The sequence below is a fragment of the Bos mutus genome, chromosome 15, assembly GCF_027580195.1.
Source record: "Bos mutus isolate GX-2022 chromosome 15, NWIPB_WYAK_1.1, whole genome shotgun sequence".
Lineage (NCBI taxonomy): Eukaryota > Metazoa > Chordata > Mammalia > Artiodactyla > Bovidae > Bos > Bos mutus.
The window spans coordinates 26300086-26406996 of NC_091631.1; the positions used below are offsets into that span (position 1 = coordinate 26300086).

Consider the following 106911-nt stretch of genomic DNA (forward strand, 5'->3'; position numbering starts at 1 on the left):
TAAATGAGTTTGAAACAGTTTGATCTTCTTGGGGGTATTTCTTTTAAGATGCGTTAGGCAGGACAAAAACGGCAATTCATCCAGGACTTATGATTCCCCATGACTGAGGCAGAACTCTCTACCTGCAGAGCACTCTACCTGCAGCCTTGTGAAATAAGTAGCTTTCCAGTCTGGCTGGTGGGAACCAACTCTATTCCTGGCCCTGTGTGAGTGACAGCTACTACTTCCTCTAATCCTTCCAGGTGGATCTTTCCCCTGTCTTTGATAGTGTCGTCACACACATGCACCAATCAGCATTCAATAAAAGAAGCAGGAGGATATCATCCAGATCCCTGGGAGATGGTGTGACCTTTCTAAGGAACTGGAATGCTCTCTCCATTATGACTAGAGAGAAGGCAGGCACGTGGGCCCAGACGTAAGTAGGTCATTAGAAATAGTGGTTGGGAGAAGTATCTTAATTTGGGTTCCCCCAGCAGAGCACAAGACAAGGAGTCATCACGTGTAAGTCATTCATTCAGGAGGGGGCCCCGGGAAACATTATTACAGGAGTTGGGGAGTGAGGCAGGGAGGGGAAGGCAGCAAATAAAGGCAATATTACCAAGCCAGTTACCACTGTGGGTAACTGGGGCTTAACGTGTGGAAGATGCTCTTAAGTTATCCCAAATTAAGAGGTGAGAGAGCTGGGTTATTTGTTTATATCCACTCCCATCAGTCCCTGGCTAACTGGAGGGCCGTAAATTTCCCAGCATTTCGGCACCTGCATGGGGCAGAGGCAGGTCCCTGTGCCAGAGAAAGCCCTTAGGTGAGCGGAGAGGCTGATGTCGGCAGAAGGAGTCTGGCCAGCTGGCCCTGAAATGGAAAGGCTTTAAAGGAGCGATGTGTGGGGTGCCAACAGCATCTCAGTATACACTGCAGAGGGTCACTGCCACTTCTGAGTTCAGCGTTTAGTCTATACAATACAAGGTGAGGTCATCATCTGAGGAGGAGATTTGAGAGCAGAGAAAATGTCTCTCTCAGTCAGGGTGTCCTGAGTGAGACTGAATGGGCCTGTGCGCTCCAGCTGTTGATAAGCCTTTGATTTTAATACAGGCACACACGTGCGTGCACACACAACCATCTTCCCCAGTGCATCCCCACTGTGCCGAGTCCACAGGGCTGTGGAAGGCACACAGTGCAGATGTGGTGTGGGCAGCAAGAAACCACAAGAAGAGCAAGAAATGTGGAGATGTCAGGAACTGGTTTCCCAGTTGGGAAAATGGTGCTAACTTACCTCCCAGGACTATTGTGAGAATGAAGGGAAACAGGGCATGTGAGAGCACTCTGCAAACTTAGAGCACTATGTGCACACTGCCAGAGGCCATCAGGTACTTGTGCCAGAGGCCATCAGGTACTTGTAAGACGCCCGGAGAAAGACTCACTGAAGATAAGCTTCCCAAGAAAACCCACACACGGTTATAAGCAAACCTCCAGTAGGTCAACAAAAGTCTTGATATTGACAGAGTGGCCTGTGGTCCAGCAGCCCTGGCATCACCCGAGAGCTTGTTTCAAATGCAGAACTCAGATGCCGGCCCAGAGCTGAGTCCAAATCTACTGACTCAGAAACTGCATTTTAACAAATCCTCACAGAGTTCAAATCCACGAAGAAGCAGTTGAGTCACTGGTCCTGTGCTCAGGTCAGAGCCTGCCTCTGCCCTCCCCGCCACCTACCCCTCTGACTCCTGGGGCAGTTCGGTTGCCTCCAGGTTAGATTTGGGGTTCTAGTCTGGATCTGCTCCAGGGAGAGACTGAGCCTGACTTATGCCTCCTCTCACTCCTTTAGCAAGGCTGTGTACTCTGATCGCTGAGCTGGAAAATCATTATAACTCTGTTCATAATGAAGATTGTGAAGAAACAAGAGATGGTAGGATCATATTCAGGATGGTATGGTAATATATTTCTGAAATTTACCTTCTAAAGAGGTTAAAATTAACAACAATAACTACAACAACAACAATGTCCTGTTGCTTAATTTATTTGAACTGTGGCAATCCGGAAAAGTCGTCAGTATGAAATGACTCATTCCCTGAGGGTTCTGAATACGATTCTAAAATCACCACCCATGGTTTTCCTGCACTTTGAAGTGACAGCAGAGGAGGGCACTGCGCTCGGAGTCCAGAGAGGCCGATACGCAAATATCTCACAACAATAACATCCTCATCCAAAAACAGCCTGCAATAAGGATGTTATTGCTGGGATGTGCTTGTGCATTTTAATGTTAATAAGCATTTGTGCACCTGTGAGCAAACCCCAGGACCAGAATGGTCTGATTTTTTTTTTACACAATCAACAAATTTGTTGATACCTCATCCATGCCAGATCCTATTCTAGGGACATGAAGAGGAATTCAATTCTTGGAGCAAAACTTTCACGGAGCAAAAATTGGAAGCCATAATGAAAATTCAGAGGAGCTATAAAGGAGACAGATTCAACAGTAATGGGGGAAGAATTTGGGAAAAGTGTATCTGAAAGTGACCTTCGGGATGGAGGGTGAGAAGGCGTTTTGGTCAATAATCAGGGATAAGTACAGTGTAGTAGGAAGGAATACAAGGCCCAGGAGGCAAAAGCGCTTGTCAGGTTTTTCCAGCTGGCTAACAATCTAATGCTACAGAGAAAAACTGAAGATAATACATTTGAATCAGTTCTAATGAGGTGGATGAAACTGGAGCCTATTATACAGAGTGAAGTAAGCCAGAAGGAAAAACACCAATACAGTATACTAACGCATATATATGGAATTTAGAAAGATGGTAACAATAACCTGGTGTACGAGACAGCAAAAGAGACACTGATGTATAGAACAGTCTTATGGACTTTGTGGGAGAGGGAGAGGGTGGAAAGATTTGGGAGAATGGCATTGAAACACGTAAAATATCATGTAAGAAACGAGTTGCCAATCCAGGTTCGATGCACGATACTGGATGCTTGGGGCTAGTGCACTGGGACGACCCAGAGGGATGGTATGGGGAGGGAGGAGGGAGGAGGGTTCAGGATGGGGAACACATGTATACCTGTGGCAGATTCATTTTGATATTTGGCAAAACTAATACAATTATGTAAAGTTTAAAAAAAAAAATTAAAAAAAAAAAAAACATGGATAACTCCATGAGACCCTGACAGATTGCATTGTTGACCTCTGGGTGTGTAATAGCTTCCAGGGGCCTGTTCTGAGCTCACTGCTCCCTAGTCACCCCACATCCCAATTTTCCACCATCTTTGAGTTATCTGCCTATCCCATTCTCCTACTTTCTTGCCTATGGAAGATGTCTACCCTCCTTCCAGCACCAGCTCTGAGGTTGCTAATGAATGAAACCATAAATTAGAAGAAAAGGAATTAATCTATTCCGGTTTGGGACAGCCTAAGGCTGAAGTACTTCTAGGAAATCCAGTTGGGGATGCGTCAAGGCAGTGGGTTTTGGCTCTGGGAAGAGATAATATTATAGATATGGATTTGAGACTCAGCAGAAAACTGACGCAAATGTTATCTCCCCACCTACCCTCCTGTTCCTGAATTTACTTCTCTTATGTTGTAATGGATGAACCCAACACCTCCACAAATCCCTTCTCTTCCCATTAGTCAAGAACAGTACATGAGCAATTCTCCTATCCTGCATTATAAACTTTCTTCTGTCCATTGGATCAATCCCATCAGGAATCCTATTTTCTTAAGTTACAAAACAAAAATCAACAAACCTCTTGACCTCACTTGCCTTTCTAGCAATTGCTCCTCTTTATAGCAACTCATTATCTTTGCAACTCATTATCTGTATTTTCAGTTTCCTCCTCACATTCTTCTCTAGCTTTTGTCCCTAACTCCACCACAATTGCTCGTCCCAAAGTCACCGATGACTTCACATGACTAGCTCTGTGAGTTCTCATTTTGACTTAACAGCTTTCTTTAGCTGTTTCCCAGATACTACTACCTCAGTCTCCAGCTTCACCTCCCATCCTTCTGGTCATTTCTACTGTCTCCTTTTCTGATTCTGCCTCATCTTCCTGACCCCTATGTGCTGGGCTGCCCAGGGATCAGCCTTTGTACCTCTTTTTTTTCCCCCTACCTATTTACAGGTATCTTGAATTTAATTTATGCTAAACTGAACCCTTGATACCCTCTTTCAAAATTTGATCTTCCCTAAGTCTCTCCTACTTCAGTTAACGGCTGTTCTACTCTTCCTAACTGCTCAGGACAAAATCTTGATGGTGACGGCAGATAAACGATAGTCAACTCCAAGCTCCCATGATCCCACAGAAACACTGAAAAATAAGCAGAAACTGTCAGAACTAATTTGTCAGACTCTGGAATATAGTCAAAGGTTTACAGCAATAACCAAATGATGAATCAAGCAAATGGCAACTTGAAAAGTATAGGATGGTTAGTAAGGGGCTGGGCATGGGGCACAGAAATAGGACTTACTACATAATGGGTAACGAATTTCAGTTGGGGATGAGGAAAGTTCTGGAGACAGTGGTAGTGGTTGTCCAATAATCTGAATGTACATAATGCCAATGAATTGTGTACTTAAAATGGTAAATTTTATTCTGTATATTTTACCAGAATTTTAAAAAATGAGACTGGAAAAAAAAAAAACAACAACCAGGAAAGCTTTATGGCATTTTACTAGTCTTCATCCCACTCTCTCCCTGACTTGGCTTAAAGATGTCAAGTTACCAGTGTAGGGGCCTGGTCCCTGGTTCTGGGAGGAGGACAGCAAACCTCCTTTGCAAATTATTGTGTACATCTGTTCTAAGATGCCTCAGGGTTATTTGAAGGACCAAAGCAAGGCACTCATTGCTATCTCACTTAAATAAACACTCACTCAGGCTGAAAAGGCCGCAGACATTGCTTGAAAACATGGTGTGGCTGAAAGACAACCTACACACACCTGAAGAACAAGATCTGGTTGAGACATCAACCACTGATAAACCACCTAAGGACTGGGGAGAAAGACAAGGGAGTCATCTGTTTTTGTTTTTTTGAAATTAGGGCATTCAAAAGCCCCCGTATATTAGGAGACATTTAGAAAGCCATGCACATACTTAGGAAAAGGACTGAGACCTCAAGCTTCACATTAGCATGGTCTCTAAGTTCAGTGAAGTCTGGTTAAGTGTTGAAGGGCCACAGCACAAAGTCAGCCTACAAACATAAGGAGGTATGTATGTGTGTGTATATTTGCTTAGCTCCTAGGGTTCAAGGAAATTTCTGTCAAAACACTAGTTGAATACATGCTGAGGAATAGAGACTTCAGTGACCACACATGAAAAAGAAAACAGTTTCTTGGGTGGGGAAAAGAAGTTAGGAGAAGTCATGAGACAAGTGACCCACTATAGCCTTTAACGATCAAAGTAAAAAACAAAAAAATGCCAAACCAACCAACCAAAAATCCGTCAAATCCCGGGGCAAAGTGAAAATCTGATGTCTACAGAGTTGCCATATCTTAATATTCAGATGTTCACTTTTCAACAAAAAAAAATCAAAGTATATAAATAAAGAGTAAAGTACAATCCATTCAGCAGTACAAAATCAATTAACTGAAAGTCACCCAGAAAACTCAGACATTGGACTTACTGCACAAAGCCTTTAAAATAAGTGTCTTAAATATGCTCAAAGAGCTAAAGAATAACATGGACAAAGAAATAAAGGAAAGTGATGTCTAAACAAAGGAGAATATCAATAAATTATAAAAAGGAACCAAACAAAAATTCTGGAGATGAAATATATAATTATTAAAATGAAAACATCATGGAAAAGGTATAAAGCTTCCTAAAAAATTAAAAACAAAACTATCATATGGTGCAGCAATTCCATTACTGGGTATATATCCAAAGGAAATAAAGAGTATCTCTAAAAGATATTTGTACTCCATGTTCACTGCAGCACTATTCTCAAGTCAAGACATCTGTTCATCAACAAATGAATGGATAAAGAAAGTGTGTGTGTGTTGTATACATATACAGTCCAGTTCAGTTCAGTTGCTTAGTCATATCTGACTCTTTGCAACCCCATGAATCACAGCACACCAGGCCTCCCTGTCCATCACCAACTTCCGGAGTCTACCCAAACTCATGTCCATTGAGTCGGTGATGCTATCCAGCGATCTCATCCTCTGTCGTCCCCTTCTCCTCCTGACCTCAATCTTTCCCAGCATCAGGGTCTTTTCAAATGAGGCAGCTCTTTGCATCAGGTGGCCAAAGTACTGGAGTTTCAGCTTCAACATCAGTGAACACCCAGGACTTCCAATGAACACCCAGGACTGATCTCCTTTAGGATGGACTAATTGGATCTCTTTGCAGTCCAAGGGACTCTCAAGAGTCTTCTCCAACACCACAGTTCAAAACCATCAATTCTTCGGTGCTCTTTATAGTCCAACTCTCACATCCATACATGACCACTGGAAAAACCATAGCCTTGACTAGATGGACCTTTGCTGACAAAGAAATGTCTCTGCTTTTTAATATGCTATCTAGGTTGGTCATAACTTTCCTTCCAAGGAGTAAGCGTCTTTTAATTTCATGGCTGCAGTCACCATCTGCAGTGATTTTGGAGCCCCCAAAAATAAAGCCAGCCACTGTTCCCACTGTCTCCCCATCTATTTGCCATGAAGTGATGGGACCGGATACCATGATCTTAGTTTCCTGAATGTTGAGCTTTAAGCCAACTTTTTCACTCTCCTCTTTCATCAAGAGGCTCTTTAGTTCTTCTTCACTTTCTGCCATAAGGGTGGTATCATCTGCATATCTGAGGTTATTGATATTTCTCCCGGCAATCTTGATTCCAGCTTGTGCTTCCTCCGGCCCAGTGTTTCTCATGATGTACTCTGCATATAAGTTAAATAAGCAGGGTGACAATATACAGCCTTGACGTACTCATTTCCCTATTTGGAACCAGTCTGTTGTTCCATGTCCAGTTTTAACTGTTGTTTCCTGACCTGCATACATGTTTCTCAAGAGGCAGGTCAGGTGGTCTGGTATTCTCATCTCTTTCAGAATTTTTCACAGTTTCTTGCGATCCACACAGTCAAAGGCTTTGGCATAATCAATAAAGCAGAAATAGATGTTTTTCTGGAACTCTCTTGTATACATATACAATGGAATATTATTCAGCTTTTAAAAAGTAAAACTCATTTTCAACAACATGTATGAATCTGGAAGATGTTAAATGAAATAAGCAAGGCACAGAAAGACAACTATTGCATGACCTCACATATATGTAGAATCTAAAAAAGTAGAACTCATAAAAGCAGAGAGTAGAATGGTGGTTGCCAGGGGCTGGGAAAATGGGGGATATGTTGGTAAATTCGTTAAAAATTTCACTGGAAGGGTTCAAGAGCAAATTTGAAAATGCAGAAGATGGAATCAGTGAATTTGAAGATAAAACAACTGATATTATCCAGTCTGAGGAGCAGAAAGAGAAAAGAATGAAGAAAAATGAATAGAGTCTAAAAGACGTATGGAACACCAGCAAACAGATCAATATATGTGTTATGGAAGTCCCGGAAGAAGAAAGAGAGGAAAGGGTAGAACAAATATTTGAATAGAAAATAACTGAAAATTTCCCAAGTTTGATGATGAAGACATGAATCTACATACAAAGTTCAGGGAACTTCAAGTAGAATAAACTTACAGATCAGATCTGTCGCTCAGTCGTGTCCGACTCTTTGCAACCCCATGAATCGCAGCACGCCAGGCCTCCCTGTCCACCACCAACTCCCAGAGTTCACCCAGACTCACGTGCATCGAGTCAGTGATGCCATCCAGCCATCTCATCCTCTGTCGTCCCCTTCTCCTCCTGCCCCCAATCCCTCCCAGCATCAGAGTCTTTTCCAATGAGTCAACTCTTCGCATGAGGTGGCCAAAGTACTGGAGTTTCAGCTTCAGCATCATTCCTTCCAAAGAAATCCCAGGGCCGATCTTCAGAATGGACTGGTTGGATCTCCTTGCAGTCCAAGGGACTCTCAAGAGTTTTCTCCAACACCACACTTCAAAAGCATCAATTATTCAGAGCTCAGCCTTCTTCACAGTCCAACTCTCACATTCATACATGACCACAGGAAAAACCATAGCCTTGACTAGACGAACCTTTGTTGGCAAAGTATAATGTCTCTGCTTTTCAATATGCTATCTAGGTTGGTTATAACTTTCCTTCCAAGGAGTAAGCGTCTTTTAATTTCATGGCTGCAGTCACCATCTGTAGTGATTTTGGAGCCCAGAAAAATAAAGTCTGACACTGTTTCCCCATCTATTTCCCATGAAGTGATGGGACCAGATGCCATGATCTTCGTTTTCTGAATGTTAAGCTTTAAGCCAACTTTTTCACTCTCCACTTTCGCTTTCATCAAGAGGCTTTTGAGTTCCTCTTCACCTTCTGCCATAAGGGTGGTGTCATCTGCATATCTGAGGTTATTGATATTTTTCCCGGCAATCTTGATTCCAGTTTGTGTTTCTTCCAGTCCAGCGTTTCTCATGATGTACTCTGCATATAAGTTAAATAAACAGGGTGACAATATACAGCCTTGACGAACTCCTTTTCCTATTTGGAACCAGTCTGTTGTTCCATGTCCAGTTCTAACTGTTGCTTCTTGACCTTCATATAGGTTTCTCAAGAGGCAGGTCAGGTGATCTGGTATTCCCATCTCTTTCAGAATTTTCCACAGTTTCTTGTGATCCACATAGTCAAAGGCTTTGGCATAGTCAATAAAGCAGAAATAGATGTTTTTCTGGAACTCTCTTGCTTTTTCCGTGATCCAGCGGATGTTGGCAATTTGATCTCTGGTTCCTCTGCCTTTTCTAAAACCAGCTTGAACATCAGGAAGTTCACAATTCACATATTGCTGAAGCCTGGCTTGGAGAATTTTGAGCATTACTTTACTAGCGTGTGAGATGAATGCAATTGTGTGGCTGTCTGAGCATTCTTTGGCATTGCCTTTCTTTGGGATTGGAATGAAAACTGACCTTTTCCAGTCCTGTGGCCACTGCTGAGTTTTCCAAATTTGCTGGCATATTGAGTGCAGCACTTTCACAGCATCATCTTTCAGGATTTGGAATAGCTCACAGACCCACATTAAGACACATCATAATCAAACTCTCAAAAGACAAAGAAAAAATTCTAGAAAGAAGCAAGAGGGCAGCAACTTAGCATGTACAAGGGCTCTACAATAAGATCAACAGCCAATCTTTCACCAGAAGCCATGGAGTCTAGAAGGAAGTGGGATGACATATTTAAAAGTGCTAAAAGAAAAAAAAATCAAGAATTCAATATCTGGCAAAACTTTCAAAAATAAGGGAGAAATTAAGACATTTCCAAATGAGGGACTTAATTACCAATAGATCTTCCCTAAAAGAAATGCTAAAATCCTTCAGGTTGAAACAAAAGGCCACTGGATAGTAACTTGAAGACATGAAGAAATAAAGATACCCAATAACTACATAGGCAAATGAATATAAGGGCAGAGTTTTGTATGCTATCAAAATTATCAATTCAGATTAGACTACTGTAATTTTAAGATATTCCATGTAATTCCCATGGTAACCACAAGGGAAATATCTAAGTATCTAAAAAATATACACAAAAGAATTGGGAAAGGAGTCAAAACATTTCACTACAAATAATCAACTGAACACAAATGAAGACTGTAATGGAGGAAATGGAGGATAAAAGGGTATAAGACATTTGGAAAACAAATAGCAAATGGCAGAAGTAAATCCTTCCTTCTTAATAATTACATGAATGTAAATGGATTTAACTCTCCCTTCAAGAAGACTGGCAGACTACATTTTAAAATATCCAATCTGCTATTCACAAGAGACTCACTTTAGATCTAAAGGTAACATAGAATATAAGTGAAAGGATAGAAATATATATTCCATGGAAATGGTAGCCAAGAGAGAGCTAAGGTGACTATACTACTATCAGAAAAAATAGATTTTAAGTAAAAACTGTTAGAGAGACAAAGTGGCACAATATGCAATGATAAAGGGGTTGATTCATCAAGCTGCTGCTGCTGCTAAGTCGCATCAGTCGTGTCCGACTCTGTGCGACCCCATAAATGGCAGCCCACCAGGCTCTTCCGTCCCTGGGATTCTCCAGGCAAGAACACTGGAGTGGGTTGCCATGTCCTTCTCTAATGCGTGAAAGTGAAAAGTGAAAGTGAAGTCGCTCAGTCGTGTCCGACTCTTCGTGACCCCATGGACTGTAGCCTATCAGGCACCTCCATCCATGCAAAACAATTGTTAAGGATATATGCACCAAACAGAGCTCCAGAATATATGAGGCAAATATTAATAAAAACCGAAGGAAGAAATTGTTCCACAATAATAGAGACTTGTGGAGATGTCAGTTCACCACTTTCATCAATCATGGATAGATTATCTATGGTAGAATGAAGAAAAAAAATAAAAGAAGTAAAACTGGGACTTCCCTGGTGGTCTAGTGGTTAAGAATTTGTCTGCCAATACAGGGGACATGGGTTTGATCCCTTGTCTGGGAAGATTACACATGTCATGGGCAACTAAGCCCGTGTACCACAACTACGGAGCCTGTGCTATACAGCCGAATAGTCACAACTACTGAGCCTGTGTGCCCTGGAGCCTGTGCTCCACAAGAGAAGCCACCACAGTGAGAAAGTCACATATCACTACTAGAGTAGCCCCCACTCCTTGCATCTAGAGAAAGTCTGTGCGAAGCAACAAAGATCCAGTGCAGCCAAAAGTAAATAACTTTAAAAATAAGTAAAACTGAAAATTCACAAATATGTGGAAACTAAACCACATTTTAAAATAACCAATGGTTGAAGAAATCACAAGAGAAACTAGAAAATGCCTGAGATGAACGGAAAAAAAAAAAAATCCCAACATACTAAAATGCATGGAATATAGCAAAAGTAATGCATCTGGTAAATTTATAGCTGTAAATGCCTACATTAAAAATGAAGGTCTCAAAATCAATAACCTAACTTTACATCTTGGGGAACTAGAAAAAGAAGAAAAGCTAACACCAAAGCTAGCAAAAGGAAGCAAATAATAAAGAACAGAATGGAGATAAATTAAACAGAGAATAGAAAAACAATAGAATCAATGAAGTCATTTATTGGAAGGGATCAATGAAATTGGCAACACTTTAAGTTTGAGCATGCTCTGGGAGTTGGTGATGGACAGGGAAGCCTGGCGTGCTGAAGCCCATGGGGTCACAAAGAGTCGGAAATGACTGAGCTGAACTGAACTGACCCCCTCCCCAAAAGATGTCTGTAAGGGAGATTCACATGCAATACAAACGGTTCACAGTAGGTAACTAATGATAAATGATTAGTAAAAACATGTTTCTCCCAAAATGCTAGAGGAACCTAGCAGTGGGGTGGGATGAATTCTCCTGGAAGAGATCTTCGCAGTCTTAGTGAAGGAGGTGAAATTCAAGCTGGGCTTTGAGGAATGAGACTTTCTAACACAGCATAAACTGTGTGTGTGGTGGGGTATATAGGCAACAGACCAGGGTAGTGAAATGAATTATGAATCTAGAAACCTAAGCTGAAGCTATGGCTAAAAACCTTGAATACCAGATTCCACAGTACTGGGGAACCATTGTAGATGTTAGAGAAAAAGGACATAAAGAGATGAGACTGGCATCAAAAAAGAAATGTTAAATGTTTTTCTGTTCCAATGAACCAACGTAACTCCAAATATTTTGTAAAAGTATTAATTCATTTTACTGGCTCTAATGGCTTAAAACTTTTTAATGACTTCTCATTGTTCTTATAAAAAATATTCAAACTTTTATAACAAGCTGTAAGATCCATACAGTTTGGTCTCTACTTTCCACTCCCACTGTACTCACTGCCCTTGCTCTCCAAACTGCTGCCACACTGGCCTAGAAGTCCCCTCCCACCACGAGGTTTTTGTATCTGCTGTCCATCTACTGGACAGCTGCTGCCCTCCTCTTTGCCTAGCTCAGTTCTCTTCCTTCAGATTACAGGTTAAACAATCTTTCCTGAAGGAAAAAACTCCCCAACCTCCCCATTTATATGCTATCATGGCACTTTCTGTCACAGCATTTAACACTGAATAGATCTAGGTGTGATCTTTGATGAACATTATCTCCTTTGCTATGCTTAAGCTCCATGAGGACAAGGGCTTCTCCTCCAGCTGACAACTGTGTCCCTGATGTCTATGCAAAGGAAGTATACAGTTACTATTGATATTTTTTGGAAGAGAAAGAAAAAGTCAGAAAGAACCACTTTGGAGGAATTTTGCTCACCTATCAGTTTTTTTTTAAGTAGGAATTATAATTCATTCCATCTTCTGCTGTTTTAAGCCCCTTAGAGCTTGTCCAAACTCACATGGCTTGTCAGGAATCAAACTCAGGCTTGCTTTTTTTTTTTTTTAAATAAAAGTGTACAGGTACACTGTGTATGTAAATAAGGAAGAGAAAAAGGCAAGAGTGGGCCTTCTCACAAGTACAAATGTACAGTGATCATCAAACCTCACTTACATAAAGGCTTATAAACCTGCAAGCAGAGGCAAAAGACTGTTTTTCACTGTCCTTTCTTGGAAAGGCCTTGCCCATATGGTGCTTTTTCACTCTACTTCCTCTTATCAGGAGTTTGTGACACATAATTAAACTGAGTTGAGCACCTCTGAGTGAAGGCATGTTAGGCTGGCGTAATGATCATCTTAAAGACCAACACCAAGTTCCTCTGACCTTACAAAGATCAGTCCTGTGTCTGGTGGCACAAATATACTCTTCTATGGAAAGTAGCAACTCATGGCTCAGCATGATGCCTGCTAGCATTTAACCTGTGAGGTTTGGTACATCACCTGTCTCTGAGCCTTCAGTTTTTTAAGTGGTAGTGGTACAAATACTTAAAAAATAGATCACCAAACTTAGACTTACAAAATAGAGCACAACTGTGCCTGGCATTTTCACATAAACAATTTCATTTAATCTTCACAATAATTCTACGGGATCAGAATTACGGAAAATGTGACTTCCTCAAGTTCATATGACGAACAAACAGAGGAGCCTGGAGCTCAAAACCTACCCACTATTTCCTCTGCACCATCCCAGGTGCTACTGAAGTCTCCTATCACAGCAGTGTATTGAAATGTATTTAAAAGCATTTTCAACTATAAAGCTCTATACACTTTTAAGGATGTTAAGTAATTTGCTACATTAGAGATGAAGAACAAGAACCTGATTAAGATTTTAAGGGTGATGAATTAATTTCCAGAAAACAACTGACTTTTAAGAGCAGTAATATTTCTGCACTTCAAAAGTTCTCAATTAAAATAATAAAAAAGAAAATGATTTAATTAAGAAATAGGCAAAGAACATTTCTCCACAGATGGATGAATGGCCAATAAACACATGAAAAAATGCCCATCATTAGCCATCAAGGAAATATGTATCAGGACCCTTCATATGTTAGCATAACTACAATTAAAATTACAGCCAATGTTGGCCAAGACACAGAGAAACTGGAGATCTCCAACACTGCTGGCAAGAATATAAAATGTGCAGTTACTGTAGAAAAAGAGTTTGGCAGTTCTTCAAACTGTTAAAAATACTTACCACATGACCCAGACATTGCACTCCTAGATATTTACCCAAGAGAACTGAAAACTTACGTAAAACTTGTACACAAATGTTCATAATAGCATCATTCGTAAGAGCCTCAAAGTAGAAACACAAACTGCCCATCAACTGATGGATGGACAAAATGTGGTATATCCACACAGTGGACTATTACTGAGCCACACAAAGGAATGGAGCACTGATACACGCTGCAACATGAATGAACCTTGAAAACACTACATTAAGTGAAAGAGGACAGTCATAAAAGACCACATATTACATGATTCCATTTATATGAAATGTCCAGAACAGATAAATCCATAGGGACAGAAATGATCAGAGGATACCTAGGGCCAGGGTGGTGGTGGTTTCAGGCATACAGGGTTTCTTTGGGGGGTTATACAAATGCTCTAAAATTGACCGTAGTGATGACTGCCCAACTCTAAATATACTAAAAAACCACTGACTGTGATACTTTAAATGGGTGAATGGTATGATGTGAAGTTATCTCAGTAAAACTGCTCATTTTTTTAAAGTTCTGTAATTTCACCATAAATTGCAACTGCTAGTACGAAGCATTTATCAAAGTTTCCTTTAAACCAAACAGATTTTTCTTATCACTGCTTATAACAGTTGTTAGGGTTTTATTCATTTCATAGCATTTGCACTGTAATCTTGGAATATCTTTCACACGGATGACGTAAACTTACATTTATGAACTTAAACATATGAAATGGTAAAAGAGCTAATGCTAAGATCTTCAGTTAAAGGATGCCTAGAGATCCATGAATGGCATTACCATCCACCCACTAAATTAAGAAACCTAAGAGCCACTCTTGTTCCTTCTTTCCTTTAGCCTTCACATCCATTTCATCAGCCAGTAACCCTGCTTGTCAACTCCACAAGGGAAGGATCTTCTGTTTATTCACCATGGTACATACCTGGTGCTTAGCCTAGCATCTGGCACACGGAAGATGCTTAACTAATATTTATCAAATAAACTGAAATTCATGCTGTCCTTGAGATTAACAGTTTTTAAAAAAAAAAAAAAATCCCTCATTTGATAATTTGTTAAAATATATACTAATTTTTTTAAATGTAGACTATGGAAATTTCATCCGCCATTTTAGTTGCTGAAACATATTAAGGCTAAATTCTCAAAGGGACACAGGTATGCTGTGGTACCGGAATATGCAGAAGTAGAACATAATGACTTTATTCAAGTTTGCTGTTACCTGATCCATGAATATTTAAAAGATATTTTATTTTATAAAAACTTACATCTGTAAGTAATGGACTGACCGTTAACAGAGGGCTTAACCTGGAACACATAGATAGGCTTAGAGGCCCATGAACCCCTAAAAATTGCAAAACCTAACATGTATATTGGCATGTGAGAGTTTTCACTTTTTGGTGAGAGTTCAAAGTGTCATCAGATTTTCAAAGTCTATGACCCAAAAGGTTAAAAAAATTACTTAACTAGAAACAGTCACAAAGTCTTTTAAACAGGAATTTGTACAATAAAATAATACCCAACAGCTCCATCTATGGGTATAAGTCATTATCATGTAGCAGAAATAATGACAACTACAAGAAATCAGTGCATCTGTGAATGCCTGTGTTTAAATCTTCAGTGTCACTCTAGTGGGAATTTATTAACTATAGGATCACAGTTTTTTTTTTTTTTTCCAGATATAGATGTAAAAATTAGGAGACCATTGATGAATTCTACTTTACAGTACTTCAGCACCAAAAAATTGGGCAGTTATGCTGATATATGTATATACAGTTCAACATTTGTCAGTCTTAAAATGCTTATTTATAGTGAAATCTATATAAAACCGTTAAAAACTTTTCTATTTACATTTTTTTAAAAAATGAAAAGTATAGTTTCCTTTGCCACAACTTGTCAAAACTCTTACCCGTTCCCACCCTCTTACCCTTCACTCTACTTGTGACAGACAGTGATCACAAGACCCAAACATATTGCTTAAACAAATCATGTCCTAAAAAGGTAGAATGCTTAAAAACATTACATTTAGAACTGTAAATGAACTTTTTATACATTTCAAAGGGGGTTAAACAAAGGTATGTAAAAGTTATTTTCAAAGTCTCAGTCCAACATGAATGTGCAATTTCAGTGTTAAGATAGCATCATATGAATAATTTGTTTTCCTGAACATAACTGAACATTTCCTTTGGACTAGAAAATATTTCTATTCCTCTGTTTCACAATGAAACATTTTCTCATAAGTTTTCTTAAAGGAGAAAGGGGGAGGGGGTGGGAGGTGGAAAGGGTAGACAATCCTGGCTTACAGGAAATTTGTCAGAAGGAATACGGCCTGCTTTGAAATGTTTACATTTAAATAAATAGAAAGCAAGTGTGCTGCCCAGAGCACAAAGGAACAACAACACAATAAATTAGCATACAACTGGTGAGAATGTACAAATCACCCAAAAAAGCACTTCCCACTGGTTAGGGACCTGATTTCCACCATCTAACAAGGATTCTTTAATGCCAGTATCAAATAACTAGTTATTTTATAAAATACGAACTGCGGAGATGTAAAATGTTAACCAATTCAGCACTTGCAAGGATTTGCAAAAACATACAAGATTTAAAAAAAAAGAAAAAAAACTGTTCCTGACACACTGTTTCAAAATACAAACTATTCACATTCTCCTTTTTTGATGGTGTTTGCTCAGTAGAAACCAGTTGAAGAACATTCACAGGAAAAGTCTCTTTCCACCGCAAGACAAACTTTTCCATTAGCCGTGGTCCAACAGAGAAAGAATATCAGGTCTTATGTCACTGTAGATGTGCATCTTTTTTCTTTTTCTAAAAAAAAGTACATTCCCCTGTGAGTTTTATCTTGTTTTAAAATGCTACTCCTGCAGCAATTCTTGTTGAAACACTGCTGTTTCAGGGTCCACAGTCTAAGCATGGGCAAAGTGCTCTCTTTAGACATCAAAATACAAGGGCTTCCCTGGACACTTGGTAACCAAGTAGGTTTTAAAGTGCACTCCTGTGTCCAAAACACTAGGATCGCTCAGCAGAACTCTGAGAGGGGCTGGGTTCAGTTCCATCCTCTGTGCTACTGTCTATGTCCTGCTCCATGGCCGTCTCATCATCATCCAACTGCTGACTGGTGAAATTGTTCAGTTCAAGGAGCCCGCTTGGCTCTACGACCACGTTGGAGCTGGAGTGGCAAGGAATAGCATACTGGGGAATGGCCTGGAAGAGAAGACAGAGGAGAGAAGCTTCATGGTTAAAAAAAAAAAAAAAGGTAACAGAAGGATGTCCTCAACAATAACAAGGAAGGAAATAAGGACACTGACATTAACTGGACAACTACTAGATGCCAGGCACTATGCTAGATGCTTAATATTATTCCCATTTTACAAATGAGGAAACTAAGATAGTAAGTGACTTAATCAAGGTCACACAGTTGGTCAGGGTTAATGCTAGGATGCCAGGATTCAAATCCAAGCCCTCCACAACGCAAAGTGATCTCTCCACTCCTTGATGGTGCCTCTTCTAACAAAGGAGGCTGAAGTCCATGCCTAATTCAAGAGACAGACTCAGGATATTTTTATTTGGTCATTAAGCAAATTTTAAATGTAAATGCATCAGATTTTGCTTCTGCAAGATGAATGATTAATCCACTGATACCACAATATTTTTAAGCCCTTTGGTAGTTCAAAGGTGAACTTATTTGTTTGGGTCACATAGTAACAATCTTTACTGAAAATGAGGCTAGAGAAGACAGTCTTTTAAACAATGAAAGTACCAAAAGATAACCACATATTCCCTTGCCAGATTCTTTTTTTTCTCAACTTTATTATATACCTTCTTAAAAGGTATATCAGTTCATATCATACCCCTACTTAAAATTCTACAATTGTTTCCTATTGTTCTTGTCTCCAGCCTTATTCCAAATTCACTTGTACCACAGGGTGTGCGCACTAGTTCTTCCCCTCTTCCTGGAATATCCTTCCTCTAAATTTTTACATGGCTGGTTCCATTCTTATCATCTGCATCTTAGCTCAAATGCTTCAAGTAAAAGGCTTTGAGAAGCCTTCCTTCTATGAAAGGAAACCAGAGTACTGGGTCGATTCCACCCCTAACCCCTATTATGTTCTGTACATTTTCTTTATTGATTTATCATCTCTTTGTTTTCTTCTCATCCTTAGAATGTAAGATCCAAGACAGTATGAACCAGAGCACAGATCCTGACTATCTTTTTCATTGCCAGATACCCAGAACTTTTGAACAGGGTCTGGCACACATTGAAACTGAAAGTCACTCAGTCGTGTCTGACTCTGCGACCCCAGAGACTATACAGTCCATGGAATTCTCTGTGCCAGAATACTGGAGTGGGTAGCCTTTCCCTTCTCAAGAGGATCTTCCCAACCCAGGGACTGAACTCAGGTCTCCTGCATTGCCAACAGATTCTTAACTTTCCCAACGAATAATGTATCTTTGACATAAAGAACCCAGGAGCAAAGCTGAATATCAGCATTTTGAAAATATACCTAACCAAAACAACCTTCTACTGAGGAGAGATGCAAATTTAGTTTTAATACTATCAAGAAAATAGTGTAAGATGCCCAGGCATTGATTCTAAAGTGGTAAAGTTTTTTGTCTTCCCTCACCCTCCTGCCCTTGTTCCATACAGCTGATCGCTATGAAAAAGTCTCTGGTGGGGTCAGAATTTTAGTTCAGCTCTAGCTGTGACTTGCTGTGGACCTCTGAATAAGTCACTTCCCTTCTTAAGCTTTAGTTTAATTTTGTGTAAAATAAGATCATTAGAAAAGATATGCTTTAAATATCCCTACAGATCTAAATTCTATGAATTCCATATACATATAGACCCCTTCAAAATAGAAGATACATTCATCTTGTGTACTCCTCTATCCTTACACCTAGCACAGTGCCTGGAACACAGAGGTCAAATAATCCATGTGGAATGAATGAATGAATAAAAGAAATATGGATTATCTGTCTACAAGGTACTTAACATTAAACATGCTGAATTTTTACAGAACATTTTTCAAGGAACTTCTGCAGACTTCCTTCACTCAAGTCAGTGGTATTTTACTGAATGAGTAAAAATCAATACTTTGGGTCAAAGCTAAGCATAACTACTGAGACCTGAAAATAAATGTTCTAACAATCTGTTAGTGATGATTATAACAACAGGAGCTATCCTTATTGAGTATTACTCTATATAGGACACTTAACCAGATATTTACTCAATCCTCAAAACAACTCTTTGAGCTGTTATTGTTTCCCCTTCATCACAGGAACAGAGGTTAACTGTTGCCCAAAGCCACAAAGTAGGTAAGGATTATGGGATTCAAATCTAGATATTTCTGACTCCAAAAGCTTGGTCCTTAATGCTGCTCTTCCCTCTGACACAGTGACACATCAACCTAGCATATAGTAAACGCTAAAAATTAGCTCAGTATTCTTGCAGAGAACCTACTCATTAGCTATCATCTTTGATACATGAAGCAAATTACATTTTCACCCCTGTTCATGAAGTAGAGAAAATAATTTCCACATAAGCTATTCAAAATAATTTTCAATTTAGCAAGTATATGAACTTAAAGAACTTAAACTCCCAGGGGCCACAGTAAATTTTAGTAAAAATAGGAATAGCTATCATATATTGGGCAATCATGACAAGCCAGGTACTGTGCTAAGTGCTTCATCTCAACTTTATATACTCCTTATGCCAATCACGTAAAGTAGGCATTCCTTATTCCCATTTTACTGATGAGGAAACTAAGGCACAGGGAGGTTAAGTAGTCTTGCCCAAAGTCACACAGTGAATAGCAAAGCCACGAAACCTCCTTTTCCACCAAACCCTACCTCTTCAGTGGAGAAGGGCATGGCAACCCACTCCAGTATTCTTGCCTGGAGAATCCCATGGACAGAGGAGACTGGTGCAGTCCATAGGGTCGCAAAGAGTCAGACACGACTGAAGCGACTTAGCATGCAATGCTACCTCTTCAGGGGGAAAAAACATGTAACAAATCCATCTGGTCAACGATTATTTAGTTCACTGTTTTGACAGGAACAAAATGTTTGAATAATTCAATGGCCAGATCTATTTGCACTTAAGCATTTCCCCTATACTAAAATAAATCCCATCTGGGTTAATATCGGTCAATTTGCATTCTTTCATGGCTTGGGATCACAGGAAAGGCAAAATTTACTACAGAATAGTCTAAGTCACACAATATAGTACAATAAATACTACCATCCATAGTAAATACTAGATTATCCACATTTCAATAAATCCAAATTCTCAATTAACTAAAATGTGCTGCTCTGATACCTTCCAAGCAAAAAATAACAAATGTCAAGAAAAAAACCTGGAACCTTGCAAGGAGAGAGGGAAATAAAACACAACTTCTAAAAGCTAGTCTGGACCCAGTAACTCTTCAGTCTGGATTATATATGATAACAGATGAGTTTTAGAATGAAGGGAATGTGAGGCATAGGAAAATCTACTGTCAATGAATAATCCATCATGTTCACTAGCCTGTACTTACCAAGACAGGAGAGTAACCGTAATAAGATTTTTCAATAATATAATGATTGAAATAAAAAGCAAAGCTTTACGGTTAATCCCAAGTTAGTTATAAAATTAAATTACTAAGAAACATTCTCTTACAACATGGTTCTCTAGACATTTCAGTTAATTAAGGTTTTATAGTGCTGAAAACCATAAATTTGGATCAAGATCAAGAACTGTGTTTCTACAGGGGTCTCTAAAATTAACTTGAAATAGGAGTACAATCCAGTTATATCCCAAGAGTACAAACTACTTCTACTCTGGGCAAAGACTGAGAAGCCCAAAATTTGACCTGGAAAGTTGCTGATCTTGTAGGTTGACTGCTGAGTCAACACTGGCAAGTGTGGCTTGCATCTATGAATCAAGTGGACACTGGGGCTCAGGGCCCTTGACTGTCTCTAAGGTGTACTGTTGTGATAATATCTATCAATTTTCTAGGACTCTGTTTCAGAAAATAATTATAAACTTGTATATTTGTAATAGGTAATAAACCAAATTTGATAATCTCTCTGCTATTTTGGCTTGACTCTTCCTGTGACATCCCAAAACACACCAAACCCACAACCCTCAAGACACCCAAGATTTCTTGTGTTCCTTCTGATTCTTACCTGGATGATAATTTCTGCTGGGCTCTCTTCAGCTTTCTTTTGGCCTACATTCTGAATACGCATGAACTGGCCTGTCGCAGGCACTCCTGGTGCATCGATTTTCCTTGTCGTTAGGGGAGGGCCAACAGCAGATGGACTTGAACAGGACTCTCTACATTTCTGTTGCTGGGGAGTGGAATTCGCCATCCCTGCCACCACCACATGGGTGGAGGGTAATGATCCTGCTTCACCAGTGAGCACACCAGTGGCAAGAGCCTTCTTTGGGGGATCCACTACCAAATGCTCTACATTTGTATCAATCTGAGCTTCCATCAAAGACATTTTCAAAATGTCTGACACTGCTGTCTTCTCAGAGGCCTGAATGGGAGATATGCTTGTAACTGGTGATGTCAACTTAGGCACAGAACTGCCACCAGTTATCTTTGTAACTGTGGGAGGCTGGCGCCCCTCAAAAGTTATCTTTGTAACAGAGGATCCTTGGGTTATAATTGGCTGCTCCACCTGAAAACAAATTGGGGTTGTGTGTGTTACAGCTACATATCTTTGAGAAAACCTATCAAACACCCCAGATAATAATGGCAAAAGAAACATTTGTGCTGTATACTAGGAAGATATTTTGAAGCTTGGTGTTTCAATAAGAGGGCTGATGGGAAAGTATCTGGTTACCTTTAAGAAAACTAGTGAAAGAGGAGGGGTCAAAAGAACCTTTGTTCAGCCAGCCAAGGTTCATAGCAGTAAAGGAAAAAAAGTCACAGCAGCCTTGTTTTCCTTGGGATTTACATCCCCACACAGTATACCTTAAACCCATCTCAAATCATTTCATATAATCTTCAGTTTTTTAAAATAAAAGTAGGGTTTTTTCAATCTTTTGCTTCAAAATACGTTTATACAAACATATTCTATATATATATATATATATGTATTTATAACACACACATATACACATACATCACTCCAAAGCCACTAATTTTCCCTAATATAATTTTTCTTTTCAATATTCACAGATAATTCCTCTGAAATCTCGAAGATAAATTTATTAACCAAATGGTGGTGGTGTAAACTACAAAGGAAGACGGTCAATGAAGCTCCTTAAAAGACTGTAGTTTACTTATTAGCATTATTGCCACAGAAATAAGAGCTTACAAGCATGGAGATAAATACTTTATGCCTAAAAAATAAAAATAATTTAGGTATATCTATGCATTATTGATCAATGCTGAAGTTATTTCATTAAAAACTGCCTGGAAATTCAAGTTCTGAGTGCTATGCTTTTTTTCTTCCTATATTAATGCGTACATTTCTTCCCTAATGTCAACCTTCTGATGGAGTAAAGTAATACCAGCGTAATGAGGCTTTTGAGTTTCCTCTTGCCAGGAGAATGCACCGCTAATCACGATAGGGTCGTGATGTTTTCATTTTTTTCCGTGAACAGAGAAGTTTAACTTTGCATGCTATCAATATTCCGTTACCTGGCTTGCCGGCTGTTTCTCTGAAGAGGCTGGGAGCGGCATTTGGCTCTGGGGGGTTTGGGGTTGCACGTAGATTTTTGGTTGGTTCGGAGCCTGCTGCAGTTTAGGGAGCTGCTGCGTGGTTTTCACTGCAAGCACCTGTACTACAGTCTGTGGGGGCTGTGCCATTAAGGTAGGAAGCTGCCTGTCTTTGGCCACCATGGGATGCTGTGTGTGCTGCACATCTGGCTTGGGCTGTGCTTGTTCTTGCTGGAGAGGGGTGAGTTTTTGATGCCTGATGGAAAGCTGGGGCATTTGCGGGAGTTTGTGCTGGAGCTGGTCTGCCTGCAGGTGGATGGTCTGCTTCTGTTTAGTCTGGAAGCACTGCAGAGTTTTCACTTGCAGCTGAGTCTGTTCCAGCTGTGGCTGGCTAAGTTTCTGCGGCTTAGCTGACTGTGACTGAGTCAGGGCAGATCGATAAAACAGACCTGTCTGAGGGTCTAAAGTGTCCATCTCTTCAACCTCGCCCTCCTCAGTTCCAAGTTCCTCGCTGTGTTTGGTAAAAGCAGTGTGACTGCTTAATGCCTAAGTAAAAAAGGCACAAAGTAAGAATGAAATAAGAAAAACACCTATATTGCTACATTTTCCTCAAATTGGAAAAGACTTGATTATGAGAATCATTCAAAATTTTCAGAAGGGAGAACCTAAGAAGACCAAAAAACTCTCAAGGTCTCTAAATCTAAAGGCAGCCTTAGATTGAGACTCTTAAAATTTCAACTCTTAGACATTAAGTAAGGCAAAAACTGGCAAATGCACTGCAGTAAGAAAACTCTCAGAGGGCCCAGAACTTAAAAGGTAAGAAAAATAAGGATGCTCTGTAAGCACAGCACAAGATGGGAAAAGAAAAGGGTCCCTGGCTCAAGGACACAGCTCCAGAGCTGTTCATCTGTCCAAAGGAAGAACGCAGCAACCCAGAAGTGAGGTATCTAGAGAAAATCCAAGGTTCAGAGACGCCCACTTGTGCTGTGCACCCATTCAGCACAGTCCAGGAGGCAGGCATTGTCTGAGGGCCATGCCCATCCCAGTCTCCACAGAGGGCCTCTTTGCTAAGGGTGGAGACGGGTGGCCAGGCCTACCAAGGTCTGAGTGATCTGCCCTCTGCCCCAGCCCTCCTCGCCCAGGTTCCACGCCCACCAGGCAATGGCTTTCACACACCCGGCTCCCTCCCAGGAGGGAAGGAAACTGTGGCAGCAATAAGAGCACTCCTGTCAGGAGAAACAGAGATGGCCTGATGTCAGTTCTAACAGCGATGGGAGGCAGCAGCAATCTTGAGTGACATGGTTAGAGCCAGCTGTCCGACCTCCCCGGGTGTCTTGAGAAAAGTCAATGTCAGGACAGCCAGATGAGGGCCAGACTCCAGGCTGAGAGCTGACACCCAGCAAAATCTCTGGCCATCTGGTTTCCCTCAGTGACAGAAGATCCACCCCAATCCCATCCTTCCCACTGCTTTGTCAAATGCTACACATCTACTTAAACTTTAAAACTTTGAGATTCAATCGAAACTCTCCCCTATCTCATAATGACCTTACATACACAGGTTTTTAATTCAACAATTTCTTCATGCCTTTTGAGTAGTTTGCCTGTAATTACGGTCAACTGCTACCAGTTGAGTAATGGTAATTTATGTGGCTGCTAATGATAAGTCATGCTTAAATCTGATATTTATGATATCACTTTATAATAGAGGCAGGATTCTTTAGATTTAAATCCTGGTTCTGCCATCCAGAATAGGTTATTTAATTTCTATGGGCATGAGTTTCCTCATTTGTAAGAGGGATGATACAATCACCTTGCAGGCTCATAGCAAGAATTAAATAAGTTAAAGCATTTAAAGCTCAAAGCACAGTATCTGGCACAAAATCAATATATCGATGTATTTTTTACCTTTTCCCCATTACCCTTGGTACCACATTTTCTGTTTTATATTAATTCATTTTCCTTCCTGTTGAGTCTCTCTTCCTCAATTGGTCACATTCAATAAAAGAAGTCAAATAATATTTACCTAGTTATTTTTAATGTTCCCATAAGGATTCATTATGAAAGCAAAAAGTAAAACAAATGAAAAACTCAGCATCAAACAGCTTAAGGAAGCCAACTTCTACTTCATTTGAAAATCTTGCCTCAGTGATAAACCCTTCCATAACAAGAAAATACATAGAAACAGTGAGCAATTCTGATATCATAGATTCATCTAGATAGCTTTACCCTTTTGAAATGTTAAGAGTTCACAGAAGATCCAAGAATACTATTTCTTAATTACTTTCTGGTGTTAAGACTCTCAGTTCATTTCCTTTACTCACCCCTCACAGATGAAAAGAACTACACTAACACTCTTTAACTCAGTTATTTCCCCTCTTATAATAGGAGATGAAACTGAATCTTATTTCAGGAAGGAAGTGGCTACAGAAGGTAGAAGGAAAAAGCAGAGATACAACCTGCTGCATTATGTGGGTGATTGCTCCAGGGGAAGAAGCTGGGATGGACTTCACCACCACGGATGTCTGTGTTGCAGTCTGTGACTGAGCCACATGCTGGAGGAGGGTCCGCTGAGGCTGGGAGGGCTGTTGGGGCTGGGAGCGGTGGCTGACTGAAAATAGAGGAGGTGATGATATTTCTCCAGAAATCACCACAGCATCTGTAACCAGTAGTCATTTTAAATAACTGTCTGTGAGATTGCATCACAGAGAGAAAGTGTGGTACTAGGAGGCAGAAGACCAGAGTCTGCCCATTTATGAGCTGTGTAACTCTGAGAAAGTCACTTATCTTCTCTGAGACTCTGTGTCCTCATCTGTAAAATGGGAATAACAGAGCTATTATAAGGATGAGATGAGAAATGTATGTGGAAGCACTGTGAAAACTATTACCACAAAGGAGGAACAAATCCCTTAAAGCTATATCCTCCTGTGAGTTGTACTCTTTCTCCAGTGACCTTTACCCCATTAAGGTAACAAAACAACAATCAATTTCTGCAATCAAATCCTAGACTAATATTTTTAAGGATAATGAGACAGTACAAGTTTTTAACCTCTTGATCCCAGTTCTAATGGTAATACATAAACCAGAAGCATTCACTCCTTTATATACAAAAGACACTCTCTCATATCCTAAAGGTGATATGATAGGTCAAGGTGATACTACAGAAAGAGAACTGGATCAACAGTCACAACTGGATTCTGTCCCACTCTGCCACCAATCAGCTATGTGAATTTGAAGAGGTCACTTAAACTCTATGTTATTAATCTCTAAAGTTCAGAGGTTTTATTTTGTTTATTTTTGTTTTTTATTTTATAAATAAAATAAAATTTTATTTCTTAGAAGAGGACCAAATGAAGTAATGAATTGAAAATGGTCCTTAGATTGTTAAGTACCAAAATATAAAGTTAACAAAATAACAGAAAAGTTAGTGTTCTTTCATCTTCTCAAATTTAGCTCATCCAAAACAAATGAGTAAGAGTACAGTTCAGGAAATAATTCCACCTCTTAGTCTCTTGCTGGAAGGTCCCATGGAGTAAACTATACATTTAAACTACACATCTATGTTGATGCCAAACTATCACTTTTAATCAGCCTCAATTTCAACTTTTTAAACAGTATAAATACTCAACACTTCTTATTCTACAGAGCTTTAAAAATGTCTATAGTTACTGGAAACCAACTTTTTGAATCAGAAACAGGTAAAAATAAATCTGTAAAATTAGCTAAGGATTTTGAGAATATCAAAACCTCTCAGTAATCCATGGTTCTAATTCTCATATACCTTGATCTACAATTTCAAGTAGTAGTGGTTCCATACTTAGAAAAGTCATAGTCAAATGCCCAAGGAAAAGATGATCACTACAAAATCAATGTAAAAGTGCCACTGTCAGTATAGAACTTTAAAACTATCTAGTGAAATACAAATAAGCTTCATTTTTATAACACATTTTATCTATATTCAAAAATGCCATTTTTCTTTTTTTTTTTTTGAACATTTTTCTAATATTTATTTATTTGGCTGCACTGGGTCCCAATACTGCATGCAGGATCCTTGATCCTCGTTGCAGCATGCAGGACCTTTTTAGTTGCAGCATGTGGGATCTAGTTCCCTGACTAGGAATTAAACTCAGGCCTCCTACACTGCAAGCTCAGAGTGTCTGCCACTGGACCACCAAGGAAGTCCCACCATGCAGTTTTTCTATTGTTGCTATATATACGCCTACATGTGATATGAGGTTACAGGCAGCACCACTAGTACTCTTTTATCAATGCACTATAGTATCTTATTGCATTTCACAAGAAGCTTTATATATACATTTTAAATTATATGAGTTAATACAATCTTTCATATGTGCTCAACGACTGGAAAAAAGGGAGTCATAGTTTGTATTAAAATAACAAATACTGAAATCATTTATAGTACAACTAAGAGAAAAAAATCATATTAATAATATTAAAACTAAGCAAGCAAATCAATGAAGCTTTTTACTGATAGAAGCATCATCAGAAATGAATGACATTTGAAAAATAATATATACAATTTCTGATGAAATTATTAGATTATATGGAACATTTTTACTGCCCACACTAATATTCATAATTATTACATTTATTAAGAAATGAAGTAGATTTCATAGATGATCAACTGAAACCATTTAAGAATAATCCTCAAGATACTATAAATTCAAAATACTAAAATCTCTTCATAGTAATTCTCCAGAGTGTAGGTAAGTTAAAGAAAAATAACATCCACTGCAGAATAATACAAGAGGGTCAGGAAGTTGGCTTTGAAGTAAAAAAAAAAAAAAAAACACTCAGTGAGGCTGAAGATATGATGGGAGAAGATTATAGAAGGGAGGTCACAGAGTAGATATTTGGAAAACAGCTGAAGTGACCTTTAACTGGGCCATGTAAACACCATAAAACAGTCACTTATTTCTTTAAACAACTCTTATTTTTCCAATGTCAGACTGCTCATTTCTGAGAAAGAATCCCACTACTCTGCAAAAGGAAAGTCTCTCTCCCTTTTACTGAGTAGAGCTTACCTTTCCTCTACCAGATCAGAGTAGAGCGCATCCATTAAGTGGTTTGCCCCCAAAACAATCATCTTTTATCTTCAGTTACTTTTGCTACAAATGGATGCACACCACTTACCTAGAAGGGGAAAAGCAACCTCTGTCCCCTCATCAGTGCGTTCTGAAAAGGATAAGTAAGGGAAGATATCATAGGTCTTTTTATCTATTTACCGTTTGATAATCTAGTCTATCCCCAGAGGTTATTATTGATTTTCCCAACATACTGCCCTCTGCTTTTTGCTAAGTATCTCTAAAGAAAGATGGTAGATAGCTTTACATAATTTTTAATTGGATTTTCCCTTTTGGCAATTTTAATCCATTAGTCTTAACAATATCTCCCAAAATTATGCCAAAAAATTCCCTTTCCACTTTGGTATTTACATCCTTCAAATATTTGCAACTTTTTGTTCTCTTATGCTTAAGAAAACAGAAGACAGGTGTTCTTTATATACTGCCTCATAAGTCATCTCTCCTAAGCCCTAATTATTCATGTTACTACTCTCTGAATTCCTCCAAATCTCAAAGTAATAGAGGGCCCAAAACAGAAAGCAGTATTCCAGGTGTGGTCTCACCAGAATATGAACGAACCTATTATCCTTCCTGCTCCACTTCTCTACATATGCCATCCAAAAACATCATCAGTGTTTTTGCTGCCAGACCACATAAATACCTAATGTGTTTTCCATCACAACTCTTAACTATTTACAAGGATTTAAAATTTTCCACATTTTTTTCTTTACATTAAAAAGGGGGAGGAGGGTTGGATTTTATACTTTCTTTCACCCTTGACCCACCTCCCCTTCCCAAAACTAAAAAATTCAAATGTATATGAGTACTTATTCCCCCATAAAAGATATTCTATCCTCTCACTACTGGTGCTGCCTGATGTTCACAGATATTCTTTAAGGCCAACTACAGTTTTATATTACTTGCAAACTTTGTAAAATCTATCAATTTTCTCCCTCTAATCATTAAAGGCAGGGTAAATCCCAAAGACAATGTGAATCTGTTCTGAGAGAAAACTGGAAGAGATCGAGAAATATAAAAAATACATTTTCCCCCAATCATCACATGAAATCCAGAAAGGTAGCACTCCTACCTTAATACTACTTTTTAAAAGGACACCTACCAGTGGTGATGTATTCAGCAACTAGTTCTGACTCTACCACCGCAATTGATGGACTTTCAGGAGAATGTCTCTTTTCCTGGGTCATCTGAATAGGCACTGCCATTTGACTTAGGTCAATAGTGGGTTGTCTTGGTTTAGATTCCAATTTTTCCTTCACTGTATAAAAAAGTCAGGGGAAAAATTAACTTTATTATAAACAAGTACTAAAACCAGAGTTGTCCATGGAAAAATGAACAAGACCTCTGGGGTGCCACATGGGCAGTGACTAAGAAGATAGGAAGTTGAAAACAAAAGCACAGACTACTGGATGGCTATAGAGTGCACAACTTGTGCAAGCATACTCAGCAGCACAGCAAGAACGCAGAGGCGTTCAGACTAAAATCTGCCCCTATTATCACTAGGCCAAACAACTGGATCTGTTTCCCTTGTACATACATCCCTTTAGAACACTTCCTTTACCCTTAGTCAAGGCAGTACCTGGTATTCTTCAGTTCACCAACCTGAAAACAAAGGGTGAGTAAGCACTACTTAGCATTATTTGCTCCAGGACACAACTGCCCGGAAGAGCACAACACAGTGACCAGTTTAATTTGATCTATTAAAAATTCAAGATAATTCCCAAAGAATTGTTACATTTTTATGACTCTTGAAGGATAAAAATATTCACTGTTAGGAAAATATGTTCCTGCAAAAATGTCTATGGAATGGTCTGGAATCAAGAATGGTTTCCATGGATAGAATAACTTTCTAAATTATCACTTTTTCTACAAAATTATTTGGTTTCCACCCTCTATAAGGCATTAACGGAAATAGTTGAGTATGTTAAAGACAAGGAGCTAAGGAAATGCCTAAAGCCAAAAATAACACCAATAAAAAAATCAAAGACTTAAAATAAATGCTAGTATTCTTTGGGTAGTGTAGAGTGGATGTTACAACAAACAGTAAGTAATTAAGTCCAGTAAGCAATCATTCAGATTGTTCTCACCAAGCATAAAATGTGATAAAATCAAGATAATCATTTAAAGAAAGTAAAACAAAACCAAAAGAATACAAAAGTCACCCCACAAGTAGAGAGGACACTGAATTGGGAATCAAAAGACATGGAATCTCACTCTGCCACTAGTCAACTGGATAACCTCTCTAGGTCTCAGTATGTTTATCCATAATGAAACGAATGGACGAGATCATCACTAAGGTCCCCTAAGAACTCTGACAATATCTGATCTATTATAATAGAAAAGTCAGTATAACTAACACAGTTTTGCCTAGAGTTTATAGAAGATATTTAGTAACTGGATATACTGATTGGATCTTGCTAAATGAGAACAGCTTTGCATGGAAGCTCAGGTTGTTATATTATACAAAGAAGTATGAAGACAAAAAAAACAAATTAGAATGTTAGCAAGGCCCTTAATGTTTTATGACCACAAAACTGCTCCACCAATATCAAGCAGGATGGCAGGGGCCCTCCAATTTGCCTTCTACTATTCTTGAATAGAATTGGCAAATGTACTGCATTTATCTTTGTGCTTAGAAATCGATAGACCTACTCCTTTCTGGTGACAAAAGGCAACAGGATTGTCCACTTTAAGCTGGAGAGAGAGAAGAAAAGAACTGTGCTGTTTTTCTTCTTTCTTCTGATAGAAATGATAGACTACAGTCTGTCTATCTGTATATCTGTGAACATCTTAATGAACTGACAAGTAAACAGACTGAACCAATGATTATAGACAAGTCCAGAGGGGGGAAATGTGCTCAAATAATAACAAAGAAAATATAACAGTAGTAGTACTTTAGCACAACCCATCTCTAGAGAAAACATGCTTCATTCAGCTGAGCATGTGAATTCATACCTGTTGTCTGTTGGAGTTCTAACAGAGCTTTGATTGTTGAAGTAGCTGATTGTGATTCACTGGATACATCCTGATAAATTATGGTGGGGCTAGTCTCCATTGCAATCTCATGTTCTGACCAATCCTGACGCCGGGAAGCAATTACATGAACTACAGGCTGGGAATCTGTTTTATATTAGTTAAAAAAAAAAAACCCTATAAACAAAGTTTCTCTTAAAAAAAAAAAAAAAAACAATTTGTTCTTTTTAAAAAATCTTTGTTTTACTACAAACTTCATGCTTTATCTCCCCAAAAAGACTGTAAGCTCCCAGAGGGCATAATGTCTTTCATGTCTATATTCACTTATTCATTCATTCATTCATTCAACAGACTGGGCACCTATGTGCCAGTCTACATTTGGCACTGGATATAAAAGAGCTCACAGAATAATCAAAGGATGCTCAAGAAGCACACAATCTGGTTGGAGAGACAGACATGTAAAGAGACAAATTACAATTCAATGTTATAACTGCTATGATAAATAGGTGTGCATTTCTGTAGGTGGGTGCATGTCCACGTACCATAAGAACGAAATGCGGTATGAGTCTTATTTTCCCCAATGCACCTAAAAATGTGTTCTGTATTACAACCTGAGCATTCAGTCAACACTTACTGGAATTACTGAAAGGAAATCCTGTCCACTGACAAGAAAAATGGATAAATGATCTAGAAGCAGCATGATATAATAGGACACATATAACATTCAGAATTCAAAGTCTTAGGTTACAGTCCCAGCTCTAGCAATTACCAGCAAGTTGATTCTTTGGGTCTTAGTATCATTATTTCTAAAATGGCAACACTAAAATTACCTCTCTACCTCACAGGATTTCTGAGGATATAATGAAATAATATATGTAAAAGAGCTTTATAAACTATGAAGGACAATAGAAATGTTTTATTTTTGTTGTTGTTGTTCTGGTTGTGGCCTGAAAATTTCTCAATTCTAAGCCTTTTTGTTAGTTTCAAAATAAATTATAGCCCTAACTAACTCAAGGCTTATTATATTCATGCTATGTAAGTATGCATGTAAATATTAGACACATAAAATCAAACAACAAATTATTTGAGTTTTCCATCTACAGAATAAGTAGATGGAATAAGTAGTATAAGTGTAGTATACTACACTATTGTTAAGTTCTTAAACTCCTTGGTCCAAGATACCACAAAGAAATTACATAGGCTATAAAAGCATGACTCCTACTCCCAAGTTTAGATTCTAATGGAGGAGACATAAAACGTGTGTGTGTGTGTGTGTAGCTTTGTATCCTGAGATAAAGTCAAATGATTAGGGCAATTATATAATAGAAAGAAAAAGACTACTATGAGTTGGAATGGTCAGTGCAAGTATCACAGAAAGTAATTCATGCAGCCCCAAAACCAAGAATAAGTACAACTAAGTTCATCCTTCTATGAATTTTATATTTTTGAAAACCACAAAGTTGTTCAAAAAGGTTGAAGCAGCAGGAATGACTCTTCAAAAACAAAACAAAACCAAAAAACCTATCTTCCCCCCAAAACAAAATCAATATACAAAATATCTGGAATTTTTATTTACCATAAAAACAAAACTGTATTTCTGCTCCCTACCTTATCCTCTAAACTCTAGGTAGACTATATGCCACACCAGGGATGTACAATTTCCATTAAACTTTCAAAAAAAATCTAGATGATTGAAGAACAATATCATGTAGTAATATCAAAAGCTATGTGAGGCCTACAGCAGTTTTTCTTTACTAATTCTAAGAGCATATATAAGAAATTAAACTTAAAGAAAACTGATTATATTAGGGAATCATTCATTTTATATAAACTTAGTTCTCAATTTTAAGAATCTCTCATGATGCTATAAGTACCCCTTGGTTAGGTACAAGGACCTATAGGCAAAGAATGACTTTGCAACCCAACTCTGTAAAATACACATATTAACTACCCAGAAGAAAGCAAAAACTGCATTGGTAGAGAGATAAGGTAACACAAGACTGAAAAAGAAAACACATTTCTACAAGGAGCACCTAATCAGACACATCAGCCCACATAACATCATCCCATAGGGACTGGGGAGACTGGTTTTTCTCTTTTTGCCCATACACAAAAAGTGCAGCTGACCATACAAAGCGTCAATGCAGCAACCACAATGGCTGTGACACAGAATGGGTGTGAACCTAAACATCAAAAACATTCCTTGAGTGATTTTTCCTCTAGCTTAGACTAGCTAAATCTACTGCCTACCAAATCTGACGCTGAGGTCAGAGTGTAATGACTGAGACAGCAGGAGCCTGATACAACAGTTCCATTTGATTATGCAGTGTGCATCCATCCACACTTCCCTACCTCTCTTGGGGATGGTGGCCTACTGACCCTCAGATATCTTTCCCCATAGGTCATTTAACAAGTATTTATCGGGCATATACTGTATGTTATGTACTAGAGATACACACTATACTGTTATATCCAAAGGCAAATTCAGGCATCTCTATGGAAGAAAGTCTCATATGTCTTTACTATAAAAAGCTTCTATCACATTTGCATAGAATTGTAAGACCTCTCTGGAGAAGGCAATGGCACCCCACTCCAGTATTCTTGCCTGGAAAATCCCATGGACGGAGGAGCCTGGTAGGCTGCAGTCTATGAGGTCGCTAGGAGTCGGACACGACTGAGTGACTTCACTTTCACTTTTCACTTTCATGCATTGGAGAAGGAAATGGCAACCCACTCCGGTGTTCTTGTCTGGAGAATCCCAGGGACGGGGGAGCCTGGTGGGCTGCTGTCTCTGGGGTCGCACAGAGTCGGACACAACTGAAGCGACTTAGCAGCAGCAGCAGCAGCAGCGGTAAGACCTCTCAGGCTTCCCTGGTAGCTTCCCTGCAGCTGAAAGAATCCACCTGCAATGTGGGTGACCTACGTTTGATCCCTGGGTTGGAAAGATCCCCTGGAGAAGGGAATGGCTACCCATTCCAGTATTCTGGCCTGGAGAATTCCACGGACTACGTATTAGTCCATGGGGTCGCAAAGAGTCAGACACGACTGAGCTACTTTCAACTTTCACATGGGACCTCTCAGCTAGAAAAAATAAAATCTAAAAGTATGTTTAATACTATCATCGATCTTATGTTAAAATCTTCAAAATATCACCACCAGTCCAGGAATCTAGCACTAAAGAACTCACTGTTTTCCAAGGTAATTTCCTTCCATCTTTGCACAGTTATGACAATTAGAAATTTTTCTTGTATGGAGTGGAAACAGGTCTTCTGATTGCTTCTCAACAGTTCTAGTTCTGCCCATGTACCTATCAAAGACCAATTCTTTTCCCTCTTCTATGTCACATTCCTTAAGATAACTGACAACAGTTCCTATGTCCCCCACAACCCAACCCAATCTTCATCTTCTCTTTTCTATAAATGTCCTGTTTCCACCTACTGTTCTTCATAAAAATGACTCCCAGATGCTGCACGCACCTAATCCATCTATTCTATACTAAACCCAAGATGTCTGTATCTTTTCCATGATGTAATAGGTATCTTCCCTCTGAAATACTGTCATAAAAAACAAGGCCCTCACAGTATTTAACTGCTTACACAGCTTTCCCCCAAATGTTCCAATGAACATTTTGCAAAAGAAGGGTTCCATGCTCAAAAAAGTTGGGGGGCATTTTATATTATATACGCCATTCTTCATCTTTCACAATATATATCACCACATAATGACTCTGAAAAGTTCTGCAATAAGTATTGGTATGTTTTGCTTAACCTTCATTCATTCCTTACCCTCACCATAACCTGCTGAGATCATGAAGCTTCTGGAAAAATCATCCTAGAAAAAAAGTTACTTAAAACAATGTCTTTATAGGATGCATTTTCATATTTGCTTCATTCATGTTCCATCTTAAATCACTACCTTTGGTTTTGTCTCCTTTTTCTCTTCCATTTTACTTCACATAATCTTGTATTCTAGTCTACTTAAAACCTTTTTTGGAAACAAAGTTTTGCTTTTAACGTTTTTTTCTCTCTTTAAAAAAAAATATGGAACCCAATAAGCCAAATAACCTTGTTCCCAAGTGAAAAAGAGAAAAAAAGAAGATCCAAATAGGAAGGAAAGCTGAAGAGCTGTGGAAGGTATGTGGCCCAATTTTCATTTAGCGACCTAGGTAAGTATGACCCTGAACTATTAGTTGGTCATCTAGCTGTCTATCAGTATGTAAAAATACTTCAGGTGTACAGCACTTAACCCACTAGGTTAGGAGAAACCCCAGAAAGGAAAAAATGTTTTGGACTCAGGAAACAAAAATGAATTTATAAGGCTGAAGCTTGACCCTGTGCCACAGTTGCTGTTACAGTTGCTGTTTTGTTTGTTCATTCAGAGAAACTTTTACTGAGTGTCTACTTAGAGCTAGTTAACCTCTTCACTAAATACTGAATATACAGAGATGAGTACGATGCTTGCCTCTAAGAAGTTAGTAGCCTAGTGGAAAAGAAAATAATTAAACAAACAAAAAAAGTACAAAATAAAATGATCAATAATAAACTAGCTGGTAGTACAAAGCAATTTTGGAAGCCTAGTGTAGAAGGAGTAATGAACCCTCCCAGGGTGATTAAGGAAAGTGCCATAACAAGGTGAAGATGAAGGTCGCTATTCTAGCCTGTGAGAAGACAGTTCAGAAATAATGTATAAGGCCTAAACTGCTTCTCCTTTCAGGCAGGGAATGGTGGGAAAAGTTTAGAAACCACAAGTAGAATCAAGGAAACCTTTGGCATAAAAAGACATCTTTATTCTAAGACTTGTATAAAGGAAGTCACTAGAAAAAGGATATGAAGTCAAGAAAAGTCGATCTATTCTTACAGTAGAATGCCAACTATCAACTAGGTAACAAATAATAGACTTTAGAAAATTATCACTGGATGCTAAAACTAGCAGATAAAGATGAGGGATATGATATTTATATAGTTTCAAACCATCTCCCCATATATTACCATTAATCTCAAAGGGACATATGGTAATTTCATAATGCAAAAAAAAAAAAAAAAAAAAGGCGGGGGGGAGGCATTAACCAAGAGATCAACATTAATATAACATCATCAATATTGGGACAAACTGACATCAGTGCCTTCTGATAAGATAAAGCTAAGAATACACTACATCTGTGGAATTCATGCTGAATCAAATGAGAAACATTAGACAAAGCAACTAAATATAATGCATAATACTGATGTGGACTGTGGACTGGTGGTGGGGGTAGGTTGCTGTACTGGCAAAACTACAAAGGATTACATGATTGGACAGTTGATGACATCTGAATGGACTGTAGATCATAGAACTAAAACTTTAAATCGTGATTTTGATAACTGTATTTTAGTTATGAAGAGACTAACCCTTAAGAAATATAAGCCAACAAATATATAAGTATTTAGAGATAAAAGGCATGACATCTACAACTTGTTCTCAAATGGTTAAAAATTTCAAAAATTATAAACACACAGGGGGCGGCACAGAAAGAGAATCAACAACAAAGTAAATAGGGCAAAATATAAATAAGTGGTGAATATAGTAAAAGACTATACACAGAAGTTCTTTTTATTCCTGTAACTTTTTATAAATTTGAAATTACATTAAAAGTACTAAACAGAGGTGGGCTAAAAACTACAAAAACAATATAAAGGAAAAAATGGGCTGTTATATAGTGCTTATATTCCCAGTAGGTATGAAAACCAAACTTGAGTCTTAGACTTAACAAAACCTTTATCCCTTTCTTATAACACAGCATATACATTCCCACAGCATATATAGTCCCTTGTCTTTGGAGAATGTACTAAGAAACTATACAGTGAAATGGGGAGAGGAGTAAATGAAGATTATAAAAATTGGCTTTAGGGACCTCCCTGGTGGCCCAGTAGTTAAGAAACCACCTTGCAAGGCAGGGGACATGGGTTTGATCTCTGGTCAGGGAATGTCACAACTACTGAGCCCACATACTCTGGAGCCTTGTGCCACAACTAAAGAGTTGTGCAGCACAACGAATATTCTGCAGGACACAATTAAGACCTAGCACAGCCAAATAAAAAGCAAATAAATAAATATTTTTTTAAACTGGCTTTATAGTTAACTATATTAGATATTCCTCTTTGGTGATTTTTTTCTGTATTATAAAATATTTTAAAAAGAAGTAATATGCAATGAGAGATAAATAACAAAAATAAAAATAAATGATGCCACATATAATAACAGATCAAAGAGCAAGAAATTTATACTCAATCACTTCCAAAAATAGTCAAACTTTTATCCTTTTCTTAGAATGAAAACTAAAGGCTCCCTAATGAAATGGCATGTTAGGGAAGTAATGACTGGCTTACAGCTCCCTTAGGGAAAAAACAGCAATTTCAAAGGTAACCTGAGCTTGTGTATATAGTTTACTGTTCAGGTTCCCATTTCAGCACCAATTCATAACCTAAACATTTTACCTGTCTTTTATGAAAATATTTCTCAAAGGAAAAAACAGCTGGAATTATTCAAATAAGTATAGACTTAAAAATAAAAGAGGAAAAAAGAATCTTGTTAGTTTAAGAATAGAATCTATACACATCAAATCAGTAAGTCTAAAAGAAATAGAGTAAATATCACCCCACTGTAACTAGACATAAACTGATTCATAACCAATATAGAATGATAAATTAAACCTTAGTAAACTGATTCAGAAAATATTACTATTACTAATAATACGCTGAAGAAAATTATCCATTTTCTAAAATGAGAGCCATACTGTTTGCTAAAATCAATATTTTAATTTATTTTTTTATCAATGAGTTTCCAAAGACCATTTCAAATGCTACCTCCTTCATGAAGCTTTCTCATAAAGCTTACTACACAGTATAAATTTAAAGATAAATGTTCAAATTGAATTAATGGAATAATTAGCAATATGAACCATTAGTAAGACTAATCTGGGATGATTCCACCAAAGAGTTAAAATAATAATGCCTGTACAATATGAAGAAACTGTATTGAAAAAGTGAAGGTGCTAAGAAAGCATTCCAGAGAGAATAATGTGGACGATGAGGAGAGGAAACAGAGTGAGTGAGGAATGATCAAAGAAAGATAAACAGTTCTGTTTCAATATATCAGAGCTTCTAAGTACAGGCATAAATATACTACCTGGGTGGTGACGGTAACTGACACACACACGGGTACTAGATCTGTTGTTGTTGTGCAGTTGCTCAGTCATGTCCAGCTCTTTGCAACTCCATGAACTGCAGCACGCCAGGCCTCCCTGTCCTTCACTATCTCCCTGAGTTTGCTCAAACTCATGTCCATTTAGTCAGTGATGCCATCCAACCATCTCATCCTCTGTTGCCCCCTTCTCCTCTTGTCCTCAATCTTTCCCAGCATCAGGGTCTAGATTTGTACAAAGTCTCAAAGTTTATGATCAATATGGGTGGTTAAGGTAACTGACAGACACAGGTACTAGATTTGTAGAAAATCTCAAAGCTTATGATCATTGAGTTTATTTCAATAAGTGACTCCCTAGAACAACATAATTAAAATAGCACTAACTATAACTAGTTTCCCTACTATGGAGCCTGGCTTCATATCACCTTCCTTATAATTAGGACAACCACACAATTATCATCTAAACTGGAACACCTATGAGAGTGAAAGAGAGTGCTATTATTATTCTAGAACAGAAATAAACTAAGACTTATTCCATGCAAACTGTAATGTATGAACACCCACATACAGCCCATTTATAGGCCTATCTCTGGCCACCATGATCCTTTCTCAAGGTTCAGCAAAAATCATTTCAAAAGGTACACTCACTTTCTTGCACACTTCTACTTACTCAAAGCAAACAAAAGGAATCACAGCTCTACCCAGTTTGATAATATCTATCTCCCCAAATCATCACCTAGTTTATGAATTATTTGATGAACATATGCCAGGCAAGAAAGAATGGTAAGCCTTACCAAAAACAAAATGTCTGCTCACATCAAACAAAAGACAATAAAATCAAAAGAAATGACAAGTCAAAGTATACATGTTTGTTTGAGATCCTTAGATTCAACTATTTTAGAACTAGGGCATTATCTCAGCAATAATTATATAAATCAGAAGTAAAACGGGTCTTACCTTGGGAACTTTGGGAGGACTCTGTAGAAGAGGAACTACTATCTGTATAACTCTGTGGTTCTTCCTTTCCTTCTTGAATAGATGAATTACCAGCCTCTGCCACCCTGGAGGCTTGTTGTAATGTTTCTGTGACCAGTTGCCTTGTTTGTTCACTAACAACTGTGGCCTGAAACGTCACTGGTTTGGGTTTAATAAGAACCTAGAAGACAAGTGGAAATACAACCAGTATAAATTTTTGAGCATTTAAAATATGTTTAACTTCTAGATCATAATAAAACAAATATTTTCCTGACGTGGAAAACAGTACTCTGTCCATTTATTATACTTTGGGCACAGCATTGATCATCACAGACAAATTCAATCTATGAATCAATTATACCAGGCCACATATACAGTTCATGCTACAACAGCTACAATCCTGACAAGAGCCTTTGCTCTGTTTTTTCTTGCCTAAAATGACTTCAGGAATCATTTTACAATCTGCAGTTATATAGAAGAATGATAGCTACAAGCTAAGGACGGCAGAACAGAAAGACACAAGGAGCCTAGATTCCCAGGGGAAGTGTGTGTGTGTGAGAGAGATAGAATTTAAGTATTTGTGTATACTATACATAGTCAGCATAAGAGGAAAGATTTCCCCTGTGTGTGTGTGTGTGTGATAGAATTTAAGTATTTATGTATACTATACATAGTCAGCATAAGAGGAAAGATTTCCTCAGATCTCCCAGGAGAATTTTTGAGTCACAATAACAGTCCAGGATTTCCTTCCTCTAAATATTTATCAACATAATAAAAATAAAACCCTAATTTGTTTAAGCCCCTGTTCTTCAGGTTTCTTTTTAGCAACCAAATGAAATTCCTAATTAACACACCTGCACAAAGTAATCTTGCTTAGGACCTAAGTCATCTTTTAAGAAATCTCCAAAGGAACACTAATTTAGACAACTGGGTGTGCGTGCATGCTCAGTCATTTCCGACTCTTTGCAACCCTATGGACTCTAGCCCATCAGGCTCCTCTCTCCATGGGAATCTCCAGGCAACAATACTGGAGTGGGTTGCCATTCCCTCCTCCAGGGGATCTTCCCCACCCAGGGACTGAACCTGCATCTCCTGCATCTCCTGCATTGCAGGCAGACTCTTTACTGCTGAGCCACAATTTAGACAACTACTATAGTCAATAAGGAACATGTGACAAATCAACCTTGGCAAAGGTCAAAACCACACAGACAGTAGAACAAGTGAAACGGGAAGAAAGTTTCACACTGAACCATTCAATTCAAAGTGTGGACTCCAGGAGTTAACTTCAATGGGGTACATGGAATGAAAATGTTACTTCACCACAATTATTTTTTACTTCTCCATTTATATGAATCTAAATCTTTCAGGCTCTATTAAGTCACCCATTTCCAAAAATTCAAGAATGAAAACATGGGTTATGACAAAGATGATGGAGCAAATGTAACTGTTGCCACTGAAATTTAAAGCAATTTGACCTTATTAGAAAAATCACAAAACTAATGGTTTTGATATATAAACTATTTGGCTATAATATTGAGGGAACTGACTCTAAAGGCAAACTATTATAGATAAATTATCTTTTACAAAAATTCTAAAAATGGCATTTTTCAACCAAAGCTGACATCATTTCCTTTGATATTCTCAAGAAAGTAAAGTACCTGAAAAATAAACAGTAGCCCACCAACACAAGATTAAATCCTGAGCCTCAATTTCCCAGGTAAATTTCTAGAAAAGCTCCCTTATCATTTACTGGTTGAAAAATGAACATATCTTTACTTTCTCCATTGTTTAGGTTTCAAGGAAATAAAATTTATAAGTAAATATCTCAAGTGCTTTCAAAGGTCATATAAGCTTACACAAAAATATTCTTTGACAGATTATGAATAACTACTATCCTCTGTCAACCATCTACTTCTCAAATAACAACATACACCTTCAGCAAATTTTACTCCAAGGGGATTCTATTCTCTAATTTTTGCTCATGACATGATACAAATATTTAATTTTTTTTAAGTACTGAAAAGAGAAACACAGGTTTTGAAAACAGACGGTTATAAACACTCAATCATAACTTTTAATAATCTGGTTCTTTCAGTGTTACTCATCTTTTTGTTCAGATTTCTACCTTGGAATTTTAGGAATTTGAAATATACCAGAGTCAAGAAAAATCACCATATCTTAGCATACCTGTGTTTTCCCTTGCTGCCCATATACAATTTTTGTTGGGATGATTTTAGCTGCTGGTTGAACTGTGGAACCTATACCTTTTGGCTGAGTTACAATCATTTTGGTGATGGGTCTTGTAGCAGTGATAATAGCTGGCTTTGCTCCTGTTGGCACCGTCTGAATAGTCTTTTCTCCCTAAATTGAAGTCAGTAAATACATGAGATTTATATACATTTAAATGGGAAAAAAAAGTCCTTTTACTGAAAAATCATAGAAAAGTTTTACCAGGATGATGGGGAAAGGGTTGCAAATTGTGCAACAAAGTATAAGCTTCCAGGTGATCAAAAATGTTAGACCTAGTTGAAATGATCTTAGAAGTCATGTGACCAACCTTCTGTCCAAAGAAGGCAGTAAATATTTCTTGGTGAGTGAATTTTAAAAATTACCTTCTTTAAGAATACTTAGTATTCTCTGTCATTCACAGAATATATATACTAAAAGAGTCAAAATTTAGAGAGTATATACTGTTATCTCTAAGTGTTGGAACTACAGGTCGTGCTCCCTCAATATTCATCTTTATGTGACAGTTTATATGAAATAAACATATGTGTAATAAAAAAATTAGTGTGCATTCTACCAATAGCTAAATGTTCACATACAAAATAAATTAAGTTTCCCAAATATGAAGTTATAAGGCTATATAGCAGAATGTCTATGTGAAATGGTGTGGGCAAGAAATGTAATCAGCAGCAATATTAACATTTTTTCTGAGGTTACACTGGAAAATACAAAGAAAAAACTTAGGACATTTCCCACATTAGCATGTTACTAATATCACTTTAGTCTACTAACTAGATAGTTTAAGCCCATTAACTTTTCACCATTTTCTACATTTTCATCTGCTTTATTCTTAAGTACTATTTTCTGATCATTTATGGAGTCAATACTTGAGCTTAACAAATTAAATTCAGTCATTTTACTAAAGTACTAAAATTTTTTAAAAATTAAAATCCATAAAATTAAAAAGGAAAATATCTAAAATTTTTTCACCTTATCAGTTTTTCTTTTCAGTCACCATCACCTAAATGTGCAGCCACTGAAATTTAGCAGCCAGTAAAAACAAAACACCTAGGTGAACTGGCAAAAAGGTAATTACTCTGTAAATTTAGGTTAAATGATTACAAACTTCACAAGTTTAAATATCTGCTGCAATAATCTAAGGAAAACATGGAGTGTCTGCCAACCGTGCGATTACTTATTTTAATACATAACACACCCTTCACGGCAGCATCTCTGGAAAGAGCTCTATAATCATTTGCCAAGAGCTGCCAGCTTGCAAGTGGGCGTGCCCTTTTATTAAGAAGCTCAATGGGCCCTGTCCAAGTAAAATTATAAAGACCCATTCAAAACAGACTAGCAGGCTTTTCTGAAAAAGCTCTTTTGGTGTGTGTGTGTACATGCACAGGTAAGCAAGTTACGAGTATAGGTGCATGTACCTATGTGGTGAAGAGGATGGTCTTATACCCTGATCTTCTTGTTTGACTATCATTTCTTGCATCAAACTTTTTGCTATTAGATATATATGGCAGCTAGTACTCACATATACTATTTTTATATCTATATGACCATAGGACCTAGAGTACATGGTACCCCTCTCTTTTAATATCAAGTTCCATGAAATTACAAACCATGTAATTTCTGAAAATCTATATTCTAATTCTGACTTTATTTTTGGCTTACTATGTGAACTGAGGCTGGGAATAATCTAAAATTTCCTACATGATGAAAATATCTAATACTAGACACCCACCAGCACTGTAAAGACTATGATGCCAAGGAAGCCACTAGAGATCAACTACAATGAAGCATAGTATTCTTTTTTCTAGCAAAGTAGAGATACTACCAAACCTCTATAGTTAAGTACAAAGAATAATAACAGTAAGAAGAAACAATTTATTGAGGACTTATGGGCCAGGTACTGTTTTAAGCACTTTTAAAACAGTTACCAGTTAGTTACTCATAACTCAACAAACTCACTGGTAGAGATCACCAATGTACAAATGAGGAAATTATGGATGAGAGAAGTGGAATAAGTTAGCCAAACACCTATGACACTCAGAGACAAAGCCTAGGTTTGGCTAACTTCAAATCTCTTAACCTCGTAACAATTGCCTTCAGAACTATAAATGCATCTCTAATTTACTTGATTTTTTTCCCACTAGCTCAAGAAGTAAAAGTGAAAGTAACAAATCCTTATCATTAATTTAGTCTTAGCGGCAAATACTTCTCTTTGCCTAGCCTATGTCCAATACGAGACTGGTATCTACTGGCCATAAGCAGCAATAAAACTGTCCACTGACAGAGTTTCCTCTGAGTTAAGCTGGTAAAATCTTCCATCTGAACCAAGCTAAGACTGAAATCATGGTCATAAGCAACATAGTCATGAGCAACATGTTTTAGAAATTACTGTAAAAAATGGCATCAATAGGTGGTGTTTTTTACATCACAGCAGGAGTAAATCAAGCCATTCTATCCATTGTGGGTTCTAAAGTCCTTAGACAAATATTTATATAGCTGGTCTTTAAAATCCTCAGTGGACTGCTCAGTCTGTAGTTTAAGCTCTTACTTACTCCAGCATTTAGCAACGTTGTGACAACATTTTTGCCCGGAAGGCCTTGAATGGTCGTTCCTTTTCCTGTAGTCTTTTGCACAACAATCACATTGGGCTTGGAAGTCATGGGGATTGTAGTGATTTTGGTAGTCGTTCCTTAGAGAAGGGGGGAGAAAAGGAGGCCTGAGTTAAGGACTAGTGATATTTGGTTATTTCTATTCATGTTGTACACAATTAAATACATGTAGTCAGTGTCACCCCAGATGATGTCAAACCTGTCATGAGGATGAAAATGAAGGCCTTGGAATAATAAATTACAAGTTGTCCTAGAATGAAAGAATATTAAGAATCGATTCTTACAGCATTCATCTTTTTGGAATCTGAAGACCTACATAACAAACTCAGAATCTAAATATATCACCATCTGCTTCCCTATCGATATTTTTCTTCTGACTAGTTCACTGGAACAAATTAGACTATTTTATGACAAACATTTCTCCCAAACTCAATAGTATTACCTGTGTGACTAGTATGACAGGAAAACGCTTCAAAAAAAGAATATAAGAAAGGATAAATGTATATCAAAATTCTCATATAACACTAAATTGTAGAGGAAATTTATGAAAAAGAAATGTCATTTATTTTTATGAGAACAAAAAAGAAAATAAACACTAGTCCCAGACCAAGTCAGATGAAACACATACTCTTATAATTTCCAACACTCTGAAAAGTCTGAGGATGAAACCCTAATTTATATACTTAAATATATAAATTTATATTTTCAATCATTAAGTTCTATATAATAGATCTATATCTACCAATCCAAACATATTAGTATCTTACCCTCTCCCGCACATACTTCCACAATATGTTTCTCTTCTATCAAATTTATCTTCCTATCATATTCATACCCTATATTCTTCTAATTGTTCAAATTGGAAATCCTGGTGCAAATCTTTGATTCTTGCCTTGTCTTCACTCTGCATCCTCTAACAAAATAACAGCCCCTTAGCTCCAACCATATTTTTTTATACCACTGACTCCTCAGTGTTTAGCACACACTGTATTGCAATTACTCAAGTTATCATTCAGTGAGTATACAAATGAACTAAATTTGTCATAACAAATGTCTTCTTTCAAAATGTTATCAATGTCAGCTCAACAGATAGGCCGACATCTCTCTTGCTTTCCGGTATCTTCTCCCTATTTCAAGCTTCTCTGTCATGCAAATAGCTCTGATGTATCCTGCCATAGCAAACATTCTTAAAACAAAACAAAACAAAACACCACCTCATTTCATCATGCCACGAACCAACAACATGTGAAACTGGTCAAAAGCCTTTCAAATCCTCACTGCATTTCGTTTCAACTTGCCTTCTTCGGTTTCAAAATCCTTTATAATTTGATCTTATTTGTTCCCACTGCACAATGTACACCATAATCTCTATAGTTTAACGAGTATTTTCTTTTATTATGGCTTCCTATTATCTACCACACAAAGACCAAACTCTTCAGCTTAGCCCTCCAGGTTCCATCAGACTTTAATTTTCAGGATTACCCAATATATATCTCTTCTTCAGTGTGCTGATTTCCACATCAGTCCTTGAGCATACTAGACCCAATGCACCCTTTATACCTATAATTTCCTCTGGCTATGCAAACAGGCAAGTCATAGTTTTCCTCTACAGGCTTGCATATCATTTATCAAATGACTAAGCACAGAATGGATACACATTAAATACATGACTGATTAATATACTCTTGAGAAGAAAAATTAAAATTTTATTATTTTCTACTGGGAAACCTTAGCATTCTCTACTATAGTTTCGGAAATAAGATTGATAAGAATAAGAATGTTCTAGTTATGTATCAATTTTTGGCAATCTTGTTACAATATAATACACTTGCCATCATCTAATGCCTCTATCAGTCCGAGGTAACATGCTCAGGTTACATAAAAAAGCACTTTTGTCCATGGGCCAGTTTCACAAATATTTTTTCCTTTATCTGTGGTCTGTGAATAGTAAGCTGTTAAAAGCCACAAAAACCAAGCTGCCTATTATTTACTTATATCAACTTTAACTCTTATTAACTCCAATTCCTCATGTGATTAACTATGATGCCTTCTCTGACAATGCTCCCTCATCAAATATTTGGTTAATAAAAAAATGTTTTTAGAAAGTAAGCATTAAATACTAGCTCAAGGAAATGTAAACCAAGCTTTAACTTTATAGCAAAGTATAAGGGTCACATTTTTGACAAAACTTACTTAACAAATGAATTATCTTTATAACTATGAAAATATCAAATCCTTTCTATTACAGGTGTGTCAATTTGTGAGACAGCTGCAAACCAAGTTCACTAGCTTAACAAAATGGGAGGCGATGTGTTAGAAAACTGAAGAAAAGGGCATAACATAAGGAAAAGCAAGTACAGTATTATATTAAGATAGAATACGATTTATAACTAGAACTATCAAATTGTAAAAATTTAAAATTCTAATAGTATATTTTTGTATCTCAGGTGATATCTATTATATTGAAGTAAGAAGTATTACTCATTTAAAAAAAAGTCTTCCTCTATACTTTCATAGCATTCAGCCTATAGTTCTCATGTTACAAGACAATGTATGAAGTTCACCTGTTTAGCATTCTGTAGGGCACAGAATATCCCTTGTGTACATCACTGTGTATCACAGCACCCAACCCCACATCTAGCTCATAGCATATTAGAGAACTCACCTAGACATACAGTCCTTACTTATAGAGTCAACATACAATAGGTGCAAGTAACTGTGAATCACATTTGGGTCATAGGCTATGACACTGACGCATTCCAGAGATTCTTATTCAAAAATAAGATGCCTGTAAAACTTTGAGCCTTATGGAACGCAGGCGTAAAGAACACAAATTAATTGGCCTAGACTTTATTATTCACTGATTCTTAAATCACTCTGGCAATTTTGGTTTGGGGGGTAATTTTTTATATGTTACTCTGCTCAAAGAATGAACAAATGAATATAACGAATGAACAAATGAATGTAACGAATGAACAAATATATACAAACACTAGCCCCTTGCCTGGACATTGTACTAAAGATAAGGGGAATCAAAATCAAGTCCTGCCATTGTCACAGGTTCTCATAAAGTCCTTAGATTCAAGATAATGAGTTTACCTCTAAAGGATCCATCTTCTGCATAAAACAGACACGATTTTTCAACCAACTTTCAACAAAGCTCACCAACAGACTTACGTATCTGATAATTCTATATATACACACACACATATAAGTAAATATCTGACTGCATAAATGACTAACTGCAAAAACAGTCATGCCTTCAACTTAACTGCTTATTCTAATAAAAATAAAAACTTGACCTTTCTGGAAAGTACTTTGGAAGCATGAATTTGCCTTCCAGGACATTATACAAAGGAAATAAGAATTTCATATAATAATTTATGTATAATAATATTCTTCATAGGATTATCAATGAGAAAAAAATTGTTAGGTAACCTAAAACATTCAGCAATGAATAAACAGTTAAATTATGGTGCATTATAGGAGAGAATATTGTATAGTCATTAATCTGGGGTGTGAGGTATCAAAATACATTTAATGGAATGAGAAAATGATATTATTATATGAAAAAGATTAAAACTGATTATATAGATCTATATTTAATTTTTTAAAATATACATATATGCACAAAACATTTATACAGAAATCTAAATAGAAAAAGGAATAAACAGAAATATACACAGATTATTTCCCTAGATGGCAAAAATTATAGGTTTTTAGTTTTCTTTGTATACCTTTCTGTATTTTCTAAATTCCCCACAATAAACATAAAAGTATTATTTTTTTTAAAAAAGCCTTCCATTCTCAAAGCCAGATGTATGAGTGTATTTTAAGAAAAGCATTTCTTTTTTGTTGTGGGGGTGGTGAGGGCATTGACTCTAGCATCCAGCATCGGATCACAGATTAAGGTAGAAAACTGTCTAAATTCATTCAACCTGGCTTATTGGTTTACTGTGAAAAGACAGGGATTGAGAATTTAAAAACTGACCAATAACCCCAGTATCATGGAACGAGAATATAATAAGAAACACTGACACGTAACATAAGGATTAGTTTAAAGTACTCAGAAATGAGAGAAGTTCTTTAGAATGAAAGTGTCAAATAGTGAAGCAGAGGTAGAGGCAAAACGAGCCCCACGCAATGAATACAGCTATTTCAGCTGTGAGCCCATTATACCCTACAGTGCTGAAAAAGTTTAAGAGCTCTTCCTCTATGTATCTATACACTTGAAATAGCAACTAACCACCAGTTACTTTATATTTTAGAACAAAGGTATGTTTACAAGTGTAGGGTATATACCTCACTGCCTCTTTGCTTCTAGGAAAATGTGCTTGTGTATACTGCTCTAACCTCACACAAAGCAGCTAAATCATAAATAAGGTTTGAAAACAAGAGGCTTCATGACATTCCTTCAAGCTATATGGTATTAAGAACTTATACCTAAATAAATACCCTATGGTCATAAAAAGTTATACACTAATAAAAAAACATGATTACTTTTTGAAAAATAAAGTTTAAGTGTGTGCTCTATACTATTTAAAGATATTGTCAGGTAATAAATTACAATCTAGTTTTAACTGTGTTATTTAAAATATCCTCTTAAAAGCTGAAGTATGATTCTTTCCCTACTGGTTTCACCCTCCTTAGTTTGGCAAACATCAAAGTTTCTCACTTACACTTAAAGAGTAGAGCCAAAGTTAGCAGCTTTAAATATAGAGCTTTATGCCAATACCACGACCTGCCTTGTTTTTTTTCACTCCTTGAGTTATCAGCAACATCATATTACTGCCAGGAACTTCAATTCCTTCACTTTAAAATGTCAGAACAATTCACTGGGGGCATACAAAATACAGCTAGTCTACAAAAATGGTAGACAGTAAAAGTCCACAGGGCTTGCCTGGTCAGAGATTATTCACATCATTTTAATTAAAAAACAATATTCGATGAAAATAGACACCATGTTAACATTCCACTTCAGGATATACAACTCAAATATTGCAGGAATAAATGAGCCATTAAAAACCAGGTAAGGTTCTAAAATACCAATAAATATTAGCTTTCATTATCTGAGTTAAATATTTTTAAAAAGTAAAAAGCCCTTATAAATGGTGAAAAACAAATAAAAATATTCAAGTATTTTTATTTTTAATAAGCTAAAGTAACATTAGTAATTGAAACTATGAGATTATGATCCTGCAAACATATGTAGACAAATAAATACTAGTCAGTAATTGAGATTATGATCCCACAAACATATTTAGACAAATAAATACTAGTTCTTTCACTGCCTAGTTTATGTGGCTTTGGACAGGTCACGTTCATCTCTTGAAATGTACAATACATCTATACCTATAAACTGGAGATGATACCAACTATTTCAGAGTTTTGAGGTAGAAATGAATTGATAGATGGGACAATATTTTATAAATGAAACATCTCTATGCAAATGTAAACTATAATCCTCCCATTCTGATTAAAAGCAACTAAATGTTCTTTCTATTTTTAAACTCTCAAAAGCTTAACATGTAAAGATTTTATACTGGAACTAAAAAACTATACTTAATCACTAGACATAAGGGCTAAAAACCAAGTTCTAGATTTCTAAGCAGAAAACTGAGATCAAAACAGTATCCCTTGACAGTGAAATGTTTTTTCCTCTTATTGGTCACCTATACCTTTAACATATTTCAGATATACCTACCAGAAACTATATTACTGCTAATTATCTTGCCCCCCAAGGTAGCTAATGATTTGGGTACTACTGTAATAATGCTACCACTGGTAGTTTTCACGTAGGTTGCAGCTCCAGGGGTTGCAGCCATCCGACCTATAGATGGGCTCACTGTTGGCCGAGTATAGGTTGCCTGTGTGCCTATAAAAAGGGAAAAGCCAAGAAAAAAACTTGTCATCACTTTTAGAAGAATGACAATTTATACAGTTTAACTGTAATTCAATGTAATCTACATTGCTTTAACTTGAAAATGGAATTTCAAGGTGTCAAGCCATTAAATAACAATTTACAGCCAGTTTTCAATGCACATAGCAAGAACTACAGCCAACTCAATTTGAATTAACTTTACACATAAAATTTTGTGATGTGTTGCATCAAATTACTAACCCCAAGAAAAGCATAACTAACTCTGTTCCCTTCTTCCACTACCCTTCTTCCACTAGCTTGGTGCCAAAAGAAACTTAAATTTAATCATCTTTCCTGCCAGAGCATTTTAGATATTTCTGTTATAGATTTCAAGGTCTCCGCATCTGTTTTATGCTCTCAGTGCCAAATCCAACGTCAGCACTCAGCAAATAAGGCAGTATATTGTTTGCCTAAAATTTTATAAACTTTTACTGTTTTGTACTCTGCTACCCTCTAAATATATTTCCATCATTAGAGAGTTATTCCATCATTTTACTAGAGATTAAAGTTGTAGCTGCCAAGAGTTGCCAGGAATATTTTTTTACTGAGAAAATTCACTATTTACATATTTCCTCAACTTTAACTGACCTGTTAGAATATTTTTCTTCATATCTCTCAAAAAGATTTTACACTCGTACCCACTATTTTTAGGACTTTTTCTTTCCCCCAAACAGGAACTAAAAATTAACCAGATTAGCCTATTGTAGCATCTCACACATCTGGTAACTCAGAAACACTATTCCTAAGTTTCTAAAACTGTTCCTAAGAACAGTTAGTTTTGAGGAGAAAGAAGATAATTCAGGTAACACTTTCTTCAACTGAAAACATTTTTTTCATAATTAGGTTCAGAAGTCACTGTAATAATCATTTTCAAAACCCCCCTAAAATTGGTTTTATCCAGTTAGTATTTACCATTTTAAAATACAATCACTACCCAAAAAAAGGAAGAAGCGGAGGAACATTAAGTAGAATTAAACTGATTACAAACATACATCTAAATCAGAAAAATAAATCTAGTACAAAATAAATATGCTATGAAGATACACAGCTTGAATTAATTATAACTGGAAAATATTTCAACGTTAGCTTTTGTTTTAAAATTTGCAGAAACATTTATTCTAACATAGATATATAAGGATACATTATTTTTCACTACCTTTCCCTAACATGAGGAATCACATCTTTGTACAAAATGGAGAAAAGTTTTGGGTGAAGAATGATAGATTCAATAAAAGAAAAACTGTTTTTAAAACATAGGCTTTGCAAGAAGATGAAGTATTGCAGAATGGCGGTTGTCAGGGATTGGAAGCAGGTGGGAATGGAGAGTTATTGTTTAATGGGCAGTTTCAGTTTGGGAAAACAAAAATGTTTTGGAGCTAGATGGTTGTAATGGCTGCAAAACAACGTTAATGTACTTAATGCCAATGAACTGTACACTTAGAAATGGGGAAAATGATAAATTTCATGTTATCTATATTTTATCACAACCTTTTTAAAAAAAGTTTTGGGAGTCAAACAGACCTGGATTCAAATTCCAGTCCTGTCTTTTATAGACTATGTGGCCATGTGATGTTGCTTAACATAAGTCTCTGTTTTGTTTCTGAAAATGGAGACATTAAAGCTTAAGGGAGACTAAGGGTAATGTTTATACACACTTTTACATAATGGCCAATAGGTGATAGCTTATAAACTTGAGAAAGGAATCATTTTACACTCTTCAGATTCTATCATCTAAATTGTTGTTGTTCGGTTGTTAAGTCATGTCCGACTCTTTGCGACCCCATGGACTACAGTATGCCAGGTTTCCCTGTCCTTCACTATCTCCTGGAGTTTGCACAAACTCACGTCCATTGAGACAGTGATGCAGCCAACAATCTCATCTCATCATCTAAATTTGGCCCTCTTCAAAGAGTCTGGCAAGAGTTACACCAATTTAAAATAACACCAATGGATAATACTAATTCTAACATTAATTTATAGTAATGGCTATTATAGTAATGGCTAGTAAAGCACTCTCCTGGGGACTTAACATACCAGATTTGGTAAAGGTATTATGATCACATAGAAATAGACAACAGAAAAGACTGAGAGGAATTAAACTGGTCAAAGTCACAAAGGATGGTACTATTTCACTTCCTTGGGCCACAGTCTGGATACTCTCATACCTGGGTAAAATGGCATCCAATGCTTCTCTCAGTCAGACTAACACTTACCATACAATAATGTAACAACAATTCTCAGCCTCATCAGGGTGAGATTCTCTTGGGCTGGGACTGCGATTTCATTCACTCAACAAATCCTGACTGAACACCTACTTACAGATCAGCTCTACATACATATGGTGAATAACACAGATACGGTCCTTTATCCGCATGGAGCTCATGAGCTAATAAAGTAATTAACATCAAACAATTGACAAAAAAGTACCTAAGTAATTAGAAACTGTAGTATGTGTTACAAAGGAAAAGAAGAGGACCATGACAACAGCAGAGAGCTAATTCGAGTTGGGAGGAGGGAAGAGTCAAGAGAGGCCTCTTTAAAGAACTGTCTCCTGAATTTCTATATTCCCAATGTCAAGCAAATTACTGGGTCAGAGAAATTACTCAGTGAGTATGATGAATGAATGGACTGATGCTCAAGATAACTTACCAGTAGGAGTGGTTACCAGTTTAGTTGTCATAATTGCACCATTACTGCTAACCACCATAATAGGGGAATTGCTACTGGTAGGCAGAGTTGCTGTCACTGGTTTGGGTAAGATTTTACTTGGTTGAACTTGTTGTGTGATGATTTTAACACCTTTGAAAGAAGAAAGATAAATCTCAATACAAATTATTTTTTAATAACGTGGTTTATATCAACCCAAGAGGGCAGCAGTTATACACATTTACTGAGTCTTGACTAAAGAAGCTTTCTTTCATATTGATAAATAATACTCTTTTAACTTTTATCCCTCAAACTCCTATCTTTCCAAATTTCTTTGATTCAGGAATATAATTAAAATACAAAAACTATTTAACAAGTTGTTAATAAAAAATGATTTTTGTCTATGATTACATCATATGAGAGCTTTCAAACCAAATTAGCCATTGATCTTAACTTCCACAGACAATCTGTGTTCTATGCAAATACCTGGGATGAAAGGATTAGAAGACAAAAATAAAAGTTAATGTAGCTTTTATATATTCTCTACTCTATCAAAGATTTTTCTAACCTCTTAAGATTACAAAAAGCAAGAACATTTTCTTTATGAACCTTTTATTTTTAAACTTATTTTAAAGTATTTAAATAGCTCACTTTGTCAAAAGTAAAGAATATGCTGTTATTGAACCTACATAAAATACACATGTGGATAAGAATTTGAAAACAATATATAAAAATAAAATTAAAATATTAGGGTGGTGATGTTATATTTTTCATACATTTTTCCAATTTATTTAAATGTTACTGTTACATTGACTTTCCAAATTTCAGATGTCCATTTAAAAGAAATCTCTCATGCTAACAACAAATTTAAGTCCTAACAGCTGTTAACTAAGGAAGGAAAATTTTGGTAACACTTTTTCCCCACTAAACTTCACTGAAATAATTCATGGAATACAATGTATTTCAATAGACAACTAAAATTTTTACTTTTTTGGATGGTGATTTAGGTTAAGATATGAGGTAGTAAACAAATATATTTATTTAATAGCCTTAAATAATTATAAAATACTTATACCCAACAAAGAAATTAAAATAATAACATCTAGGCATAATTAGTCGAATTACTTAATGATCTTTATGACTCAGCTTTCCATTCATAAAATAAAGATAATATTAGTATATATACCTTCTAGGGTTGTTGTGAAGATTAATTATGGGAAAATTGTGAGTTGCCTAATACATAGCAAGGATTCAATAGAAAAAAAAGTATTACTACTGTATAAACAAATTCTTATTATAATAAATCATAAACTATAAAGCTGTAGGGGAAAAATGATTTCTAGAATTATCTCATTAATGAATTACAACAATGCTTAAGGTACATAAAGAAGATAACTCCCATGCTTTTAAAACCATTCCTCTCATTGTTGCAGTAAATAGGAAAAAAGAGGAATTAAGTTTTTTCTTTCCCTTTCCTGAGAACAAAGAAGATAAAGAGAACAGTCAGCAGGCCTGATCATTCCTACTTTTTACTTTAACTGTTCCTAATCTGTTGTTGTTCAGTCACTCAGTCGTGTCTGACTATTTGCGACCCCGTGGACTGCAGCATGCCAGGCTTCCCGGTACTTCACTATTTCCTGGAGTTTGCTCAAACTCATGTCCATTGAGTCAGTGATGCCATACAACCATCTCATCCTCTGTCAGCCCCTTCTTCTCTTGCCCTCAATCTTTCCCAGCATCAAGGTCTTTACCAATGTCTACTCTTCACATCAGGTGGCCAAAGGACTGGAGTTTTCGCATCAGTCCTTCCAATGAATATTCAGGGTTGATTTCCTTTAGGATTGATTGGTTTGATCTCCTTGCTGTCCAAGGGACTCTCAAGAGTCTTCTCCAGCACTGCAATTCAAAAGCATCAATCCTAATCTCTAGTCTGTAACTAAGATTGCTTTTCTGCCCCCTAACTCGACATGAGCTACATTTTGCACCTATTATCCTTTGACTCTCTGTGAATTACATCCTGAATCTGGTGCTCACCTTTACAGCACTCGCTTCATAGACCACCCCTCATAGTTTTTCTCTTTTTGCACTACAGAAAGAAGGCCACAGGGCTACCAAACTGCCAGATTCAATTACTGGGTTACCTGATGCCACCCTTTCATTGTTTTTAGAAACAATGCAAGAGGAAGAATACAAGATCCTTACACCTTTGTTCCTCATCATTGACTCCTGACTGCAAGCCCTCATCTTATATAAGCTCTTAGACTCCTCATAGAGGTGGAAGTTCAGGTCTTGAGGCATGAGGCTGTTGTGTCGCCCTCTGCTGCTGCTGCTAAGTCGCTTCAATAGTATCCGACTGTGCGACCCAACAGACGGCAGCCCATCAGGCTCCCCTGTCCCTGGGATTCTCCAGGTAAGAACACTGGAGTGGGTTGCCACTTCCTTCTCCAATGCATCAAAGTGAAAAGTGAAAGTGAACCGCTCAGTCGTGTCTGACTCTTAGCGACCCCCTGGACTGCAGCCTATCAGGCTCCTCCACCCTCTGCTGGCTGAGGATTAAAGCCACCTTTCTAATTCCTCCAAACTCTGTCTTCGTATTTTTTTATTCGGCTTCAGAGGGCAGAGAAAGCCAAGATTTTGGCCCTAACATCACCAAATCAAAACAAAACAAACTGTGTGGTGTGCTCAACTGCTCAGTTATGTCCAACATTTTGCAACCACATGGATTGTAGCCAACCAGGCTCCTCTCTGTATGGAATTTTTCAGGCAACAATACTAGAGTAGTTGCTATTTTCTCCTCCAGGGGATCTTCCCAACCCAGGGATGGAACCTGCATCTTCTGTATCTCCTATACTGGCAGGCAGACTCTTTACCACTGAGCCACCTGGGAAGCCAATTGTGTAGTTCAGTTCAGTTAGTTCAGTTCAGTCACTCAGTCGTGTCCCATGAACTGCAGCATGCCAGGCCTCCCTGTCCATCACCAACTCCCGGAGTCCACCCAAACACATGTCCATCAAGTCGGTGATGCCATCCAACCATCTCATCCTCTGTTGTCCCCTTCTCCTCCTGCCCTCAATCTTTCCCACCATCAGGGTCTTTTCAAATGAGGCAGCTCTTCACATCAGGTGGCCAAAGTACTGGAGTTTCAGCTTCAACATCAGTTCTTCCAATGAACACCTAGGGCCGATCTCCTTTAGGATGGACTGGTTGGATCTCCTTGCAGTCCAAGGGACTCTCAAGAGTCTTCTCTAACACCACAGTTCAAAAGCATCAATTCTTCGGCACTCAGCTTTCTTCACAGTCCAACTCTCACATTCAAATATGACCACTGGAAAAACCATAGCCTTGACTAGATGGACCTTTGTTGGCAAAGTAATGTCTCTGCTTTTTAATATGCTGTCTAGGTTGGTCATAACTTTCCTTCCAAGGAGTAAGCGTCTTTTAATTTCATGGCTGCAATTACCATCTGCAGTGATTTTGGAGCCCAGAAAAATAAAGTCAGCCACTGTTTCCACTGTTTCCCTATTTGTCATGAAGTGATGGGACTGGATGCCATGATCTTAGTTTTCTGAATGTTGAGCTTTAAGGCAACTTTTTCACTCTCCTCTTTGTGTGGTAATGGATGTTAATTAAACTTATTGGGGTCATTTCATAATACATGCATATATGAATCATTATGTTATACACCTCAAACTAATAATATGTTATATGTCAATTATACCTCAATTTAAAATAAGCAAATTACAAAAACCATTCAAGAGATTGATTTCTGACAAGAAAGCATAAGGAGTTCTGCTGACAATGAAACTGGTGAAAATGATTTTTCAAAAATAAATAAATAAAACCAACCAATGAAAGGCTCTGGTGACAGTCCCAAGACTAAACGAAAAACATCTATTCAAGAATACATTTAGTAAGACAGGGGAAATCTCTAATATTTAAACTAAGACCTGTTCCGCGTCATTCCTCCCTACATGTGAAGCAAGGACTCCTCTCCAGACTGCCATAGTCAAGGGCACAGTGTTTCCTCCTTCTCCAGCTCCTAGTTGGAGGGCTTTCTTCTGAGGAGTAGAAGGACTTCAGCTTATCTCATCCTGCTCCCTGGTACCTGCTGCTAAGTCACAGGCCACTGCAGTCAAGAGGTGGCTACTCCCCTTTGCCCAGCCCCCAATCCATGGCTCTATCTTGGGCAAAAAGCCTCTGAGAATATTAGGCTCGTGACCACTCTGGCTTGTAAGACAGTGGTTCCACCACTGGGGAAAGCAAGCCGAGAGGATCTCAGGCTGCTTGCCCACTCTCCCACACTTGACTTCACTGAGTGCTGTCAGCTTACAGAGCAGGGGTAACATACATAGAAAAGACTGCCATGACCCTACCCCCAGAGTTCCAGAGCTGCCTGAGGATAAAAACAGGTCTTAGATAGCTCCCTAGCCTCTTCCCAGAGAAACTGAACTCATCTGTAACAGAGCATGGAGAAGTTCAAACCTAAGGGTGCTCTCAAAAACAGTGGAGGATGTGACGAAAAAGACTAGAGATTTCTTCAGGAAAATTAGATACCAAGGGAACATTTCATGCAGAGATGGGTACAATAAAGGACAGAAATGGTATGGACCTAACAGAAGCAGAAGATATTAAGAGGAGATGGAAAGAATACACAGAAGAACTATACAAAACAGTGTCTTAATGACTCAGATAACCAGGATAATGTGATCACTCACCTAGAGTCAGACATCCTGAAGTGTGAAGTCAAAGGCCTTCGGAAGTACTATACGAAAAAGCTAGTAGAGGTAATGGAATTCCAGCTGAGCTATTTCAAATCCTAAAAAGTTGATGCTGTGAAAGTGCTTCACTCAATATGCCAGCAAATTTGGAAAATTCAGCAGTGGCCAGAGGACTGGAAAAGGTCAGTTTTTATTCCAGTTCCAAAGAAGGGCAATGCCAAAGAATGCTCAAACTGCCACACAACTGCACTCATTTCACATGCTAGCAAGGTAATGCTCAAAATCTTCCAAGCTAGGCTTCAATAGTACATGAACCAAGAACTCCCAGATGTACAAACTGGATTTAGACAAGGCAGAGGAACCAGAGATCAAATTGCTAATATCCATTGGATCATAGAAAAAGCAAGGGAATTCCAGAAAAATACCTACTTCTGTTTCATTGACTATGCTAAAGCCTATGACTGTGTCAATCACAAAAACTGGAAAATTCTGAAAGAGATGGGAATACCAGACCACCTTACCTGCCTCCTGAGAAACGTGTATGCAGGTCAAGAAGCAACAGTTAGAACCGGACATGGAACAACAGACTGGTTCCAAATTGGGAAAGGAGTACGTCAAGGCTGTATACTGTTACCTTGCTTATTTAAATTACATGCAGAGTACATAATGCTAAATGTGGGGCTGGATGAAGCTCAAGTTGTAATCAAGATTGCCAGGAGAAATATCAATAACCTCAGATATGCAGATGACATCACCCTTATGGCAGAAAGTGAAGAGGAACTAAAGAGCCTCTTGATGAAAGTAAAAGAGGAGAGTGAAAGAGCTGGCTTAAAACTCAACATTCAGAAAAGTAAGATCATGGCATCCAGTCCCATCACTTCATGGCAAATAGATAGGGAAACAATGGAAACAGAGGCAGACTTTATTTTCTTGGGCTCCAAAATCACTGCGGACAGCGACTATAGTCATAAAATTAAAAGACACTTGCTCCTTGGAAGAAAAGTTTTGATAAACCTAGATAGTGTATTAAAAAGAAGAGCCATTACTTCACCAACAAAGGTCCTTCCAGTCAAAGCTATAGTTTTTCCAGTAGTCATTTATGAATGTGAGAGTTGGACCATAAAGAAGGCTGGGTGCCGCAGAATTGATGCTTTTGAACTGTGGTGCTGGAGAAGACCCTTGGGAGTCCCTTGGATTGCAAGGAGATAAAATCAGTCAATAATAAAGGAAATCAACCCTGAATATTCATTGGAAGGACTGATACTAAAGCTCAAGTTCCAATCCTTTGGTCACGTGATGTGAAGAGTCAACTCATTGGAAAAGATCTTGATGCTGGGAAAAATTGAGGGAAGGAGGCGAAGAGGGCTGTTAGAAGCACATTGACTGAAATCACCCACCCTGGCCAGGCACCATAGTAATCATTTGTTTGAGTTATTTTATGACAGGAGGCCCTCACAAGGAACACGGAACTAATAAGCCACCACTAATCAGAAGAGTTTGGGAAAGGTCAAAAGGAGACACCATGTGTCCAACTACCTCCCAGTATCCTTCTTGCTGGCATCCATCTTGGCTGAGCAATCCTTGGCACCACCAGGAAGGACTCTGAGTCAGAACGATTGGCCAAAGACAACCAGGAAGCTAACCCTGCCACCATAAAACCAGAGACTGCAAGCCACGTGGCAAAGCACTTCTCCTGAGTTCCCTTAGCCTGCTGCCCTCCGCCAAGCAACCTCTTTCCCAATAAAATCTCTTGCTTTGTCAGCTCATATGTCTCCTTGGACAATTCATTTCCAAGTGTTAGACAAGAGCCCACTCTCGGGCCCTGAAAGGGGTTTCCCATTCCTGCAACAGGGCAACAGAGGATGAGATGGCTTGATGATATCATCGACTCAATGGACATGAGTTTCAACAAACTCCAGGAGATACTGAAGAACAGGGAAGCCTGGCATGCTGCAGTCCATGGGGTCGCAGAGTCGGACTCCACTTAGCAACTGAAAAACAGTGGAGAAGTTCAAGCCTTAGGGTATTTCAAAACAGTGGAAGATGTGATGAAAGGCAATTCTATAAGTAGAATCATGGATTTGATTAAGATAGACTATAGGCCAGATAGTTTGTAGAAGAGAGACGAATAGTAAGGAAGCTGAGAGGAACCCTCCTATGGTAAGAACAAATATCAAAAATAGACCTTTGAAATTATTCCTTCAAAGAAGCCACAATTTGCAACAGTTTGTAGAGCAACTTATGCTCCAGAGCATTGTTGGATACAACAGAGAAATCAGTTAGTGAAGTTTAACAACTAGATGTGGTCAGGAAAAAAGAAGAAAGAGCCATACCAATACCACTGTCACCTCAGAATAACTGGGCATACCTGGAGCTGTACCTCCCTAAGGAACAATAGTGGGGGCTTATCAGTAACCTCAGATATGCAGATGACACCACCCTTATGGCAGAAAGTGAGGAGGAACTGAAAAGCCTCTTGATGAAAGTGAATGTGGAGAGTGAAAAAGTTGGCTTAAAGCTCAACATTCAGAAAACGAAGATCATGGCATCTGGTCCCATCACTTCATGGGAAATAGATGGGGAAACAGTGGAAAGAGTGTCAGACTTTATTTTTGGGGGCTCCAAGATCACTGCAGATGGTGATTGCAGCCATGAAATTAAAAGACGCTTACTCCTTGGAAGGAAAGTTATGACCAACCTAGATAGCATATTAAAAAGCAGAGACATTACTTTGTCAACAAAGGTCCGTCATTAGGGTATGGTTTTTCCATACCAAACCAAGGGTATGGTTTTTCCTGTGGTCATGTATGGATGTGAGAGTTGGACTGTGAAGAAGGCTGAGTGCCGAAGAATTGATGCTTTTGAACTATGGTGTTGGAGAAGACTCTTGAGAGTCCCTTGGACTGCAAGGAGATCCAACCAGTCCATTCTGAAGGAGATCAGCACTGGGATTTCTTTGGAAGGAATGATGCTAAAGCTGAAACTCCAGTACTTTGGCCACCTCACGCGAAGAGCTGACTCATTGGAAAAGACTCTGATGCTGGGAGGGATTGGGGGCAGGAGAAGGGGACAACAGAGGATGAGATGGCTGGATGGCATCACTGACTCGATGGACGTTGAATCTGAGTGAACTCTGGGAGTAGGTGATGGACAAAGAGGCCTGACGTGGTGCGATTCATGGGGTTGCAAAGAGTTGGACACGACTGAGCGACTGAACTGAACTCAACTTCAACAAAATAATTGATCCAGTCACTAAACAACAAATAACCATGCAAATAACAGTAACAAATCACAAATGAGGGTAGAGGAAGACCTGTACCCAGTTACAACACACAATGTCTATTATCTATATATACAATCTAAAATGTCAATGTAAAATGTCTAAAATGTCCAGTTTTCAACAAAAACATCAGGAGGCATGCAAAAAAACAGGAAAATATGACCCACACAGGGGAAAAAAAGCAGTCAACAGAAACTGTGAGAGCAATCACGTGTCAGATTTAACAACAACAACAAAAAGGCTTCAAAACAGCCATTACACATATGTTCACAGAACTAGAGGAAAGCAGGATTACAGAAGTAAAAGAAGGTATGATAACAAAGTTGCATCAAATAAAGAATATTAATTAAGCAATAGAAATTACAAAAAAGAATCAAATGGAAAATGTAGAGCTGAAAAGTATAGTAATTGAAATAAAAAATTCACTAGAAGGGCTTAAGAGTAGATTTGAACGGGCAGAAAAATGAATTAACAAACTTAAAGATAGATCACTTACAGATTATGCAAGCTGAAGAATAGAAAGAAAAAAGAATGAAAAAAATGAACATAAATGTGAAACACCAGTAAGTACACAATACATATGTAACTACAAAAAGGAAGGAACAGAGAGAAAAGGGGACATTCAAAGAAACAATGGCTGAAAATGTCCCAAATTTATTGAAAAGCAGTAACTTACACATCAGGAAGCTGGACAAACACTAAAGAAGATAAATACAAAGAGATCCACAAACAGGCATACCACACTTAAAATGCTGAAAGTCAAAGACATGGAGGAAATCCAAAAAGCATCAAGAGAACAACAATTTTTCATTTACAACGGAACTGCATCGAGGTTCGAAACTGACTTTTCGGTGGAAACAATGGAGGCCAGGAGGCAGTAGAAATATGTGTTCAAAGTGTCAAAGAAAATCCATCAACCAAGAAGCTGATATTCAGCAAAGCTATCTTTCAAATATTGCAGATGAAATAGTCTTTACCAAATAAAAATGAAGCGAATTTGTTGCTAACTGACCCCTTACAACAGACACTGAAAGAAGTTCTATGAATAGAAGGAACTAGAAACAAAACAATGATATTCACTCTTGCCAGTTATATTCAAAATTTTACCATTCTAATCAGGGAAATCAGGCAAGAAAAAGAAATACAAGGCATCCTGATTGTAACAGAAGAAACTATCTCTATTTGCAGATGATTTGATTATTTCATATAGAAAATCCTAAGGAATTCACTAAAAACTATTAGGACTAAAAGTGAGTTTAGCTAAGTTGCAGATGTAAAATCAATAGATTCAGTTGCATTTCTATACTAATCCAAGTAACTAGAAAAATAAAATACTTAAAAATAAATTAACAAAAGTGTAAAGTTAATACACTGAAAACCACTCATTTCAACAGTGTTGAAAGAAATTAAAGATCTAAATAAACACAGAAACATCCCATGTTCATGGATCAGAAGATTTAATATTATAAAGATGGTAATACTCCTTGGCTGATCTACAGATTCAAAGCAAACCCATGAGATTTTCAGCTTTCTCCTTTGTAGAAAGTGACAAGCTGATTTCAAATTTCATGCAGAATCGCAAGGGACTCAGAACAGCCAAAACATCTTTTAAAAAACAACAGAACAGGAATATTCACACTTCCTGATTTCAAAGCTTAATATAAACCAATGGTAATCAAATCAGCACAGAGACAGACGTATAATGGAATACAATTGAGAATCCTGAAATAAAGTCATACACGTTTTCAGTGGATTTTCCACAAGGGTACTGAGATCATTGAATGAAGGAACAGTCTTTTTTAAAAATGGTATTGGGATAATCAAAGCTCAATATGCAAAGAATGAAGTGGGATCCTTACTTCACACCATTACAAAATTAATCAAAACAGATCAGAGATCTAAATTTAAGAGGTAAAAGTATCAATCTCTTAGGAAAAACATAAGGATAATCTTCATAACCTAGGATCTGGCAAAAGATTCTTAAATAAGATACCAAAAGTACAAGCAACACAAGAAAAAAATCAACTGTATATCATCAAAATTAAAGGCACTTGTGCTTCAAAGGACACCATCAAGAAATGAAAAAACGACCCACAGAATGGGAGGAAATGTTGGAAGTTTATGTATCTGATAAAGGCTTAATATCTAAAATACGTATAGCAAAAAAAAAAAAAAACCACCTTTCAGTTCAATAATAAAAAGACAAATAACTCAATTTAAAAATGGCAAAAGATATAAATAGACATTTCTCCAAGGTAGATATAAAAAGGGCCAATAATCACATGAAAAGACACTCAACACTATTAGTTATCAGAGAAACACAAATCAAAACCACAATGAAATATCACTTCACACTTCACACAAAGTACTAGTTGCTAGAATCCAAAAATCAGAGACAAACAAGTGTTATCAATGAACAAGTGGATAAACAGAATGTGCAAATATTATTTGGCCATAAGAGGGAATGAAACACTAATACATTCTATTTCATAAATGAACCTTGAAATCATTGTGAAGTAAAAGAAGCCAGTCACAAAAGATCACACATTAAATGACTGCATTCACATAAAAACCCAGAGTACAGAAATCTAGAGACAGAAAGTAGATTAGTGGTTGCTTAAGACTAAGAGGTTGTCATGGTGGGACTTCTTTTGAAAGTGATGAAAATATTCTAAAAATCAACTGTGGTGATGGTTGTACATATCTGTGAATATACGGAGTGAGTGAAAGCTGCTCAGTCATGTCCGACTCTTTGTGATCCTACGGCTGTAGCCCACCACGCTCCTCTGTCCATGGAATTCTCCAGGCAAGAATACTGGAGTGGGTAGCCATTCCATTCTCCAAGGGATCTTTCTGACCCAGCAACTGAATCCAGATCTCCTACACTGTAGGCAGATTCTTTACCATCTGAGCCACCAAGGATATACCTACCATTAAATAGTACTCTAAATGGGTTGAATGGTAGGTGAATTCTCTCTCAATAAAGCTCTTTTTTTAAAAAAATTCCAGAGCATTTTGAAAAGGAAAACTTTACACTTCTTTCTTGAAAGCACATATACCATTGAAACTAAAGCCTGACAGAGACTGCAGGCAAAAAGAAAACAAGAGATCAATTTCCCTATGACTACTGATCCATTGTACTATCCATACCTCATACTAGCTGTGAGGCAGTGACCAAATGGTACAAAGTTCCAGTCAAAAGGTACAAACTTACAGTTAAAAGACACATAAGTGCTGGGGATGTAATGTACAGCATGATGACTATAGTTAACAGTACTGCATTGTATACTGCAAGTCGCTGAGAGTAAATCTTAAAAGTTCTCATCACAAGAAAAAACACTGCAACTATGTGTGGTGATGATGCTTACTGGAGTAATCATTTTGTTATATATATATATATATATCATCAAATCATTATGCTACATATAAAGCTAATACAATGTTATATCAATTACATCTTAAAAAAATAATAAAATGTTCCTATCAAGAAAGTAAACAAAAAATTGAAAATATCAGGATCTCCCAAAGTCCTGTTCTACTCTGAAATAAAATATAGATTCCATGGAGGAAAAAAAAAAATCCATTTTCTTTTCTTAAAGATATTAAGTATGTTATGAGGCATTTAATCTCCTTAAATCTAAGACTCTATCCTATCTGCCTTTCTAGTCAATACCTTTATGATTCAGTAACTTACGTTATTGTCTCCTACCCTTGAGTGCCCAATGTGCTAGCACCCTGTGCTAGAGATGATTTCAATAAACTGTTACGCCACATTTCTTCACTGTACACAGTGTCTTTTAATCTTAGTACCTCTGCCTAGCACCTAGCAACTCATGCCAAATTCACAATATGACCTCTAACACAAGACTCCCCAGACTAATTTTTCTACTGCTCACTTCTCATAACCCCAGTGGGCTCCAGAGTATAGTTCTAAAATCTGGGTTTGTTTCCTCTGCTTCCTTTTATCTCTCCTGAAAGTTCACTGAAGAAAACCTGTTCCTGCTGTGCAAACTGCTTTTTCATTCTTCTCTATTCCCAAGCATCAGTTTCCTCTATATAAATATCCCCAACATGAGGGCCTCAGAATATACTTTGGAATTAAAACTCTTGTGCTTAAGGAGCCTATATGTGGAAGTAAATCCATATATATTATTACAATTTTCAGAGAACTGGTGACTGGGGAAGAATTACCATCTCCTATAAACATTTTTCCATTTACCTGACTCCTGTTTGATTTGAATGGTAGGCTTGATACCCGGTGGCAAAGGAGACTGCTGAGGCTGCTGCTGATGAGATACTGGAGAAGGCTGGGCCACCTGTTGCTGTGTCTGTTGCTGCACTTGATGTAACTGCTGCTTAGGAGACTGCTGATGCTGTTTAGGAAACTGTGCAAGAATCTGAGTTGGGGCACCCACTAAGCTTTTGGGAGAAGGAAGTCTGGTTGATGCCATTTTGATTGCTGACGTAGATACACCTATAGAAAAGTAAGGAAAAGAACATTTAAAATTAAAGCATAATTAAAACTACTTCTGGTTATTATAGTAGATAATAATTTAAAACTAGGTAAATCAAAGAAACAATGATTATCCAACACCTAGGGTCAGATATAATGTATGTAGTATTTTACATATCTGATATCTAGTCCTCAAACTTTGCAAGAGAGGCATCATTGCTCCAACACTCAAAAAACTAATTCATTTTCCCTTGGTGAAGAGTCAAAACAAAAGAAACATCAACCAGCACATTCTCACTCATCTCTCAATAGGTTTTTCTCTTGGAAAATATAGATTCTCAATGTGAATAAAAGAACAAAAGCAAACTAAGTTTGGTTTTGTTTTTTGCAAACTAAGTTTTGAATACAGTTTTTTAAATATTGCTTTTCAGGTTTTAATGAGTCAATTTAAAAATGGCATTAGACAAAATAATTCATACTGAAACATTCACCTTTTATTATTTAGCATGGTAAAGCAGCTCTTCTGTATCTCATTTCCAATAAAGTAAATATCAGTTGTTTCTTGAGAACTGGGTCATTAAATAATCATGTGGAAAGGTACAAGTGGGCATACTATTTAATATATCCATAGCAAAAAATTCTCATGATAAGAGTATTTAAGAAATTTTTCAGTGCAATGCTAGTATTAGCAAGCATGCACAGGAAGCAAATACCAACAATTTTCACTACAGATGTTATGAGTTTGAGAAAAATTATTCCCTCTCCCAGATTTTTCATCAGTAATTTTACAATTCATCAACAACACAAGAGGACTATTATCTGTAATGAAGAGAAACTGATAAATTAATAACCTAATTATAAAAATCTAATTATCAAACAGGCTATTTCACACCTTCCTCCCCCACAGCCCTATTATGACATTTATATTGCAATTCAGAAAAAAAATTTAAATATCACATTTGTATGTAAAATGTTTCTGGAGAATAATAAAAATGAAGAAGAAATCTTAAGACACTCCAACTCAGTTTTCCTGTATGTTGAGTTTACCCTGCACTATAATTCTCTAAGGGTTGTTTAACGGATCAGGTAAAACCACAGATTGAGGAATATTTTGAGAGAAGACAAAAGAAAGATGCAGTTAGAATCAGCTCAAGGGCTTACTCATCTTATTTACACATTATTCTTCCACCTTGCTCACCTCCATCCCTCCCTGACTGCTAGGATTTTAGTGACATGTGTCTGCTATATTGCTTAGTTTTACTGAACTAGATTATCTCTGGAGCCCCTTTCAAGTGCCAACGTTTTAAAACTTAATGAATATAAAGTGTTATTCAAGTGAAAGTATTTTTAAACTATCTGAAAACTTTAACCTTTACACTGCATTAATGAACTCTTGTATTAACTGAGGTAAACTGTGCACATGAGGAACCTAACCAATCTATGTTCTCTACATCCTTTTATACAGGAGCACATTTGAATTGACAGGGTTGAGGAATTTCATAACAAGAGGATTTCATGAAACAGAAATGGAAAATGGGAATTGGGTTCAGGGCCAGACTAAAAAGACAAATATAGTAAAGAGAACAGGAGTATTAGTGTATACAACAAAATAGGAAGTACCATGTTACTTAGGTTGAAGTGCAATCAAGGAGGAAAATAAAAGCAGAAGACTGTCACAATATTTGGTAAGGTAATTCATCAAGTCTATAAAACATCATTAGAAGAATGAGACAAAAGAAATTTCTCTCACCAAAGTAAGAGAAAAGACAATGGCAACAGGATTTATCTGAGAAACAATAAAAAGTAGAAAAATAATAGTGATCAATCTGAGTAATAAATAATAGTCCATTCTTCTGTTAATGAAGAACAAGAGTCAGATGAATTTAAGAGATAAGATAAAAAAGGTTATTTATGACTTATAGTCTGATAAATACTATATGAAAACTAGAGGGGATAAAAGGGAAGAATCATGTTGTGATACATACTGAAGTATTTATAACCAAAATTATGATATTTAGGATTTGCTTCAAAATATTCTGGGTCAGGAATATGTAGAGGAAAAAAGCAGGTATAGATGAAACAAGACTGACCATGTGTTGCTCATCACTGAAGCTGGGTAATGGGCACATGGGTATTCATTTTACTATTCTATCTGCTTATGTGCTTGCAATTTTCCATAATAAAAAAGAAAATTTCAGTTATCCTATTTCGTAGATGACCAATTCAGTATAAACATTCTAATTGGTAGAATTTAGGACTTCTTATGTTCCAAATATGTAGTTCCTCTCCATACACATGAGCCAACCATACACAATTCCCCTAAACTCTGCTTTTAGAGCCAGTCAGATGATATCACTTAAATGGCAGAAAGCAAAGAGGAACTAAAGAGCCTCTTAATGATGGTGAAAGAGGAAAGTGAAAACGCTGGCTTAAAACTCAACATTCAAAAAACTAAGATCATGGCATTTGATCCCATCACTTCATAGCAAATAGATGGGGAAACAGTGGAAACAGTGACAGATTATTTTTCTGGGCTCCAAAATCACTGCGGATGGTGACTGCAGCTATGAAATTAAAACATGCTTGCTCCTTGGAAGAAAAGCTATGACAAGCCTAGACAGTGCATTAAAAAGCAGAAACATCACTTTGCTGACAAAAGTCCACATAGTCAAAGCTATGATTTTTTTCAGTAGTCACGTATGGATGTGAGAGCTGGACCATAAAGAAGGCTGAGTGCTAAAGAATTGATGCTTTCTAATTGTGGTGCTGGAGAAGGCTCCTGAGAGTCCCTTGGACTGCAAGATCAAAACAGTCAATCCTAAAGGATATCAACCCTGAATATTCATTGGAAGGACTGATGCTAAAGTTGAAGCTCCAATCCTTGTCCATGTGATTCAAAGAGCCAACTCATTGGAAAAGACCCTAATGTTGGGAAAGACTGAGGGCAACAGAAGCAGGTAATAGAGGATAAGATGGCTGGACAGCATCACTGAGTCAATGGACATGAGCTTGAGCAAACTCCAGGAGATAGTGAAGGACAGGGAAGCCTGGTGTGCTGCAGTCCATGCGGTCACAAAGAGTCAGATACGACTTAGCGCCTGAACAACTACACATATTAACATGGCGTCCTCCACCAGGTCTTATTGTTATTAAGACTCTTCCCCCTCCACCACCAGCTGCCCCTAGAAGAATAACCAGTAACAGATACATCAGCTCTAAAACAGTTTGTCTTTAGTCCCCAAAAGAAGCAGACACTGAATGCCATAGTGCCCCAGGTACCTACAAAGAAGCTACTGAAGAAGCCCTGCACTCAGATCACAACTGCAGTTTATATATTACCACTTCTGCTAACATTTACCTTTTTCTAAGAAAATGCCTTAATTTCTTAGCCCTTATATCTAAATTAAGTATCTCAAACAAAAACTCAAAATAATCATACACTTTCCTTGGAGTATCTACATTTGGATAGTTTCCTTTTATATCTCTCATGCTCTACTGAATTCCACTGAATTTAGGAGAAATCTCTGAGATGTCCTGTCTAGCTCTCCTATGACAACTTAGGGCTCAAAGATATACAGGATGCTAAGAAACAAAGGAGAAAATAGGGAAGTCAAAGTCACAGGTTCCCAAAAGATTCAGAAGATACCTGGAGAAAATTAAGAATGAAAAATGGAAGCATGGAATATTCATTTGCCTAAAGGTATTTCAATAATAACGAAGAGAAATACCAGTCAGTCAAACCAGTCAATCCTAAAGAAAATCAACCCTGAATATTCGGTGGAAAGACTGATGCTGAAGCTGAAGCTCCAATATTTGTGCCACCTGATGCAAAGAGCCAACTCACTGGAAAAGACCCTGATGCTGGGAAAGATTGAAGACGGGAAGAGAAAGGAACGACAGAGGACAAGATGATTGGATAGCAACACCGACAGCAACACGGACATGAGTTTGAGCAAACTCTGGGAGATGATGAAGGACAGGGAACGCTGACATGCTGCAGTCCATGGGGTCGCAAAGAGTCGGACACAACTGGGTGACTGAACAACAAGAGAAATACCCTTCTTTTCTCAAATAACAATTTCACAAAAGGGAAATGTGCGTGTGTTGTTGGGGGGCGGGGATTAAATCAGAAGCTTGGTATGAACACTACTATATATAAAACAGATAATCAACAAGGACCTACTATATATATAGCACAGGGAACTCTATTCAATATTCTGTGATAATCTATAAGAGAAAAGAAACTAAAGAAGAATGAATCTATGTATAACTGAATCACTTTGCTGTACACCTGAAACTAACACATTGTAAATCAATTATACTCCAATAAAATTAAAATATTATGAAAAAAAATTCCATACACTACAGGGACAGAATTTTGTGATGAATTACCACTTACCTTGTGCTACTGTTGACATGACCACAGATGGTGTGGAAGAAACCACAGCTGTTACTGCAACTGTATTAGGAATAGGTGATGGTGTAGAACTGCTGCTGCCACTGCTGCTACTACTGACCAGAGAGGACTGTGAAGCAGTTATAACCACTGGTGGCTTCTGAGTTGTGGAAGCAATGACTGATGTTGGTACAAGCTTAGTGACTGCTGCATAGTTATGGGATTTGGAGAGAATGTTGGGCACGAAGGTTGAACTTGGTGATGTGGTCACTATAATAACCTAAGGAAGGTAAAATAAGTTATTTTCATGTACCTATCACACTACTAATGTATCCAGACTCACAGTTTATACAATTTAAAAATAGCTTATGAAACACAATGAAGCAATTCAAGAAAAAGAAATTTACAACTAAAAATATATGAAAGCTTTCCTTTACTAGTGATCATCAATATTTATTTAAAAGAAACAACTTTTACTAACCAAACATTTTAAAAGACAACATTCAATGCTGTACAGATGCAGCATTTCAATATGCTCAGGAAGTATAAACTGGTATAATTTTTCTAGAAAATAATTTGGATAGTCATTCATTTATAAATATTTGTTGAGCATCTACTATGTGCCAGGCATGGTTCTAGAGGCTGAGGCTAGTGGAATGAACAAAACAGAAAAATTTCTAATTTCCATTAAACTACAGTCCAGTAAGGGGAGAAAAATAGTAAACGAGTAGAAAAATATATGTCATGTTGAGATAAATGGAAGACACAATAAAGCAGGGCAGAAAACAAAAGAAAAAGGGGGTGGTATACAGTTTTTTATAAAATGTTCAATGAAGATCTCTCTGACAAGGTGATAAATAAGCAGAAACTCCAAGTAGGGGTTGAATCACACTGCTACCTAGAGGAGAGCATCCAATGGAACAGGGAACAGTGAATAATAAGCTCCTGAGGGAGAAACAAGCTTGGTATGTTCAAGAAACCTCAAGGACCTAATAAATTGGATTGGAATTTATAAGACAGAGAGTAGTAGCAGACAGGCTTAGTAAAGTAATGGGGGACTAGATGATGTAAGACCATGTTGATATGTATACCCTTGATATATGATATGATGAAAATGGCATTTTATCTCTGTGGTCTTCCTTCTAAAAACCCGTAACCATAATCTAATCATAAGAAAAACACGAGATAAATTAAAGAAGTGGGGCATACTACAAAATATCTGACTAGTCCACAAAACTGTCAAGGTCCTCAAACACAAGGAAAGTATGAAAAACTTTCACAACCAAGAGGAGTCTAAGAAGACATAACAAGAAAATGTAATGTGGTATCCTGGAACAGAAAAAGACAATAGGTAAAAACTAGAGAAATCTGAATAAACCATGGGCTTTATTAATATTAATGTATCAATACTGGTTTATTAATTGGAGCAAATGTACCATATTAACACAAAATGTAAGAACAAGGGAAACTGAGTGCAGAGTATATGAGAACTCTCTGTACTATTTTTTCAATTTTCCTATAAATCCAAATCTGTTCAAAAAAATAAAGTACTTTTTACAAAGCACTACTCAATTTGCTAGGTGAAAAGTACAGCCAGGCAGAGACAGGAGAAACAGGAAGACAAATTAGGAGACTCCTGAAAACCAAGCAGAGAAGATGGCGACCAAAATGTCTGTAGTAAAACTGACAAAAAGTGAACAAATTCTGAATATATTTAAAGGAAAACCAACTTGATTTGCTCACAGACACAGAAAATGGAGGGAAAAAGAGGCAGGATAGAGACTTCAAGGTTAACCACTAGGACTTGAAAAATGTAGGTGACAGAGGAGAAAGCATTTCAGAAAGAGGGAACAGGACGGCGCAAAAGATCAAAGGTAGGAATTAGTCTGATGTATTTAAAAACAGAAAAGAGAGCCAGTGCAGCAAAAGCATACAAGGCAAGGAAGGGTTACAAAAGTAAGCAGAGGCCAGATCAAATTTGCAAACCAGAGTAAAGAATCTAAATTTTATACTAAGTATAATGGGAAGCCATGGGAAGATTTTAAGTAAAGAAATAGCAAAACCTGATTTATAGTTTAAAATATCATTCTAGTTGCTGGGTGATGAGAGTTAAGAGTGGAAGCAGTGAGACTAGTAAAGAAGTCACTGCAGTAGACTAGGCAAGAAATGGGAGAGGCTGCTCGGACTAGGGTGTTAGTAGTCAAAGAGAAGTGATCAGATTCAGATTACTTTAAGACAAAGAGTCAACAGGACTTGCTGATGTATGGAAATGGCAGTTGAGGAAAAGAAGAGAATCAAGATTAGCTCCTAGAGCTAATACACACTGGTTTACTGAAATCTCCTAACAATTTTACCACAGAGATTACTATTATTATCCCCATTTTACAGTTGAGAACACAAAACCATTTATAAATCTGTAGTATCAGCTTTATTCTGGGCAAGAATAATGGTAGTTTAGTGATACCCCAAATGATACTAAGTGAATTTTTCCTCTTTAACCAGAATTACTTTTTACCTACCTAGGACAGAAAATTGTTTTGAAAAACCCAAAGAATTTAAGAGAGAAATTCTTTTTTTTAATTTTTATATCAGTCCTAAAGAATGTCTGAAATTAAATCAGTAAGTCAAACTTACTGATGTCTGTCTGTACTCAGTACTGACATCTCAAAGAAGCTTTGACGTCATATCATTATTATTATATATTCCAGTGTTAGAGAATTCTAAGTAGTGTCCATTACTTTAAGAAGTTTGTTGATTATTTGAGGAGTCAAGAGACATATGAGTCTTGACCAGCAAAAACCTCTATAGAGCTGACCAGCGTACTTCTACATAGACTCAATCAGCAAACCTCTACATAGCACTACTACAAACACAATCATTAGCCTTCATATAAACTGAGAAGTAGACCAATATGGTGAAAAGACCCAAAGTTAAGAGTCAAATGAACCTGAGAACTCTGAGTAGAGAATCTCTGCTACTAACTAATGGTAGGGCCCCGGATATGTGAAAATCTCTATGTTCCAATTTTCATCTATAAAATAGGGATAATAATACTTACCTTACAAACCATTATAAGGCTTAAGTGAGATAATGATGTGAAGCATCTAACATAGTGCTAGGCACATAGCAGGTGGTCAATATTTGGCAGTTTACAAATGGTACTTAATAGTATCTTATTACTACTACTTAATAAATGTTAGAAGGATATCAGTAAAGCTGTTATAGATCAAATCAACCTGAAAATTAAAATTTTAATATATCAAATTAATGTGGAAATTTATTTTAATGTACTCTATTTTTGTTTCATTAAAAAATTTTATATATCTTTTTCCCAAATTCTGATACTCCTGAGAATCCAAAGAGCTCACAGTTACTATCAACTAGCCAAGCCAATTAATAGTAGTAATAGTAATGGCAGGTTTCATATTTGCCAATTCTGAACTAATAGTAGTACCTTCCTAGAGCACAGTTTTTAAAGGGACTCTGTGGCACAGATGAGAATTAGCCAAGGCTTGGCAGGAAAGTTGCCACACTTAACAGGCAATATCTGTCATGGGTAGGGAAAGGGAAGCATTCACACTTGGGTCAAATATTTTTAATTTTAGAACTAGAGTATACATGTAGACTTCTAATATTGAGACAATAACATTTCAGCAAAATAAATATAGAATCTTTGAAAGCATGTTTTAGATTATAGGTATAAATGATAAAATATACTTTGAGATTTCAGTCTGCAAGCTAATTTCTGATTTGAAAAGGGGTTATCCAAAATTAGAGATCCACCTTGAAGAAAATTTACTTGTACTTCAGTTACGTGTTACAATAAGGAAAACAAAGGGATTTTGAAACCAAGAGAACCAAACAGTGTTTATTCAGGCCATAATTCAAATTACTGACCTTCTAGCACTCACAAAAACTCCTTAAGAGTGCTGGGACTTGCACCCTAAGGATAAAATGAAAAATATCAATCAAGCATGTGAAAGCATAAAGCTATATTCTGTTGCTTTGTTTATATAAGTGTTGTACCAATGTTATACTTAAAATGAAGGCACCACATTAACACAGGTGGAAATTTGTCTACCCTGAAAATACATGACCTATTTGAGTTTGAATCAAGTCCACAAATTCATAAATAATTATACTTAATGTAAAGTAATTCCTAAGTTGACTTCCATAGGATTTGTGAGAAATCCAAGGTGAATAGAATAATGGTAACAGCTTTACAGAGATTTCAAAAAAATCCAATTATCCAGCAAAAGGAAAACAAAAAACATACCAAAAATCCAGTGTATCTATTAGTCCTACCCACATTCAGCTTCTCCAAGAAATAACAAAATTAATGGCACTGAATACACATGAAGAGTATAGTTTTGCACCTAAAACAAAATAAATACTAGATACTTAGTAAATATTTGTGGAATGAATAGGTCTTAATTTTATTTTTTTTTTGGCTGTGCTAGGTCTTCATTGCTGCACAGGCTTTCTCAAGGTATGGCAAGTGGGAGCTATTCTAGTTGCAGTGCGTGGGCTTCTCATTGCAATGGCTTCTCTTTGGAACACAGGCTCCAGGGCATGCAGGCTTCAGCAGGTGTGGCACATGGACTCAGTAGTTATGGCTCCCGGGCTCTAGAGCACAGGTTCAGTAGTTGCAGTAAAGGGGCTTAGTTGGTAAATGGCATGTGGGATCTTCTGGGAGCAGGAATTGAACCCATGTCTCCTGTACTGGCAGGCGGATTCTTTACCACTGAGCCACCAGAAAAGCCAATTTAATTTGTTTTACATGTTTATTCAACACAGTAGGACAAATCTAAGGTTCTAAGCCTGGAATATTATGGGATGACTCATGCATGACTTTGGAGATAAATATGTCCTCTTATGAGCATTACAAGTCTGACAACCTCAACTATCCATTTTCAATTGACAATTCAGAAGAAAAGGAAAAATTAAAATTAAAAAGTTCACCAATTTCACTTATAGGTGAGCCCCCATCTATTATAAGAATTTCTACATAAGTTTACTAAGAAGACTGGAAAGTTAATTTAAATGTCAGGTGACATTTACTGAGTATTCATCATATGTACTATGTTAAGTACTTTCCACGAATCATCTCAATTAAGTAGTAAGCACTATTATTATCTTTGTTTTTAAAGGAAACTGAGGCTCAAGAGAGATTGAGAGCAACTACTAGAACCATATATACTTATTCATTCAACAAATATTAGTTAACACCTACTGCATGTCAAGCACTGTTCTAAACACTAGGAAATAGTAATGAATAAGACCAAGTCTCTACCTTCAGTAACTTATACTGTATGGGAGAAATAGAAAATAAACAAATAAGTAACATAATGTCAACTAGTTATAAGTATAATGAATAAAAGTAAAATAAGACAGAATAAGGAAATAAAAGGACATAGACTAGAGGTGGGTGCTCTTTTAGGTATAACTTTGCTACATTATTTCTCAAATATCAAAAGAGCAGAAGAGAAGAGGGAGATGAGAAGAGAATTACTGATAAAATGGATCCAGCAAAGAAGGTAGTACAAATTTACAGAAGTAGATTTAAATATTCTTGGAGTATAGCAGGCTAAAGACACCTAATATCCAGCTAGCCCAGAAAACAATAATTAAAATGTATAAAAATTGATATTCAGAAAGATTACCCTGGAGCCATCAAATACAAATACAAAAATTATGTTCAGTGTAACATTTAAGAAGTCAGCAAAAATAGTCAACTTCTATATATTAAGGGGGAGGCTTAGTGAAATAAATTCATTATTTGGAACAGTTCATTCCCAATAGTATAAATAAATTTTTTTTTAAAGTTCACTGACTTGACTTATAGGTTTATCTCTTCCAGTAAAATATTTTTATATAAGTCTACCAAAAAAGATTAGCAAGTTAGTGTTAGGTAACACTGCTTTCCATTAAAACACCAGCAAGGGAAGAGACCTAACATTTTTTGAGTACATACATTTTGTGTACTTTAAAATACCCAATCTCGGGAATTCCCCGGTGGTCCAGTGGCTAAGACTCTGTGCTCCCGATACAGGGGGGCTGGGCTCGATCCCTGAGTGTCAGGGAACTAGTTCCCATGTGCCACAACTAAGACTCTATGCAGCCAAATAAATAAAAATAAATATTAAAAATAAAATACCCAGTCTCATTTAATCCTCACAATAACCTTATAAAATAGGTATTATCCTCATCTCACAGATGGATAAACAGATTTAGAAAGGTTAATTTATCTCAAGTCATACTGCAAGACCTGGGGTTCTAACCCAGGCCTCTTTGACTATAAAAATCCTTACCTGATTTTTAATACTAAACCATGATGCCTCATCCTAAGACTGAAGACAAAATTATATTCCACAAATCAATTCATTATCATTTCTAGTTTATCAAGAAAATTAAAATTTTGACATCTTTCCAAGAAACTTCTTTAAATGAAAGTTATCATGGATCTAAAGACTTAAAAGTAGGAAAGCAAACTACTGAAAACAAGAATTCACCTCTACTCCTTCCCCCAAATCCCTCTAAAACAGTATGAAGGGATTTTTCAGAAGGGGCACATAAACCCAAAAGGTTAAAATAGAAAGGAGACAACAGCTACCACGTTTTTGAAAAGTGGAAAACAGAAGTAATAACCAATCGAGCATACTCAAAAAACTGAACATCTAAGACCAGCAAGCAGAGAAACAAAAAATAAGACAGCTTTCAGAGAATCCCAGAAAGACTCAGAAACTTGAGAGTACCAGATGCTTCTGAAGTGGGGGTAAGAGAGGGATTAAACAAATGGAAATCAGTTGAAAACCTGTTCAAGCAGCATTAAGATCCCCAGCTATCCTCCCCTATCCTAAAGGAAGACTAAAAACTTATTCTCTTGAGGGAGAGATTGAATCCAAGGGAATTTGATGATACAAGGCTGAGGAGAGTAAGTGCTATGGTGAAAACAGAGGGGTTTAGTAAAGTTTATGTACTGAATGATTAGACTATCCAGCCCTCTCCCTCCCTTCATTCCCAAAATATTGGCAGACAGGCTTACTACTGTAGGTGAAGACTAGAAGATTCTTCTCTAAAGAATCCATCCAGAAAAAGCCTTAATGAGAATGACAACTAATGGAGGTAAAGTGGTACTGAGTGTTTATCAACAGAACAGCCCAGCTAAGTCAACCCACAATGAAAGTCACCAGCCAGTTATGTCCCATCCAACTCACAAAGCTTTCATCAGCTTTTTAGTCCCCATTTCCATATATAGATGTGGCCAACGTTTAAGGAAACTTAAAGACAGAGATTAAAACAAATAAGTAAAAGAAATTTACAAGAGAGAAAATATCAAAGAAAAAAAATTTTTTTAATTATCGTATCATTAGAAAAGAACATAGTGACCATGAAAGAGCAAGATACTATTAAAAAAAAAAAAAGGAATTTTCAGAGAGCAAGAAAGTTACTAGAAATTTTAAACAGAAAAACCAAAATGAAAAATTCCAGACAAGTAATGAAGGATAAAGTTAAAAAATAAAGAAAATAATACTTACAGAGCATTTACTATGTGCCAGGCTCTATCCTACACATTTACATTTATTATTTCATTTGTTTACACTTAAAACCCTATAAAATAGATATATTATTCTCACGATTTTACCACAGAAAAACTTACATCAAGAGTTTAGTTTTCCTAAAGTCACATAACTAGTAAGTAGCAAAAAATGGGATTCAAAATTCAGGAAGTCTACTTCTAAAATCCAAGCTTTTAACTACTTTACTACAGTAGGAAAAGCAAACAAATGGAAATTGGGGATGAGAAAGATTGAAATTACAGGATCAATCTAGGCATTCAATATCCAGAATAAGAGGTGATCCAAAAAAAGACAGAGAAAAATCAAAGAAACAATTCAAGAAATTTTCCAGAATTGAAGGATATGAGTGACTAGAATAACAGGGGCCACTTGAGTCCACAACTCAATGGATAAAATAAAGACCCCAACCACGGAAAATTACCTTGAAGTTTCAGAACTCTGACAGTTACTAAGAGCTCTCCAAGAGAAAATGAGGGTCTGGAATAATAATGGCATTACTGGACTTCTCAAAAGCAACACTGTAAGCCAACAGCCAGTGAAGCAGCATCTTTAAATTCTCAAGGAAAACGATCTCCCACCTAGAATACTTACCTGCTAAATTGACATCAAGACAGTAGGAGAATAGAATATAAAGAAATTTTCAGTCTACCATGTAGGGTCTCAAAGACTTCCCAAGTGGCGCAGTGGTAAAGAATCCACCTGCAATGCAGGAGATGTGGAAGACATGGGTTCGATCCCTGGGTCAGGAAGATCTTCTGGAGGAGGAACCCACTCCAGTATGTTTGCCTGGACAATCCCATGGACAGAGTGGCCTGGAAGGCTACAGTCCACAGGGCTGCAAAGAGTCGGACACGACTTGAGTATATGCACATGCGTGCGCACGTGCACACACACACACGCACACACAAAAGGTCTGAACAACTCTACTTTCCACCCCACCCATACACCAAGAAGCTACTGGAGGATATACTTCAGCAAATTTGTAAATGAACCAAGAAAGGGGAAGATCAGAATGACAGTGAAGGGAGATCTTAGACACAGCAGTGTGTAACAAGCCTAGGGCACCATCAGTTTCCAGATTAGTGTCGGAAGTAGAGGGTTCTAATAACAAAACTGACCAAATACTGATGACTTGAACATACTGAGAGAAGACTTTAGAAATGAATTAATGATAGCTTTCAAGGATTAAAAAATAAGATGATAACAATTATTCACTTAATCATATCCTTCCTTTCTTCTATGAAACACCTAACTCTGTCTGACAACTTCATTACTCTGGCAGCATAAATACTGAGTTCCTAAAGGTAAAGTTATCCAAATAGAGGCTGAAAGAATCCTCTATATTTTTTTTTCCAAACAGAACCATAAAAGTGAAATAAATGGAAGTCTTAGAAGATCTGCTAGCTATATCATATAGGGCAAGTCATGTGGCATCTCTGAGCCTCATCTACAAAAACATAAACAAAAAGTAAAATAATAATATCTAACCCAAAGCTTTATATGTAGAATTAAAGAAAGAGATGTGAACATTCCCACCATAATGCCAAGCACATAGTAAGTACTCAGTGCATGTTTGTTAAATCTGAATCACATTGACTGAAAGAGATTAAAGCAGCACCTGGCAGACAGAGATTCCCTCTACCACATACCTTCTGTGTTGTTGAGTTTGTCGTCTGTGTTGATGGTTTGGTGAAGGTTATTTTCACAGGAGACATGTGGGGTGGCAGGGAGTTGGCAATGCTCTGCATGATGTTGCTCATCTTAGGACTGCCACTCACAGGCACAGTGATCGTCTTCGAGACCGGAACGACAGCCTTTGGAACTTCCTTAAGGACAACAGGGGAGGAGCTGGAAGAGTTTGTTCGCCTTCGTTTTCTGGGTTTTTCATCTTCATCTGAACAGCTAACACCTGTAAGGCAATAACAACATCGTTAAATTTTATAGTGATCTAACCTTGTATTTATACTTCATTTTAAAATCATCGTGTCATCAGTCATCCTTGACCTCTCCCTTTGCCTCATGCCCAATCAGACAGTTCTATCAATCCTCCCTTAGGGGAGCTATCTCTGAGTCTTCCCGACTTTAACCCTACAGCCATGTCAGGCCTCCTTATCTCCTGCCTGTGTTTCAGCAACAACCTCCTAAAAGGTGTACATGATTCTAATTTCTCCACTTCCGTTCTACCTTTCAACCTACTACAAGTTATAAAAATCTCACATCTAATCATGCCAGTGCCCTGCCTCAAATCTTTTAGTTTTACCTCCCTACAAGATAAGCCACAAAAATCATTACTGTCTCATTCAAGGTCCCATATCCTTCTAAGAACACAGTACCCTATTCCACCCACCCTATTTAATCCTTGCAAATTGACATGCTCACCATTCCCCAAAGCCAACTTATCACATTCTCTATCCATGTGGAATCTCTATATACTCTTGTTCTTTGGGGAACACCAAGTATCATCAATAACCTCTTCATCATCCAGCAATCATCATCCTGTAAGCTATTTCCTCAGTGAAGCCTTCCCTTACTCCAAGCAATGCTAATCCATGTCGCCTCTGAGCTTGGAAAGCACTTCATACATTCTTTTTGGTATCACTTATCCCATGGCAATGTGGCAGTCAGTCTGCACATCTCCTGTTATGAAGGGACTCTCAGAGGGCAACAACTCAGTCTTACTGGTTTGTTTCCCTGGTACAGTGCCTTGCACATATGAAGTTAGGAGAATGAATGATTATATCTCAAACTAATGTTGCCTGTGTGATTTCTGAGAATAAAGCAATAAACTTTCAGTTACTTCAAGCTATATATTATGTGAAATACTTTCTTCATGTTTGGGATTCACTTCCAACATTTAAAAAACAATTAAAAAATAGACCTCTACAGTTATTTTAAAAAACCATTTTGGCTAAATTCACAGAAATCAGGTATAATACTCCCAAAGTTTAAAATTTTTCTTTACGTACTAAAGCCTCAATTGTCTTGTACTTAAGAAAAAAATCAAATGAAAAACAAAATTTTGCAATATACATAGGAAATCTTTATAAAGCAGACATTTACAAAAGCACTCAGCATGACTCATGGAATTGGTGATAAAACATAACTCCTTATACCTTTAAGTTTTAGACTCTAACCAAGACTGACATGACATAAAATTATTTCTGTCTAAAACTGCAAAGTCCACCTCTAAAAGTTACAAAGAAATTAAGTTTATAACTACATTGAGAAAAATGAAAGTCAAATAGTAATGATCTCGAGTTAACACTAAAAGCAAATCAATACTGACATAACAGACATTGAAAGCAAAAAATGAACTGGACATCAAAGTGCTTCACAGGGTAGAATCAAAGGGTTAACAACTGCAAATAAACCTCAAAAAATTACAGTCAACTAGAAATATGAAAGAAAGATGCTCTAGAATGCTTCACTGAAATTTAACAATTAGATGATATGTTGCATAATTTTTAAAAACACTACAAAGACTACAATTACAAGAAAGGAATTCTTTACAATATTCAAAAACTAACCACTGCTTATAGCCAGTGGGCCAATGAATTAATCAGGAAGGCAGATCTAATCGGAGCCTATGCTGCAGCTTTTAGCCAAGATGGCCCTGATAACACTGAGAATATCACTTACTTTTGACATAAACAGTACTTCCACTTGGCAAGACAACTACATTGGAGGCAGGACTGGCAGGTCTTGGAGACTTAACCGTTGCTATGCTGCCACTTGGAACAGGGGTAGAGGTTGGGGTTGACGTGGTACTTGTGTAGGAATAGCAAACCACTACTGAAGGAACGATAAAAAAGTCCGCTGTTAACTTTCACCAAAACGGTCCACACATACACAAAGATAATTTTTTTTACTTCAGGCCAATTTTAACATTTTCATATAACCAGAAGTTAGCAGCCAATACTAGGAATTAGGTCCACAGGTTAAAAAAATTAATAACCTTTCCTGAAAATCATCACTTAACGAGGTTTTCCCCAAGTATTTAGTAGCTGTCTACAGGTGGCACTGACAACAGAGAAGAGCACAGTTACAAAGAAACCAAGTTCAAAACTGAGAAAAATGAAAATCATTATTTACTCATGGCAAGAGTTGGACAAAAAGCATATACTTATATTCTTTTCTAATACTAATAGCAGTATCAATGATGGAGTGATGGATCAGTTTTCCCTAACCACAGAAATTTCCAACTTAGCCCCTAGAGAAAACCAAGGTAAGTTTCTCTTATAAACAACTCACTAGTCACTTGCCATCTAAACAGTGCAATAATAACTAAGGTAATGACAACACAGTATTTTAACTGCTTGAATAACAGTAACAAGCAGGAATGAGTACCATGGATTATGCTAAATTCTTCCCATATATTATCACTAATCTCACAACACCACATCCTCATTTTAAGGATGAGGAACCCAAGGCTCACAGAAGCTAAAAGACTGGGTGGAGGTCACAGAGCAAGGAAATGAAATATGAGGATTTAAACCTAGATTAGAACTATCAAAAATTCTATATTCTTTCCACTGAATCAGAGAGGTGGTAAACAGAAAAGATAAAAGAGGGCAGAGAAAAAAGATATCTCACCTGCAACAAAGAAAACAGGAATTCAATGAAGGCCAAGTTTGCACACTGATAACTGTCTCTCCCTAAATATAGCTTCTTTACATGTAAAACAGAGTCTGGCATGTATGAGAGGAATGTCTCATTCTGTTCCACGATCCATAGATAGTCAAAAAAAGATAATTCCCCAAAATAATCTGACAATAATAATAATCTGCATTATTTTCAGGGTCATTTTCATATAACACCAAACTAAGCTACTGAAGTCAACTCAAACATGCACTCTCAAATTTAATATTACTCTCGGTTACCTTAGAAACTCCAAGGAATTTTAAAGCATGTGTCAATGACTAGATTAAATAACAATAAGAAAGCCTTCTCCATCAGCCACGTAACCCCTAACAGATTAAACACATTGACTGGAACAGAGAAGCAGTATACACCACTGATTCCAGAAGACAAAAACAGAACTTTATTTTCTAAAGTATCAGTTCAGCATCTTTCTCCGGCAGCTATTATAAATGACTTCTATTGCCTTATTAATTTTCTAAGGCCTTTTATCCACTTCTAACAAGACAGGTTCCTATCGAAAAATTCATTCCAAGGCTTTTTGCAATTTTGTGATTAATGTAATTCACACTTTGAACAAAAGGGATATTTAATTTTGGCTGAGACTAAAAACTTGGCAGTTTCTAGTTTCAGAACAAGAGTTATTCACTACGTTTCACAGCGTTTGAATACTGGTACAAAAACAGATGAAAAATAAGATAACTTTTCTTGAAAGAATCCAAGGAAAGTCATCTCTACACACTGAAATATTTCTTTACTCACCTTCCTTGCTTCCTGTTTCTGCAGGCACTGGAAGAGATGCATTGTGCTGAACAGCTGCATTGGCAACAGCATTAGCTGTTACAGTGAAGGCAGTTTGGGGAACCAGCCGGGGCATCAGGGGTACCAATCGACGACCTTCAATGGACCATTCTGAGGAGCTATTAGGTCCAGACATACTAAACAAAAAAGAAAATGCTGCTACAAAAGTTCTTGATAGCTAAAACTGAATCAAATACATATATTCAAATATAACTTTTTAAATTATAAAAAAAGTACCCTGAGTGAACAGGAGAGGCTTTATTTTAAGCAAGATCAAAACTATGAATAAAAATCAGAATTTAAGGAATCTTACATACACTTAGGTTTTCACACATTTTATTCCATAATCTGAATCTTATAACGAACATCTCTGAAACTCTGGAAAACTGTCCCATGCCTTGTAAATAAACATCAACATTATTTTCATTAGTTTAAATCTGGTTGGTATTGAAGATGAAAACTAGTATTTCTACCAACTTTTAGAACTAATGTTGTAATTAGGCTAAAAAGGTAAAAATTACTCAATTTCAAAAATCAGACTTTCCTTAATAATTAAGGATGAAATTCACTGAATTTTTGCAAAATTATCTTAACTGCCTGCATGGCCAGAGGTTCTAAGGCTTTCAAACAAGGGAAACTGAGGCAGTAAACGAGGGAGACTAGGTACTGGGAGGTGCGAAGCTGTACACATCACTGCAGGTGTCACTGACAATGTGTTATATTATTATCCTTTCTATTAAAAATAAGTAGACTAGATCTGAGGACACTGGAAGAAATCTGCCACTATTTTAATTTTACTTATTTATATCATTCTTCACTCTTAGAAATGTTTGAGGCAGCTGAACTCTATTCCTTAGCAGACACTATTCTCAATTTTACTCTAAACTTGTTGAGCAAATTTTATCCTAGGAGTCCAAACGGAGGTTGAAGCATGAAAAGACAGCTTTTCCCTTCCCTTTGCTTGGCTTCAATAAAGGCAGCGGTCTAACTAATGGTGACTGTCAAGGTTTAAAATTCACCCAGAATCAATCAACCAATTTCTTCACTAAGTTGGAAATACTTGCGCACCTTTTTCAAAACCAAAGATTCTACAACCCAACCTAGAGTTTAAGATCCTGTGTGTGCACTGATTCTTGATAGAGTACACAAAAGCTCTTGTTAGTGGATAGTGGAATGATGATGATGACGGTGATGATGATAGTTAACATCAATTAGCACTTAGTATATGTGATATATTGTTCTAAATATTTTGCCTGTATTAACTCATTTAATTCTTTCAATCCTATGAAATTGGTAATATTATCATCTCCATTTTATAGATGGGAAAATTGAGTTACCAAGAGGTTGAATAACTTGCTTAGGGTCACACAGTTACTAAACAGCTCCTTCAACAAGCATACACCATTCTATTGAAATGAACTGCCACAACACAAGTAGAAGGTATAAAAATTTTCAAATGTGTTTCATGTCAAACTTTTGCCTTTGATTTATACTAACTAGACACTGTTGTCTAATCTACAAACTTTCAATAAATGAAACAAATTACAACTTGAGAAGAATTTACATTCAGTTAAGAAAAGAATTTCTAGGAGTTGATGAATCCAACTGAGTTATTGTGGAAAATCTGCAAATTCCCTATGGTTTAACACAGGCCTACCTAAGACAAGGGAAAGAGGGATTCCTAAGACCCCGATAACCCTCACAAATCTGTTATCATGTAATCTCCAAATTGATGCTAGTTTTGAAACAGAGAATGGTACAACAAGAGAGACAGAAAAGGGCTATTACTGATTGTCAAAGGGAAAAAGTTCTAAAAGCTATTCAGTATTTTCTTGGCTTACTCCTATTTTGCTACCATTTTACTAGAAAGTCGCTAAAAAAATTTGCTGATGAAAGTTTACCATACAAATAAAATGATGTCTACACTTACCTGGTACACTGTTAAATAGTGGCAGAAATTATGGAAGATTAATAATTTAAACACATGAATATATATGCTATTGAAAAGACAGAATCTGCAGTGCAAAAAACACAACTGCAACTTTTAAAAAGATCTATAAATCTTCCAAATTTCTACTCACGCAAACATGCCCAAATTTTTTTAAGTGAGTGAAAAATTACTCATCATGTTAGACCTAGATTTAAAATTCCTACTTGCTTATTAATGAGGGTGTAAATATGCATTAGCTGCACAAATCATCTAAAAAGAATTTTACAGGTTTCTGTAAACATCTTATTCCATGGCTTCCCTGGGATTCCTAAGTTTCAGAGAACATCTCTTTATTTATACTAAATATAGCAAGAGGCGGGTGGAAACCTTGCTCCAAGTCCCTTTTCTGAGAAGTCTGACACTAGTAGAACTACCTTGGCCCTTGCATCCTTTGGTGTGCATGGCACCAGCATGAAATCCTCACAGACAGGCTCATACAGTATCCATGAATGACTAGCTGATGGGGAAGGAGTTAAGAGATCAGTCATTCTGGATAGCTACTTTCTTTAGATCCAAGAGTGGCCCAATTAAAAACTGTGAGGCCTCTTAACATTCCAGGCTTTAATACTATAATTCTGTCATGTTTCAAAACTGAATTAGAGTATCAAATAATAAAAACGTGTTATGGTTCAAGCAAGGCTTTTCTTTGATCCCAGACACTCGACTCCTTTTGTTTCCACCTCCTTTGTGCTCAATCTTCTTGGCTTTCTTTTCACCTTTCAAACATTCCTTCTGGCCTAAGCTGCTGTTTTGAGTGGGGGAGGGAAGGGAGAGGAGAAAGGGAATGCAGTCTGTTCAGATGCATTCCTCCTTGGCTCAAGTTACTTTTTTCAGGCTCAGAGTATGAAACCTCCTATAGATAATCTTTAGAACTAGATTCTGTTGCTACAGACGGCAAAGGAGACAGACAGATGAGGGATCTATGTCCTCCTCAGCATTACCCACTCATTGCCCCTTGGGCTCCACAAGTAAATACAACATCTGGTCAAACTAAAACCACAATATAAAATATTAAAACAGGAGTATGGAAACGCCTGAGAAGCTTAAAATTATACACTGAAGTAAACGTTTTTCAAAAAATTAAATTCATGTATTAAAGAAATCAGAAAAGGAGAGAAAAAAAGAGGAAACAGGTAGGTAGAAGCCAACTCTCAATTATCCATGCTAATAGAGAGAGGAGGGAAAGGGAGAGGTCAGATTAAAGAAACTCACATATTAACCAAAATACTTTGGCAAATACTTAAAATTTCTTCCATCAAACCTTTTCCAGAACAACTAACAAGTAGTAAAATGACTAATTAAAATTTTCACCTCCTCTCCCTTCCCACCCTCTGACTACTTTCAAGCAGCAAAATAGCTAAAGGGTGGGCAGTATTAGGAAGGGGAGGAGGAGAAGAGAAGGAAAAGCAAGGGGCTCGGTTAATTCATAAATGAAGTATGTGCCCCTGAATAATTGAGAGCTTCAATTTTGAAATAAATACAAGAAAAAGCCTGAAATAATAATAACCTATTTGCATACCTGTAACTTGGTCTTTCACCCAAATATAAGGATAAATTCATTCTTTAAAGGGGAAAAAAGGAAAAGGAGACTAAATAAATGTTATCTTTAAGTATGAAACTGATGCATCAACTTATAACTAATTGCCCCACAATATTGTTCCAATGTTTTTAAGGTACTAATTTTGTCTCTAAGTGCCCCTGATTGCAAACTACTATTCACTACTTCATTATCTAGCACATAAGTTTCCTATTACCAGTTCTCAAATTAGAATCTAGGCTCAATTACTATTTTTAGAGTATCTCAATTTAAAAGTTTAGAGAAATTTAAAAGAAGGAGCACGTTAATATTTAAATGTTTCAGCCATGTTGGCCTAACAATACTTAATGTCACTAGAGGAAAATTTCTAAATTTCCACAGTGCATAGATATCTACCACTGAAAAATCTCCAAATTCAAACTGCTTATTTTTCAAACTATGCAGTTAAAAAGATAGCACCCCATTTTATCAGTCAAGTAAAATGAGGAACAGAGAAGTACAACATGAAGCTAATGGATCTTCGGGGTCAATACTAATACTGCCAATTGGGTTAAAAGCACTATTTATTACAGAATGGAAAGGTACCAAAATTTTTCTTGTAGCTTTACTTCATATTAAGACAAAAATAAAAAACAAATGAATTATTCTATAACATACCTTATTTTATCAAATGTTCCTACCATCTTGCATTAACATTTAAAGGATAATTTCTGCTCTTTTCTATTTTTCAGGAGGCACTCTCTCCATACATACTCCGTTAATGCTCAGTCCCTACCTTCCACCACCCTCCACCCCATCTATCAAATAGTCATAATGATCTGAAAGCAATTTGATAAAGAATCCTTTATAATTGTATTTTGTTGTCTTTTCAAAATAAATTAAAATACATTGTATTCATATTTTTTAAAACCAGGTTATATGTTACAATCTTTTTTCTGAATCTCAAAATACATGAAATATTAGTCAAAAAATTTATAATGCCTATTTATAAAGCAATATGTATACATATCAAATACTGTTACAAAGAAACTCTAAGGGGCTGTCAAATTTGGGAAGCAGGCTACTTTGTTTTATTAAACTTTGTTTCAAATACAGGAATCACCTGCTAAACTGCAGAGGCCTTTAGGTACACAGAGATTACATTGTAACAGGATTTGACCTGAGTACTTAAAGCTTGCCTAACCAAATGCAAAACATAACCAATAAAATAAACAGTTAACACAGCTATGGTTAGGATCCCTGAGTACAGAGATATTACTATCAAGATAAAAGACTCAGGAATCTCTACACAATAGGAAGACTGTTTCAAAACTATGGTATACTATGTCATGAAAAATCAGGGGTGGTATGACTAATGGCTTACTTATGTGCAATTGTTGTTAACCGTTCATCGTTTACTGCTCTCCGAACTTCAGCACGGTGGCGTTCTGTTGAGATACTATGAAAAAAAATAGCCATTATAGAACTCTGCCAAGCAGGCATCTCTTCTCTATACTTTTATTAATGTTTAAGTCAACATTTTGTTTGTGGGGGAGGAGGGGAATTGATGTGTAAAAAAGATAAAGACAAGGGTCTAATATATATATTTTCAAATGCTTTAATTAAAGTCATAGAAAAGGATTCAGACTGATTCTGTGTAATTGTAGAGAGAATTTGTAACTAAATTCTAATTATAAATTACAAATTATAAATTTGTACAAATTATACAAATTACAAATCACAGAAAGACAAATTCAGTTTGATATGAAGTCATTAACGTCAATTCAGAAATGTCAGACCATAGTCAAGATTAGCAGAGGTTCCTGTTATCTAAAAATACAAACCACTGAATGACCTCTAATCATGGTTACTGAGATTTTGGCCCTCAAAAGAAAGTCCTGTCTAAAGCTTAAGAGTCTAAAATTTTATGTTCAGTGAATATACTAAATAAATGAAAGTGACAAGATAATGTTTCATATGCTATGAAACTTGACACCAAGATATTACTCCTTTATTACTCAACACTGAAGCTACATGTCTTCTGCATTATATCACATCACCACTATGGTAAAAATGTGCTTATGTTGATCTGATTAAATATATGTAAAGTTAAATCTAAACAACTAAAAAAAAGGCTATACCCATTCCATTCATAAATACTCAATAAAATGAATACCACCCTTGAAACTGTAATCTTTATTACTAGGCTAAATCTATACCATTGATTAAAATATCTAAGGGGCTTAAAAGCAGAATTTATGAGGCAATACAAACAACAAACAAAAAATATAAATTGTTAAGTATGGAGGCATTGAGACAGAATTTAATAACATATCTACTTTACTGATAATTGAACGTAGGGAGGAAAAAAATCTCTTCCCTATTTTCACTTTAAAAATAGGACAAAATAGTCTTAAATGTAGAAAGGACATTTCAGTTAAAACAAAACTGAATTTTCTGAGAAAGCTCAAGATGTTAAGAATGGATCAAGGCAAAGTATCAAAGAACCCCTTTCACCAGATTTTTTTTAATGAATTGAAGTCCCACACTAATGGGAAGCCGCAGGGATCAACTGTCCCTAATGCTATGACTATATAATCACTACCCATTTCTATACCTAAGACAACAACTTCCTAGTGTCTTCTTCTACCCCTAACAGATGCCACTTGGACACTCTAGATCTTCATATCCAGTCACTCCTAGCTCTTCTTTCCTTTACCCAGGTTAAAAATATTTCCCTTTTCCAACTAGCCCAAAGCTAAAATAACCTGCCTTAAACCTCTTCTGATTAGAGTACAGAATAAATGGTAAATTACATGATTTTCTGTAACAAAGCACACAACTGGGATGGGATCTCTAAGTACCAACAACTTGAACACCTCTGTCTTCAGCCTAAGAGTGAAAAGTACCAAAATATCTCAAAATGAAATTCCTAGAGTCATGTCTCACAAACTTTTATGATAATTTACCTAAGAACTTTTGAGAGTTCTCCAAGAAGATCTTTCTTTTCCTTGGTGAGATCTCCCTGTGCCCGAAGTGCACTGATAACTCCAGCATATGCCTCCAATTCTAGAAGAAGAAAATTATTTTATCAAAATAGACCATCAATATTTTAATAGTATGGCTATATACAGTGAAACTTCAGGGCAGGAAACCTAAAAATCAATATGCAAATATTTCATTAATGTCCTCTTATTAAAAATTTTATCTTCTAACATACATTAAATGTGGCTTTTATAAGCTTATTTTCTTTTTTACTGCCTCACAGAAGTCATGTGTGTAAAAGTTTAGGAAGAAAAGTCTAAATATTTTGCTTTACATATCATCACTGAAGAACATTCAACTTGGATGCTACCAACAACTGGGAAAAGGTTCCCAGTGGTATAATAAGGCTGGTAAGAGAAGTTCTTAGTATTATTGATAGGTAGCTTTGCTGATAAAATTTTGAAATAATTCCTTAAGCTTGCCTAAGAATTCAACCTATATTCCATCTGTGAGTAGCGTGCAACTGAAAAACTACTGGATCAAGAGTCAAATGACCAGATTCTGGCTCCAGCACTGACATTAGTTGTGTGACCCTGGGTAAGTCCTTTCTCATCTCTGATCCTAGCTTCTTTACCTAGTGTCCTAGAAGACACTTTGAAGGTACCTTGAAGAAACCACCAACAAATTGAAACCACCAGCAAAATGACTAAGGCAGATTAGCAAACGTGAATTTTCGCTCTTACAGAATCAGTACATAATACACTGAAACCTAATTCCAGACAGTTTCATTTCACTAACTTTCCACAGCAACAACCATTATTTAATGAAACTGTTGTCCCTAGTAGTGGTTAAACTATAAAACCAAAAAGCCCTCAATGGCTCCCAATGAACCATGCCTGCTTCTCAGTGAACTTCCTCATGTACTACCTTTCTATAGTACCTCCAACAATGACTCTGGACTTGGCATGTGACTTGCTTTGGCCAATGGAACATCACATACATGATGCAAACAGCAGCCTTGCACACAGGGCCTTGTTCTCTTGGAACCTTAAGATCACCAAGCTGTGAAGAAGCACAGGATGAAAGGTCACATGGAGAGAGCGGCCCAGCCACCTTAGCTGAGCCCAACTAACCAGCTAAGCTTCCAGCTGAATAGAGCCATGTGAGCGAGCTCAGGCAACACGAGCAACCCACAGAATCATGAGAAATAATAAAACAGTTGTTTCAAACCATAAACACTATGAGACAAGTAGACCTGAACAAAACAAAATGATGGGAAATAAGTATCCAGACTACAGTTATCTTCTTAATAGATCCAACTTACTACCAGTATTTGCCAATGCCTTACATATAATAGATACCGAATGTTAGCCAAATAACTAAGGCATGCACAGCTGCATTCAAGATACTACAATAACAGTAAAATAGTAGCCTCATTCAGTTTGTATTATCCACGGTTCTGTCAAAAAAAAAAAAAAGAATTTATATAGAAGAGTGAGTTGACCATATTAAATAGACATGTCTTGTCCAACTGAATTATTTCATGTGTAAACATCCTGCATGTTCAATCTACACTGGATATTAGGTAGATGTTTCATGTGGTCCTTCTGGAAGGACAATCTCTGCTTCCCTGGAAATACTTTGATCCAAAAAACATATTTCAGCTTTTATCAGAACCCAAAGTAGAGTTCAGAAAGACACTGGGGATAACTTAAGAAATCACTATACTCTAAATGTTTATGCCTCATTTATCAAGTATTTTATTCAACAAATCAGTGTTGAATCTCATTATATATACGAGATAGTATGCTAAACCCTGCCTTAAGAAGTTAACTCTAGAATAAAGTTACAGTGAAACAAGTCATCAGACAATTCTGATACAGTTTACAATACAGTGGTAAAGGCACAGAGGAAAAACATCATCTAGTCTAGAAGCATAAGCTTTACTCAGAAACAGAACTGTGCTCTAGGCGGGGCGGTGGGGGGTGGGGGATGGGGGGTGGGGGGGCGGGACGCAAATGTACAAAAAGAACATAGAGTAAAAGAGCATATAATGTTTCATAAAGATGTTAAACTTCCAGTAATAGTCACTGTTTTGAGAGTTTTATACTAGGAAAAGTAAAAATATGTCTGTACTTGGCTAGTCACTAATTCAAACCTAACTACTAACTGAACACTACTACTACTGCAAGGTACCAAGGCGAATCTTCATATAAACAAAACAAGGTCCGTATTCTCAAAGTGATTAAAATCCAACAAGGATAAAAATAGAATAAGAATTTGGGGCCAGACTAAGAAAAGCCACTATCCCCAGTCTAAAAAGTTTTTGATAGGACTCAGTGATTGATTAAACGTGGAAGGAATGGCAGAAGGAAAATAACCAGGTTTTTCAGTTTCCAAGATATTTAGGAAAATGACAATACCATAAAAAGAAATGGAGAGGTCAGAGAGAAGTGATTTCAGGAAAAGGTTCACTTTTGGCCTGTGAAATTTATGGTGATCAAAATTTCACTATTTCACAGTATTTTTTAGAAAGTGAAATTAACTAAAGACAAAGATTTTGACACCTCAAGTCTCATTCCAAGTCTAATTAAAAAGTCAGGGATAGAAGAGGTAGCAACCACACACAAAACTGTATAACTCAGAACACAGTTCTCACAGGTACACAATCCAAGGCACACTTTCCTTTCATTCAATGAGAAATTCATTCACTGTAAAGAACATCGGCTAGCTTCCCAACCTTATTCACATTTGTGGATTTCCATTTTGATGAGAATCCTAAGATTCTGACAAATATCAAGCTCAGTTGAATTTCTGGTATTATTTTTTATACCATTCTATTACAGTGTTAACTTTAATGAGACTTAAGTATAATGAAACAATTAACACATGAAATACCACAGAAAACAAAAGATCTGAACTATTTTAATAAAGCCTCAACCCATTCCATTTAAGCAAACCTGCCATTCAATATGAATACTGTATTTCATAAAGCCCCATGTTAGCATTATATAGAGATAGAAATCCTCTATCCCAATGTCTATGTGGGCTTCTCTGGTGGCTCAAACAGTAAAGAATCTGCCTGCAAGGCAGGAGACCCGCGTTTGATCTGAGTCAGGAAGATCCCCTGGAGAAGGAAATGGCAACCCACTTCAGTATTCTTGCCTGGAGAATCCCAAGGAATGACGAGCCTGGTGGGCTACACAACTGAGCAACTAACACTTTCACAAGTAAAATATAAATGTTTAACATCTTATGTTAAAATAATTTATAACTGTTTTAAAAGAATCTTTTTAAAAGCTAATCCTTAAAATATTTTAAGCTAACTCTTAAACACAGTACCTTCTCTAAACTCTGGACCTAGAGCTAGTGTCCGAAAGCAATTCAAAGGTTTCACTGTTATGATAATGAGTCAACGGGTGAGGAGGAAGTCATTCTGCAAATCACTATCAAAGCTCACCTCCCAAAAGAAGGATCATTGAAGATGACATTACCCTATAGGAAGGCTGTTCTCTTCAGTACAGAAGCAGCTCTTCAGCAACATTACCTACACAGCTCTGACTAAAAGTAAGGATAAATTTAAGACTTAAAGCTTACAATTTTTATATTTAAACATAATCTCTTGATTTGAGGTTCCAAAAGCCCAGAAACTAAAGCAGCTGACTGCAGTTGTGATCTGAACAGATCACAATAACTCTTTAACTATTTCAGCTATGAAATAAATACAAATCCAATTTTATAACTGGTAGCTAACAAGTTAGACCAATTGTCTATCAGTGTATAGAAAACCTTGAATGGGTAGTAAAAATTTAACTTATAAGGTTAAATTTAAAAAATAAAATAAAGGAATAATTGACAAAAAAAAAAAAAAAACCAAGGTACTAGAGTACAATGCTAAGAAATAGTTTAAAATATAGAAATCTTCATGGTAGCCCCTAAGGGGAAATAAAAAGGGCAAAGGTTATTAGCAGTTAAGGCCAGACTAGCTGTGATTCAGATTTATCCACAGGAATTTCCAACAAAGATTTCTTGTGAAGAAAAGATTCAACTGCAAATAAATAAATGTCTGAAAGCAACTGCTTTAAAATGCTATATACTCAGATGTCGGACACTGTGATAGGCTCTTTCTGTATACACTTAACCCACAAACTTATGAGGCAGATTATTATTACCCTTCATTTACAAAATTATCAATAGATTTAGGGAGATTAAACAACTTGCTTTTGGATGTCAGTCATTAGTAACAGGACCAAGATCCTAAATCTATGTGAATTCAAAGTCCGCATTTTCCCCTTCAAAATCACAGATATCTAAATAATTGCTGCTGCTGCTGCCGCTGCTGCTAAGTCGCTTCAGTTGTGTCTGACTCTGTGCGATCCCATAGACGGCAGCTTACCAGGCTCTCCTCTGCCAAAACATTTAATGTTCTTTTCCAAATTATTTTTTTCATTTATTGAGTCATTACTATGCGCTGGTCTGAGACTACAGTGGTGAATAAGACAAAAATATCCTCCTTGAATCTTAGAGTCTAAGGCTACATTTCTCAACCAAGGATTCTCATTTGAATCACAAAATACAGAAAATGATTTGAGTAACTCTTTTTTTCTCAATTGTCCCAAAGATAATACATAACATACCATTCTAGATGCAGGTAGAAAACTTGGTTCATTACATACAATGAAGGCCTTAGCATTAGGGCTTAATTCTCTCCCTCAATGCTGTTTGAGAAAGACTGCCCTAAAGGAAAAGAAGCACTAAATAGTTCATTACAAGCGTAAATGGTGTTTTATTACTGATAGTAAAATATAATTTGGGAAAGTCAGCATAGCTTACATTAACTCAGAATTCAGAAACAGTATGGCTCCAGTCCATGGGGTCGCAGATACAACTGAGCAACTGAGCACACACGCACACACATGTAATTCACACACACTCATGAAGCCTAAGAGTATGTTAAAGTGAGACTGGAATCATATTCCCTGGGTTGAAATTCTGACCCCATGACATACTAAAGAATTAGTCTGGGTTCTAAGCTTCAGTTTTGTCATCTGTAAAATGGGGGCATAAAAAGAAAAATACCTATCTGGTTTGAGTGACAATTAAATGAGATGTTGAATGTAAAGGACTCAGTCCAGTAGCCCTGAAGAATTCTTAGCTGCAATTATTATTAATAGGATTCATGCATCTACTGTGTACAAAGCACTATGCTAGGCACTAAGGAAATAACAAAGAGTAAAACAAGAACTATATACCTCTAAAGGATTTCTAACACAGCATGAAATATGACATCCATGCAAACAGTCATGACCCAAATAGAAAGCAAAAAGCATCACAGAGAGGCACAAAACATCAGAAATTAAAATCATACCCAATTTTCGAAGAATCCTTTTGCATTCATCCCTGCTGAGATCCAAAAGTGTTGGCCACACAACAGGCATTGCTGCTTCTTTTTGGTAGCCCCAAAGAGCTTGTCTTCCCTTCCAAAGCAAAAACCAAAAAGTCAAATTACAAAAGGCCACATTGCTCAAGTGCATTCAAAAGCCCACTCACCTGGCTATTCACACGTTAAGAAGCAAAATCAGTAAAAGTATCTCAAAATCCTATTTCACCTCCACATTTTACAACTTCTGACAAACGAAGAACTTAACCATTTGGGAGTTTACTATTCCAGGCTATCACATGGAAAGAACATAGGTATCAGACACCTATAGGCTTTAATTAGATCTTACAACTTACTGGCTGTGTGATCCTGGGTAAACAGGTCTACTTGAACATGTGTTACTATAAAGTAGAGGTTTTATCACCCAGCTATGAGGGCTGAACAACAGTGTACGTGAAGTTCTTATTCTAGTGGCAGGCACATTATTTAATAAATAGGTGCCACTACCTATGTAATCTTGGGCAATTAATTCACTTGACTTCTGCCAGGTTTCTCACTATGAATTACATGAGATACAATATGTAAAGATCCTAAGATGCTAAGTGGATAAATGGAACTGTCTCCTCGTCTTAACAATGAAAGATGAATTTACACCCCGAAGTCTTTACAAAAGCGTTTCCCAAAAGTTTAGATGTCAGAAACTTCGGACTGGTAATCCCCTGGTCTAGAAAAAGACAACGGCGCTGGGCCCTTACACAATACCTGCTTAGCCCACAGCAGATCTGCTGTAAATATCTGTTAAATAAATGAGTGATTGAGAAGAGTAACACGAATGAATGAATGAGTGAATGTAAGAATGAGCGAGCTCAGTGTCTAGACTAGGAGTCAGGCATCGATCCGTAATAACTGCTATCTCTTTTCCAAGAGCTAGGGCTGCTAACTCCAGCTCCACGCCTGGAATTGAACCCCCTCCCCCTACTTCCCATAGTCCTCTCAGCTAAGAACCAACCCAGAGCAAGGAGAACTGGACTGCGCGCCCCAGTCGGCAGAATGACATAAAGAAAAGGGGTGGGGAAGAGGAAGAAGGGGCAGAGCCAAAGGAATCCGCTCCCTCCACAAGCCAGTCCCCGCCTCCCGACAGGATCTTGAGGTGGCCGGCGACCGCCGGAATCAAGCACCACGTCACGGCATCCCGATGCGTCCCCGCCAGAGGACCTTACTGCGGGGCCGCATCGCACTGGAAACCTGGGCAGAGGTTGCCGGAGCCCGCTCGGGGAAACGGAATCCTGTCTAATCCTCCCCCAACTCAAGTGTCAAGGAGGCCAGCCCGCCCCGCCCCCTCCCCAAACACGCACTCTCTCGCAACACCACAACAAGAGTAGCCCGCCCACCCTCCTCACCCGTGCCGCTCAGCGCCCACCCCAATGTCAAGCCCGCGACCCAAGCTCTGTAAGGACCAGTAGCCGGAGTCAAGGGCTCTGGTAGGCATCAGCGCCTCGCTCCCTCCTTAGCGGAGAGGACAACGGAGAGAAAGAGTTGACGCTCGGACAGCCAGGTAGACGACCAAGACTCACCGGCAGGCCCCCAGGAGCTGGACCCCCGCAATTCCAGCACCAGGCCTGCCAGTTCCCCTAAGCCCACCTCGGGGAGCCCCACGATCCCGTTAGGAGACAACGGAGGATGGGGCTGGGCGCCCCAAGCCAGGCTCCAAATGCTTGGCCCGGCGGTCCTTCAGACTGGCTATCCTGCCAGCTCTTCCCAGCAGTCTGTCTGAGAGTCACCCACCTGCCCGGCCTTTCTGAGCTCATCTAAAAGGCTCCTCCGCCAAGACTAGGGGACACCAGGAATTGGGTTTGTTTGCGGTGCCTCTGAACGGGCAAGATGGCGACAGGTATCAGGGCGCAGGCGCAGGCGCGCGTTGCAAGTCGGGAGGTGTAGTTCGCCTTTCCCGCCTTTCGAAGAACGGACACCAAAAGATCTCCATTCTTCTGTCCCTCTTTTCCTCCACGTTTTGAAAGCAAAGGAGAGACATCGCGAGGATTGCTGGGAATTGTGGTCTGAACTCAAACTCCCTCCTCTTTCGCTCTCGGTGGGCACGCGCAAAGAAGGCTGGGATTGTAGTTTCTCCCATACCCTCCTCTCCCGGCTTCGCGCGCCTGTCCTGAGAGACCCAATGGACTGGCTCTCCGCTGCGTGTTTCGCTACGTGTGGCGTCACACGTAGCGGCCAAGATGGCGTCGGTAGCTGGAGCCGAGGGGTCCCTGCGACCTTTATTCTAGGCGGGGTTAGGAAAGGTTGGGAAGTTTGTTGGTCCCTGAAGCCGTTGAGGATTAGACTCGGATTCCTCAAGAGTATTGGGAGCAATTATTACGGCCTCCAGCCCCGCCAGACGCAGCTCGAGGAGAGAACATCCACACTGCCAGACCTGACAGTGGAAACCGCAGTTGGGCGTACCCGAACTTGGGGTTGCGAAGTTGCAAGTAGAGAAGGGGGACCCGAGCGTTCTCGACTTCGGGTTTCTCCACCTGTAAAGTGGGAATGATAGTGCCATTTCTGTCAAAGGCAAGAAGGAGAAGGGATTTATTTGAGGCCCAGCGACTTGGTAGGTTCACCCTTTAGCCTTTGTTCTTAATCACAGAACAATTGTGTGAAGAGGGTATTGTTGCCTCTATTTAATGGATGAGAAAAAGGGCCCAATATATAGTTAATTGCGGCCGTAAGATCGAAACCAGTACCTGTTATTGTTGAAGATCTAATCAAATTTTGTGATTTCCCACCCTTTCAAATTTTTTTCTTTGGGAAACGACTGTTCCGGTAAAAATGGTCAAATGGAAAGGAGTTTTTAATCTGCTTTATGATATTAACAAGGTTTTCTTATAAATGTTAAGTTAATTTTACCCTATTGGGATGTGATACACAACGTACAGAAAAGTTCTTGGATCTCCATTGTAGGTTAGGTAGAAAAAAAAAAATAACAACATGTGTGTGCTGTTGGCCCATTAGCTAAGAATCCTCTGAGGCCCAGGAAAATTTTATAGTGTTGGAACCCAAGTCTGTCCCTTGAGAAAGTCAGGAAGTGGGACAAATAGTCTCCCACCACCCCATCCCTAATCTTCCAATGCATTCTCTTCCGTCTGTCCTACTAAAAGTATCACCTGTTTTCTGACCAGTTTCTTAACTCTTGGAAAGATGATAAATGAAACTTTAATAGAAGATTTTGAATATTCTTTGATTTGAGTCTCATAGCATCTTAGTGAGCCAAGTCTAATTAAGATTACTCCCTACTATGAAAAAGAAAAACACAGATCAAGAACTCACCCTATTCCACAAAGCTAGGAATTGAAGGGAGCTAGGTTTTCCCCTAGGTCTTCTGACTTCGAAGTGTCTTCCTCTACAACATATGTCAAGGTGACAGGTAATGGAGTAGAAATGGAAAGACAAGCTGCTTATAAAACCAACTCTGACTATAATTAGTGTATGAGTCAAGAATTACTATAGCTTATACTATCCTTGTGCTTGATAGGTGCCAATACTGTTCTAAGCTTTTAAAATATTCATTCCATTCTTAAAACTTTTTGAGGTAGATACTGTTTATCTCTGATTACAAATGAGGAAACTGAGGCATAGGAAGGAATTTAGCTTGCCTAAAGTTAGACATAGTAAATAAATGGTGGGACTTGCCTAGCAGTCCAGCAGTTAGGATTCTGTGCTTCCACTGCAGGGGGCATGGGTTCAATCCCTGGTCAGGGAACCAATTCCCATGTTGCAGTGACTCAGCCAGAAAAATAATAATAAGTAAATGGTAAAGCCAGAATTTAAACCTAAGCACCTTGGCTCCAGAGTCTGCCCTGGGCTAGTGCTTCACGAACTTCAGTGTTCAGTGAACCACCTAACTATCTTATTCAAATACAGGTTTTGATTGAGTAGATCTCAGTAGGGACTATGATCCTATATTTCTAACAAGCTCTCAAGTGATGATGTTCTGTCATCAACTACTACCTCTAATCTACCACACATACTCCCTCTGCTCAGAACCTGTTTGTCTTTTGCAGCAAGAAGCTGCCTTCCCCACAATGCCTCTCACTGCTCCATATCCCCAAATATTCCTAACATTAAATTCTCTTCTTTAATGATCAGACTCAAACTTTACTCTCAAGACAATTATCCTGTCCCTACCTTTCCCTCTCGGAAAAGCGAGGCATTTTTTGTCTCTGCTCCTACACCACTTATTGTAGTAAGTTCTTGTTACAGAACGCAGAACATTGAGTTACGGTCATTTGTATGAAAATCTTTCTCACAGAGAGTGAGCTCTTTAAGGAGAGGCACAAGAGTTTGTACTCTTCTGCCTAGCATATAATAATAGCTAATGCTTATCTAGGGCTTTCTCTTACAGATGCAGTTACATATCTAGTCAGTCAGTCAGTTCAGTTGCTCAGTCATGTCCGACTCTTTGCGACCCCATGAATCGCAGCATGCCAGGCCTCCCTGTCCATCACCAACTCCTGGAGTTCACTCAGACTCAAGTCCATCGAGTCAGTGATGCCATCCAGCCATCTCATCCTCTGTCATCCCCTTCTCCTGCCCCCAATCCCTCCCAGCATCAGAGTCTTTTCCAATGAGTCAACTCTTCGCATGAGGTGGCCAAAGTACTGGAGTTTCAGCTTTAGCATCATTCCTACCAAAGAAATCCCAGGGCTGATCTTCAGAATGGACTGGTTGGATCTCCTTGCAGTCGAAGGGACTCTCAAGAGTTTTCTCCAACACCACGGTTCAAAAGCATCAATTCTTTGGCACTCAGCTTTCTTCATAGTCCAACTCTCACATCCATACATGACCACTGGAAAAACCATAGCCTTGACTAGATGGACCTTTGTTGAAAAAGTAATGTCTCTGCTTTTCAATGTGCTGTCTAGGTTGGTCATAACTTACCTTCCAAGGAGTAAGCGTCTTTTAATTTCATGGCTGCAGTCACCATCTGCAGTGATTTTAGAGCCCAAAAAACCAAAGTCTGACACTGTTTCCACTGTTTCCCCATCTATTTCCCATGAAGTGATGGGACCAGATGACATGATCTTCGTTTTCTGAATGTTGAGCTGAATGTTAAGCCAACTTTTTCACTCTCCTCTTTCACTTTCATCAAGAGGCTTTTTAGTTCCTCCTCACTTTCTGCCATAAGGGTGGTGTCATCTGCATATCTGAGGTGATTGATATTTCTCCCAGCAATCTTGATTCCAGCTTGTGTTTCTTCCAGCCCAGCGTTTCTCATGATGTACTCTGCATAGAAGTTAAATAAGCAGGGTGACAATATACAGCCTTGATGTACTCCTTTTCCTATTTGGAACCAGTCTGTTGTTCCATGTCCAGTTCTAACTGTTGCTTCAAATGTATCTAATCTCCATGGTAGCCTTATGAGATATATTATTACCCCTATTTTATAGATGAAGAGACTAAGGCACAGAGATACCAAATAGTTTGCCTAAGGTAACAAGCTGGTAAGTAGCAAAGCCATGATTTCAAGTGAAGTCACTTTAACTCCAGGAAATGTAAATAAAGTGAGAACCATTCTTCTCTACTTCTGGTCTGTGGAAATGTAGTTCAATACCTATTTCAAACTGTATTCCCCTATTGACAAAGCAGATTAAGTATGTTTCTTGGAACAAACTTCAAGATGCATGCTATCTACCATTCTAATTTTGCAGTACTATATTGGAGATGGTAGATTTCACTCTTATGAAAATATCTGTTAAGCTCCTATGATATTGTACAGGTAGGAAAATTGAAATGGATAAGACCTTAAAGATTCATTTTCTAAATTAAAAAATTGGGGGGTCTAAAGAAGTGAAGTGACTTAACCAGAGTCATATAGGAATTTCATGGCAGGAGTGAGACTGGAAACCAGCCCTTTCCACTTTATCACACTGCCTTTAGATTCTTACCATCAAAAAGTTGTATTACCACACTGGTATAGCCAGGGTGTGTGCTAAAAGGGGATAACAAGACCAAAATTAAAAAAAAAAAGAATATCGAATAGATCAAAAATAAGTGGATTTGGGGGACAGAAAAGAAAGAAGGGAAGTAAACTGGAGATAACTGACAATTATACATATCCAGGCTCAGTGAAGGATCAGAAGTGCTTTGAGCAGTCTGGAACAGGTTCTAAAATGATTAAAAGATCTGACCTTTGCATTGTCAACTGCCTCCATTCCTCTCTCCAGCTAACCATTCAGTTCTATACTCTTCTACTTCCCAAGTAGCTGACCTCATTGTTTTAGTAGGCTGGTGGTGATGCCTCATCACCTGTGTGGAATGAACCTTTTTACCTACCCTCTTTCTCCAAAGGAACTTCTGTATTCCTTGCCACTACATCTGCCATACAGCCACTACAGTCAGGGTGAGTTTTGTGAATTTCAAACACGTCAGTCACCTACATAAAACTTGGGAAGCTCCCACATGCCAATGGGCTTCCCTGGTGGCTCAGATGGTAAAAGAATCTGCCTGTAATACAGGAGACCCAGGTTTGATTCCTGGGTCAGGAAGGTAACCCTGGAGAAGGGAATGGCAACCCACTCCAGAGTTCTTGCCTGGAGAATCCCATGGATGGAGGAGCCTGGTAGGCTACAGTTCATGTGGTTGCAAAGAGTTGGACACAACTGAGCAACTAAGCATGCATAGATGCTAGTGATAAAATTGTAGGGCTTCCCTGGTGGCTCAGTGGTTAAGTATCTACCTGCCAGTGCATGAGACACAGGTTTACTTCCCTGATCCAGGAAGATCCCACAAGCTGAGGAGCAACTACTGAACTTGTGCTGTAGAGCCTGGGAATCGCAACTATTGAAGCTCGCATGGCCTAGAGTCTGTGCTCCACAACAAGAGGAAATACTGCAATGAGAAGCCCACGCAGCTTCAGCCAAAAAAGACCCAGCACGGCCAAAATAAAAATAAATTTTTTTAAAAAGAATAAAGTTTTAGCTTTTTTATGAGCAAACCCATGCTGAACTAAAGAAACATGCTTACTCATCTAACCTGTTCCTAGAACACTGCTGTCACCTTTTCAGATCAGATCAGATCAGTCACTCAGTCGTGTCCGACTCTTTTGCGACCCCATGAATCGCAGCATGCCAGGCCTCCCTGTCCATCACCAACTCCCGGAGTTCACTCAGACTCATGTCTATCGAGTCAGTGATGCCATCCAGCCATCTCATCCTCTGTCGTCCCCTTCTCTTGCCCCCAATCCTTCCCAGCATCAGAGTCTTTTCCAATGAGTCAGCTCTTCGCGTGAGGTGGCCAAAGTACTGGAGTTTCAGCTTTAGCATCATTCCTTCCAAAGAAATCCCAGGGCTGATCTCCTTCAGAATGGACTGGTTGGATCTCCTTGCAGTCCAAGGGACTCTCAAGAGTCTTCTCCAACACCACAGTTCAAAAGCATCAATTCTTCGGCGCTCAGCTTTCTTCACAGTCCAACTCTCACATCCGTACATGACCACAGGAAAAACCATAGCCTTTTAATCTTGTCTAAAATCTAATGTTTTCCTCAAGTTCACTGCTTCCCTTGAAACTCTTTCAAATGGAATTCTCCTCCTCCCATCTTCAGTATCCTGAACCAGAAATAAAGGCTGACTTTCTTCTAATTTGTCACTACCATCTGTATTAAAGCCAACTACTCTTGTATTAAGGCTTTTACCATCAAGCCATTCAAACTCCATTCCACCCTCATTTTGTAACTCTAGGCATGAAAGACTCTTAAGGAGATTTTTAATAATCTGCTGATACCTGCTTAGGTTACCCCATTGCTTGGCCCATGTAATCCCCAGAAAAGTATACAAACCTTTCCCCATCATTGCCATCCTGCACTTTGTTCTCCAGAACTGTTCCACCTTTGAAATCACTAAGCAAGGTATTCCACAATCAAAACTCATTTATTACATATTTCTTACTCCTTTACCCTCACTAAGTCTGATCTTCAACTTCAGTGAAATCTGTAGTTCACAGTCTCCCAGTTCTAAGTCTTCCCTCCTCTGATTTTGCTTTCTACCCTGGACTCCCAAGATGATTTATTTCAAGCTCAGTCTCATCAGCGCTTTCAAGTCCATTCGACAGTCTCTATCCTTCCACATAGACCCTAAAGCAGCCCTCAAGCTTGGATCAGTTTCATCTCTGCATCCCTCCCCATGTTGATTGATCTATTAGTTAAATATTAGTGTATAATACATTATCCCAAACCTTAGTGAATTAAAAAAAATTTTATTTCAACAGTTTTTGCAGTTTCTGTGGGTGGCTTAGGAGAGTGGTTCTGGCTTTGGATCTCTAAGAGGTTGCAATCATCTGAAGGCTGACTGGGGCTGGAGGATCAGCTTCCAAGGTAGGGCACTCACATGGTTGGCAAACTAGTGATAAAAGAGTTCTGTTTCTCACTATGGGGACTTCTTATAAGGCTGCTTGAGCATCCTTATGACATTGTAGCTGGATTCCCCCAGAGCAAGTGATCTAAGCAAGATAGAAGCTGCAGTATTATGATGTGCCTGCCTATGTGTATACAGAAAGGTGGTTTATATTTGTGTATATGACACACACACACGTGAAAGGGACTTGGTACGAAACAGTAAATCTAGAACAGCTTGATGAAACTAAGTTGAGATAATATTAGGTAGCATCTTTGTTCATTCGCTAAGTCGTGTGCAACTCTGCAACCCCACGGACTGCGGCACTCCCAGCTTCCCTGTCCTTTACTATCTTGGAGTTTGCTCAAATTCGTGTTCTTTGAGTCAGTGATGCCATCTAACCAGGTCATCTTCTGCTGCCCTCTTCTTTAGTCTTCAATCTTTCCTAGCATCAGGATCTTTTCCAGTGAGTCAGCTCTTTGCATCAAGTGGCCAAAGTATTGGAGCTTCAGCATCAGTCCTTCTGATAAATATGCAATGTTGATTTCCTTTAGGTGGTTTGGATCCTATTATAAAAAGAGTACCTGGGCGTGTATTACCTCATTTGAACCTCAAAATTCCCTTAACGTAGTAATTATTGTTCCATTTTACAATGGCCTAAAGAGAAAAAATTGTCCAAAGTCGGATATCACCAGAAGACTCTTCTGAAGAACACACAGACACTACAGACTCTTAGTTATCTGTGGTTGCATAACAAACCTTTGCTTTGCCTTGAACAATTTATTTTGCTCCTAAATCTCCAAGTTTGGGTTTAGTGGGGACAACTCATCTCTACTCTGGGCATGAGCTGGGGCAACTTGATATCTTAAGAGCTGGAAGCATATGAGTGCTCATTTATTCATATGATTAGCAATTGATGTTGGTTGTTGCCTGGAATCTTTGCTGGAATTATTCTTGGGAATATCTGTATGTGGCATCTCCATGTGGCCTGGGCATCCTTACAACATGTAGCCAGATTTGAAGGACAAGTGACTGAAGAGAAGGAAACTATCATTTTTATGATCAAGCTATGGAAGTCCGAGCCTTTTTTCTGCCATACTCTTGACTGGAGCAGTCAAGCCCACCTGAATTCAAGGGGAAAGTGGGAAATAGGTTCCATTGCTTGATGGAAGAGTGGTAGAGTCCTGAAAGAACATGTAGGGCCAGAAATGATGCTGTGCCTATTTTTGGAAAATGTCCACAACAATTCATATCCCTCTCACATGCAAAACACACTCATTCCTTCTCATTATGACAGCAGACCTGGGTTGCTCAGAGACTAGGAGGTTGCAATCATACTGTGAAATTCCATTTATATAAAGATCAAAAGCCATCAGATATAATTTATAGTTTTAGAAGTGTGAAAAGTAAATACCTTGAAGAGAGCAAATACTTGAATGGAGCATGTAGGAACATGCCAGTGTGCTATAAATGTTCTATATCTTGATCTAAGTGGGGATTATATGAATAAATATGCACATGTAAAAGTTTACCATTTGAACCAATTGATTAAGATTTGGGTTTTGGTGAGATTGTCTGCTTTTCTGAAAACCCATCTTCAATTTCTAGTAGGTATCTAGCCTTACATTACTAATTTGGATAAAAGCAGTTATTGTGTTTGTTGGGAAAGTGATGTTCTTAAAAAAAACTTAAAAGCTTAACATCATGGCCCTTTAGGTCCTTACCTTTCACATCCTTGCACATCTTTCTTTATAAGCATCCTAGTGAATAAATGCAAAGGAAGCCCAGATCTGGCTAAATTTAGCAGGCCAATGTTTACTACTTTTGGGTATCAATTTATTCTTTGATGCTGGGAGGGATTGGGGGCAAGAGGAGAAGGGGACGACAGAGGATGAGATGGCTGGATGGCATCACTGACTCGATAGACTTGAGTCTGGGTGAACTCCGGGAGTTGGTGATGGACAGGGAGGCCTGGCGTGCTGCGATTCATGGGGTCGCAAAGAGTCAGACACGACTGAGCGACTAATCTGATCTGATCTTATTCTTTGAATGAATGTCAGGCCCTGAAGTTAGGAAGATGAATAAGTTATAACCATTATCCTCCTGGACCTCATTGTTGAGTGGGGAAGGTAGACATATGCAGATAGCTCTATTTACCATAGGATAACATGATAACACAGAATGTCCACGATGACGTGGCATTTAATGAGTGCTATGGGATCAAGGAGAAAGGATTATTTCCATCACAGAAGGCTCCTTAGCAGAGGTAGCATTTGAGCTGGGCTTCACAAAGTAGCAGGATATTACCAGACAGAGAAGTAAGAAGAGGGTATCAAAGGTGTCACAGCAGAGAAAATAGGAGAAGCAAAGGCATGGAAGCACAGGACACATAGAAGTGAAATGAGGGATATTGGATTCCCAGTTAGTGGTCCTCAACTGGGAGTACCTGTCAGAACAGCTTGGGAAGCTCTATCAAATTTCAGAAGGCTGTGATGTACACTCTTGGCTAAAAACCTTAGATGGCCTCTGAGATTTTGTCTGTACCCTAAATAATCACCACACCACCTCACAAAAGAGCACCAGACCCAAAAACACAAGTTACTGCCATTTAATCCATGTTGGAGCCCAAGTAACAAGAGTACTTACTGTCTGTGCTCTGGATGGTGATTTGACACTGATTAATGACCTGATCATTAGAAAGCCAAAGGGAATTGCAAATGAAAATAGAATTAAAGACATAATCTCACCCATTAAGTTTTCCCTAGTTCATTTTTTAAATAAAAAAATTAGGTTCACCCAAGTGCTAAGGTGCCTCAGGTGAGGAGCTGATGATAATTAGTAATTATCTGAGATGAGATCCAAGATATTTCATAAAGATGGAAATAATAACCCTGTCGGAAATGGAAATCAACTACATGGGGTAAGGGGGAGGGGACTATAAATCCAAACATAATATTCAACTTGTCTTCACCTCAGAGAGTTTCCAGCTGTTTATGACGTTCTGCGGTGATCTGCCAGAGATGAAATGTATTTTTTAAAACTCTCCTCCAGCCAGCAGAATGAAAGCCTCAGAGCCATATTCTCTTTCAAGAAGTGTTGAGCACTTGTGAAGTCTGCAGAGAAATAGTAGAAAGTGTCTGCTTTCTTGTCAGTTTCAGTGAAAGTTTTTTTCCCCTTGTAACCCTAGGATTGATCATTATTCTCTAAGTGAGCTAGTGGAAGACCAGAACAGGTCTCTTATGGGTGGAGACGGCACTTGCTGAGATGCTGCAGGCTTTAAACTTATCACGTCAAGGCCAGCAGTTCAAATCCAATCCTTGCTAAAGGCAGAGGTAATAAAGGAACACGTGCTTATGGAGAGCCTGGGGAATATATGTGGTGAGAAATGATTGTGGGAAGGAAATGCTCACATGTATGCGTGCGTGTGCGCGCGCACACACACACACAACACACACACACACACACCCTACCTGAAATGTACAAGGCAATCTGCTGATAGTTATCTCACCAGAGTCTCATTAGATCAGAGACTCCTTGAGAGCAAGAACTGAGGATTTTGACTTCTAAATTCCCAAAACTGTTGAGTGAATTACTGAATGGCGTGTTGAACCCAAAAAGACAGTGGTTGGTATGTGCATGTGGCAATGTCTTTCCACAGTCACCCCAGACTGCCTAAGGTTTGCCAAGCAGGCCTCACACCTTCATGCTCTGCCCTGGGGCTGTTCTCTTTCCACTCTTTCTCTGCCTGGAATGCCTTCCCCCCATACCTTCAATGCAGCCCCTTGCCTTTTGAAGCCTATCAAAATCCTTCTTATTCTTTACTGTCCATCTCAAATGTCTTTTGAAAATCATTCTCCAAGCAGATGGGAGCAGGGCATGTTCTTGGAAATCAAAAAGATTTGGGTTTGAATTCAGCACTACCTCTTTTAAGTTCTTGAATGAGTTACCTCAGTTCTTTGTGCCTCTGTTTCCTCCACATGGGTTTTGGGGAAGATTTAATGTTATAACATATATATGGCACCTAGATCCGCGACCAGCACAGGATAAATTATCAGTAACTGTTAGCTCTCTGAAACCCAGTTCAGTGCTTTAAAAATGTTAGGTCCCTCTGTCAGTACTTCTTGAGTGTTTCCATTAGTGTTCTTCCCTCACCCCCGCCCCCTCACCAAAGTCCCTCATCAAGTGTAATTGCTCCCTCCTCTGTTGGTAGTACTTTGTTTATGCCTGTTTTCTAGCACTTGGTATAAACTAACTTGTGCTATAACTCATCGTGTTTCCCTCCCTCTTTGGCTGAAAATGCATCAAGGGCAGTATCTCCAGCAGCTACATTAGGGACTAGCTTAGGACAGACATTCCATAAATGGTTATCTAATTGAAACAACATTTAACCCAGCTTTCCAGGAGGCAAAGTGAGCATGTAATGTGTCTTCTCTCAACCAGTGCTGAATGGTCTAAGTAGCAAGAAGGAAATTCCCCTGCAATTAAATGGTTCAGAGTTGATTGCTGTCCATGCAACCCAAGTGAGCAGAGCCCCTCCACTTCCAGATGTCTTTGTTTCTCTCACTTCCAACTCAGCCCCTGCCAGAGGAGCATTCCCATGAGGGTAACTCGATATATGGGTTGTTTTTTTTTTTTTTTTTTCTGATCTGATTAGAGTGTGAAATACTTTCTTTGGAGAAAGTGCACAAGAGTGAGGTTTTCCTCTGTTTTTGCAAGGGATAGAAAGGAAGAAAGAGGAAAATAGAAGCCAGAGGAAAATATATTGTACCCCAGGAAACAAACATATATAGCCAATGCAACAGATGCTGTCCTGAGTCAGAACCTGAGCCATAAAGGACTCCATACCTTTGCATTGATCCTAGGAAAATAACT

The 106911-nt window shown here is 37.7% G+C and overlaps 1 protein-coding gene across 17 annotated transcripts; it reads right to left on the minus strand.

The window, feature by feature from the left end:
- Positions 1-14789: 14789 nt before the first annotated feature.
- Positions 14790-95589, minus strand: EMSY (EMSY transcriptional repressor, BRCA2 interacting). 17 transcript variants are annotated; one of them, XM_005909247.3, is made up of 22 exons: positions 95447-95587; positions 93650-93758; positions 88266-88365; positions 86681-86755; positions 85300-85341; positions 81752-81927; positions 79991-80143; positions 78001-78260; positions 68775-69051; positions 64142-64396; positions 51928-52077; positions 49063-49233; positions 43302-43438; positions 40693-40866; positions 38488-38686; positions 30334-30498; positions 28481-28636; positions 27431-27472; positions 24736-24887; positions 22262-22825; positions 20793-21293; positions 14790-16832 (listed from the first exon to the last, which is right to left on the minus strand). In XM_005909247.3, exons 2-22 carry the CDS (start codon positions 93717-93719, stop codon positions 16638-16640), a joined length of 4014 nt encoding a protein of 1337 aa, XP_005909309.1. In that variant the 5' UTR covers positions 93720-93758; positions 95447-95587; the 3' UTR covers positions 14790-16637. The 17 variants fall into 17 exon arrangements, with proteins under 17 accessions (XP_005909309.1, XP_070239770.1, XP_070239769.1 ...); XM_070383669.1 differs by lacking the exon at positions 27431-27472 and having other exon boundaries at positions 24736-24935; positions 79991-80140; positions 95447-95588; XM_070383668.1 differs by lacking the exon at positions 27431-27472 and having other exon boundaries at positions 24736-24935; positions 95447-95588.
- Positions 95590-106911: the final 11322 nt, after the last annotated feature.

What these genes read in the sequence shown, in the direction of transcription:
- EMSY (XM_070383668.1), bottom strand. Translation starts at nt 93,719, where the DNA reads ATGCCTGTTGTGTGGCCAACACTTTTGGATCTCAGCAGGGATGAATGC. An exon ending in CAAACTCAACAACACAGAAG is followed by an intron (nt 69,052 to 78,000) that starts GTATGTGGTAGA and finishes TACCTTCCTTAG; the next exon opens with GTTATTATAGTGACCACATC. An exon ending in AGAACTCCAACAGACAACAG is followed by an intron (nt 28,637 to 30,333) that starts GTATGAATTCAC and finishes TTTTTTATACAG; the next exon opens with TGAAGGAAAAATTGGAATCT.